We start from the raw sequence: 110,032 nt of genomic DNA, 5'->3' as shown, positions 1-110,032 counted from the left end.
ATAGGTGTTTTCAAATATGTGAATGTATGTTATTGTAGTTTGGCTTTTATAATAATAAACTACAGGGGCGCCTGGGTGGCTCAGTTGGTTAAGCGTCTGACTTTGGCTCAGGTCATGATCTTGCAGTTCGTGAGTTTGAGCCCCGCGTCAGGCACTGTGCTGACAGCTCAGAGCCTGGAGCCTGTTTCGGATTCTGTGTCTCCCTCTCTCTCTCTCTATGCCCGACCCCCACTTGCACTCTGTCTCTTTCAAAAATAAAATAAACATTTAAAAAAATTATAGTAATAAACTACAAAAACCCATTCAAGCTAGCTCAAGTAAAATGGGATAGAGGACTTTTAAGGGGACTCCCAGGGAAACCCAAAAGATGGAGCCATAATAGGCCTGGGCCTCCTGGAGAAATGGGTGGGAGTGGATTTGAACTTAAGGTGGTCTAAACACGACAGTAGCAGAAGCTCAAGTGCTTTTTTTAGAAAAGTCACCTTTCACATGACTCATCTACAGGCCACCCATCTGCTTCTCCCTCCAACAACTAGCAAATTCTTTTCAAGTTTCTTCATTTAAATACCATTGAGTGAGAATCCCAGTGGCTTGGCTTTCTTTTTTCTTTTTTTTTTTTAAGAACTTCATGTTTTTAGAGCAGTTGTAGGTTCACAGCAAAATTGAGAGAAAGGTACAGAAATTTTCCATATACTCTTGCCCTCACATGTACACAGGCTCTGACATTATCAACATCTCTCACCACAGTGGTACATTTGCTACAATGATGAACTTGCACTGACACATCATAATCACCCTAACTCCACAGTTTATGTTAGGGTTCACTCTTGGTATTGTACATTCTGTGGGTTGGACGAATGTATAACGACATGTATCCTTCACTGTAGTATCATATGGGCTAATTTCACTGCCTAAAGAAATTAACCCACTATTCATCTCTTGTGCTCTGCCTATCCATCTCTTCTCCCTTGCCTCCAACCCCTGGCAACCACTGATTTTTTTTTTTACTGTCTCCATAGTTTTGCCTTTTCCAGAATATTGTATCATACGGTATGTGACCTTTTCAAATTGACTTATTTCACCTACAAATACGCTTTTAAGGTTCCTCTTCATCTTTTCATGGCTTGATAGTTCATTTCTTTTTAGCACCGAATAATATTCCATTGTCCGGATGTACCACAGTTTATTTATTCATTCACCTACTGAAGGAAATCTTGGTTGCTTCCAAGTTTTGGTAATTATGAATAAAGCTGCTATTAGTATCCATGCACAGGTTTTTGTGTGGACATCAGTTTTCAACTCCTTTGGATAAATACCAAGAAGCAAGATTACTGGGCCACATGGTAAGAATATACTTAAAGTTGTAAGAAACCACCATACTGTCTTCCAATGTAGCTGTGCCATTTTGCATTCCCACCAGAAGTGAATGAGAGTTCCTGTTGCTTCACATCCTCATCAGCATCTGGTATTGCCAATGTTTCAGATTTTGGCCATTCTAATAGGTGTATAGTGGTACTTCCTTGCTGTTTTAATTTGCATGTCCACGATGTCATATGATGTGGAGCATCTTTTCATATGCTTATTTTCTTTTTTTAAATATTTTTTAATGTTTTTATTTAATTTTGAGAGAGAGAGAGCAGGGGAGGGGCAGAGAGAGGGAGACACAGAATCCGAAGCTGGCTCCAGGCTCTGAGCTGTCAGCACAGAGCCCGACAGGGGGCTCAAACTCATGAACCGCTAGATCATGACCTGAGCCAAAGTTGGACGCTCAACTGACTGACCCACCCAGGCATCCCTCATATGCTTATTTTCTATCTGTATATATCTTCTTTGATGGGGTGTCCATTAATGTCTTTAGCCCATTTTTCAATCAAGCTGTCTTCTTGTTATTGAATTTTAGAATTCTTTGCATATTTTGGAAACAGTCCTTTATCAAATGTGTCTTTTGCAAATATTTTCTCCCGGTCTATGTCTTGTCTTCTCATTAGCTCATTATGGTATTCCCAGAGCAGAAGTTTTTAATTTTAATGAAGTCCAGCTTACCAACTACTTTTTAGCAGATCACCCAAATAATAAGTTGCAGTCTACCTATGGATGGCCTAGCATGGATCAGGGATCCACCTCTCTTTCAGTCAGCCTTAGCAAGAGGGTAGAGTTAAATAGTATATTAAAAAAAAAATTGTTCCTGCCATGGCAATCTGTTCTGGGGGCAAGGCAGCAGCAACTTCTCAAAAGAAGCACAAAAGGATGAGCAAACTAGCATGGAGGTAAAGGGCATCGATCCTGGAATTACACTATCTGGTTTGATTTTGTGCACACTGGATAAATTCATCTTCTCTGTGCCTCAATTTGTTTAACTGTGAAATGGGAAAATAAGTAAGATTGTTAAAAAAGTTAATCAAGCAATCCACATAAAGCACTTAAAATAGTGCCCAGCATAAAGTGGTGCTCAATAAATATCTGCTGTTGTTACTCTCTCCAGTACAGTGCCTCTCCAACTTTAATGTGAATATGAATACTTGAGGAGCTTTTAAATGCAGATTCTGATTGAGTAGATACAGAATGAAACTGGAGATTCTACATGTCTAGTCAGCCTGCAGGTGATGTCAAGGCATTTGGTATATGGCTCACACTTTGAATAGCCAGGCTCTAGTCCATAGGACATGGAGCAGAGGGATTAGACTATCACTAGGGAAAAGAACTACTATAAAAGTCTTTAAATTAAAAAAAAAAAGCGGGGTGCCCAGGTGGCTCAGTCGGTTGAACGTCCGAGCTCAGGTCATGATCTCACAGTTCATGGGTTTGAGCCCCGCGTCGGGCTCTGTGCTGACAGCTCAGAACCTGGAGCCTGCTTCAGATTCTGTGTGTGTGTGTGTGTGTGTGTGTGTGTGTGTGTGTGTGTGTGTGTCTGCCCCTCCTCCACTCCTCAGGCTCTGTCTCTCTCTTTCAAAAATAAATAAGTGTTAAAAAAATAAATTAAAAAAAAGCAACTTCAACTCAAAGTAAGAAGTTTCTATAAAATGAAATTATCCTTAAATAGAATATATGAGCTGCTTTGTAAGATAGTCAGTATCCCCTTCTGGAAGCAGGGCCAATGTCTCCTTTAGGTACAGGAGGCAAGCGCCTAGGGCCCATGATTCTTTTAAGGACCACAAAATGCTTTAATTTCTTTCAAAATCATAGGAAAAATGAATATATAACCATGAATCCAGCCTGGATTATAGTTGGTTGTACCAAGGGAGTCATAAAATACAATTTTAAGTATTTTTTATGGAACAAGAGGCCTACAAAAGCAAATGTACCTCAGACCTATGAAATTCATAATGTGGCCCTGGCAGGGTGTTTTCCCAGGGATTTGAGCTTGATATAAAGGATGGAGATGAAGGAACTCTAAGGTTCCTTCCAACTTGGAAAGTCAATGCTTCTTTAAGTTCTATGACTTTGCTCTAGGTCAGCTACCTCAAACCTCACATCTGCAAAAGCTCACTTCCTGCTTGTTCCACATTCTTACACATAGACTAACATTGCTTACCCATTGTAATGAATTAGCACTTTACAAGCCACCCCTGCAACTTATAATCCACCTCTGCCTTCTCCTAGTTTGCTTCCAAAATAAAAGTATGATTTTTATTCTTACAGAAGACATTTGATTCCAGAAGCATTTTGCAGATATTTCCTCATATAAACCGCTTTATCGGAGAAGGTGAAGTTTTGCTTTGTTTCCACTTTTTTAAAAAAATTTTTTGTGTTTATTTATTTTTCAGAGAGAGAGACACACAGAGCGTGAGCGGGGGAGGGTCAGAGAGAGAAGAATCCAAAGAAGGCTCCAGGCTCCAAGCTTTCAGCACAGAGCCGGACGCGGGACTCAAACTCAGGAACCGTGAGATGGTGACCTGAGCCAAAGTTGGACGCTTAACTGACTGAGCCACCCAGACACCCTGCTTCGTTTCCACTTTTGAAGTGAAAAATGAAGCCAATAAAAGATGAGAGGTATGCTTTCAAACTCAGAGAAAGAGAAAAAAAATGCCTAAGATGATGCCTATTATTATTATTATTATTATTATTATAGTTATGGGTGTGAAGCATATTAAGCACTCAGAAATCACTTAGGAAGTGACTCTCAACCATTGGTACAAATTAGAATTACCTATGTAGCTTGGACCCCATGGCAAACCTCCCTAAGACCCAGAGAGCAAAGCCCCAGCTCTGTGTTTTGAAAAATCTCCCTAAGTGAGTTACCATTATAAGGGTTTAAAAACCACTATGTCAAATCCAGAGAGAAGGACACAGCAGAAGCCTTGGAAGGATAAAGTTCCAAGGAGGGAATGGTTTGGAGTTTGAGGATGCACAAAGATGAAACAATATGGAGATGGAAAAAGGTACTTTGAATTTGGGGGAACATTAGTGACTTTGGTGAGAATAGTGACCTTGGGCCATGACGACAAAAACCAGATTACAAAAGTTTGCTTACGCTAATAAACAGTGCAGATACAAATATCTGCAGTCAGCAGATACAAATATCTGCAGTCAGCAGATATTTGGAGAATCATAAACCTGGGATATGAATGGAAGATAATGAAGTAGGTAGGGAGTACAGGGTTTTTAACCTGGGGTTCCTATATCCACCCCACCCCCACCCCCGCCTCCAAGGGATCAAGGGATCCATGAAGAGAATTCAAGGAGTTGATGAACTTGGAGTGGAAAAATACTGCATCTTGATTTTCACTCCCCTCTGAAATGTCGTCTTTCCTTCTATTATAAAATAGGCCTCACTGTTCATTAATGCCAAATCATGGCTATTTTATTTTTTATTGAAGTACAATTGACAATGTTATATTAGTTTCAGGTGTACAACATAGTGATTCAACTTCTCCATACATTACGCTGTGCTCCCCACACATATAGCTACCATCTGTCACCATACAAGCTATTACATTATCATTGACTATATTCCTTATGCTGTACCTTTGATCTCTGTGAATTATTCATTCCATAACTGGAAGCCTGTACCTCCCACTCCCCTTCATCCATTTTGCCCATCCTCCCACTCCTTTCCCTCTGGCAACCACCAGTTTGTTCTCTGTTTTTATGGGTCTATTTCTGTCGCTTTTGTTTGTTCATTTGTTTTTTTTCTTTTTTTTAATGTTTATTTATTTTGAAAGAGAGAGAGCAAGAGTGCAAGCGGGGCTGGACGAGAGAGAAAGGAAGAGAGATAAAGAATTCCAAGCAGGCTCCATGCTGCCAGCACAAAGCCCAACATGGGGCTTGAACCCACAAACTGTGAGATCATGACCTAAGGTGAAACCATGAGTTGGGCACTTAACCAACTGAGCACCCGTTTTCTTTCTCAGATTCCACATATGAATGAAATCATATGGTATTTGTCTTTCTCTGTCTGACTTATTTCACTTAGCATAGTACCCTCTAGGTCCATCCATGTTGTCACAAATAGCAAGATCTTTTTTATGGCTGAGTAGCATTCTGGTGTGTGTGTGTGTGTGTGTGTGTGTGTGTACGTACATATGTACCTCATCTTCTTTATCCATTCATCTATTGATGGACACTTGGATTGTTTACACATCTTGGCTATTATAAATAATGTTGAAATAAACACAGGGGTGCCTATGTCTTTTCAAATTAGTGGTTTTTTTTTTTCATTTTCTTTGGGTAAATACCAAGTAGTAGAATTAGTGGATCACATGGTAATTCTATTTCTAACTTTTTGAGGAACCTCCCTACTGTTTTCTACAGTGGCTGCACCAATTTACACTCCCACCAAAAGTGTGAAAGGGTTCTTTATTTTCCACATCCTCACCAGCAATGGTTATTTCCTGTCTTTTTGATACTAGCCATACTGATAGATGTAAGGTGATTATCTCATTGTGGTTTTGATTTGCATTTTCCTGATGAATAGTGATGTTGGACATATTTTCATGTATCTGTTGGCCATCAGCATGTCTTCTTTGGAAAAATGTCTATTCAGGTTCTCTACCCATATTTTTTTCAATTTTAGTTTCACTATAGTTAACATGCAGTGTTATGTTAGATTCACATGTGCAACATAGTAATTCGGCTATTCTATACATTACTCAGTGCTCATTGTGTTAAGTGTTCTCTTAATCCCCTTCACCTATTTCACCCATCCCCCCATCCACCACCCTTCTGGTAACCACCAATTTGTTCTCTATAGTTAACAGTTTGGTTTTTTGGTTTGTCTCTTTTTGTCTTGGTTCATTAGTTTTGATTCTTAAATTACACATATGAGTGGAAGCATACGGTATTTGTCTTTTTCTTATCAACTTATTTCACTTAGCATTATATTCTCTAAATCCATCCATGTTGTTGCAAATGGCAAGATTTCATTCTTTTTTATGTCTGAGTAACATTCCATTATACACACACATTTTCTTTATCCATCCATCTATCAGTGCACACTTGGGTCGTTCCACATCTTGGCTATTGTAAATAATGCTCTAGAGGGGTGTTTTGTTTTGTTTTGTTTTTCCTTTGGGTAAATACCCAGTAGTAGACTTACTGGATCATATGGCAGTTCTATTTTTTTTTTTTTTTTGAGGAACCTCTATACTGTGTTCCACAGTGTCTACACCAGTTTGCATTCCTACCAATAGTGCATAAAGGCTCCTTTTTCTCCATATCCTAACACTTGTTGTTTCTTGTGTTTTTTACTTTAGCCATTCTGAAAGGTATAAAGTGATATCTTATTTTAGTTTTGATTTGCATTTCCCTGATGACGAGTGACACTGAGCATCTTTTCAAGTCTCTGTTGGACATCTGTACGTCTTTTTTTGAGAAAAGTCATGTTCGTGTCTTCTGCCCATTTTTAATAGGATTACTTGGGTTTTTTGGTATTGAGTTGTATAAATTCTTTCTATATTTTAGAGACTAAGTCTTCATTGGATATGTCATTTGCAAAATATCTGCTCCTATTCAGTAGATTGTCTTTTAGTTTTAATATTTCCTTTGCTATGCAGAAGTTTTTTATTTTGATGTAGTTCTAATAGTTTATTTGCTTTTGTTTCCCTTGTCTCAGGAGAAATATCTAAAAAATCGTTTCTAAGGCTGATGTCAGAGAAATTACTTGTCTTCTCTTCTGCGGGTTTTATGGTTTCAGGTCTCACAATTAAGTCTTTAATCCATTTTAAGTTTATTTTTTGTATGGTGTAAGAAAGTGGTGCAGTTTTCCCAGCACCATTTATTGAAGAGACTATCTTTCTCCCCATTGTATATTGTTGCCTCCTTTGTCGTAGATTAACTGACTATATAAGAGTGCGTTTACTTCTGGGTTGTCTATTCTGATCTATTGATCTATGGGTCTATTTTTTTATTAGTTCCATAGTGTTTTGATTACTATAGCTTTTTATCTTGAAATCTTAGATTGTGATACCTCCAGTTTTAGTCTTTTTCAAGATTGTTTTGGTTATTTGGGGTCTTATGTGGTTCCACACAAATTTTAGGATTGTTTGTTCTAGTTCTGTGAAAAATACTATTGGTATTTTGATAGGGATTGCATTACACTATAGATTGCTTTGGGCAGTATGGACATTTTAACAGTATTAATTCTTCCAATCCATGAGCATAGTACATATTTCCATTTGTTTGTGTTGTCTTCAATTTCTTTCATCAAAGTTTTACAGTTTTCAGAGTAAAAGTCTTTCACCTCCTTGGTAAGCTTATTCCCAGGTATTTCACTATTTGTGGTATAATTGTAAATGAAAATGTTTTCTTAATTTCTCTTTCTGCTACTTTGTTATTAGTGTATAGGAGTTCAACAAATTTCCATATGTCATGGCGGTTTTAATGTCATATTACAGTTGATATAATGTTGTAAAATATTATTTACAATCATCCTTCCTTGGACATTACAGGAGTTACCACACCCACTTCAAGATCTGGTTATTTAATGCATTAATAAAAGACACACAAAAATAAAATAAATATACTCTGTGCCAGGATGAGTGCCTAACTTAACTCACAGAATCTTTCTCCCGGAACATTCTATCCTGAGCCCTGAGACACAAAACAGGTGGCATTCCATTCCTACACTACCCAAATGATGATTTGCATTTAGTCTTCTGTCACCTCTTCCATATCTCTTAAAAGTGAAGGCTAAAGAACAGAGGAGCAGAAGAAGAGGAACCGGGAAGGTTTTTGTTCTTGTTTTTTTTTTTTTTTTAAGGACAATAGCAGTAAATACAGGCAAAAGGCAGTGAACAAGGATCTACAGAGTTAGTAATAAGAAGAACCAAAAGTAACCCATAAATCCTAAGAGCTGATAACCTAAACAATGCTCAATATTGTAATTCTCCTCACCCTCCTCCAATCCTGTTCTATCTCATTGTGTACTATTCCCTTCTCTGCTCACATACTTTTGTCAAGTTGAATAAAGTCACCGGACAACAGAGGAAGAATACACCATAATACAGAGTTCCCCAAATGCCAGGCCCCAGAAGGGGACTGTTCTGGGAAGAGCTTTTACAAGGCCCCAGTGAACTGTGAAAATTAATGACGAGGTACTGAGTATGCTACAAACTAATATATTCAATTTCAAAGACTGTTTTTTATTCTGAGATTATAGCTTTTTAATATTTTTTATATTGAAATGCTGTTTTATCAAATAGTACTGATATTAGATTTGTTTTGTATTTTAATATTCTTACTTGGCATTATAAAGTTTTATAAGCCCTGTGTCTATTTTGCAATTTTTAAAATGATTTTTATTGCTCTGTGAAATCCACAAGGCTGGGAAGTACTATCTTATGCCTTTTGTTTTATTTACTCCTCTCTTTTTAGAGATGAATTCCAAACAAGGCAATGTGACTTCCACTCCAGAATGTAGGTTTAGAAGCACAAGCTTCAGAGCCTGGTTTTGAGACTTGGGTTTGACCCCTGGTCTGCCTTTCTCCACTTGTGTTACCTTGGGCAAGGAACTTGATCTCCTCAAGCCTGTTTCCTCATCCGTAAAGTAAGAATAATTTTTACATCATGAGATAGTTAAAGGATAAAATGAGATAATGAATGTAAAAGTACTTTGCATATTACCAAATAAAGTCATTATTATTACTATCATTACCATCATTTTACTAACTCAATATCCCATGGTTAAATGGCAGAACTTGGCTTCCACATTGGGCTGACTCCCTGACCTTCAAACTATCACTTAGTGAATCTATGTTGGATTGTGTTTTCAGTTTAGCTCAAGAAACATTAACCACTTATTTAATATTCCTGCCAAAATTGCATAATCTGACTCTAATCATGAGGGAACATCAGACAAACCCAATTTTAGGGACATTCTAAAAAATAACTGCCATAAATTCATCAAATTTATCAGTCATGAAAATCAAAGAAAGGCCACAAAATTATTCCAGATGTATGATTCTGAACTGGATCCTGGACCAGAAAAAAAAATCATTGCTATAAAAAAACCATTATGGGAACAATTAGCAAAATTTAAGACCTGTAATTACATAATAGTATGTCATTGTTAAATATCCTGAGTGAACATTCTTCTTAGAAAATATATACTGAAGTATTTAGGGACAAAGGGGCATGATTTCAGAAACTTGCTGTCAAATAGTTCAGAAAAACTTATATATATATATATATATATATATATATATATATGTATATATAATCATATGTAACATATGTGTGGTGTAATTTCTAATTAATTCCCTACTCGGGACTCTCTTCTATGAAAAATCTATGATTTCTTATTGTCCTCTATTAAATGAGGGCTAGCACAGAAACTGGTAATTTTTTTATATTCTCCTTGTCAGACACCAGTAAAAACACAATGTGCATTATATGTGTTGTAAATGAATTACACAACTTACAATTATCCTTATTAAGTTTATCCCTATTAAAGTTTATGTTTATATATGGAAAGAAGGGGAAAACCAGAGAGAAAGAAAAAAGGAGAGAAAAAGAGAGATGGACAATAATAAAACAAATTTGGCAAATGGTAAGTGCACCCATTCAATGTAAGGCACTGTGACAATAATGTTATGATTTGTTATGCTACAATGATATGTTATGATAATAACACCAGATATGATGCAGGACTTTACAGTTTACAACATACTTTCATATGACTTCCCATTTGATTTGATTCTCATTGAATTCTAAGTGAAGTACAATGAAACCACATCTTCTGGGGGTGGGAAGGGGAAGAGGGAGTCTAAAATTTCAACTAGGAAGGCAAAAACTCATAAACAGTTTTAAAATATTATCCCCCTAGAACAGTCTTCAAGTTTACTATTTATCTTGTAAACACAAATGGTTTGGTCTTGTATCTGGGACCAGACTGTCACAATGAACAATTCTTCAATCACTCTGCTCACTTATTCAGAGTATACAGACTGAGCACAGCAAGATTCTCCAACTATGAGAGGTACACCAAGGAAACAGAGAGACTGCGTCTCCTATCACACATTCATGCCAGATCTGAGGTTCCCTCCTTGAATAGAGCGTTCAACACAATTGCTCAGCATATTTAAATCTCCCTTTCTCCCTCAATGAACTGATTTGGTTATGCTGAGTGCATATTGTTGAACTGGAGACAGTTCGACATGCCTATAATAGGACTCAGGTAGGGCAGTGTGCAGGATTTGATTAATTGTGGCTCAGAATCTGTTCTCACCTATATCCAAGGGCTTTCCAATGTGACAGAGGCTGGAACTACACCTTCCAGATTCTACTTAGGGGTCTGCAGCCATCTTTCTGCTACCTTTTCTGTTTTCTGTGGACAGAGAAGATGTCAGCGTTGTCCGTCTCCATTCCCTGCCTTGTGGATACCGAAAGCTGCTTGGGCAACAGAGATCACCAGATTCCACATTCCACCGTCTAGATAATTTGCAGAAGCAGCAGCAGTAGCTGCTTCTTAATGCTATCTTTCTGATCTCTAGATGTATGCCACTGTGTTGTGAAAGTCAATGGTTATAGCCTCTGGCTGCCTTTCCTAACAGGGGCCAGAGGTTCTCATTTCTCTTGTGGGTCAGTTCTGCAATGTCCTAGGAGTCTTTGTGAAGGTTCCGCCTAGCACACACTCCTCCTATCTCTTCCAATAATTTTGGAAGTACCCAGTCTCCTACATTAATCCCCTTTCTGTTTAAAATACCTAGGGTAGTTTTACTTCCAGAACTGAACACTAACTGATGCTTCCCTGTCTCCCAGATGTGAGAGGTTACAGTGGTCGGGTGCTTGAATGAAGTTCTCATACAATCAAGTACAGTAGCTAGGATTTAGTGCATCTGGTCCATAAACACAACACTGAGTTTGGACCCCTAGACTCTTTCTCTCTTAGATGACATGCTCCTAAAACAGAGATTGCAACTCTGCACAAACTATGTAAGGGTGCCTAGCATTGACCAGGCTCAGAAAATAGTAAGTATTCTAATTATTATTCTAGAGTTTTTCTTCAGGAAGTTAAAGCAAACTTCCCTTTGTTATCTGTTCATTTTTCACTTCCTAAGGCAAGAGAAGGAGTGGAGGGGCACCTAGTTGGCTCAGTTGTTTGAGTGTCTGCTCTTGATTTCAGCTCAGGTCATGATCTCAGGGATCAAGCCCTGCTTCGGGCTCTGCACTCAGCATGGAGCCTACTTGAGATTCTCTCTCTGCCCCTCTCCCCCATTTGTGCTCTCTCTCTCTCTAAAAATAAAATAAATCTTTAAAAAAATAAAAAGAGGAGAGTGCTCCGGACAGAAATGAATACAGGTGATGTTAACTCTCCAGATTCAATGGTGATGAGTAGGGACAGAAAACACTCAGCAGGAAATTTCATCAGGAGCAGAGGCTCAAAACCAAAGTATCCATAAACAAATACAGTCTCTATCTTACCTCTGAAAAGATAAAAGCAGAAAAGATAGGTGGATAATGGAAAGAGTTAACAATTAACTAACATAAAAAGCTCTTAGTCAATTTTCACAGCAAACTTAAGAGGCAAATACATTATTATCACCATTTCCTGGGCGAGGGGACTGAGGCTCAGGTGAAATAATCACTCAAGGTCACACAGCTATTAAACATCCTAACTCAGGTGGTGGCACACGTAACCTAGCCCAGGATCCCATAATGCCAAAGTCTAGTCCTTTAACCACTGGCAAAATAATGCAGCCTCTCCACAAGGTGAATGATTGCCAATATTTTTTCCACTCCCCAAAATAGTGTTTTCTAAGCTGAAATAGACAACCATTGATTAAACCCAGCAGCCCTCATTAATCAGTTTCTTGAGTGAAAATAAAACAGTAGGTTCCAGCATTTTTATTCTTAGCTCTCTTACTGGAGGAAGGAGAGGAAAAAGGAAGGAAATTAGAATCAAGACCCAAGATGACTGAATCAAATCCATCCTTCTGCCTCCCGAGCCAGCAGCCCCTGGATTCCCTCCTATGTGTCCCTCCCCCCAGTTCTACACCAGAACGTCTGTGCCTCACCCCTGAATCCATGCAAGATTTCCATTCCCTATAACCACTTCTTCCTCCATAGTGAGTAAAAATTTTGTTTCTCTAATATTAATAGTGAGTTTCGCACAACAGCGACTGGCTAAAATTCTTAGGTTAGAATGAGAATGGATCTGCCATGAGAGCCCTCTTACCGCCTCGCTTTCCCCTTCTGTCCAGGTAGTTCCTGCGGCTCTTGATTACAGTGCCAAGGTTCAGACACTCCTCCCGCCATCGCACAAATGGCCAGTGATCCATTCATAACTGTCACCCAAGCCTTCACCGCTCACTGTTGCAAAAAGAATTTTTGAATCTCTGGGATTTGTAACCGTCCCCATTTTTCTTTTTTGCTGACAAATTCTGGAGAGCAGTAGGGATAGCAGTTAAGACATCCATCATCTTGTGGGGTTTACAAGCAGCTGGCGTGGCATACTCAGCCAATATGACTGCAAGCTGACTTTAATCATGGTCTGTTGATCTCAGCTTCCAGGAATATTGCCTTGATACATCATTCCATTCCTTCTCTAAATGCTCAGAGGAAGGCGTTCTGAGTCTCACCATCTAAGCCCCAGGGAGGAGGGTGGAGGGAATGCATAGAACTGTTTCTGCATTTGCAAAGGTAACTGGAAAAGAGCTGGATTTTAAAAGTCCATAGACCTTGAAAGAAGACCATTAAAGCTAAAATCTGAGGACATGAAAGTATTTGCAAATGTTAGCAAAGTCGGTGCCAAACAAATGTTCCATCTTGCTGAATTTCACTGATTTCTTCCAATAAGTTTCACTGAGTATTTCCACATTTTCCAAGTTGACCCTTGGATTACCAATAAGGCCAGTTGCTTTTATATAATTAATGGCAATCTGAATTTGAGTCTTCCCCAAAATTTCACTTTCTGCAAAAATAAAACTCAGCTGATTTAAACATCATTCCAGGCTCATTACAACTTTTGATTATATGAGGGGATGGCTGAGAAATGGTAAGCTGCTGTCCCCTGCATCTGACAGGATAAGACAACCCCTGACATTTGCATCTGGCAAGTGCTATGACCAGTGGCCTCCAAATATTTTGCACATGCACCTCAATAAAAAATGTGAAGCATGCTGCCTGTGTTAAGCAGAAATAACAAAGAGACCGAGATGTGTGTGATGGCTCAAATACACAAGTTTATTTCTTGGTCCTATAACAGCCTAAGGTGCACGTTCTTGGTAAATGAGTGGTTCCCCTCCCAGTAATGTTTCAGGGACGCAAGTTCCTCCCATCTCAGACCTCTATCATCCCCAGGACCGGGGCATTTTCTGCATCTAAGCCAGCAGAAGAGGTAAGAGTACAAAGCAGGCTTGCTTCTCAAAAGCTTTGGTCCAGAACTAACAGGTATCACTTCTACTCACCTCCCATTGGGGAGAACTGGTAACTGCTACTTACAGAGGGTCTGAGAAAGTTGCCTCTGACTGGGCAGCAACTACCACTACTCACAGCTACAACTGTATAATCTGCAACCAAGGACAGATTTTGGTGAACAATCAACTATCTGCCATGACTCTTAGTTTATTCTCTCTTTTATTTAATCATTCTTATTTATTCACAAGTCATATACAAATGTATATACATAAAACACATAGTGCTAATATGCACATTATAAAGCATATTTATGCACGCTCAAAGGACGAGAAGAAAAAACAAGTTTAAACAGCAATTTTAAATGTTCTTCCTGCAGCCCATTGGATCATCTTGTGCCTCCCCTGGTCAAGATTCACACCCAAAATTCATCACTCAAGGTTCTGGAAGGTCCAGGGAGTTAGCAAGTGCTCTTCTAGGGTAGAGTTTTAAGAAATGAAGGTTATCACATTAACAACTCAGGCAACAACAGATGTTGGTGAGGATGTGGAGAAAGAGGATCTCTTTTGCACTGCTGGTGGGAATGCAAACTGGTGCAGCCACTCTGGAAAACAGTATGGAGGGTCTGCAAAAAATTAAAAATAGAACTACCTTATGACCCAGCAATTGCACTACTAGGTATTTATCCAAGAGATACAGGTATGCTGTTTAAAAGGAACACATGCACCCCCATGTTTAGAGCAGCACTATCAACAATAGCCAAAGTATGGAAAGAGCCCAAATGTCTTATCAATGGATGAATGGATAAAGAAGATGTGGTGTGTGTGTGTTTGTGTGTGTGTGTGTACACACACACACACAAACACACACATACACATACAATGGAGTATTACTCAGCAATCAACAAGAATGAAATCTTGCCATTTGCAACTACATGGATGGAACAAGAGGGTATTATGCTAAGCAAAATTAGTCACTCAAAGAAAGACAAATATCATATGACTTCACTCATATGAGGACTTTAAGACACAGAACAGATTAACATAAGGGAAGGGAAGCAAAAATAATATAAAAACAGAGATGGGGACAAAACATAGGAGACTCTTAAATATGGAGAACAGAGGGTTACTGGAGGGGTTGTGGGAGGGGGCATGGGCTAAATGGGTAAGGGGCGTTAAGGAATCTACTCCAGAAATCATTGTTGTACTATATGCTAACTAATTTGGATGTAAATTTAAAAATAAAATAAAATAAAATAAAAAGAAATGAAGGCTATCACCCTCCCCTAGTCTTTCCTATTTTTAGATCACTCCCCCCCCCCTCCGACACACACACATAGCTACTCAAGCCCAAACCTAGAAATCATCTTCAATTCTTCACTGCCCTCTACCTCCATATCCAGTACCTAGCTAGGCCTGTCCACTTACCTTCCCAAACAGACCCGGAATCCCTACTTACCTCTCTCTCCACCTCCACAACTGCCAACCTATCCTAGACACTATCATCTCTTATCTGGACCTATACAACATGTCTTATCCTGCAAATCCACTCTCCATGGGACAGCTGGTGCAATCTTTAAAACATGTAAAAAAGATTGGTGACTGCCCTACAGAGACTCTCCAATGGGCGGACCTTTCAAATAAAATCTAACCTCCTTAACCTCCTCACTCAAGCTTACAAGGCACAGCAAGAACTCAAATATCTCTTAAATATTGTTAAATCTTGTCTGCATAGTAAAAAAAAAATCTGAAAAAAATATATACCATGCTAAACACTAAAGATAACTATAGTGTTAATTTGCTGAACAGCACCTTTTATAATCAAAAACAAAGTTATTTGCATTTTGTAAAGAAGAAGATAGAGGAGAATAAAAAGAAGAAATGAAGAATATCTGTTTCCAGATAAATTCTACTCTAATGACTAGATACTATTATTTTTATTACTATTTTCCCCTTCTAATTCAAGCAGATTCTAGCTCACATGCCTTGCAGGTGGTTAGCAGCAAGAACAAACAGAAAAGATACTTCACTTCCTGGCTTGCTTTTTTTTTTTCCCTCCCTAGAGCAAACCCCACAGAGGATAATCAGAGTTTGGTGAGGGGAAAAGGACATCAGAAAGAAAGTGGGGAGGGATTTCCCTCTGAGAAAAAGATCTGGCCTGGTTTAGGGAGAAGAGAGACTGATTGAAGAGATCTCAGAGGAAAAGGCCCGATGCCCCTTGGGGAAGCTGGGAGGCTGTGTTGTCATCTGGGGTTCTGTTTTAGGACCTCAAGGGCCAGAGGGATCCTGGGGCCAAAGACGGCAGCCATTTCCACGGAACCAGTAGAGATAATTGTTCTGCAAAACGTTGGCCCTGCATAAGACACTAGAATCTTGACACAAGCTCACTGGAAATAACAGGGATTAGTTCAGAATGACAGAGGCTAAATTTCCTGCCAGTCCAAAAGGCTGGGTGTCCAGAGCCAAAATTAAGGTGATTTACAGAAACAAAGGAAATGTCCTATTTCTTGGATACTTTTCTTTTCACCATGAGATTTATTCCCACTCTCTTCCTGTATGAAAATATGCACAGGATTTATCACCTTCATAAATTACTTCTGATTCAATGCCATTACTATAATAATGTCACTCTTACTCATATGCATTCTAAAATGCTTTTCTGGGGCAGGAGGGTGGGGTGAAAGGGGAAAGGAATGGAATTATGCACAATGTTGGTCCTGTCCCAGAGAATGTAGCTCATGCCATGCCTACCGGGGGCATACATTTTGGGGAGCCAAGGGCTGATACCCAGAGTTCTACGCCTGTCTCAGTCTGACTTGATTACAGTTTCTTGTTTGCATCCCTAGCCATGTCTGCTATAGAACCTTGGACATAGGGGATGACATAGCACAGTAGGTTCTGGACTCAGACTCTCTGAGATGAAAAGCTCTGCCAGCTCAATAAGCTATGTCATATAGAGCAAGTTTCCTAATCCTTCCATTTTCTCATCTGGGGATAATGATATTCTTACTTCACAGGGATATTGTTAAGACGAAATGTGATCATTTTTTTAAGTTTATTTATTTTGAGAGAGAGAGCACAAGTAGGGGAGGGGCAGAGAAAGAAGGAGAGACAGAATCCCAAGCAGGCTCTGCACTGACAGTGCACAACCTGATGTGGGGCTCGAACCCACGAACTGTGAGATCATGACCTGAGCTGAGATCAAGAGTCGGATGCTTAACAGACTGCGCCACCCAGGCACCCCTAAATGTGATAATTTTAAGGTGCTTAGCACAGTGCCTGCCACGTGGTAAGCTCTCTTAATGTTAATTGTTATTATCAGCTTTTATTAGAGTAGGCACGTAAAAATGCTGGATGAATAAATGAAGGATGTATCTCAGGGTATTGAGAGCAGAAAATTACCAAAGAAAAATGGAACTGGCGAGGTTATCTCCCACTTAAGTGTTGTTCTGGGCCAAATACGGCCACACTTTGCTTTTGTGACTGAAGTACATATATTTGGGCACACATCACAATCCTGAGGAGGTGGTCAAATACTGCATGGAGCACACTGTCTCACCTGGTGACCCGTGGCTGACACTGGCAAGAACTTGGGCCACAATGAAGAATACACTTTGTGGTTATGCCAAAGAATCTTCTTCTTCTTTTTTTTAAGTTTTCTTTTAATGTTTATTTATTTTTGAGAGAGCAAGACAGGGTGTGAATGGGATAGAGGCAGGGAGAGAGGGAGACACAGACTCCAAAGCAAGGCTCCAGGCTCTGAGCTGTCAGCACAGAGCCCGACCCGAGCCGAAGTCGGATGTCTAACCAACTGAACCACCCAGGTGCCCCTGCCAAAGAATCTTCTTCCAGAAATGCTAACTGCCTTCTGTGGGAATCCATTTGCAATTCTGGCCTCAAGTAGCATTAGAATAAATCAGTTTCAGGAATAATGGGAAATCAGGAAATGTGTATCCTTCTGAGGTTGTATTTAAAACACCCCTCAGCCAACAACTCAGCAGAGTGAACAGTTGGACAGTAGCCATTTAAAAACACTCACATTTTAAGAAATGGTGTTGATACATTCCTTTCCAAATATCCTCTAGGAAAACTTCTGCAATGAAATAAAAATGATGCATGTATGTTCAATAGCTCTATGTTGCTTTCCCACCAAATTTCAAAGCAAGAATCACAAACATGTCATATTTTCTCACATCTTTGGGCCTTTGCCCATGCTGTTTCCTCAGCCTGGAACATCCTCCAATACCCACCATCATGCTATCCTAACCACCCCGCTAATGTCAGCAAATCCCAGCAGTATAGTGCAGAGGTTAGTGGCACGGGTTCAAATCCCATCTCTACATTTCCCCAGCTAGGTATCATTGGGCAAGTTACTTAACTTATCTGTGAGTCAGCTTCCTATGGGGATGATAAAATAGAGTTTGGGAGAAATTAAACAGGTTAATATATGGAAGATGCTTAGAACAGGACAGTTCGTGGAACAGAGTAATCACTAGATAATTGGTGTCATTCTTGTCCTTCACATCCTAGCTCCAGCTCCAAACCCCTGGGAAGGTTTCTTTCATTCCCCTGGGCAGAGTTACATACTTCTTTCCCCATGCTTGTGCTCTCTCTACTTAGTATATATCACACTCAATTACAACCACTGGTGTGCATGTCTGCCTTGCCACAATGCACAAATATGAGGAATGCAAACACCAACACTTTACCTGGGGAGTCTCCAGGCCTTACCACAGAGCCATGAACATGACAGATGCACAATAAATATAAGGTGAATATATGAATGCATTAATTGTTACGTAAGCTTTTGAGTTCCCCAAGCCATGTGTTCCCCTCCTTGCATGAAACTGTTGAGTGATCACTGTTGCTGTGCATGCTTCTAAAGCCAAAAGAAGCAAGGCTCTGAGCTACCTCAGAGTTTGTGCACTAATCACTGACATCATAAAAATTCGTCATTAGCACCATTAACAGAGTGGCTCACTGTTATCACTGAGACGGCAGAATGACTCGGCCCAGCACATGTTATCGCTCGAGATGAGACTTAGCATTTCCCCCAGCAGCTCTCAAGCACTGCGTTCCTCCAGCGCTGCCCAGGACAAGGGACAGGTCACCCTTCTGAGGGGTGATGTGGGAGTGCTTAGTCACAGTCTATCTGCAAGCAGAGAAAGGCTTTGGCAGGAATGTGATCCGAGGAGACACTGAAAATAGCAAGTCCACTGAAGGCCAAGGGAACTTCCTCTTGTGAAAGTGGGAAGAAGGGCTTGATGAAATAAGCTGCTTCCTGGCGGAGGAAAGAAAACATCCTGTCTGAGCTGGACTGAGAGAGAGAGAGAGAGGGGGGGGGGGGGGAACCAAGGAAAGTTCTGGAGGCCTTGGGAAGGCAGGGAAAGCATCAGATTTGGAATCAAAACAATCAAATCTTAATCCTTCCATTTGGTAAGCTTTCTCCACTTCAAAACAGAGAATCAAATGAAGGCCACCAAAAAGCACCAGATAAACACAAGACGTGATTCAATATGGTTGGAAAAAGCCCCTTCACAAGGGAACTCACAGAAGGGGCTCCACCCAGAACAGAGGCCTCTCCTTCTTCACTCCAGGGTAGAAAGAGATGTCTCTGCCTCCTTTTCATTTAAATTAGCAAGTTTTATTTTTTAATTTTTTTAAACATTTATTTATTTTTGAGAGACAGAGCGCAAGTAGGGGAGGGGCAGAGATAGAGGAAGACACAGAATCCGAAGCAGCTCCAGGCTCTGAGCTGTCAGCACAGAGCCCTATGTGGAGCTTGAACCTACAAAGTGTGGGATCATGACCCGAGTTGAATTTGGATGCTCACACAGGTGCCTCTAAATTAGCAAGTTTTAAAGAAGTTTCAAAGGACAATAAGTTTCAAGGTTTCCTTGGAATAAAACACTTTATTAGGAATCTGCCTTTGCTTTATTTTTTGGGTTTTGGCCAGTGTAGCTTTAACATATATGAAACCATGCTGCGTGATTTATGGCCTACGTGGGGTTTTCTTACCTTTCGAGCAAACATTTACCACGCAAGCAGTGGTGTGCTCTGGGAGCTGTCAGCAGCCAGCAAGGACTGATTTTGCACATGTCCTCCCAATTCCATGTTTTGTGGCACCGCATCCATAGCTTGAAATTAACCATGGTGGGAGTATTTCACCCTGGCAACTGACAAATGCTATAAATTAGGTTTTTTTTTCCCTCTCCCAAAGTTGGCTTGCCAGCACACCACTAACTGAGCCCAAAAGGATTCAAGAGTCCCCCAGCCATCCCTCTCCACTCCAAATGCCACAAAAAGGCAACTGAAACCACATACACAAATACTGGATGGGAAACATTACAGAGATACATCAAATCTATGCAGACAGAAACACAAAAACAAACTGAAAAACCCTGGTAAATTATCTGTACATTCCTACCACACAAGGTTCTGGCAATGAGGTGTTGATATTTTTTTTTAACTAACAGTAAATGTAATATGGCCAGAGAATTTTGAATCAGCCTTATCTGGAGCCACAAATGAATATACTCAAAAGACATACATATTACTGCTGGAATCCAAATATCTCAATTGCACACTGAGGGCAATATAATGATGGAATAACTGACTTGTCAGAGTAGGTGATCTGTCATTTATCCCAGTAAGCAAATGTAGTGGTGCATTTTTAGTCTTGTAATGGCCAATGAATAATAATGGTTAAATGAATTAACAGTCTTTGTTTCCTCTTATACGTTTTATCTATTCTCTTAATGTTTAAATGGATCGGTCCTTTTTGTCTGGAACTCTAAACATTATGCTATGTTCCCAAGGCTGGCAATTGTGATAGGGGAAGTACATATAAGATGCTGGATGGTTCTCAGAGGACTTTTTTATATGCAATTCCTGATTAATGCTTACACACACCCTCTAAAGTAAGGTGCACCCATTTTGAGAGAAGGAAAAAGATGTTCGTCAGGGTAAGAGCTGTGGACTCTGCACCCTATTGTGATTATTGCTACTGAACATTGGAAGATGGCTATCATAGCCATCAACACCACGGCCATAAGAATGACTACCAAACTGCCCCTGCTTCTTTCTGTCACTCTGTCAGGAAGCTCAGGACAAGAGCTTGTCTCATGTCTATACACTAAGTCTCAGGTCAAAATTTTAAGTGAGCCAGTATCTTGTCTTTTTTTCCTTTCTGCTGTAGGATGAAGATCCTCCACCTAGCAAGACTCTCAAAATGGCAGATGCCCCACACAGAAAGGAGTTCAAATTCTGGACGTATATTATCACTATCATTATTTTTATTATTATTATTGGCATCTATCTTATTCATGGCAGCTTATCTTTTTTGAGACTCCTTTCTAAATTTAGGGAAATATTCAAATCATGAGTCATTACCACCCCAACACAGGAGTCAGAACACACTCTGCAATCTGAGGATTCGGGCACATGAATTAGTTCCTGCCAGTTAGGGACACTACCACAAGATACTGATTCAGAATTAAGCAACAAAAGGAAAGAGGTGCTCCATGGGCCTTCCATCTTTGCATCTTCGCTGGTGAGGCAGAGGCAGAGGTGTCTGGTTTTGTAGTGACTGTTCTCCAGGGACTGAAATAGTACTTTTCTCATGTAGAAGCAGCAACTGTATAGAAGCAGGAGCTTGGTTTGGGGTACTGTACCCCAAGACTTATCCTCAAGCCATTTTCCAGTCCACTCAACAGTTCTGTGATCCACCTGGTAATTTTTTTTAAGTTTATTTATTTATTTTAAGAGAGGGAGTACCAAGCAGGCTCTGCACTGTCAGCACAGAACCCAATGTGGGGCTTGATCTCACAGACCATGACATCATGACCTGAGCTGAAATCAAGAGTCAGACGCTTAACCACCTGAGCCACCCAGGTGCCACCACCCAATATTTTTAAAAATAAAATGCTTTTTCACTTATTCAGCAAGAGTCAGCTTCTATTTTTTAGAGAACTCTGACTAATACAAGAACTCTAATACAATTATTTTTCCTATTTCTCAGATATGGAAACAGAGCTTTAATTGGTTAAATTGCTTACAATCACAAAGTCAGTCAATGAGAGAGCGAGAATTTCAACTAGGACTATCATAATCCAAAACCCACCTCTAAACCAGAAAGATTATACCACAAGGCCATAAAACTAATGAATCAGAGTTGAGTCACTGCTGTTTTTTAATATATAGTCTCACCTGAAGTTCTGAAAACTAAAGTGTCATAGAAGAGGACACAACACAAGTCTTCTTACCTGATGTGCTTTCCATGGTACCTCTCATCCTCATAATCCTGCCATTTTTTTTTTTTTTTGCTTTATATGTTTTGAGATGAGTTTTTAAGTGTAAATGAGTTTAAGAATATTGTACAGGAAGGAGGGGACCAATTGTTTCTTGCATCCCACACTTTCCTTCTGTGTTGTGTCCATCTTACCAAAATACATTCCTTGGTAGTTCTTTCAGCAGGAGTCTATTTTTAAATTATTTACCAGAAAATGCCTTTATTTTTTTCCTCTTTTTTTTTTTTGGAGAGAGAGAGAGAGAGAGAGCAAGCAGGGGAGGGGCAGAGAGAAAGGGAGAGAGAGAATCTTAAGCAGGTTCCATGGCCAGCATGGAGCTTGATCTCACAACTGTGAGGTAATGACTTGAGCTGAAATCAAGAGTCAGATGCTTAACCGATTGAGTCACCCAGCTGTCCCAAGTTTTTCCTTATTCTTGAATGACAGTTCAGTTGGATATTTCTAGGTTATTTTTCACCAACACTTTGAAGATATTATTTCATTGTTTTCTAGTATTGAAGCTGATAAAAAGTTTACTATTGATCTGCATTTGTGATTAATGTTTTTCTAGTTGTTTTTAATGTCTTACTTTTCTTTAATAGTCTACAATATCAGCCCACTGTGAGGTTTGTTCTTAGTTATCTTGCTTGGGACATGCTCAGATTTTCATTCTTAGGACTGTTATCTTTCAACAATTCTGGAAAACTCCCAGTCATGACCTCTTCTAGCATTGCCTCACCTCTGCGGGATAAACTGCCAGGATCTATAGGATCTACTTCTATTTCCTTTGGGAAAAGAATTACCACTTTTTTTATTTTCTGGGAACACAGCTCTCCCTGCCTCCCTAATGGGTTTGTGATATGAGAAGTGACATGTGCATCTTCTAGATAGTGCCTTTAAAAGACATGGGCAAACATGATCCTTTTCCCTTCTCTGCGACCCCGACCCTGCCACCGCCACTGCTGCTTAGGATGCAGACTCCAGGACTAGAGCTAAAGAAGCCACAGATTAAAATAACAGAGCCACTCACCAGCCCTTAGTATCTGTTATATGGGAGAAAAATAAATCCCTATCTTCTTCAGGCTTCTATATTTTAGGTCTTTTTTAAAAAAAAACAACTTCTATTATACCTTAACAATTGTACCTCTGTTCTCTCTACTCTCTCCCTTATGCCTTCCTTACTGCGTGTGTACCTGTCTGCATATGCGTTCCCGCGCACGCACACATGCACACGTGTCTCTCCTTCTTTTATTTCTCTTATTTTCTTTTCTCTTATTCATATTCATATTTTCTACCTCGTTATTTCTCCACATTGCTTTCGAGGTGAATGTCTTTAGATCTTTCTTACACTTCACTTGTTCTCTTCAGATGTCTAATGTGCTATTTAACACATCCCTTTGAATTTCTAAAGTCAACAAATATGTTTTTAATTTCTATACTTTCTATTTGGTTCTTTTGCAAATAAACCTGTTCTTTTTACATAATAAATTATTTCATTCTACTCCTTCCTTTATGTCTCTGATATTTAAAACATACCTATTTCATAACCTCTCTCAGATATTTGAAGTTAGCTCAGTTTTGGGGTAACTAACTTTCCTCTTTATTTTATCTCCAGATTCAGGGTGACTTATTTCCTCATTCAGTTTGTAATTTTTTTTAAGTTTATTTATTTATGTTTGAGGGCAGGGAAGGGCAATGAGAGAGGGGGAAAGAGAGAACCCCAACCAGGTTCTGTGCTATCAGCACAGAGCCAGATGTGGAGCTTGATTTCATGAACCATGAGATCATGACCTGAGCCAAAATCAAGAGTCAAGATGCTTAAGTGACTGAACCACTCAGGGGTCCTGGTTTTTAATTTTTAATTAAGACTTCATCTTCAGCAGGACCATTTATCCCAATGGATATCTGTGTGATAAGTTGTAGAAATACCCCTAACACAGCAGTTTATTTGTCCCTGGTGAAATTCTGAGTTTCAAAGGTCCTAGGCCAGCTTTTATAATTTCTCAGATTAACATTTCTATACCCATAGATAATATAAACTTGAAATCTATAATTATACATGGTAAGGCCTGGGGAACACTTACATTTTCCCACTAACAGCCCCAGACCAATTAAAGCTTCCTTTCTGCTTCTCCACAACAGTTGTGAATGTTTCTCTAAGGTAGTTACACCCAGGTGGTTACACAATCCGTTCACAGATGAGGCACCCCTGCTGGCCTCCAGGATTTATTGAGAGAACTCTGCCACAGAATTGTCAGATAAGATACAGAATATCTGGTTAAATCTGAATGTCAGATAAACATTTTTTAGTATAAGTATGTCCCATTCAACTTTTGGAACATACTTATATTTTTAAAAGTATTCATTGTTTATCTGTAATTCAAGTTTAACTGGCATCCTGTACTTTTAAATGCTAAATCTAACAAGCCTAGTCACAGTTCTCTGCCTAAACTTGGCCCTTGGGGCCATATATCCTGTCCCCACAAGGGCCTCAAAATGCCAGCCTCCAGATTCTGGGACCTTTATGTAGCTCCAGCAACATTAGCTACAGTTATCACACTGGCTCTGAATTCCTTTTTTATACAGAGAACTAGACTATTTTCCTTACTTTTTTCAAGACTAGTTGTATATAAATATTTGAAATTTCTGCCACATTTTATCTAGACTTTCTACGTGGCAGTCACGGGAAGGAAGGCTTGTCCATGTCAGCGCAGGCTGCCACTGTCACAAATACTTGAGTTGCGCACTGCACTATGCCACCCAATGGAAAGCCTGGAGCACAGAGGGGTTAATTCACCCAAATTAATTGGAAGATGAGGAAATGTGCAGGCACAAGTCCTCACAACTTGTGCTCCAGGGATGTTGCCCATTTTGGCAAAAGGAAGTTGTCCTATAGGATGGATTCTTCAAAGAGAAGCAAACACGTCCCAGTGTTAGCTAAGGTTTGACTTCTCAAGAACCTGGGTATCCAAGGATTTCCCCTATATTTGGAGGGCCCAGGAAACGCAGTAAAATTCTGACTTTACTGCACTTTATTTTCACTGGGCCAACTAAAAGATGAGAAGCTAGATGGGGAGGTAAAAATAGAAAATTATTAACTAAAAGGGGTTGAAACATGTATATTTTAAGACCTTAAATTAGTCAAAATCTAGAAAATGGAAGACACCAAGTCATCAGATGAGAAAATACAGTGCTTTTGTATTGCAATGTTTCAGAGAAAAGCCCCTTTCAATATAGTTCTAAATGAAGTCCTCAGAATAGAAAAAGAGTATTTTGTTTTCATTTTAGACATGGAAAATCCCCTGGACCAAAAATTCCAAAATCTTTCCCAGATAGTTTCCGATTTTTTTCAATAATTCCACATCCCCCACATGGTTTCCAGGCAGAGCCTAATTTAGCCTAGACCCAAATATTCACCAAAGATCACAAATCCAGGCTTTTAACATGTTCCCAAAATGATGAAATTTAACTTCCTGTTTTTGTATTCTCTGTGTTAAAGGTATTGATTTGTTCAAGATAAGCATTTTTAAAACACCACAAATTTTGAAACTCTGTTTTGGTACATCTATATATCTATATATATCTATATATAGATATATAGATATATAGATATATAGATATATATATATATATTTTTTTTTTAGTATTCCGTAAGTCTAAAAAATTGATCCATGCTCTGGGCTTTCTGCCCCCTGCCAGGTTCTGCTGCTAAAAATTCATGTTATAAAAGCCTTAAAGAGTACGCATACCTCCCATTATCTCCTAGCTTGATGTGAGTCAATGAAAATAAACTACACATTCTGCTAAATAGGAATCATTTATAATTCAAAGAAAAACAGAATAATGCTTCTGAAGCTTGTCCCTTGGCCCCGAACTTCTTTGCTGCATGAAATCTGAAGCTCTAACCTACCTCCACCTCCAAGGTCTGTAGGAATCCCTTCCAGGACAGGTCTAGTCCACTCTAAGAAAACTCACTGGATGACAGTCCAAATTATGACTCTCCAAACTTTCAAAACAAATTAAATCAGAGAATCATAGGATTTTTTTAATGTTTATTCACCCAAATTAATTGGAGGATGAGGGAATGTGCAGGAACACATTTGAGAGAGAGAGAGAGAGAGAGAGAGAGAGAGAGAGAGAACAAGTGGGGGAGGGGTTAAGAGAAGGAGAAAGAAAGAGAATCCCAAGCAGGTCCCACACCATCAGCACTGAGCCCACCACAAACCGTGAGATCATGACCTGAGCCAAAATCGAGTCAGATGCTTAACTGACTGAGCCACTCAGGGGCCCCAAGAACCACAGGATTTTAATAAATGTTTTCAGAGTAAACCATGTAGCTTAGAAAACATTTGGAAATTTCACAAAAGCATAAAGTGGAAATAATATATATCTTCATCATTCAGATACGCTTCTTTGCATAAAACATATGTTTAACAAAAATAGAATCATACTCTAGGAGTTGTAGAATTTTTTTTTGCTTATCTATATATTGTGAACATGTCCCACTACGTTAAATGGTTTTGCATGGTAGCATTTTAGTGACTACACATTCCATTTTTATAAATATGTTAATTTTTTATTGGTCCTCTATTTGGGGGCATTTAGATTGTCTCCAGCCCTGTGATAATTATCCTTGTAGAAGAGTTATTCTTGCAGCCAGCCATGATTACATCATTAGGATAAATTCCCCAAGTAAAAATGATAGACTCCAGAATAGGCACATTTTCAAGGTTTGAGGTACCCACTGCCAAATTACCTTGCAAAAGGTTTATCAATCCTGCCAGCAGCATATGAGAGTTATCTATTTACCTACTTTAAGGAGTTTTATATAAACTAGTGATTATCTGTCATGCAAAAGTACTCTTCATTAATGAAAAGGATTTTCAGCATGATTTCTGTAAACACTGAACTCTCCTAGTACACTGTAGTACATTATTCAATTTAAAATATGATTTTAAGTTTCTGTGGAAATGTTCTGTAATGCAATTAATAAAGAAAATAAGGCATTTCTCTACTTGATTTTCATTTTAAACAGAGAATGCCACCTCTCAAAGAATTCTTTCCCTTTCTGCCCTCATCTAGGCTGAGAAGAGATAGCAAAGTACAGCACAGTTATTCTGCTCTTCATCCACCCTCTATTTCGTATTCAGTTTCCCATCATGCACCAGATAAACACGGCAGCCCTGACATGATGAGAAGCCTTCCCTGAAGACTACAGCCCACACTCATCCATCCCTTCACTGAACTCCTATTATACTTATTGTCTGTACCACACAATTAGCACTTTATTATATACTGTCTTGTTCTCTAATTGTCTGTACCACACAATTTAGCACTTTATTACATTCTGTCAGATTCTGTAATTGTGTCATGTATTTTTGCCTTGTCTCTCCACCTAGATTATAAGCACCAAAGTGGCAAGGGCCCTGTCTGGTGCTGCTTCGGCATTCCCCACAGTACCAAACACTGCCCTAGGAACAACAAAGTGGGCTTTCGACAAATACCAACTGCTTTATTGGTTGGTGCGTGGGTTGGGAGACTGGTAGATTGATTTTGTGATGGGCGGAGCTATGGAGAACTCAGAATGGGAGATAGGGAAGGTGCTGAGTGACAGGACACCTGGGTGCTCTGGTCATTCTAGCCACTCCTCTTCAGTAGGACCTGTTCTGTCACCTAACAAGTCATTGAGTTTCTGAGTTTTTCTATGTACAAAGAACAGGGAAACCAAAACATGTGACCAGACAACAGCATTTTTAAAATCACATGAAAATCACATGCTTTTCATCTGAAGATTTTCCATCGAACATTCTCCAACATGGGAGGCACTGCTATGCAGAGAAAGAGGTCACTCTTTAGAATTAGACAGACTTCTTACCACCTGTGTGACCTTCAACAAATTGTTTAACACCTCTCTCTCCCTAAAATTAAACCCTGGTTCGTCATCTCTGCAATTATTCCAATGACCGTGATTATATGTGATATCGCCACTGAGTATCCATAAGACTGCTGGAGTATTCTTACTTTTTCCAATTTGTGCAAATGCCATGCCTTGAAGTAAGTGTTAAACATTGTTATTATAATAAACATAATCAGTACCTCTTTTAGTCTCACACACTAGTTGAAGAGGATTGACCTTGCCTGTGATTCATGGGTTTGTTTCTCAGAAAATAAGCTCAGGTAGTTACACAATTTCTTGATCTTTCTCTGTTGGAGGGTCGTTTACACTCAGTGGTCTACCACATGACACCAGATCTCCTTCTAGTAAATTATAAGAGAAGAAACACCCGATGTCCAGCATTAGCAGATCCATGCCTCAGTCTGTCACTTTTACCTCCACTGTAAACATTTAGGTGACTGGAGCATTGAGTTAACCACATTTCTCTGAATTTGGGATGATACAAATAAAATGTTCTGTTCCTGTATGTCATCTACCTTTTCCCTTTCCAGTCAATATGTTTTGCCATACTGTACCCTGTCATGTTTTTGTCCTTGTTTCTTCAATTGGCAGGTGCACAGTAAAATGTAACCAAACAGTTGTTCAACATGTTATTCTCTCAAAACAAGACCAATGGAAGCTCCCAGAAGTGCTGCTCTCACCCTGCTTCTTCTGCTCCCCTGAAGACACAAGGAGCCCAGAGAGCCTTGAATGGCTATTTTGTAGGGTAGGGGATGTCCCTTTACAAATAGCTCCCCTCCCTCTGTGCCTGTTGCCTGGATGTCCTTTGGTAAAGAGGAGAGGCTTCCTTTTGCATATCTAGGCGAAATGACTGTGATCGATTATTCTTCAAAAAAGTATTTATCAAGGTCTGCCCCATGAAAGCAAGGACTGGGTGCTGGCCAAAGATGCATTCCACACAGTTAGGAGCTCATACTTGAGGAACTTGGGGAAGGAGACATGCCAACATATAATTACCACACAGTGAGATAAGTGTAAAGAGAACATCTGTGGCCAGGGTGCCAGCCCGAGTCCAAATGTGCCTATCACAAAAGGTCAACTTTGATACATCTAAGGGCACAGCTGACCTGGCTAGGAGTTGATTAGACTCAAGGAAGCTACTAGCTGGAAGACAGTTTTGTGGCAGCCTCGGGTGGAGAAAGGGGGACAGGAAGGGTAGGCTTGGGGTGGGGAAGTGGGGTGGGTAGGAAGAAATGCCTGGTCTCGGTCTTTAGTTCCCTGCCTTGGCTCCATGGACTCACACCTGAGGCCTGTGGAGCAGATCCTTCAGGTGGAGAGGAGGAGGCTCAGTAAGACACTCAAGTCTCACTTCAGCAAGTCATGCTGCTCTGGGACATTCTTCTGGGTGACAGAATGTGGCAAAGCAGAAGAGAAAAGCTTCTCTGCACAATTTAGGCACCAGAAGACAGCAACCCTGGCTTAAGAGTGGCTGGGACTGTAGCTGAGACCAGACACTGCTCCCTAGTAGCTGCACAGCAGAGGACACCAACAAGGAGCTCAAAGCAGAAGAGGAAAGGATGGAAGAGGGCACAATGGAAGGTCCACCCTGCCTCCCAGGCAAACCAGGGGAGACATGGAGTCCGGGGCGGTTCTGCACCAGGCAGGTGGATGCCCAAACCAATGCAACATGAGTTCTTACCATGGTTATGACAACCACTGCCATTCGTGCTGATGCTCAAACAAAACTTAGGGAAGCACAGGTTCTCCAACACAGAAAAAATAGAAAGAACACATATTTTCTGCTCACAAGATTAAGCACAGTAATGTCTATCCTAGTTGGTAATGGAACTGAGGTCTGGTAAGGTGGAGAGACAAGAGGTGCAGGATAAGTAACAGAAGGAGATTCAGACAGTAACACTGGGGGCTGGGGGGGGGGGGGGGGTTGGTGCTGGTGAAAGGGGGTCAGCGAGGTGAGCAGAGGGGTGTAAGCAAAGCTCTGGGTGGAGGAGCTGCCTGCAAGATGGAACAAAAGAGAACAGCCCTGAGTCTGTAGGCAGACTGGAGTCGGATGACTAGACAGAAATGTCCAGAACCAAATTCTAAAAATAAGACTTCTCCCCTGAGCCAAACAAAATTAAATTCAATTTCCAAGTACGTGATTGAATAGAATTCAAACAACAACAAAGCATTTCAAACAGTGCTAAAGGGCACGCTGAATACTAAGTCCGTCCTCCTCAAATCCCCGCTCCCAGGAGGACCCATGGATAGCTGCTGGGGAACACCAGGACAACCACATGTTGTTAAACTGCTTAAAGGTTCTCTACAGACTAGTAAACAGCTGCTGCTTCAAGCCACTGGAATGCTGCCCCCTCCCCCCCAGAACTTCAATCAGTCATTACAGGGTTAAAGCTTAGATATTAGAAGATCCCCAGCACGCTTCCAGATCTCAAGCCAGCAGCCATCCCTGTTCCCAGAACCGACCCAGTTGTTAAATATTTGACTATCACTGTTATCCTTCCAGATAACATACCTTCACATACAGGTACGCCCCTACACGCACCTTGTTTTCCTTTAATACAAATGGCAGAATTGAATACCGTTCTGTATTTTGCTTTGCTTATTTTTTTAACCTACTTGGCCCACCTTTAAATGTATGGCCAAATATAGATTGGAGGCATTTCTTTCAGAGCTGAGATAATTTAGCCGTAACTAAGATACCTAGCCTGCAAAATGGAGCACAGGAATAGAGTGAGATTTTAGAATAACTTATGGGAACTTTCCAGTAGGCCTGGAAGAACCTCATCAATGGGGGCCATGGAAATAACACTGGAAGCTGGGGCCAGCAATGCACGATGGCTTGAGCAGAGGAATGAGGAGGGGCAGGATCAACAAAATTTCCCGGAATACCCCTCAGGAGGCCATCTGAGCTCCCACCCCCTTCACCAGCTGACAGAAGGGGCCTAAACTTCCCCAAGTCCAGACCATTAGTGCCGAGTTCAGCTGTTACCCAGAACTGAAGCAGTCTTAGGTGGAAGCAAATGAAATTCCAAGTTGCACTTACCTCACCGAACACTTTCCAGGGAGTCTTCCTTTTGCTCAAAGAGGACATAAAACGAAACTTCTTCATAAATGAGCTAAAATACATTCCTCCTAAGAGCTCCATCTTCACCTCAAATGCTGAAAGGAAGCATAGAGTGATTTATATTCCTGAGGGAGAAAATACTTATAAACTAAACTTGAACCAGATTTTTAAATATCCTCTCCCTATAAAAAGTCAAGGGGCTCTAGGGTGGCAGTTCGTTGAGCATCTGACTCTGGATTTCGGCTCAAGTCATGATCTCATGGTTCATGAGTCTGAGCCCCACATTGGGCTTTGCACTGACTGCTTGGGATTCTTGGTCTTCCTTTCTCTATCTCTCCCCCACTCACAATGTCTCTTCCTCTCCTCTCTCTCTCTCTCTCTAAATAAATAAACTTGAAGAAAAAAAAAAAAGCCAAGGGACACTTGGGTAGCTCAGTTAGTGAAGCATCCAACTTTGGCTCAGGTCATGATCTCACAGTTTGTGGGTTCAAGCCCTGTGTCAAGCTCTGTGCTGACAGTTCAAAGCCTGGAGCCTGCTTCAGATTCTGTCTCCCTCTCTCTCTCTGCCCCTCCCCTGCTCCCAGTCTCTGTCTCTGTCTCTCTCTCTCAAAACTAAATAAACATTAAAAAAAAAAAAAGCCAAGACCACTGAGTGTACTCTTTTTATAGCCATATTTATCTTCAAAACCCAAAGAAGTAGTATGGGAGGGGAAACTTAATTTTCTGTGTCTGATTTCTGTGTCTCCATACATCATTTTTTCATTACTTTAATATTAAGGAAAGAGAGATTAAAGAAGAATGTTTGCCATTGAAGATGTCAGCTCCATAGATTTTTGGGAAAGGGAGGATAGGGAAATGGGATCGGAAAAAAATTACCTAATATTTTTATTTTTACTGATATTCCCAGAAACTTGCAGTTGGGGAAAGAGTCATTAAATGAGAAAGCAATTTCTGCTGACAGACTGTCACCTAGTGGTGAGTCCTTACCTAATTCATAATATGAGCAGCTATTGAGCTTTGGGAAGCTTTTGGAAGACGTGTTTATTACTCTTTAGATCCCCGGGGAACCTTACAGAGTACTGTTACAAGTGGACCAGACTCACTTGCATGCGTCCCAACAGCCTCATGTTCATCAGGCAATACCTAACACAGGCCGAACATCCTTCAAAGGAAGTTTAACTCTGTACTTTTCTGAGTATTGTCAAAGAAACCTGGCCAAGCAAAATTAGTATTAACTTCCTTTTCTGTTTTCAGACTATGGCCCCCTCATACTTTCCCCCTTGCTAGTCATCAAACTAGGCCCACATTTTCAAAGTGTTTTCCAACTATTAGGGGATGATAAATCAATGTGGGTAACCCATTGGCACATTGGTCCATACATACAATTCAGAAAGAGGTCTCAAAGTCAGCAACAAGGCAACATCGTCCAGATTTAATAGACATCAGGAATCCCTCCCTTCATGCTCTCAGAGAGACACTACAGTCCTCTTTATCTGGATCCAGTGTCCTCAATGCTCCCTAGTTCTTGTTCTCTGTGTTCATACCACCCTTCTCGGCCACAGGGGTCCTTACTCTTATATCAATACCAGTCAACAAGGGGGTAACCCTCCTCCCATCAGTGCAAAAGGCTATGTTCTGGCAACAGAGCTAGGATACCTCTCTCTGTTACCAACAGTCATTCTGCATTGCATAGTATTTCAACTACTTATTGAGTGCCTATGATGTAGCAGGCTCTAGATGTGTCCCAAGGAACAGAACAGACAGACCACTGCCTCACAAAGCTTACCAACTAATGGGGAGAACTAAACACACTAATAAGTTGTGACAGGAATGGAAAGAACACAGTGCTAGGAGGAGGGTCTGCACAAGTCAGCTTCTCAGGAGGGTTACAGCTGAGCCATGATCTGAAGGATGAGTAGCAGTCAGACTAAAGAAGGGCCGCCCAGGCAGGTGTAAAAGCCCTGATCTTGGTAAGGACTTGGGGCTTCTGAAAAACCAAACAGAAGCCAGAATGCTATAAACTAACTCCACTGGAAAAAAGATGCTGACAATATTCCAGGAGGTCTAAAATCCACAATCACAATAATAGCATTATTCATAATAGCCAAAAACTGGAAAGAACTCAAATGTCCACCAACCAATGGATGAATAAAATGTTGTATATCCATACAACGGAATATTGTGTGGGTATAAAAAGGGATGAAGCAGATTCCTGCTACAATATGGATGAACCTTGAAAATACTACACTAAGGAAAAGAAGCCAGACACAAAGGACTACATGATGCATAATTCCATTTATATGAAATGTCCAGAACAGGCAAATCTATAAAAATTGAAAGACTAATGGTTGTTTAGAGCTGGGGGCCAGGAGGAGGAAGGGAACGGGGCGTGACTGCTAACACATATGGGTTATTGGGGGGGGGGGTCATGAAAATGTTCTAAAATTGTAGCAATGATTGCACAACTCTGTGACATAATAAAGAATATTGAACTACCATATGCTTAAAATAGGTGAATTCCATAGTATTGAATAGCATCTCAATAAAGATTAGTATTATTAAAAGATTATTGCTATTAAAAATCCGGAGTCACAGAGTCCAAGTTAAGAATGCCAATATGGAGTTACATCTCTGTTCATTTTTTTCCTTTGAGCTGGAAACCAATATGCATTCACCAAAGGGCTGAGCCAGGAGACAACTGAGCACAACTACTCTCAAAACTGTCCCTTCCTGTGACCCAAGGGGTTCTCTGAAATGCAGCTTATGCATAGGACTTTTCTCCCCTCAAGAGACATCCTTCTACTAGTAGGCACTTAATCTCAGAAATTAACCTATAAAAGGGAAGAGTCTTTGTCATGGGGACTAGCAATCTGTCCAACTTCTAGTCATGGCCTGCTTCCTTCTCTGAAGATCTATGGACTTTGATGCAAAAATAAACTTGTGCTTTTCTACCAGCCCCACCGACATACCCACACAACCAGAATTTCCAGGAGTGATTCTCATACCTATAACTTGGTTGTATTCCTTTACATGGAATGCAAAGGACTGTTCTTCCTCACCATGGAGAGAACTTTCTCAGGCCCACGATGGAGAGCAACGCTTCAAGACCCAAATTCCATTCTCCTTCCTTCATGAACGTTCCCCAATGTAGCAGTATTCTGGCTGTCTACAATCCATTTCCTCTTTCCTGGTAAGGACAACTGTAACATTGTCATTTATAATAAAAACTATAAATTTGGTCTTCCATTTCTGGCACAGAGCTCCTAAAACTCTTGACATTTCCGAAGAGATGAGAGCAATGAATGTCTTTTGTTATGTTAATGAGGTGACTAGCTTTTCGAAAGCATCTTAGGATAGGGGCTGGTTGCCAAGAGAATCAATCATGTGATTAGAAGGTTGAAACTTTTGGTTCCATCCCCAACCTTCTCCAAAATTGAATCAATTACCAATGGCCAGTGATTTGATCAATACTGCCTATGTAGGGGCACCTGGGTGGCTCAGTCGGTTAAGTGTCCAATCTGCTCAGGTCATGATCTCACAATTCGTGGGTTCTAGCCCCATGTCAAGCTCTGTGCTGACAGCTCAGAGCCTGGAGCCTGCTTTGGATTCTGTGTCTCCCTCTCTCTCTGCCCCTCCCCCACTCACACTCTGTCTCTCTCTCAAAAATAAACATTAAAAAAAAAATACTGCCTATGTAATGAAGCCTCCATAAAACCCCAAAAAGGAGGGCGGGCAGAGGGTTTCCAGCTGGTAAATATGGAGATTTGGGGAGAGCATACACTTGTGCTCAGAAAGGACATGGAAATTATGAACCCTTTCCCCATCCCATGCCCTATGCATCTTTTCCACCTGGTTGTTCCCAAGTTATAGCTTTTTATAATAAGCCAGTGATCTAGTAAGTAAAATGTTTCTTTGAGTTCTATAAGCTGTTGTAGCAAATTAACCAAATCCAAGGAGGGGGTCAAAGGAACCTCTGGTTTATAGCCAATGGGTCAGAAGCACAGGTAATAGCCTGGATCTGATGTAACATCTGAAGTGGGGGTGGGGCAGGGAGGGCAGACTTCTATGACTGAACCCTTAACCTGTGAAATTTGATGCTATCTCTGGGGAGATAGTGTCTGTCGGAATTGAGTTAAACTGTAGGACACCCAGCTGGCATCAGAGAACTATTCCTTCTTAGTGAGGGGAACACCTCCCACACAGTGGAATTGGTACTAGAACATTTCAACACCATGATAAGAAGGTAAGGGGAACCTTTCTGGGAAGGTTTCTCCAAGTCCACTCAGGAACCTGTGATAAGGCTCCACTGTCAGCACCAAGGATGGAACGTGTGGCCAGTCTGATCAATTACAGTGTACTGTATCCCCCCCAAGCTCTTTTCTCCACATCGCTGAGTTTCAAACTTGAATTGTAGTGAACACAATACGATGAGGAACCCCAACATATATATTTTTTTAAACAAAGCAGAGTTGAAGGGAGTAAACATCTCCAAATCCAACCCTCTTCGCCTGCAGGTAGATAAGCACTGAGCTCTGCGCTGTGGGAAAAACAAAGAAATAGGACAAGGTACCTGCCTTGAGCACCTCGCAGTGGAATGAGGGGGCAAGAAAGAAAAGCATAAAAAGTAATGATGATTAAATAACACTGTACAACAATAAAAGAAAGGCCACAGAGCCCTTGCCACTTATCAGACAAGTGTTAGAGGACTTCGGGCCAGCAGTGAACCTTGGCTGTCTCTCCCTTCTTCTAAGGCCTCCTCCTTGTCTAAGACTGCTCAAGTGTCAACCTCCCCCAGGAAGACTTTTCAGAAATGCTCTCCTGCCTCATCATGCCCACACACTCACCCCTCTGCCCAGATCAGAGTCTTTCCCTCCCTCAGTGTTTCATACCTTTGTACCAGCATACGTATTTTTAAAGGTAAATGTCTTCCCCACAATTCATTGGAGAGGCTGTGAGTTTCTTAAGGGCATGTAGTGGAGGCTATGATGCTCCCCCTCCACCATTCCAGTGAGACTCTTCCCCACCCCCTTTCTTTCCATAGCTTCTACCACAGGTGTCAGCCCTGTATGACCATCAAGGCTCTCCCTGCCTTCTCCCTGGGTCCCTCCCCAAGTATATTTCCTGCACCTCAAATCCAGTTTTAGCATCTGTTTCTTAGCAAACCCTAACACACTATTATAAGCCATTGCTTTGTACTACTACATATATTTAAACAGTAGTTTATTCATTTAACATGTTGGTTTATTGGTTGACAATATTAAGCCTGATGTTCTATAACTTTTGGGTACTGAAATACTTAATTTTGCATGTATTAAAGTATGACTTTGAAAAAACTTACTAACGTCTCATTAGGATATATTCTTGTTGACATTCTTAGACAGACATAACTAGGACTTTTCCCTTCCTTTTTTGCAGGAAAACATAGAGTAGTGGTTAAAAGTATCATCTCCCGCACTACTTGAGACCAAATCACAGCTCAACTACTCATGGGCACTGTGGCCTTTGGCAAATTACTCAAACTCATTAAAATACTTTTTTTTTTTTTTCTGATCTTTAGAATGGGATGGTGCTGAGGCACCTGGATGGCTCAGTTGGTTAAGCGTGGTACTTAGGCTTAAACAGGACTTCAGCTGAGGTCATGATCTCACCATTTGTGAGTTCCAGCCCCGCATTGGGCTCTGCACTGACAGCGTGGAGCCTGCTTGGGATTCTCTCTCTCTTCCTCTCTCTCTGCCCCTCCTCCACTTACACTCCCTCCCTCTCAAAATAAATAAAATTAAAAAAATAGAATGGGATGATGGTTCCTCAACTGTAAAATATGACTTTAAAAAATAGTACTCACGACAAAGGATTGTTTTATGAATTGATTAATGAATTAATTTCTGGAGCCACATGCAATGAAAGTACTTCTACAATGGGTTTAAAAGCATTTAAAATGCAAACTAGAAAGCCCTAAGGGAAATTTATTTTCCCTAAATGAATTAAGCATAGGCCATTGTCTTTTATGCAAAATTGAGGATAATTCACATTAACAAGAGAAACCTGAGGACTTGTCTATGTTTCTGATGTATTGGCACAGCATGTGACACTAGAAAGTAAACTCTTGACATTCCTACAAGTAGAGATATTTTGTTTAAAAATAATTATCCCGTTCAAAACTCTTTCAGTTGTTCTCCAGAATACGCAGGAAAGCTACCACTTTAGAAACGAATCCAATTTTAATATCCGTTCATCACCTTTGAACATGAGGGCATGTGGGGTTGGGGCAGCAGCACCAGCCCGAAAAGCACAGACGGGATCCCCGACTGGCAGGCAGGGTTCTCAGCACGCTTCGGAACCGGCAGCCCAAATTTCAAAGCCCACAACCACGAAGTACCTGTTGCTGCCGAGCCCTGGACAGAAGTTAAAGCGAACAGGAGCCCAGGAGGCATCCGCAAGCGGTACGACCCGCGCAGCAGAAGGGGAAGGGAGAGTTTGCCCCGCGGAATCTGGGCGCGCGTAAACACGCGCCGCGGCTCGGGAGGCGCAAGCTCGGAAGCTCGCAGTCCCGGCGCCTCGCCCACACCCCCAGGTAACGCGGAGGGAGGCTAAACTGCACACGTGCTCAGCGTCCGGGGCGTGCGGGGCGCGCGGCTCTGCGCGGGCGCGTAGGCACGTGGTGCGGGGCCGCGCGGCAGCGGAGGAGAGAAAGGCCGCGGCGGGGGCGCGGGGCGGCGCGCAGCACTGAGGCGAGCGGCAGCAGCAGCGGCGGCGGCCCACCCGCGACCGAGGCGGACCCGGGCTTATCCGGTGAGCGCGGCCCGCGCGGGGCGGATGGGCGGACGGAAACCTGCAGCCCACCCGGGGATGGGGACAGGGGGCCAGGGGGGCAGGGGGGCAGAGGGGCGGGGGGACGGGGATGGCCCGGAGGAGAGGGGAAGGCAGAAAAGCTGGGACGTGGGGCTAGAGGAAGTGCGAAAGCGACAGGCTGCAGTCCTGGGGCAGGGGTCTGCACAGAGGGACCACTCCCCTGGATTCTTTCCGGACCGCATAGCCTTCTCCAAGGACCCTTCAGTGAGCTGAGTCAGCTGTGGAGTGGAACAGACTTTATCATTGCATTTGACCCAATGCCTTCATTTTATGGGAACTTGGTTATGTTTCTGCGTTTTGGTTTTGTTTCTTTCGTTTCTCCATTTCTTTTCTTCTTTTGCGCGTATTTCTTGAGTCATTCACCATGCCCAGAGTTGCATCCTCCGTCTCGCCCAGAGATTTTTTTTTTTTAACTTTGCCCTTTTCCGAGGATTTGACTTGAATTCTTTGTACTAAGTGTTGGTGGATAGAGATACAAGATTTCAAGAGTAATAGCCTCTCCCCAGCATCTCTATTAACATTCTAAATTCGCATTGAGCCCTAGGGTGGAGAACATTCTAACCACTTGCTTTTGATACAAGCTACAAAGAATGCCAAAGCTTGACGTTAACAAGTTTATTTAAAATTTGAATGTACAAAATATCAATCATTACCTATTACAGTTTTTGTGATCTTTTGCCCCTATCTCTTCCTGGAAATTCAGCATTCACAAAGTCAGCAAATTTTGGTCTTTTCGTGTACTGCTCTGTGCAGAGACAGATTTTTTTGAAGCTGTTCCTGCTCCCTGGTGGCTGACGCTGTAGAAGAGGAGCCAAAACCACCCTGCTAATAACATGTAACATTTTTAAGGAAAAGCAAGTGTTTGAGGGAATTTTGAGGAGTAAGAAGTTGTCTTCTTCTTGGGAGATCAAGGAATGTTCTTTAACTTGTACAGTGAGTTTTAAAAGTTGTCTAGACTCAAGGGGCTGAAGTGGGAGATAGTCATTCCAGATGGGAGAACCTAAGGAAGCAGGCCAGATGGGAGAAGGCGGTTAGGAGCAACAGGGAACACTTGAGCTAGTGCCCTTCAGGCATGAAGAGATTTATACAGAGCCCTGGACCAGGAAGTTTGGCATTTCTCCTACTGAAGCCAGGGGAAGTCATTAGCATTTTCTGAGCTGGGCCAAGGCAGGCTTAGAAATGTCTGTGCTTCCAGGAGATTAACCTGGAAGCCTATGTGGATTGGAGGAGGAGAGTGGGGATTAAGGTAGGAATTCCTGACTCTGACCCCACATCCCTACAGGTTCTATGTTTTTGAGATTTTGTAACCAAATTGCATTTACATGCACTTAATTTTGTTTCTTTCAATCAAAGCCATATATAAAACTACCCATCCAAGCTTCTGATGATCCTAAGAGTATCTGTAACTGCCCTAAGTGTGAAATAAATGTAACTAAAAGCTCAGAATACAGAAGTCTAGTGTGAACAGCCTAGCACTGTTTGAATTAGACTTTTGGTGCTGACCCTAGCTCTTGAGACTGTTATCATTTGAGCCTTCTTGAGTCCCTTTGGGCCTCTTAGACCTGGGGTTGTGCCCGTTGGTCTAGATAAGAGGTAATAAAGGGTAAGTTATGAGAGAGGCAGTAAGGGGGCAGGGAAGGAAGATGAGAGGCAAGAATACTTGCTAATGTCCTGTAGCCATCTGGTGCGACTTCATACTGTACTTGCTGTGTGCCGGGCACCGTTGTTAATCACTCTACAAGAATTCATTTAATTCTCAACAACCTATGAAATATGACTACTGTTATTGACAGGAGTGAACACCGAAGCACAGAGAAGGTAAATAACACTTCCAGGCTCACCCCACTGGGAACTGGTGGAGCCAGGATGCAGACCCATGGTGTCTGACTCCAGAGCTGATGCTCCACCTCCTCCACTGTAAGGACTAAAGGAAGCAATCATAGGGGGACAGGTGGCAGGTTCAGTCTGAAGTGTCCTGAGTTCAATGCTTGCAGGAGTGCCCGGTGGAGATACGCAGCAGGCATAGCGTCCATCTCCTTTAATGCACAGACATTCCTCTGGGATAGATGGGCCTATGTTATTGGCCTTGTGTTTTCCCCATGGGCCAGGTGATTACATTTGTCTCAAACCGCCCAACAGGATTTTGGTCTCATCTTCAAACTAGGACAGGGCAGAAAAATCCTAGTATCCCGTATATCACGTAAGGTTCCCCTTTATTGCCCTTGCCCTTCAATACAGAGCAAAACTACCTGAAGGATTTGGGCTTAATTTCAGGAGCAAGTCTTGCTAGGGACGTATCTGTAAGGGGGGGGGGGGGGATCACGTTGGCTTCCTATAAAAGCAGTAAATTTTGCCACAGTGTGCCCTTTCATGTCTTTGTCTTTGTTTTGTCCTGTTTCTGGCTTGAAGGGCTCACCTGAGCCAGAACTCTTGGAGGAGACAGAAAAAGTAAAAGATATGATCTTTGTAATCTGTAAAGTTTATGCTCCTATTTGGGGAAATGAGGTTAACAGTTATAAAGAGCAAGCAAAATGAAACAGTTGATAATTGTTACGTTGTGTGGGTCAACTTTAAGTATAGTGGACACGGGGCTTTTTAATGTGCCAGTGACCTCAGACCTGTAATATACCCCAACTTGTCCATTACCTATAGACATCACCGTGTTTGCTCTAAGCCAACCATGTTTTGTCTAATTGTCACCAAATACTATTTGGTTATATTTTATTTTCTTCTTCAATTTTTAAGACTTTGCATTCATGGCTTCGCATTTTTGTGTCTTACAGTTCAAAAAATGATAACAGTTCTGTAACTAGGTAAGTGGAAAAGCTGAGAGTTGAGCCAGGCAGTCAGCCTATGGAATCCAAGCTATTAACCACGATACTCTCTTGCCTCTCATTGGCTGTTTTCGACAGCCTCTTGGCTTTTTTACACTGGTGCAGACAGGTGTATTCTCTGCCAGATGGGGAGGGATCCTTTTGCCCCACATAAGTGGGGTCAGGTTGATTTTCTCAGCCATGATCACCCTGTCTGTGGAAGTCATTATCCAGCTACAATTTGAACACCTCATTCAATTACCTACATATTCATCCCTTTTTAATTGAACACAAGATGTCTTACCAGGTAACTCAGTGCAGGAAAAGCAAAGGCAAATGAAATGTATTCCCTGTCCTAGGGAGCTTGGTCTAGTGGGGGAGAGATGAATAAACAATTATGATACAGTGTACATGGTCTACTAGAGCTAGGAAAACAGGGCAAAACTAGTCAAAATTAGAATTTTCAAACATAGGTAAATCTGAAGATCATTAAGTAGATCACACAGAAGCCTTAAGACTGTAAGTGCTGGTTTTAGGTGAGCTTCTCCTTAAAAGAATGAAGATATGGAAAAACAAAAGAATGTCTCTTTTCTCCTGGCCATATTTCAATTTAAGTAATAGTATTTATGTATATATAATATATTATTTATATTATATATATTATATATCATTGTATATATTATGTATTATAATTATATATGATATATTATCATATATTATATATTACATATATTATAACTATGTATTATATATTATATGGTATATAGTTGTAATTATTATTTATATAATTGTATATTATATAATTACATATATAAGTTATAGATTATATTATATAAATATATAATATATAATATATATTATAATTATATATTACATATGTTATATATTTTATATATATAATGTATTATATATAAAATGTATATATGTTATGTATAATACGTAATATATATAAATATATATAATATATATAAAAATATATATTGTATATTATATATAATACGTTATGTATATAATATATAGGATAATATATATAATTTTATACATATGTTTTATGTTATATATGTATAAAATTACTATTAATTAAATTGAAATATGGTCAGGAGAAATATATATATATATATATATATATATATATATATATGTATATATATGATCTCCTTGAGTTAAATTGATGTTCTTTCTTGGGCCTGCTGTCATGTACCCCCTCTCTGTGAGGTTTCAGGCTGCCTGAATCACCTGTATAGACAAAGTGGGAGGCCTTTCTGATAGTATTTTCCTGGAACACTTGTCACCCCCCCCCCCGCTCCTGTCTTTAAAAATAATCTCCTTGTCTGCAAAATTAAGCTCTACATTTTACATTCTCTTCATTTGCTCTGTGTGTTTGTGTACTTGTAAGCATTTTTCACAATTTTAAACTGGGAATGGACTTTGCCTGGGAGTTTGATCATTAATTGGCATTCCTTGAAGAAGGAGAGGAATTATATTGTATGTTTTGCAGACATTTTTCAGCAGCTCAATGGCCTCCCAAAAGAAGAAACTTCAAGGTCTTGTTGCTGCAACCATCACGCCAATGACGGAGCATGGGTAACTATCACTTGGGACCTAAGGGGATCTGTTCTCATTCCAGCAACATGGACAGAAATCCTCTACACTAGCAGTCACTTAGACTGTGCACCTCTGTGGTACTGTTGCCAAATGGCAGCTTCTGTCAGTTATCCCCCCCCCTGCATGGTCTCTGACCCCAAGTCAGAGAAGAGGTCTCTGTGTCACAGACTGAACAGGAAGAGAGAAGGTACAATGTGGCATCTTGCCTTTCTCCCAGCATCTGTAGCTCCAGAAAGTAAATTCTCTTTGAATTTCATCAGAGCCCTGGCTTTCCCAAATAAGGCCGGTGGAACTGGATGAGGAGAATCTCATTTTAGCAGGATTTGCTGTTAGCACTGACCTGGCCCCTCTAGATCCTGTCCCTGGAAAGCTGCATGATTCCACCCCAGGCTATTCGTAGATGTGATTAAAATGCCCTTCCTTGAGGAAAGTGGGGAAGTTAGCTGCAAGGTGGACCCCTTAGTATGTTTGTAATCACATTTCAGCATTGGTTAAATGTTGGCAGCCTGCAGGAATTCGAGGTAACAACAGATGATTGCTGAGAACTCCTTACCCAAACAAGTATTTTAGCTCCTAGATGAATGTTATGGCAGGCCCTTTGCTCGGTCCTAGCAGATAACGGTCACGTGCCGTAGGTGTCCACATGCAACGTGTAACTCCTCCCCAGACATTGGCATTAACCAAAAAGGGATTTATCCACCTGGATCTAAATGCTTTTGACCTGTTAGAGGGGTCAGTCTGCCAAAAACAGTCAAAATTCTGGATTCTTAAAGCTTCTCCTTTCTTTCTCTATAAAATGCAATGGTAATTCACCTGCATGGTGGACTTAACAGGTGTTCAAGTGAGGTCATCCATATGATGGTGCTCAGCACAGGGTCACTATGCACTTAGGTCAATAAGTTTGTTTGAACCACTGTTGTGGCATCAGATGGGGATGAAAAGATGATGGGGCATTTAAGATATCTTTATGCATGGCATTTTATTTTTTTGGTCTTATGTTGCTGAATTTGTAAACCTTGACCCTTCCCCTTTAAAAAAGGTGAAATTTCTTAGGATTTTGTATTCTCATTCAGAGCTGGCCATATCACAGTTTTCCCTCAGATCATTGGAGTTCAAAACCTCCATCTTCTCAGTTTCCTGAAAAATCATGTCTTTAACTAGGTCTAAATCGAATTCTTGCTGAGATGGCATTTAGATTACTCAGTGATTCCTAGCAGTTTTTTTCTGTTGCTTCTCCATTTCCACAAGTTCGAAGAAAGACTGAAGTCAGCTCTTTGTGTGTTAGCCACTGTTGGCCCCATAAAACAGATAAATCATGTGACTGCATGAGCAGGCAGGATTCACTTCCTGTTATTGACTAGGATCCTGTTTGCAAGCTCAGAACACGACTACTGGTTGATGCTGCTTTAACCTTTTTAATCAGACCCCTCAGCCTAGAAGGGACCTCTTGAACAGTCTCATTTGTTCCTTTGGGACTCACTGAGAGTGTCAGTGTGTTCTTCCTCCCCATTCCACTGTTTTCCCAGGACACCAAGCCCCAAGTATTAGAGATAAAGGACTCTGCTTTTTTGGATCCTTCTCCACTCCCCAGTATCTCTGGCCCTGCTGTCTCCATTTCTCTATTTCTTCCTCTTCTTCAATTCTTTTCCTTTTCTAGAACCTTCACTTTCCTGATGTGTGAAATTGGGGGTGCCTGGGTGGCTCATTCAGTTAGGTGTCCAGCTCTTGGTTTCAGCCCAGGTTGTAAACTCACAGTTTGTGAAATTGAGCCCTACATCAGGCTTTGTTCTGACAGTGTAGAGCCTACTTGGGATTCTTTCTCTCCCTCTGCCCTTCCCTGCTCGCTTACATGTGCATGCTCTCCCTCTCAAAAAAATAAACTAAAAACAAAAAAAATTTTTAAGAATTAAGTTAAATTAAGGAGAGCATGGGTGGCTTAGTTGGTTAAGTTCCGACTCTTGATTTTGGCTCAGGTAATGACCTCAGGGTTCGTGAGTTCGAGCCTCGTGTGGGGCTCTGGGCTGATAGCTCTGAACCTGCTTGGGATTCTGTCTCTCCCTGTCTTTCTGCCCCATCCCCCTGCTTGTGCTCACTCTCACTCTCTCCCTCAAAATAAATACGTAAACTTAAAAAAAAATTAAAATGTATGTCAGGGCATAGCACATAGTAAGCATATAAGTTATATTAGTTCCACTGTCTTCTTCTGCCTGCCCCATCCAAGCTTTCCTGTAGGTACAAGGCAAGATTGGAGCACCCACCGAGGACAGGTGGGCATTTGCCTACTTGCCTACAGGGGAATGTGAACTTCTGACATGTTTCCAGGAGATAAAAAAAGGGTCATGTGGAATCAAATACCTGGAAATTCTGCCTGGTGACCTGACATCATGGGTGTTTCCCTAACCTGGCTCATAAAGTAAGCCACAGTCTCCATGAGTGAGAGTGGTTGAAAAAGAACTCTTCCCTGCATCCTTTTTTCTTCATAAGTCTAAGAAATACTCTGATTCAATGCTGAATGTAAGTTAAAGTTATGGAATGGGGAAGTTCTCAGAAAGAACATGGTTAGGTGAGTTTCAGTTAGAATGTCTGGGTTCTTGACCCCTACCCCCCCCAGCTTTACCACCAACTAGCTGTCTGACCCCAAGGAGGTCTTGTCACGTGTTAAAAGTTCTCTTTCATATTCTGTAAAGAGAGGGAGTTCAGCCATATCCTCTCCAAAGCCCATTAAAATTCAAAGAGTCTTCTCTGGTGCTATGTCATGAGGGATACTGCAGTGGTCCCGTAAGAATGTGTAAAAGCGCCTGTAACCCCAGTCCAGCCTGCACACTGTAGCACAGTGAGCTTCCTCATAAATAAATCTGATTACGTCCTCTTTAAGAATCTCTGGGGGCGCCTGGGTGGCGCAGTCGGTTAAGCGTCCGACTTCAGCCAGGTCACGATCTCGCGATCTGTGAGTTCGAGCCCCGCATCAGGCTCTGGGCTGATGGCTCGGAGCCTGGAGCCTGTTTCCGATTCTGTGTCTCTCTCTCTCTCTGCCCCTCCCCCGTTCATGCTCTGTCTCTCTCTGTCCCAAAAATAAAATAAAAAAAAAAAAAACGTTGAGGAAAAAAAAAAAAAAAAAGAATCTCTGCTGACTCCCTTTTGTCTAAGCCTTACTGCTTATCCACAGACTATTTGCTCTACATCACATGGGAACTTGCTAGGAATGCAGAATCTCAGGCCCTACTACATACCAACTGAATCAGGACAGGCATTTTAACTATCCCTGGATGATTCTTTAGCACATTAAAGTCCGAGATGAACTGATCTAAGTTCAAGCTCAGACTCTCTTGGATACCTCTCCTGCTACATTTCTGGTCCCCCAAACACCTCATAGTTTTTTCCCTCAGTGCCTTTACTCATTCTGTTTCCTCTGCCTTTTTCTACCACCATCCTCCCCTCCCTCTACTCCACGTGAGCACTTCTACTCATCCATCAAAACCATCCTCTGGTGCTTCTTCCCCATTTTCCGTAAAAAGAATGATAGAGTCCTTCCCCTGGGATTCCACGTCAGCCTGTGTACATCTTTACACATTACATCAGCCTGTGCATGCCTTTTACGGTACTCATTACCTGTCTCTCCCTCCAGGCTTGCAGCTGCTTCACCTTATTCCACGGATATTTATTGAGTACCAGGCAATCCGCAAAGACTGAGCGTGTTTTTTATTCATCATTCTGTCTTCAGCCTGTAGCACAGTGAATAGTACATTTTGTTATTTCACTAGGAAAAGAAGCTAACACTGATGAGCTAAATACTAGGTGTCAGTCATCATGTCGGGCATTTTAATGTACATGTTCCAATTTTGTTTAATGTTTATTCTGGGGAAGAGAGAGCATGATCAGGGGAGGGGCAGAGAGAGAGAGAGAGAGAGAGAGGGAGAGAGAGAGAAAGAATCCCAAGCAGGCTTCACGCTTAGGAAAGAGCCCAATGCAGGGCTCAATCATGACCTGAGCTGAAATCGAGTCAGACGCTCAGCCAACCAACTGAGCTACCCAGTGCCCTGTACATGTTCCAATTTAATCTGAGAGAGAACTACAATGTTGTTTGTAGAGTTGATGAGACCAAGATCCTAAAGGTTAACACACTGCCCCTAGCCATGTCACTGGAGAGAAAGATCTTTCTCTACCCACCTCAGTTCTCATCTTTTTCTACACAAGAGTAGAAGACGTTTGTTTTCCTTAGTTGTTTTGAGAAGTCACTCCTTCCCTTGGGCCAGTACAGTGTTTAGAACAGAAAGTCCATTTCAGATTGGCCAAAATGTCAAGAAAAAGACTGTTTCCTCCCCAGAATGCCTTTGGCTTCATCACAGGAATCCTCATATCACCCTCTGGTAAAAACAGACCTGTTACCCCAGTCCGAAAGGGCCTGGACCGCTGGAGTTGGAATTGTGTAGAGTATTGTTTTCTTAACTGTGTTGAGAGACTACATGACCCAAATTCTCAGAACAGAATGTTTTCTGGCAAGGCAGGGCAATTATGGTCCCTGAATACTTCCCTGCTGAAGGAGTTTTGAAGTAGCCAAGTAATTATTTTGCCAAAAGTACACATAACTTTCATCTGGTTTTGAATACTGAGAGTTATATGTAAAAGGCCAAAAAAAAAAAAAAAAAAGGGAATATCAGATATTCTGACAGGCATGCTCGTGACCTGCCCCTTTGATTATGTATTCTCAAATAAAGGGAACCTTTCACTTAGTGTCATACACCAGGAGAGGAAGTGAACAGCAATAGAGATTTTTCTCTGAAAAGCCACTTCAAATGAATTCTGTTATCCTTCTCCCCTAAGAGAAGAGATACAGTCTACATACGGTCTCAAACTGCACCCACTCAGGGCCGTGACTGGTGGCAAAAATAATTGGATAAACATTCTGTCCTCTTACATAGTCTACAGGTGCACTAAATGTCCAAGGGTAGAGGATTAGCTAAATTAATTCTGTTCATTCATACAATGAAATGCTGCATAGCCAGTCTAGTAACAGAATATCTAAAGATGAGGGGAAATATTCGATTTGGCATGCTGAGTGAAAATATAGTACCATATTTGGTACATATTTATAGTACCAAATATGACCATATTTATTTAAGAAAATGCTTTATTATGTATTTGCAAATAGAAAAGTATCAAACTAATAAGAGTGATAACATCCAAAGAGATCCTGCATAGGTTCTTCTCTCCTTTTTTATGGTGTGTACTTTCAAATATAAATGACAGAGCTTCTACAGTATGAAGAAAGTTAAGCACTTTTATGAAAAGAAACTCATGAGCCCAAGGCAAAGAATCTGAACCCCTGGGAATTGAAATTAAGGTATTAAATTGGAGTTAAATCGGGGAGTGACTTCAACAAGCCTGGCATTTGGTTCTGGATCATACAACCCTGAGGTGGCCAGCAGTGAGATGTGTTCTTGGGGCTCATGAAGGAAGACACACACAATGGAAAGCCAGCCTTTGGAAGTGAACTGGCTTGTGCCACTTCTCACTTCCTTGAGCAACAGGCCCCAAATGGCCATCCAGTGGGGATAAGAATCATCCAGTCTTAGTGTTTCCATTACTGCTGGTGACCTCCTCCTAGCTGAGACGGTGCCTGCAGCAATTTACATAAACCCACACTTCACACAGTGAGAGAGTAGGGTGGGAAACCAGAGAAGGGAATAAAGTTCCCAGAGAGGATTATCATCCTGTTCCCACCTTAGCCCTGCTGTTGGGATGCTTTTGTGACAAATATGGTAACAGCTCTGGGTAATTTCACTGGGTTCACTTGCGACTGGAGCCACTGAGCCAAGGGCTGCAGAGATCTGAAATCCCTGAGTTGGGGGGGGGGGGGGGGGGGGGGGGGGGTTCTGTGCCTCCAAAGGGGACAGCCTCTGCTCTTCCCAGCCATTAATGCTGTTCAGAAATGCAGGCCTGGAGGCGCCTGGGTGTCTCAGTCGGTTAAGCGTCCAACTTCAGCTTAGGTCATGATCTCACAGTTCATGAGTTCAAGCCCCACGTTGGGCTCTGTGCCGACAGCTCAGAGCCTGGATCCCACTTCAGGTTCTGGGTCTCCCTATCTCTTTGTCTCTCCCCCACTTGCACTCTGTCTCACTGTCTCTCTTTCAAAAATAAAGAATTTAAAAAAATGCAGGCCTGGCCTTATTAGATCTTCTGCCTTCTCAAAGTCATTTTTTTTTTAGTGTTTACTTTTTGAGAGAGAATTGGAAGCAGGCTCTAGGCTCTGAGTTGTCAGCACAGAGCCCCATGTGGGGCTCAAACTCATGAGCCCCATGAGATTATGACCTGAGCCAAAGTTGGTCACTTAACTGACTGAGCCACCCAGGCCCCCCTCAAAGTTATTTTTTTAAACAAGAAAATAAATGTTTAATGTTGTGAAGGTCAAAACACTTAAGAGCCATCTCTTTTCCACCTCTCTCTCTAAGAGGATTTTAGGAGCATTTTATGAAAAGCAACAAACTGCTTTCTTTCTTTCATTTTTTTAAGTTTATTTTGAGAGAGAGACAGAGAGAAAGAGCACATATGTGCAAATGGGAGGGGCATAGAGAGGCAGAGAATCCCAAGCAGCTCTGTGCAGTCATCTTGGAGCCCAATGTGGGGTTTGAACTCAGGAACCATGAGATCATGGCCTGAGCTGAAACCAAGAGCCGGATCCTTAACCAACTGAGCCACCCAGGCGCCCCAACAAACCGCTTTCTTGAGGGGCTAGAAAATGTATCACCCATAGCATCCCTAACCCTAGTATAATTGTGGCTCCCATCCAGCAAGGCCTAAAGGAGTAGTGAGAAGGGGGTCAGTGCAGATGGAAGCACTACCCACTGAAGCCCTAAAATAGTATGGAGTTCACTGAAAGAGGAGAGCAATCATGGGCTTCATGTACTGGCCTACATTTGTCAAAGGGTGCAGCCAACTCCCTGGAAAGAGAAGGGCCAAGGGAGGGAGGAGCGCAAGATTTCATCCTGTTTATTCCAGATCCGCCTCCTCCTCAAAGTCTCTGTTCCCAGCCTCCCTGATTAGAATAATTAGCCCCTCTTCTAAACCCCTGTATACTTAAAAAAACTTTTTTAATATTTTATTTATTTTTGAGAGAGACAGCGTGAGAGCAGGGAAGGAGCAGAGAGAGAAGGAGACACAGAATCTGAAGCAGGCTCCAGGCTCTGAGCTGGAGAGCTCCAGGCTCTGTCAGCACAGAGCCCAATGCGGGGCTCGAACCCACAAGCTGTGAGATCATGACCTGAGCCACCCGGGCACCCCATCCCATATACTTTTTGATTCAGTCATAGCCTTTATCATGTTTTCTCAATGGTCTAGTTATTTATATACTAGTTTCTCCTTTATTCAGTTAACGTTATAGGTTTAAATGTATCCTGCGGGTGTGGGGATAAGCTGCTTTTAAGACAGCGATCACGGGTGTTTCACCATCATTGAGTCTCTGCACTATGCCAGGCACAGACTAGGGATTGTGAGGTATAAAAGGCACAGGCCTGCCTTCTGGAAGTCCTTGCTCTAGCCTGCAGGGTGAGCATAAACAATTTACAAAATGATTCTTGGGGTGTTTGGGTGGCTCAGTCAGTTTGGCATCAGACTTCACCTCAGGTCATGATCTCTCTGTTGGTGAGTTTGAGGGCCTGCATTGGGCTCTGTGCTGATAGCTCAGAGCCTGCAGCCTGCTTCAGACTCTGTGTCTCCCGGTTTCTCTGCCCCTCCCCAGTTTGCATTCTTGTCTGTCTCTCTGTCTCTCTTAAAAGTAAACATTTAAGTAGGGATGTGAACTTCGCTGAGGGTGTGAGGTGTTTCTGGGTTTTGTCATGAGGAGTAGTAACAGAAATAATGATTGAGCATTTCATTGGAGCCAGGTAGGGTGCTGAGCACGTGTACTAGACTGGCCATTAGAGGCCCACTTGGCAGTGTGGGTCCCTGCTGAGTTTAGAGTCCATTCTGGGGACACACACACACACACACACCCTAACAGACTAAATCAGCTTCTCTCCTTAAGTATTTCTGAAAATGGAAACAAGCTCTTCAGCCTCCCTTTCCAAATGAAGAAGCATTAGACTAAACCAAAAGAATGCACATCAAAGGACAGCACCTACCAGCCCCTGACAATCTGGAGCTCTATGGGCTCCTCCTTGGTGACAAAGCCAGGCCTGCTCTAGGTGGTCTTCAGTACGTGGCCGGGATGGGATTGGGGAGCTGTCAAGACCTCAGTGAAAGTGTACAGGAGCCACTGTGTTTGAGTCTGTGATTCCAACATGGACGGTTGCCCCCACCAGATTTCTTTCCAGCTTCCAGTCTGATTTGGAAGTTCCCTAGGTCTGCCAGAGCTATTTGCTGGTTGCTTGCATTGGTAGATGAGCACTACTGGTCAAAATCAGGGTTAGCCGTGCACAGACAAAGCCGCTACTGATTTTCTTGCATCTCAGAGCTTATCCCAAGTGGCGGAGGGCTAATGGAAGCAGCCAGAAGCAGGTTCCAAGTGGCAGGAACATAGATATTCCCAGTTGAACAGGTCAAGCTGACCTAAATGAGGGTATTGAGATGGATTGTCTAGGCAGATAACTCACCCATTCTCCCTTTAGGTGAGAACAACCTAAATTTGTTCTTGTCCTGTATTGAGGGAGCTCCTCTGCTCAGCAAGACCGAGAGGCCAGGATTTGGTATTTGAGCAAGGGGGGCAGGGGCGGCAATGTTCTGAGGCTGTGCTCGTGAGCCATTATGCCATTATGCCATTATGCCATTATGCCATTATGCCATTATGGAGGGAGTCTGCTCCCCTCAGGGGGCCTTAGAACTGCTTTAAAGCACACTTTCCCAGTTGACTGGCTCTGATTAGTTGTCATTTGCATGTTGCGGATAGTGACTGCCTGTGCATTCTTTGCTGTTATCTCTAGTGTTTCTATTATCTTTGATAAATATCCTTTGATATCTTTGTTTTCTTTATGCATCAGATTTTTTTTTGTTTTGTTTTCGTGTGGTAAGGAATACAATAAGCAAAGATGAAAAGGATGTTAACAAGGTTAAAATTAAACTGAGATTTTCTGGTCCCCATTGACAAAAATGTAAATGGAAGCCAACTAGCACTTTTTGTTCTTGGCTGTATAACCATGGGTTCTGTGGCATTTAACACCTGCTAGCCACAGCACAGTTTTCCTTTGAGTTTTCACTCTCTAGCCCCCATCATCCTCACCTGCACTTTGATTGAGAACAAGTCACTTTATATGATGTGTGTAAATCTGTTTCTAGATTTTAAAATCAGTATGATTTTTAAGGAAAAGAGCCCTTATTGCCTTAAGCATCAGATCCTTACAGGGTCATTGCTCTTCAGACTGCCCAGTGCATGCATGCAGATCACAAGGGAATCTTATTCCCATGAGGATTTTGACTGGGGAGGACTGTGTGAGGACTGGGACTCTGCATTTCTTACAGACCCCAGATGCCTGTGCTACTCTTCCACAGACGGTGCTTTGAGAGGCAGTGACAGCCAAGTTCCTCTCCGATGTTAATCCTGTTCGATGTAAAACTAGCAAATACAATTGAAGCTTAATTTGCTGTCACAAATATTAAGTGCTAAAATTCTTAAATATTAAGATCGAATTTTCCTACCTTGTAAGCCTAAAAGATGATTGCCTCTCACCAAATGGAATATGTTAAATTCTCATTTCACCACGGCTTCGACCATTGTTCTTCCCCAAAAGGGCAAAAGCTTACTAAGTAATTACTTTTTAAATCTTACTTGTGGGGATATTTAAATGTAAAGCCTTTGCTGATAAATAAGTGATGTGTTGCTCACGTAAGTGAAGCATATGTGAACAACTAGAGAAATCACTCAAAAAACAAGGAAAAACTCAGGCATTATTTAGAGCAGGCTAACAGTTTTACACACCGGCCCGGTGGACTTTTAATAACTAGTAACAAAAGGGAGCAGTTTATAGATTTAAGGGTTGGTTGAATAATATTCTAAAAAAGTCTTAATATGCATTTCTTCTTTTTTTTTTTTCCTGTGTCCTTTAGAGAAATCAACTTTTCAGTCATTGGTCAGTACGTGGACTATCTTGTGGAAGAACAGGGAGTGAAGAATATTTTTGGTGAGTCATCTTTAGAGATTTCTCTATACATCTCTAGCCAAATCCTTAGAGAGTAGCTCTTACCTGGTTACTAGTAGGTCACAGTGTCTTGTGCCATAGTTTACTGGCTAAGCTAAGTAAAATTTGTGAATCTGTGGACTCATCAGTTTTAGATGTGGAAGGCATCTCAAGAGATTATCTAATTTGGTGGTGTACCTTCAAAACAGATAAGGTATTATTTTTATCCCCACTTAAGGAGGAAAATCTATGACTCAGATATATTATTCAGGGTGCCTAACGCACTGAACCAAGAAATGGTAGAGTAACAGCAAAATCCAGACTTCTCTGTCTTAAGAATGGGCTTTATTCTGACCTCAACCAGACCTTTCGTATGGTAAATGTAGAAAGACTCGACATGCAGCACACAAGGGAATCACAGGTCCAGCAGTTACCCTCATTTATTTCAGAGACGGTGGAAATTAAAAAGTCAGACCCTGAATATTTCAGGCCTGAGAACTATGCTTACCTCTGGTTGAGTTACCCCTTGTGTTGTGTTCTGGGTGCTTGACTCCATAGACTGGACACTACGTCTTTTTCCTGAGCTACTGCTCTACCAACAGGGGCCCCTTAAAAACTGGAAGCATAAGGTCAGAATCAAAGGAGGTTAAAACTTCTGTGAAAAGGTGTGCAGGCCACACATTAAAACCAGAGCCTGATTACAGAACCACTTGGTGTCCGCCCTACAGCTCCAAGCTGTAGTGAGGAAGACAGATTCTTACTCATCGAAAGGCCACAGATGTCCCCTGGGTATAGGGAAAAACTAGGAACATCCCTACTAGTAGAGCATGTTTGAAATTTCTTAAGACCCCAAAGGAGTAGGAAAAACACTCTTTCCTACTCTCACTCCCCTTCTCTACCCCACCTGAGTGCTCAGTGTTTGGTGATCCGAAGTGCTGCCATATGCCTTAGGCTCCTGTAATGTATCCTAGTGCTGTTTGCATACTTTCTGTGGTCCATTAAGAGATTATTGTATTAGCAGGGCAAGTTTTGGAAACACACAGATCTGGATTCAAACTTAGATTACTTAGTGATTCAGAGCCTCATTTTTTCATCTGTAAATGAGAAAAATCATTTGTACTTTGCAGGGTTACTGTGAGAATAAGTGAATATGTAAGAGTGCTTATTCAAGAAATATTAATATCCTTGGTGTTTAATTATGAATTACCATTTAAAAATTGTCCTAGAGTGCTGCCATCATGTTAAACTGTAGACTGAGGTCGTTTTAGATACGCAGTATGCACCACTACCCTCATAAGTAACTCCCATGTGTGATGCCCTTGACATCCCAGCTCTGGATGGTGTTGATCTTCCTGCCATTCAAGCCCAAATAATAGAACTGGGTGGTTTTGCCCAAAATTTGCCTAAAATGAGGACAGTCTCCATTCAAATACTTGCTATCTGTTCCTGATAGCAAGAACAGATTTGTAATTACATGTCATAAATTAGCCTTCCCGCTGCTTTGGCCAAGGTGAAGATAGAAAAAAGACAGAGTCTTAGATAAAAATGGAAACATAGCATTCCCCCTGCCAGATTCCATCCTCTGATCTTTCCCCATGTCCCTCCCTCGTAAGCAGGGAGTTCTGACCCTGCATTTCCAGTGTTGCTGTTGGAGGAGCAAAAGGAATTGGTTGGCCCCACTGACTGACTCTCTGTTTGGAACAGTGAATGGCACAACGGGAGAAGGCCTGTCCCTGAGCGTCTCAGAGCGACGCCAGGTCGCAGAGGAATGGATGACAAAAGGGCGGAACAAGTGAGTGGTGTCACCAGGATAAAGGGTCTCTTGCAGAGAGCTGTGTGGAGTACTGCTCTTTTCTGATGACACAGTCTCCCACCTTCTGGTCAGAGGTCAGGCTTGAGGCATGGGGATCCGGGCACTTCAGCGAGGCACTGAGGCAGAGGAGTGCCCCTCCTTTCTAGGTGGAAGCAGGCAGACTGCAAGGCCCACCTGTCTCCCAGAGGATACATCTGGAAGCTGCCCCTTACTGTCTATAAGGGTTACCTGTCCTTGGACTGAGGGGATAAGAGGGAGTGGGGCTGGTGACAGACTCTGCTGTCCCCTGGCTCTTCTGAACAACTCCTCTCAGGATGGGTGCCTGATGCTTATATCAGCCCTGGCTTCCCTACATCTTCTCTGTGCACACGACTCAGCATGCTCTCTGTGGTGCTTCCTTTTGTAGTCTTAGGGAACTTTCTACATTTTCTAAACTTCAGTGTAATGATATATTTTTGTTCTAATGCTCCATTCATGCCATGGTAAGCAAATAGGACAGGATCCATTCAGTAAGCACACTCAGTTAACCAAGCTTTATTTGTCATGTGTGATGCACTGTGCTGGCACTGGGGAGATGAAACAGAGTCCCTGCCTTCAGGTTGCTTGTCATCCAATGGAGATGTCCAATCACGAAATTTAACACTGATCCTTGTGATAACCAGCATAAGCAGGGGTCAAAGAAGGCAATGGTTGATGTTGCCTTAGGTGGTGGCAAAGATTGGAGGTAAGTCCCAAGTGACCCTGGAGCAGAGGTTTTCAGAGTGAAGCCCATGACCTCCTTGGGGATCCTTAAGTGACTTCAGAACACCTTGAGTACTCTGATGCTACATGCCAAGTCTGAATGCGTGTCCGCATACACGTTTCCTGTTGATCCATCAGCTTTCAGCTCATTTCCAGTCAGATTTGGGCCCAAATTCCAGCAGGCCCAAACAGATTAAAGACCATGGACACAAAAAAGAGGAAAGTTAAAGATCAATATTAAGAAAAGCACCAGAAATGGGGAGAAAGTGAAGGGGACAAAGACAGAAAGCCCTCAGAAGGGCAGGAGAGAGGTCAGGGGTGAATCCCGCCACTTAAGGAAGAATAGTTTCAGAGCACGCCAGTGTAGCACAATAATTAGGAGTGGGGACTGTGCAGCCAGACTGCCTGAGTTTGGGTCCTGGTTCTGTCTCTTACTAGCCTTCTGAACTCAAGTCCTTTAAACGCCCTGTGTTTCACCTATAAAATAGGAATAAAAGTACATGTCTTCTAAGGTGGTGGCGAGGATTGAGATGGTGGCTGGCACACAGTACCGAGTGTTACATAGGAATTCATTGTAATTCTTGGCAGTAGATTCTGTGTTATCACATTTGTTATAAATATTGGATGTTGTGAAAGTCAGTAGATGGAGGGCTGAGAAGACCGCTTGGTTTGCAGTGACTGTGACCAATGACCTCAGAGCAGAGCCAGTGGGGTTGTTGAAACAGAAGCAGACCGCAGTGAGCTGTAGAAGGCAGCAGGTGTGCAGAGGTGGGGGCCATGAGTGCAGCCCATTCTCCAAACGTTTTCTGGTGAAGGGAAGAAGAGATGGAGTAGTATCTTAGGGAGGAAGAAGCAAGATTAAAAGAAGGGTAATTAGTTATAAAGCAGGGTAGTTCTGAGCATGTTTCTCTGCCGAAAAGACACCGTTATGGGAGAAAAGATTAACAAAGAGAAGACAGCTGCTACCTTTGATAGGAAGGTCTGGGGGCACGCGGGGCTTGAAATAAAACCAAAAGTAGATAATGTTAGAGGACAGCCACGAAGCTAGGAGGAAAGCATAGATGGGGAGGTAACTAAGTGTAGAGGCACAGAGAAGGAGAAGGGGGGGCAGTCTGTGTATGAAACGTCTTTATTTCTGGTGTATTGGAAGTGAAGACATCTGCCAGGAACAAGGAGTTGGGCTGGAATATAGAGCTTGAGAGTAGTCCAGATTTGAAGTAGCCATTGCAGGGAATTGGAAGGGAAGTCCGTCGTGATGACCAGAAGGCTTTCTGGAGCCTCGTTCTCCTGAATTGGGAAATAACGAGTTGGTATCAAAGCCACAGGGTGGTTTTTTCTAGCAGCAACTAACAGCAGGATAGAAGGGAGGAAGGAATGTGTGACTTGTTTTAACCTAGGCCAGGAGAAGGGGTGTGAAAGGTTTGAGGAGGTCATGCGGACAAGCTACTGGTAAGAGTAGAGCACATCAGTCAGCCTTCCCTTCTTTTCCAGGGCTTTTCCTATAAAAATGCAAACCTGATCACATCACCTCTTTAGTGAGGCCCATTTCACCTGAGACCTAACAAGTCAAGAATCGCTGAGGACTCACTGATCGGGCCTAAACAAGAATGTGGTGTCTCCATCCCCTGAGGATGGCACATGAGTCATTCAGGGGTCCCTCAGAAGAGTCACTGGGATGACTGGCCTCACAGCTGAATTTTATTAACCCTCCCTGAGAACACCCGTCTCACTGTGGCCTCCGCCCACGGGGTCACATGGAGCACCTCCGAAGATGAATATTGGGGTCTCAGAGGAAACCTCTCTTATAAGAGGCCAAATTCTGAGGACTTACAAGACAGGGAAAAGCTTTATGCAGTGAATTCATTTCTCATATGGCTGGTTCCTGGCTGTACTCTTTGAAGAACCTCTTTATTTTTATCTCCAACCAAAAAATGTCTCAATTTTACACCTATCTCCAGGCACCTATCACCATCAAATACACCATCTAAAACAGCGCTTCATCAAAGATAGTATTCAAGTATCAATCGCGCTGGTCAGAGTGGCTAAAATGAACAAATCAGGAGACTATAGACGCTGGCGATGATGTGGAGAAATGGGAACCCTCTTGCACTGCTGGTGGGAGTGCAACTGGTGTAGCCTCTCTGGAAAACAGTGTGGAGGTTCCTCAAAAAATTAAAAATAGAACTACCCTATGACCCAGCAATAGCCCTGCTGCTAGGAATCTACCCAAAGGATGCAGGAGTGCTGATGCATAGGGGCACACGTACCCCAATGTTTATAGCAACACTTTCAACAATAGCCAAATTATGGAAAGAGCCTAAATGTCCATCAACTGACAAATGGATAAAGAAGACATGGTTTATATATACAATGGAATACTACTTGGCAATGAGAAAGAATGAAATCTGGCCATTTGCAGCAATGTGAATGGAACTGGAAGGCATTATGCTAAGTGAAATAAGCCAGGGAGAGAAAGATAACCATATATTTTCACTCATACGTGGATCTTGAGAAACTTAACAGAAGACCATGGGAGAGGCGAAGGGGGAAAAAAAGTTACAGAGAGTGAGGGAGGCAAACCATAATAGACTCTTAAGGACTGAGAACAAACTAAGGGTAGATAGGGGTGGGGGAGAGGGGAAAGAGGATGATGGGCAGGGAGGAGGGCACTTGTTGGGATGAGCACTGGGTGTTGTATGGTAACCAATTTGACAATAAATTATGTTTTAAAAAAATATCGATTAATCGGTTATTGGTTTCAAAATTCTGCTTGGTTGGACCTTAAATTTTATTTCCTGGACATTCTTTTTTTTTAATCCTTTATTAGATTAGTTTTAAATAGACCACTATAGAATTTAATGGTTTTGAGATTGAGATTAGTGAGGCATTAGCCGACTTCCAGGATTAGTGAGACAGCACAAAGCAGGATAGTGCAGCCCTTCTGTGTTACTCTAAACTCCCAAGTGATGCAGCATGTTTTCTCCTTTGCAGGCTTGATCAGGTAGTAATTCACGTAGGAGCACTGAGCTTGAAGGAGTCACAAGAACTGGTATGTATGGAGGTCTATCTGGGAGAGACCACTCTAGGGTCCTCCTTTTTCTCTTATTACTGGAGTACAGTTGACATGTACAATGTTATATTAATTTCAGTGAAATTCATATAGTGAGCTGATAATTGTATGCATTAGTCCGTGTTCACCAGGGTAAGTGTGGTCACCAGCTGTCATCATACATGGTTATTACAATATTATTGTCTATATTCCCTATGCTGTGCTTTTCATCTCTGTGACTTGTTTTACAATTGGAAGTTTGTATCCCTTAATCCTCTTCATCTATTTTGCCCGTCCCCCCACTACCCTCTCCTCTGGCAACTACCAGTTGGTTCTCTTCATTTACGTATTATTGTATATCTCTCTTTCTATTTTTTTGTTTATTCATTTCTTTTGTTTTTTAGATTCCACATAAGGGAAGGGGCTCCTTTTTTATGCTGAGGTTAAACTCAATATAGTTTTTGCTGTATATTGGATGCTGTCATGGGGAGTATGAGATGAGGGACCTAAGAGAGCTCACCATCCAGAAGCAGGCAGAGAGCCATGATGAGAGTAGCCCGAGGTGATAACTCCTGTAGCAGAAGTCAGGGTGGGTATAGATGGAGCTAAGTTTACGAGTCAGGAGAACTTGAGCGAACCTCAGCTTTCCCTCGGAAGCAAAGAGCAAAGCCATCTGCTGGGCATGAAGGAGATGGTAGATGGGGTTCAGGTGTAAAGAGCAGTTACCGCCTCAGAGAATGGGAGAGAGAACTGAAACACAGGAAGACTGTCCCACCCATGTTCGAATCAGCATTATCTATAATGTAAAGAGGCAGAAGCAGCCCAAATGCCCATCAGTGGATAAATAGATAAAATGTGGTATAGACATACTATTAAAGGACAAAAAGGCAGCTGAGTAATTTAAAAGATCCAGTTGGCTTTGAGTGATTCATGAATCCAGCAGCATCCAATCTAGCAAATAGAAGGGAGCTCTGGGGGGCCTGGGTGGCTCAGTTGGTTAAGCATCTGACTCTTGATTTTGGCTCAGATCATGTCGTGGTTCATGAGATCGAGCCCCACGTCAGGCTCTGTGCTGACACTGTGGAGCCTGTTTGGGATTCTTTCTCTCTCCTTCTCTCTCTCTCTGCCCCTCCCCCACTCTCCCACGTGCATGCATGCTCTCACTCTCTCAAAATAAGTACAGTTTAAAAAAAAAAAGAAGGAAGTTTTTTGAAGCCTGGAAAAGGAAAGGTTTTTAAAGACAGAGAGGGAGTGAAGAAAAGAAAGTTATTAGCAAAGAACACATTGTTTTAAGCAAGGTCATCCTCCTAAGGGGAATGGAAGGGGTCTGGCAATAAATTTCCTCATGCTGACCAGGAAGTTCCATGTTGACAGTTTAAAGGTTACATTCCTGGGAAGATTGAAACTGCAGTCAGGTTATGTATTAAGTCTTGGTTTGCTGATGTGGGGCCTTAACATAAGTGACTCCATCTGGGTCCTGTGATTTTCTTTTTAACAATACAGTGGAATATTATTCAACCTTAAAAAGGAAGGAAATCTATCCTGTCACATGCTGTAATGTAGGTGAACCTCCTTGAGGACATTATGTTAAATAAGCCAGTCACTAGAAAACAAATACTATATGATTCTTCTTAAATGAGGTATCTAAAGTAGTCAAATTCATAAAAACAAAGTAGAATGGTGGATATCAGGGGCTAGAGGGAGAGAAAAAGAAGAATTGTTTAATGGGTATAGAGTTTCAGATCTGGAAGATGAAAAGTTGTAGAGGGGCGCCTGGGTGGCTTAGTCCTTTGAGCGTCCCACTTCAGCTTAGGTCATGATCTCAAGGTTCACGGGTTTGAGCCCAGCGTCAGGTTCTGTGCTGACAGCTCAGAGCCTGGAGCCTGCTTGGGACTCCGTGTCTCCCTCTCTCTCTGCCCCTCCCCTGCTCACACTCTGTATCTCTGTCTCAAAAATTAATAAAATATTTTTAAAAATTTTTTAAATTAATAAAATTAAAAGAAAAGTTGTAGAGATATGTTTCATAACTGCTGAACTGTACACTTAAAAATGATTAAAGTGGTAAATTTTATGTGATTTTGTCACAAAAAAAAATTTTTTTTAAGTAACTTATATGCCCCACATTTGGCAGACTTGAACTCAAAACCCTGAGATTAGGAGTCAGTCACATGCTCTTCTGACTGAGCCAGCCAGGTACCCCTAATTAGTCAAATTTTTAAAAAGGATTGCCCAGTGGTGCTGAAAACCCAACTGAAGCTGAGTCATAAATTTCTCATACCACCATTCAACTAGGTTATGGAAATTTCTTCCTAGGTACAGTCTTCAACCAGAACATAGGTTCAAGAACACAAACAATTGCATTGCTCTGGGTTTGAAGATTAGCAGATTAGATGGAGCAGAGGGTAGGAGTAGGAGTCAAAGTTGCTGGCAGAAAAGTACATGACCTGGTGGTTCCAGGACTTTGTGAATTGGGTAAAAAAAGAAAGCTCAACAATGTTGCAGTGTTTACCAGAAGGCCTAGTACCTGGACCACTGCTAAATTAACCATGTTTTCAGAATTTATATATTCTAATTCCAAAGATTCCAATGACTTGACCTGGCCTCAACATCTTCTTGATGCGTTTTGTTTTTCCTATTACTGAATTTAGAAATGGAATGTATTATACATATTTGCAAAATTGCAGTTCAACACTCTTAGGCAAGCCACACAGGAAGACATATTGCTAGTTGGTTGCTTAATAAGCCTAAAATCAGAAGTTGGAGACTTGATTTATCCTTCTTATTCTTGATAGGTCTTTCAGTTTAGGTAGTATCATGTAGGAAACCTTTTTTTTCCCCATCTCTTTTCAATTGCTTTCTTTCCCTATGTGTGATACAAATTTTAAAGTATTGTCATGTCATGACATGAAAACTGTCCTCTATTGGGCTAACCACTAGAAGAGTATAATCTTAGTATAGAAATAATCCCCTGCTATAGGGATAATCCCCTGCTATAGGGATAATCCCCTACTATGGGGATAATCTTACCAATGAGATGATAATTTTGTATCTGCTTAGCCATAACTCCATTGGATGGGGTTTGAATGGGCACTGCCATCAACTGTCTTTAGCTGTTTCCTTTTTCCTTATTTGCAGCTAAGGTTACCCTTGTACTTCTTGCCCTAAACAGAGTGCTAAAACAAATTATTCAAATACATTACATTCCAACCCATGTTAATGAAATTACACCCAATGTCACAATTGGTCTTTGGACTATATCCCGTTCTTCTTTTTGGCTCTCCTACTTCTGCAGAAAGCTAATCACATCTATTAGGTATAGATATTAAAGTCTCAAAGGGAAGCGTGTTTCCGTTTTAGGTAGTGGGACATGTTCTGAAGCAATCCGCAAGTCCCTGCTATGTGCTCAGCACCATGATTAACTAACTGTACACAAGAGTAAAATCTGACCCCTGCCCTCAGGAAACTCATTCTATTTGAAAACAGTCACTGTACACAACTCTCTTGCCATGTAGTAGACTTTAGGTACTCTACTTGAAATAGATAAGGATGTTTGAGGGCCCAGCAGAAGGAAATGTTATTTTTCCTGGAGAAATCTGAGAAAACCTCAGAATAGTGGTACAGTGTATCTTCCTTTATGTGCATAATCTTTTTCTTCTCAACCATCCTCAACTTCATTCCCAATCCATAAATTAAAATTTTTAAATAAATTTAGAATAAATTTTAAAATGTGACTATTAAAGCACTGGACAGGAAAGATAGCGTCATCCAACGGATCCAATGGGCTGAACACTAGAAGAGAAATTACACCTGCAAGTTTCTCTTTAATGAACCACTCATGTCTTCTTTAGCAAGGTTTTTTTGTACTGACAGAGTCTGAAGAAGAATCAGATTAAATGCACAGGCCACCTCCAACAGCGGTCTCTACTTTGCAATTTGGGATTTTCCTGGTAATGACATTTATCATTAAATTTGGCTTATTTTCTGTTCTCTAGTGGTGCATCAGTTGCATCACTTCAAGTGCTACTGTCCGTAGTTTGTTGCTACTCTCATTATCTAACTGAAGGTGCATATAATAAGTCACTTATTCCAAGTGATATTGTAATTTATAATAAATATGTATTTGGTCTTTGCTCAGCTTCTGGCACAGAGTTCCTAACACTCTTGGAATTCTCTGTGATGAGAGCAATAAAGGTGTCTCTGGTTACGTGAATGAGGTGGCTTTTAGAATGCAACTTAATCGAGGGGCGCCTGGGTGGCTCTGTGGGTTAAGCGTCCAACTTTGGCTCAGGTCATGATCTCATGCTCTGTGAGTTCGACCCCACATCAGGCTCTGTGCTGACAGCTCAGAGCCTGGAGCCTGCTTCAGATTCTGTGTCTCCCTCTCTCTCTGCCCCTCTCTCTCTGCCTCTCTCTCTCTCTCTCTCTCTCTCTCTCAAAAATAAGTAAACATTTAAAAAATTAAAAAGAATGCAACTAAGGATGAGGGCTGGTTGCGAGGAGAACCAACCACATGATTAGAGGGTTGGAACTTTCAGTCCTACTCGACCTCCACCCCTGGAGAGGGAGGAAGAACTGGAGGTTGAATCAGTCACCAGAGGTCAGTGATTTAATGAATGGTGCCTCTACGGGGAAGCCTCTATTAAAACCCAAAAAGGCAGGTTTCAGAGAGCTTCCATGTTGGTGAATGTGTGGCAATCTGGGGAGAGTGGTGCCCCGGTGCTGGGAGAAGATGTGGAAACCATAAGCCCTGTCTCTGTCCCTGATGCTATGCATCTCTTCCACCTGGCTGTTCCTGAGTAATATACTCTTACAATAAACTGGTGATCTAGTGAATAAATAGTTTCTCTGAGTTCTGTGAGCTGCTCTAGCAGATTAATCAACCCAAGGAGGGAATCATTGGAACCCCCAGCCTGTAGCCAGTGAGCCAGAAACACAGGTGACAACCTGGGCTTCTGACTGGCATCTAAAGTTGGAGGAGGTGGAGTAGTCTTATAGGACTGAGCCCTTAACCTGTGGAATCTGATTCTGTCTCCAGGTAGATAGCATCAGAGTTGAGTAGAATTGTGGGACACACAGCTGGTATCAGAGAATTGCTTGCTGATGTGGGGAAACCCCCACACCCACATATCAGAATTGTGCCTAGACCCACAATGGTCTTATTTCTTCTTTTAAAGGCCCGACATGCAGCAGAAATAGGAGCCGATGGCATCGCTGTCATTGCGCCTTTCTTTCTCAAGCCATGGAACAAAGGTAAGTAGACGGTCCAAACACATGGTGCCTCACACGGGCCGCTTCTTTTTGCCTTCATTCAAAATGGTTACACTGAACTCGTGAAAGTAAAGTTTTATGGACTGACAGTGTGCAGTTGCAGTAGTATACAGCAGTGGTCCAGGATATTTGGCCTCCCTGGATCCATGTGAGAAAATACTCCTTTGAGAAGGGCTTCAACTCCTTTGCCAAACAATCTGATTGGGTCATCATCCACCAAGCCCTGGGTCAGCCTATAGGTGCCTGTTTGAGTCAGGTGTTCACTCCTAGTCCAGCCGGTTTTGCAGTGTCAGAGTAACATGGCAAAACATGGGACCGGTTTTCTCAAAACAGGAATATAAGTGATGGGCATCTTGAGAATACACGTTCTATTCAAGATTGAATGAGTAATGAATTTGAGGGAGATTTCACAGAAACATCCATTGTCTCCCAAAATAACAAGTTAATTGCTTTCTCCTCTGCTTTCTCTATGGAAACTACTTGTGGTTTCCAAGTATACTGAGTCTTTTTAATCCTCCTGATTAACAAACAAAGAAATGCAAATTTTGAAAAGATTGAAAACAGACAATCCATGATTGAATGCATGATTAATAAATACACAGCTAGGGAAGCCTGGGTGGCTCAGTTGGTTAAGCATCCGACTTAGGCTCAGGTCATGATCTCGCAGTTGGTGAGTTGGAGCCCCCACTTGGGCTCTGTGCTGACAGCTCAGAGCCTGGAGCCTGCTTCAGATTCTGTCTCCCTCTCTCTGCCCCTCCCCTGCTTGTGCTCTATCTCTCTCTCTCTCTCAAAAATAAATAAATGTTAAAAAAATTTTTTCTTTAAATCTCTCTCCCACTAGCCAAAGTGCAAGCAAGTCTGCTAGATTTATTTATCATCTGTAGTAATGTTGCAGTTGAAGCTCACAGTGGATGATGTAGGAAATCACAACTTCTCAGTAAAGTAGAGTGAGTTCTCTTCTGCCATATCTGGATTTCTCCCCAAACAGGGAAAGAACCAGCCTCTGGTTGAATTATTGTCAGATATGCCTCTATTCTTATAACTTCCCTCTTTAAGCAAATGTTGTTTACCTCTTTGTTGTAGAATTTTCTCAGTTAAAACTTGATGATTCTGATCCTAATGCAGATTCCTTGTTCCCTGACCACGTTTAACCCTTATGGGAAAAGAGCATAAAAGTCTTCTTGATGGGCTTCTGGCTTTTATGAGAGTATTTCATGATCTTCTCTTAATATCTGGGAGGGTTTGCACCAGTTTTTTAATAGTATTTTAGTATGGTACGAAAGTGATCATCTTATTTTGGCCTTTCTCCAGAAAGGAAAATAAAACTTTGAATGGAACAAGCTGCAATGACATTGCCGTAACAATCTCAGGGATGGTAAGAGTGATCAAGAATTTTCAGCTGCTGAGAGGGATGGTTGCATTTCATTAGATGGTTCTTTTTTTTTTTGTTTTTTTTTTTTTAGCAGGGAAAGCCAGTGTTTTATATGCTTGTTCACACCACGGCTTTTCCTGCTCTTCTTTCAGATGTCTTGATTAATTTCCTAAAGGAGGTGGCTGCTGCGGCCCCAGCATTGCCATTTTATTACTATCACATCCCTGCCTTGACAGGGGTAAAGAGTAAGTGTGGCTTCTTTCAATGCTTCTGTCCCTCCATCCCATATCTTACCGTTTCACTAAGAAAACTCCACCCCACATCATCAAAGCATAATATTGTTGACCAGACAGTTCCAGTTGATCCACAATAAGTCAGTGTTATCCATCGTTGACCCTTCCTTATAATGGAAGTTTTTAAGTGTGAAAGACGAGCTGACACGTAGGCACTTCTAGCAGATATGTTGTGTCTATCACACACACCCCTGCTTCTTATATGAGAAGACACAAGCCTGTAAGACCCTCAAGGAGAAAGACTGTGTCTACCATGTCCTCTACCGTATTCTCAGTGTGGTAGGTACTGAGGTACCCTGAGCCCTCCTCACTTCTCTTCTGGCTTTTCTTTTGTCGTTACTATGCTTCTCCAACAAGGAGATCGTTACAATTAGATGACATTTCTTAGGGGCTTATTTTTTAGATTTCATTCCTTTCTACTTCCTTAAAAGAAAAAAGTACAAGTTGCGCCTTGGAAACATGCACGTGTTGTCTTCAAAGAACAGAAGGTTTGGGGCTGTAATTTGACAAGTGTACAGGAACTACTAGGTGAGGGTGTGTGACGTCCAGCTGAGAACAGGTTCTGGCACTCTGTGCCGATGCAGGGGGACCTACAAGACGCGGTTTGGCATCTTCTGGAGTGTGCAGATTAGTGAGGCATTGACTGTTTTGAGCAGTTCGTGCTGAGGAATTGCTGGATGGGATTCAGGAGAAGATCCCCACCTTCCAAGGGCTGAAGTTCAGTGACACAGATCTCTTAGACTTCGGGCAATGTGTTGATCAGAATCGCGAGCGGCAGTTTGCTTTCCTTTTTGGGGTGGATGAGGTAAGTCGCTCACTTGTCAGGTTAGTTGCCCTCTGGAACCATTTATAAAGCTATAGAGCAGCAGCCTCTTGCTTTCTCTTGTTCATAAAAGCGAATACTCTGTGTCTGTTTTTGACTAGCAACTACTGAGTGCTCTGGTGATGGGAGCGACGGGAGCGGTGGGCAGGTAAGCATGACGCATTATAAATGTCAAGTCCCCCAGGGAGAGGTAGTCACCACCTAATTCGTTATACTTCTTGCACAAACACTGTTTTTAATACAAATTGCCTTTCTTTCCCCCAGTCTTTCAGTACAAAGGAATTAAGTAGGGCATAGCAGTTTGTTAGCAACCCAATCATTGTCCCTACAAGCCTCTGCTGCAATCAGAGGTGAGGCACCAGAACCAAGAGCATGCACAGAACCCATCAGAAATTATTTACTTACTAGTAACAGAAACCCATTCAAAGGAGCTAATGTAGACAAAGATAAGGTATAAACTACTGGAAAATTACATAAAACTCAAGAGAAGGAAGTGCAGCCAGGCCTCAGAGAAGATGAGAACCCAGAACTGCAAATCTCTCAGCAGCCACAGCAGAGCACTCTCCTGTCTGTGGCCCTCTGGAGACTCTCGCCCCTGTGTCTCTCTGCGCACCCCTCTATTTCCCCTCTGGCTCTCCACGTGGGCTTGCTGTGCGTCAGCGTGTGCACATGGCCAATCGTGGCTGCCCAAGCATGGCACTTCAGGGTGTCACCAGATCGCACCTCCTGTTCAGTTTGCCTGAAGTCCAGTCACCTGCAGCCAAGAAAGTAGAATTATGTGGCCTGATGCCTACTTAGACAGGCTAGGGAAGGCAGGAAATTCAATTAGCATGTCCACTGCACATGGTAACCTAATTTATTAGAAAAGTGCCTACAAGGGATTGATTGAAATAATTTGTATTCACTGAAAGGACATTTCCTCCCTATAGGAAAAGTGTAGGGAGAAGCAAAGTAATATTGATAACATGTCTTGGTGAGTGCGGCTTTGATGAAGAATAATTAAGTTGGGAGCTCCTGGGTGGCTCAGTCGTTTAAGCATCCGACTCTTGATTTCAGCTCAGGTCATGATCTCATGGTTTTATGAGTTTGAGCCCCATGACAGGCTCTGTGCTGACAGTGCAGATCCTGCTTAGGATTCTCTGTCTCCCTCTCTCTCTGCCCCTACCCCACTTGTGATGTCTGTCTGTCTGTCTCTCTCTCAAATAAATAAATAAATAAATAAATAACTTACTTAAAAATGTATTTAAAAGAAAAGAATAATTAAGTTGGATAATTTAATGGCTTATTCACCAAGTCAGGATGGCCGGAAATATCCATTGTCACTACAGGGACATTTCTGCCAAGGAGACCTGAATGCCTGGATATGCTGGCTGTGAAATTCTTACTTTTTTTCCCCTGTAAATTCTTACTTTTTTGACTTTTGTTTTTTTGGCCCCCATTTGGCATTTTTAATTCTGTCAACATAATCTGGAGGCAAAGTACATTTGGTTAGACTTTATTTCTTCTTCACTGTAATCACATTCTCTCTAACCAAATATGCCTAAGACCCCTGGGATTTGAATTTTAGTATTCTGAAACTCCTCTGACGTTCACATACATATCGTGACCTAGAAGTGTTCCACATCTATAAGTGACTTATCTCAGCTATTATGTTTTATTTTTCCTTACTTTATGACCAGAAGGTAATGTGGAACTTCACATTCTTGGAATCCCTTGCTGCTCATTCCAGGGTCTACATATATGAAGTACCAACAACATTCTGTTCTTCATATACCAAGATAAATATATTTTTCTGATACTGACTTAACTCTATGAGAAGTCGCTCGACACTGGGAAAGCATCCTTGTTAAGAATTTCTGTAAACATCTACCTTGCCAATTTCTCTAAGAATTCAGTGATTAGTCTAAGATATTTGTCTTTATTGGTAGCTAGAGACTTTTTTTTTTTCCAGCCTACACTCTATCAGATCAAAGGACTTATTCTCACTTTTATGTTTGCTGAATTGTAATAGATGGTGGTGTGAGGTGGTGAAAGCCTTTGCCACAACTCTGTAGCCTTCTTTAAGCTGGAGTTTTTTCACAGTGAAACAGAAGCCAGGCTTACCCTGCAGGGCTTTGAGAGGATTAGACATGATTTATGTCATGCACCTGGAACACAATAGACAGTAAATGATGTGTTTTATTATTATCTTTATTAAAATTATTATTAGAAACTAGCTTCTAGATAATACATGAATTAAGCGTATATATTACAGGTAGCATATAAACTGGGCAGAGAATTTAGACAATCTGCTGGGATTTGCCCCATTCACCCAGTTCTTCAGCATAAGACTTCAAGGCCTCAGCTCAGATGCTATATTTTATCCACAGCTCTTGGCTAGCATTGTGCCTGCACATGTGCCCTGAGGCAGGTGTTGGCCTCATTTACTCCCTACCAAATACACTAACTCCATCTCTTGCTTTTTTCCCTTTTCTTCTAACTTTATCATTTTCCATTTTTCTTCCCTTTCTTTATCCCCTTTGGTGTTCTGTGCCTCCTCTTGGCACTGCTTAGTGTTGCTACAAAACTCAGAACTGAAGACACCTGATCTCTAATAGATTAGGGCCAAAAAATACACTTCTGGAAGGCCTGGTATATTTTTCCCTTTTAAGCATCAAAGGGATTGGAAGAATCTCTCCCGCTGAGTTATTGATCTTGCAGTGTATACTGTTTTCTTTCTAGTACCTATAACTACCTGGGAAAAAAGACAAACCAGATGTTGGAGGCTTTTGAACGAAAGGACTTCTCTTCAGCCCTGAACCATCAGGTTAACTTGATTTTCCCTTCACATAAATCACAGCCACTTTTCTTTCCACTGGATAATTCTTATTCTTTCTCATCAGCACTCCTACCTTACCTGCCCTTGTTAAATTGCCCAGCTGCCTCTCTCTTCATTTTCCTTCTGCTTCTTACCTGTTCTTGTTTAAAACCAAACCTGTCCCCATTGTCTGTGTTCCCTGCAAGCTAATCAGGACCGGCCCTGTATGGGAATGATCTCTCTCTGTTCCTCCTACAAACGATCTTTTACTCTATGTTCAAAGTATTTTTGTGAGTATGAAATAACAGTGATAGATTTCTGGGAAAAATGTGACCAAATGCTGTCCCCTTGAGGACCTGACACCCAAGTCTCCAGAGTTTATGAAGAAGCTGTGAAGCTGGTAACCCCAAATGGGAAGACTTGAGCTGAAGTCAGAGCCAGTCAGTCACCTTCACTTGCAGTGTGCTGAGAACTGGTGGAAGCATCCACCAGGCAGAAACAAGAGGCTAGTGAGTGATCTAAAAGGAGACACTGGCTTTGAACTAGGAAGAGAAAAGCAGCAGGAGACGATGCTTTACAGGGAGGACCTGGGGGGGATAGTGGCCACTGTTAATGCTACATGGAGGACAGGCCAGCTGTCCAGAGAATGAAGAGACTCCTGAAGGGCAGAACCAATCTCGCAGCTGGGTAATATGTGTACTCGACACAAGTGGAATGGGATGGAAAGAAAGAGCGTAGGCACAAGAGAAGGACTTGGCCTCCGAAATAGTAAATAATCAAAGTGACTGAGTAGAGTATAATAATCAAAGTGACTGAGTAGAGTATAATAATAAAAGTGACGGAGTAGAGTATCCCAAGAAAATAAGCTGAATGAAAGGCATAGGCAAGATCAGAGCAGGTGCTCAGTCCCAATAAGATTCAGATAAGGAATCTTTTTTAACAAGACAGGCTGCCTTTAGGGAAATTAGAGATTATAGAGCAGAAGTGCAGAACATCCTGGAGGTTAGAGGGAGAGGGGGTGACCTGAGCTCCAAGTCAGAGAGAATGTGAGGTAGCAGTTGCCAGGAATGATTAATTCCCCACCTTTTAGACCTGAACATTGAGCGATCCTAAATCTACTTCCTATTTCAAGTTTAAATAGCTGATTTAATAGTTGCCTTTGTTCAGCCTCAGATCACGTGAAGCTGAGAACAAGAACAGGGTAGGGACTTAGGAAGCTTTGCCAACTAAACCAAACATTGACAAGACTTTGGTTTAAATTAAGATAAGTCTGTCTGAATTGTGCAGACTTTGCCTTTTTTTTTTTTTTTTTTTGCACCGATGGTTATTTTCTTTTTCCTTAGTTTCCCAGTGAAAGTTATTTCTGAAAATTCCAATCTGTTCTAAGCTGAATGACAGGGAAACCATATGATGGAGTAGACAGTAAAACAGCTGTGATAGGAGCCCTTCCATTTAGTGGTTTCTTTCATTGACTGGTCCGGTTTCCATCTCTTTCTTTTCCCCCATTAGTCCCACTCAAAATAGTATTGGTAAGGAATTTAGTTTACCACATTCTCTGTTTTATCCTTATAGAAGGCTAGTGTGAGTGGGTCTCATTTACTCATTTATTTATATGCCAAGGGCTGGGCCAAGTGCATAACTTCATTAATACTGGTCTCTGCTCTAAGGGAATATACAATCAAGTGAAGAAGCAAAAAGTTAGGGCAGAATTTATTCATTCTAATGGACTTAAATGCCATCTGTTATATTTACATAAGTGAAATGACACACGTACAGAGATGTTCCGTACAACCTTGTTTATAATACCAAAAGATGGAAACAACCCAAATATCCACCCATAAGGAAATGGTTAAATGCATTGTGTTTGAGTTACGCAATGGAATTCTATGCAGCCCTTAAAAGGGTGAAATAGTTTTCTATGTACAGGCCTGGAAATATTCCATGATATAGTAAATGTAAAAAAGCAGCAGGGTATATAGAGTCATGAATGTGATGTGCTACAGTTTGTGTGAGAGGGAGAAAAGAACATAAATACATACATGTTTGTAAGGTTCTGGGTGTTCGAATTTCATTCTGCACAGAATTTTCTGTTACTAGACTGTATACAGTTGATGAAAACAACGTGAGTAAAATGTTACTGAAAAGGCATCTCTTCATGAGACGGATGGAGTCTTTTTCTTATGAATTAGTTCACAAATTCTTGGATGAATATTACTTAATGCTAGCATGAGTTTAATTTCAGCATCGATATTATTTCTGGTTTTGGTTTTTAGAGAAATGAGTGCTGCGAAACCCTGTAGGAATGGAAGAAATTTTGTTACAGCAAAGTCACTCAATTCTTTGAACAGTTTTTGAGTCATGTTAAAAATCACAGAATGCTTTAGTGATTTTCAGCTAACAGCCTGGGTAGCAACATTGAAAATAATGTTGAAAGCAAGAAGTTGAAAGCCCTATGGTTTTTTAGAGGACTCGTTACCCATTAATTAGAGGAGTCGCTTTGTCACTTTGTCAGTGCCCATACCAGTATTTTGATCTGCTCCTTTATTTGGTTCCCAGAGGTGTCCCAAGGCAGTGATATGGGAGGTATGTCTTTATTTTTTTCAAAAGTGGGAGAAAAAGGACTATGAAAAGGAAATACAAAAGGACAACCTGTAGCTGTATTACATGCGAATTCTTCCCCTCATCAGTTTTAGAAAATAGCATTTATGGATGTTGAGGATCTAGAAATTATTTATCCCCATAAATCTTAGCCTTGGCTAAGTGTCCCTTAGGTATCTTGGAAAGAAAGTGCCCCAGAGGTTAGTGTACCCCTGTTTGAGAACAGCCACAATAGCTGATAGTTTAGCTATGCAAGCTAGATGAATAAAGGGTGCCTGCCCCCATCTTAGCTCTAGCCTACAATTCTATCTTTGGCGCTTCTTTTCTGCAAGAGCCCTTTTAATAAAGCTTATGTATGTGAAAAGATCCTACCTTCTCCTGGGTGGATCTCAACCCCAACCTCACTTGGCTGTTTTTTTCCACTCTGACAGGCCTTCAGACAACTAGGGTGTGTGGGCTTTTTAGTTTGGGGTTTCTGTCCTTTGACTTCCAAAATTTCTAAATTGTTATCACAGCTTAGTAATACTGACTATAGATTTGTGTTTTTCTTTTTCCTTTCCAGTTTTGCATTCAGAGATTTATCAACTTTGTGCTCAAACTTGGTAAGTTTTCTGCTTTGCCTGCTATGAGTGTAAAGGAAATGGAACACCATCACTGTGAGGGTTCAACAAGGACACCTTAAAAAAAATTTTTTTTGATGTTTATTTTTGAGAGAGAGAGAGCAGGGGAGGGGCAGAGAGAAAGGGAGAGAGGATCTGAAGCAGGCTCTGTGCTGTTGGTGCAAAACCCAATGTAGGGCTCGAACCCACCAAATGTTGGATCGTGACCTATGCTGAAGTCGGACATTCAGTCAGCTGAGCCACCCAGGCTCCCCCAACAAGGACACTTCTTCCTGTTCCGTTGCAAGCAGAGTTTTATTTCCAATACTAGCTTTAAGGCCAACCCTATAAAATGGTGAAGTAAACCTATTTGGAGGGTCTTTGGCACCCTTCCACAAATCTCAACCCTCCATTTTATCACTTTGTTTGCCTCCCCCGCCTCTGCACACCATTTTTTTTATCCTTTTCTCCCACCATCCTGCCCTTGCTCATTAAAATTCTACCACACAGATTTCAGCCCGAGGGCTTGGTGGGGGAAGGCAGTCTGAACACAGACCTTACTAAATTGTGAATGACTGGCAGCTCTCCCAAGAGTATTTGCAATGTAAAGAGAGTTTATTAACATAAGTAAGCTCAGATGATGGAGGTTTGGATAATAGGACAGAGTAGAATTTGAGGGAAATACAGTAAATTTGCATAGAGAAACCTCCTCACAATCTCCTAAATCTTACCCCGTGACAAATGCCACCATTTAGTCCACCTCTTGAGGAGGTTGGCCCTTTCTGAGAACTTGGGTCGAGTCCAGGAAAGGTTTTAGGTTTGTTCTTGGCAGACCTCCCACCTCCCTTTCAGAGCCTTTTGTCTTCTGGCAACTCCTCCCGAGCTCCAAGCACCTATCATATGGAGCACCTCATTCCTGCAAGGTCCTCCACTAGCTCTCTTAATCCTTTGAAGACGCTGTTTCCCATTCACTCTTCCACTTCCATGATTGTTGTCCTATTTATGTGCCACAAGTACTATATTATTCCCTTGTCCTACCTAAGCCATACTTTTCACAAAATTGTGGGTTTGGTGTGGTAGGTGTGTATGTTCCTAAGGTACATTTAAATAAATATTAAACTATTAAAACTAGAGCTAAAAGTGTGCTTGTGTACATATAAGATCGTCTAGCAGTGACACTGCAACATTTCTGCCACATAGAGCTCTAACATACTAGCTGATACTCTTGCCAGAATATTTGCATTTTTTTTAAGTTTATTTATTTCATAAGAGAGAGAGAGAGAGAGAAGGGGAAAGAGAGAATCCCAAGCAGGCTCCATGCCGTTAGCAGAGAGCCCGTTGTGGGGCTTGAACTCACAAACTGTGAGATCCTGACCTGAACTGAAATTGAGTCAAATACTTGATGGACTGAGCCACCCAGGTGCCCCCAGAATATTTGCGTTTTGAATGTGGACTCTTGAAGATAATTTTTATGATTTAAGAGAACACATCTTTAAAGAAATCGTTTCAGACTTCCTTGGCAGGTTGGAGCTTTCGTGATTTAGTCAAGGAGAGACTATCTTAATAAATTTGTAGTCTACAGGGCACCTGGGTGACTCAGTTGGTTGAGCATCCGCTTCAGCTCAGGTCATGATCTCGTGGTTTCTGAGTTCAAGCCCCACATCGGGCTTGCTGCTGCTATATGTGCAGAGCCTGCTTCAGATTCTGTCCCCCTCTCTCTGCTCCTCCCCCACTTGCACTCTCAAAAAATAAATGCTTAAAATAAATAAATAAATAAACTTGTAGTCTTACTATGAGGGTAGCTCCCTATTCCACCATTTGTAATAAGCCTGGGAGGGCCATTTTGCATTCATCAAACTATACTGTATCTTTGGTCATGTTAGTATTTTCCTTCCCAATGTTCAATTAGTTAACTTAGCAAAAGAAAGTTACGTTTCATACCCTAGATCTAAAAACGATAGCTGATTAAAACAAATATCTGGCTGTGCTGTATTGTTTCCTTAGAGCCGCCTTCAAAATCCCTAATTCTATGTTTAACTCTGTTTTCTACTATTTCATTTCACTGAATGTAAATTTTTCATTTCTAGTATTTCTTTTTGTTTTTTCCCCCAGATATTTCTGTATCATCAATTCTCAGGATGTGAGATTTGTCAGTTAAGCATTTGCTAGATCTTGTGTGACTTCTTTTTCTCATGTGTTTTGTAAATTTTAATTCTGAATTTGTCTTCAGAGACTTGTTTTCTTGTGCTCTAGTTTATAAGGTGTCCTAACAAGTGGTTTTACATTTGCCTCTGTTGGAGCTTTCACCAATTCTAACCAGTTTTTAGGTTAATTTCTTAATCCAGTTCTTACACCAAGTACCTAATGCAAATGTGGACCCAGTGTTCATATATGGCAGAAGCTTAGGGTTTCTTTCATATGATCTTCTTCCATCCACAACCCTGGTGGAAATGAAGCTTCCTTGCCTCTCTATGCCCAGGCCGGCAGGCTGGCTCCCAGTTTCACACAGGGAGTTTAATTCAACCCCCTCTATGCACAGACCCAAGGCTTCCTCTTGGATTCCTGACCAGCTTTATAACACCAGCTCTAAAACAGCAGCATCTTAAATAGTGCGTTTCTCAGGGACTTCTTAGATTTACTTGAACTAAATTCTGTCTTAGCGATGAAGGCCTATCATTTGATCCATGGCAGTATATCCCTGAATCAGATTATCCTCCTGGACCAGTTGGCTTCAGCAACTCCTCACCACACTGACTTCTCTCTTCCTGATACCTTTGGTCCCTCCTTGTTTCTGAGGTTGACTTTGAGTCTTCCTTTGTTTTGTTTTACTGTTTGTCAAGTTGTTTAAAATATTCCATCTTTTCTATGTGTTTGAGACAGGAAGAGGAATTTCCTGTGTCTGCTCAGTCTGCCATAGTGACCGGAAATGTTCCCCTCTTTTATTCCCACCTTATCCTGTCATAGAAGTCACTGTAAGAATGTGATCTCGCTTTGAGATGTTTGTGGCAAAGTGGACAGTCCCAGTCACATTTCCTCATTTGTTTTTCTTGTCTAGGTTTTGGAGTGTCGCAGACGAAAGCCATCATGACTCTGGTTTCTGGGATTCCAATGGGCCCACCCCGGCCTCCGCTGCAGAGAGCTTCCAGAGAGTTTATTGATGAAGCCAAAGCTAGGCTGGAGAGCCTGGATTTCCTTTCTTCCACTGATTTAAAGGATAGAAACTTGGAATCCTGTAGCTAAGGCCTTTCTATCAAATCAGAGTGTGTACCTTGAATACTGCATTCATTTCTCAAGGGCTTTTTAAATGAACTTGAACTAAACACTTTTCTAACAAATGAAATCTCACCTCAATCGACAAGTATTTAAGTACATTCTATGATCCTAAAATGTTTAATTTTTGTGAAGGGGCAAAAACCCTAAATGGGGTCATGAACCCTAAGTCATTCAATATTTCACAACATTTTTGTGGAGAAATTTCTGCTTATATGGATGAAACGGAATCAAGAGGAAAATTATAAGTGATTCATTCCACTTGCCTTTAGGAGCTCCCATTATCTTGATTTCTGATTCTTAATCCTATTTTAAAATTTTCTAATTTTAAACCCGTATAATGTACTTTCATTTTAATAAATATTCATTTGGAATCTAGGACAGCTCTGAGCTACTGCATTTAGGCGGGTACACTTACTTTAATACCAAATTACAACATGACTCAACTTTACACAACTATTAACACACCAGCTCACTTTGCTGCTCAGTCTAACTCTAGACTATCTGCTTTCAGATTAACTGTGATGTCACAGTTTTCCCCCCAAACATTGGGTTATGTGGAAACTTGCTTGACCACTAAAGGGCCCATGAGAGTGCTTTTCACAGAACCAAGAAAAGGCCCTCCCCAAAGATGAACTCAGGTCTCCACTTCTTGCTATGCAGAGAACTTGTCACAGCTCAAAATCTCAAAGAACCAAAGGTCTCTCCCCTGGGCACCACACACTTCCCCTTTCCCCATTGAGAAGAAAGTGTCTCCCCAACAGGTCCCTGAATTACTGGAAGTGAAGGCCAATGTCTCTTCTACAGTTAGCCCAGGGGCCCCTGTTATTTCTAGGTCATACTTTCAAGCACATTTCTTCAGTGAAGGAAGATTTGAGGAGGACCCAAAGATTTTATTTCAGTCTAGCTTTCCTTACACACCTTCTTTACTCTTTCCTTTCTACGTACTATATCCCTGGCTGTTTAATCTCTTTTCCAGCAAACCCTTGTGAGCGCTTCCTAGTAACAAAATATACTGCCAGTCAACCCTTGATGATTTTATGTATTTAAAAAAAAAAAAATTTTTTTTTAATGATTATTTACTTTTGAGACAGAGAGAGAGAGAGAGAGAGAGAGCATGAACAGGGGAGGGTCAGAGAAAAAGGGAGACAACAGAATTTGAAACAGGCTCCAGGCTCTGAGCTGTCAGCCCAGAGCCCGACACGGGGCTCGAACCCACGGACCGCGAGATCATGACCTGAGCCAAAGTCGGACGCTTAACCAACTGAGCCACCCAGGCACCCCAACCCTTAATGATTTTAAACCTGACTATCCAGTCTGTCACTTATCTAAGATTTTGTTTTTGTTTCTTCTGTAATGAGTCTGCTCATTGGCAAAGGGCAAGTACTTGAAATTCATGTCAGGTATACTTTTTATTTATTTATTTTTTAATGTTTATCTTAGCATGAGTTGGGGAGGGGCAGAGAGAGGGAGACAGAGGATCTGAAGTGGGCTCTGCGCTGACAGCAGGGAGCCTGATGCAGGCTCTAAATCATGAATGGTGAGATCATGACCTGAGCCAAAGTAGGACGCTCAACCGACTGAGGCACTCAGGTGTTATTGTTTTTGCTGTGTCTGGCATCTATCAGGCTCTGTCGTCATTGTCTCCAACTCTATTGCTTGGTTAGGTAGTGACCATGCACAGTCTCACTCAGCAGCACACCTCTCAGGGTCTACTGCATTAAGTTTGAATTTAATGTTAGATCAAATCCTCCCTGGCTTTTGAGCCATGGGTTACTGTGGCAACACATTTAAAACTAAACTTAGAAGAATAAAATACTGTGACTTACTATTTTGTAAACAAAACCAAGCCTATGGGCAAAATGTACATCCTTACTGGGATATTCTGGGCTGGTACATTTTGTCCCTAAGAGGTGACACATCACTTTTTGTGCTCTGGGACATACTGATCACTGCAGCTTACCCTGGATTCCTTATTTATATACCTCTTGCCATTCTTGCTCTAGGTGGGGTCTCGTCTTTCCAACCACACATAGGTGCCGTGAACACAAGGTAATTTTCAGATGCTTGTTTGTTTTTTTTTTTTTTTCAAAGAGAAAAACAAGTTTTAAATATGGTATATGCCAAGTCCTGAATCTCGTATGCTTATTTATCTATTCTTTATAGTTACTTTTGAGGTAGGTTAATGATGTTTCATCGAATTTCTAAGATGCTCTTCATTGTAAGATATCATTTGATATACCTCTGAGGAAGAAAAAAACGCTGATAAAGTAGGACATGCCATCCCATTCTAGAGGTATCAAAATGCTTTTCAAAGTGTATTTTAGAACTGATACAACATAGCATCATCCCTTTTTTAAAATGAGGTAGCTATGGCAAAGAGAAGTTTAATATCTTGAGGTCACACATGGTCTGTGGCAGAGCCAGAACAGGAATCTTAACTGGGTGGAAACCAGACTATATTCCACACCAAGAGTCTTAAACACATATGTCTACTTTTAACAATACCTCTTAGCTAGTGTTATCCCTAAGATTCAAGCCCAAGGGCCTACTGATATAGTGGAGAGTTGGGTTCAACATAGTATGAAATGACAGACGGTATGGCATGGTTGTATGAAAGGCAGGGTCACCTCATGGTGAGGAGTATGTGCTCAGGTCCAGGCTGTGTGGGTTCAAGTCCCGGCTCCACCACTCTCTGTGTATGACCTACAACATTTCATTTAGTTTCTCAGTCTTTCAGTTATCGATAACATGAGAATTATAATATGTATTACCTGTCTCCTGGTTATTATGAGGATTACGCCAAATAATACATATAAAGTTCTTAATGAATATTGAATAGTGTCTGGCACGGCATTCACACAGTGAAGTACTAATTTTTGTAGCTATCCAAGGCATTCATATATACTCTTTATACAACAGAGAAATATTACATTACTGCTAAACCTTTTAATGAATAGCTGGCAAAATAAAGTTGAAAATGAGACTAAACCCAAGGCAAGAACTGCAACAGAAATCTGCATTTATTATTAATGAAGCCCAGATTATAGTGCCACTCTCAGGTTTTTTCCTGGGTTGGGAAGTTTTTACTGTGTTTCTATCCAACCATAGAGGGTAGGAAATGAAAGGTATCTGTGGGCTTTTCCACAATGAGATACCACCTCACACCTGTCAGAATGGCTAACATTAACAGCTCAGGCAACAACAGGTGTTGGCAAGGATGCAGAGAAGGGGATCTCTTTTGCACTGCTGGTGAGAATGAAAACTGATGCAGCCACTCTGGAAAACAGTATGGAGGTTCCTCAAAAAACTAAAAATAGAACTACCCTACAACCCAGCAATTGCACTACTAGGTATTTATCCAAGGGATACAAGTGTGCTGTTTTGAAGGGTCACATGCACCCCAATGTTTATAGCAGCACTATCCACAATAGCCAAAGTATGGAAAGAACCCAAATGTCCATCGATGGGTGAATGGATAAAGAAGATGTGGTATATATATACAATGGAGTATTACTCAGCAATCAAAAAGAATGAAATCTTGCCATTTGCAACTGCATGGATGGAACTAGAGGGTATTATGCTAAGTGAAATTAGAGAAAGACAAATATCATATGACTTCACTCACATGAGGACTTTAAGACACAGAACAGATGAACATAGGGAAGGGAAGCAAAAATAATATAAAAACAGGGAGGGGGACAAAATAGAAGAGACTCATAAATATGGAGAACAAATTGAGGGTTGCTGGAGTGGTTGTGGGAGGGAGGATGGGCTAAATGGGTAAGGGGCATTAAGGAATCTCCTCCTGAAATCACTATATGCTAAGTTGGATGTAAATTTAAAAAATTAATTTAAAAAATATATCTGGGGGTGCCTGGGTGGCCCCGTCAGTTAAGCGTCTGACTTCAGCTCAGGTCATGATCTTGCGGTTCGTGAGTTCGAGCTCCGCATCGGGTTCTGTGCTGACAGCTCAGAGCCTGGAGCTGCTTTGGACTCTGTGTGTCTCTCTCTCTCTCTCTGCCCCTCCCTGTTCATGCTCTGCCTCTCTTCCTCAAAAGTAAATACTAAAACATTTAAAATTTTTTTTAAAAATCGTGCAAAAAATATGCCTGTGGGTTTTTGAATGAGCTGTGTGTGACTATTTGGAACAGGGACTAACAATTAGAGAATGCCTTGTGCTAAGTGATTTGAGAACAAGCAGGTCAAAGAAGCATGGGTAAGAAAAGGGAAAACAATGAGTCATCATTATTGAAAAATGTGTGTATAGGATAGGGAGGTATGTGACATGACTTTGTATTAAAAATGTCACTCTTGAGACAATATGATGAGTAGATTGGAAGACAGAGACCAGGAACAGGTAAACCATTTGTTGGCCTATTGCAACTGGCACCCAATGGTGAAGCCCTAAACTAAGGAAGTGGCAGAAAGGAATGAAAGAATAGAATCTGAATATAGAAGATATTTGTATTTGTTATATATTCTTTGTAACAAATCACCCCAAAACTTAGCAGCTCAAAACTGCAAACATTAATTAACTCACATAGTTTTTGAGGGTTGAGAATCCAGGAGCAGTTTAACTGGGTGGTTCTGCCTCAAGTTTCTTTTACAACCTTGTAAATAGCAGTCAAGCTATTGACCAGAGCTTCACTCATGTCAAGGTTCAACTGGAGCTGGAGAATCTGATTCTAGGTTCACTTAAAAAGTAGTGGGCAGGCCTCAGTTCCTTCCTGGCTGTTGACCAGAGGCTTCAGCTTACTTCCTCTGGAAAGAGAGAGAAAGAATGGGCCAAGAGCCCAAAAGAGAAATAATGGTCTTTTAAAGAAATCTCAGAAGTGACCTACCATCCCTTTCTGTATGCTATTAGTCATACAGAAGACCAATTCTGGTACAATGTAGGATGGAACTAACAGGGTATGAATTCCAGGAGGCAAGGACCATTGTTGGCCATCTTGGAAGGTTGTCTACCACAATAGTGAAGGAATCAGAATTGACACCCAAGAATCAGAGCCTGTGGGACATGATATAGAGAGGTCCATCAAGCATGTATATATGTTAATCTGAAGCTCAAAAGAAGGTTTGGTTAGGAGATAGAGGTTGAGGAAATATCAACATAGAGATGGTAGTTGAAGCGATGAGAAGAACAAGATTATCCAAACAGAGTATACATAGAGGGCTAAGAAGAGAACCTAGGCATGACTGGCATTTGGAGTGCCTATAGAGGAGGTGGCATAGGAGTCTGAGATGGAATGATCAGAGATATGGGAGCACAGCTGTGCTCAAAGGAACTCCAAATCCTCAAATATGATGGGTGGTAATGTTCAGAACATTTGCTTGGAGAAGAACATAGAGTTCAAAGGAAAATAGTTAGCAAGGTAACAGCCTCAAAGGACCAGAGCCTCCCAACCACCACCGAAGGCCTCTTTGAAGTGTAGGTAGTCCTGGAAGCTCAGCAGTTGGGTACTGCACGAGGTACCACTCTCAACCACCCCATCACAGGCTGAGCCCCAGGCTTAAGGTAGCTCAGAAGCAGCACAACTCACCATCAGGCTTCACAGGCTGCAGGGAAGAAGACGAGCTGGAAGACCAGCAGCCACCCAACTCCTGACTCAAGGGAAGGAAAGACTCAACCCAAAACAGCTGAAGGACCTGCCCAGACCAGGGCCACTGGTAAGTGGACAAGTGGTCAGCAACTGGCTCTGGCAGAGCATGGGGTTGGGGGGAAAAGGCCCAGATTTGTCACATTTGCCAATTTCTGTGGTCTAAATATTCCCACCATGGTGATATCAAATTACAACATGACATCAACTGGCTTGCAAACTTCTTGGAGATGGAACAATTGGCTCTTGGGAGCATGACTCTAATACTTTATATATTACTGTTTTAAGTTTTTTACTACTATATTTACATATGCATTATTAATTTTATAAATTATATGTGACCAGTTAAATATAATTCAAAAAATTATATAAGTAAGTTATTTTTTATATAAAACATTAGCCAACCAATCATACCCTAGAACCCAAATGACTCTCCCTAGAGAACATGACTCTCCCATAGGATTCATCTGGACCAATATGTATGACCACACTGTTCTGTTCAATAGCAGATACCCATGGTCTCATACCGCAAGCCTGGGGTTCGATTCCCGATGAAGCACAACTCCTGGGCACTCAAACAGTGCTACTTGCCACATTCCAGGAAGTAGGCCCATCGACAAACCACTCTCAGGAATCAGAGCCTATCTCCTAATTCCTTCCTGCAAGTTTCTTCCATGCATTCCCGCCTGTCGTAGACTCTGGGTCTGGAGTTCCTTCTTGTCCAGCAAGAAAGCGGGACGTAGGATTAAAAATGTGAGGGGCGCCAGGGTGGCGCAGTCGGTTAAGCGTCCGACTTCAGCCAGGTCACGATCTCGCGGTCCGTGAGTTTGAGCCCCGCGTCAGGCTCTGGGCTGATGGCTCGGAGCCTGGAGCCTGTTTCCGATTCTGTGTCTCCCTCTCTCTCTGCCCCTCCCCCGTTCATGCTCTGTCTCTCTCTGTCCCAACAATAAATAAAAAACGTTGAAAAAAAATTTTATAATAAAAATGTGAGAGAGGCTGATGTCTGGGGAAGACAAGAGCCCTGATTAAGGGTCCTTGCTACGTTTTTATTAGGATCAGAAGGCTTACAAACGTGGTGTTGGACGTGCACAAAGAGACAATGAAACTGTGAACATTAACTCATGGGCATGAGGGAATGGGGGTTTTGAAAATAAGTGGTGTTAGGGGTTTGGTTTAATACAAAACAAAATCCTAGCGCCCTGCGGGGAAGATTGTTTACAGTTGTTTGCAGCAGACATGAGGCTGTTTACCCAGACTGTTCTAGGGGACAAGAAAGAGCATGCTACCTCAAGGTCAACAAGGCATCTTTCTTTTGCTAATTAGCTCAGCTTTGGGCAACTTCGCCCTGCAGAGGTCTATAGCTCTATTTACCTGTTTACCTAATTTGGTCCTTCCTTCCTGCGAAAGCAGCTTTCTGCTATAGAACCAAGTTTGGGGGGGGGGGGACGCTTCCACCCTGAATACCTAATCTTGTTTACCTCATATTTGAATGTTTTCATCCTGAGATTCCCTATTTCTATGCATTTGTCCTATACAGGGACCTTTGCCCCACTTTACCTATTCTTGATTTACCTAATCTTGTTTACCCAAACTTTGGTGTGTACATCCTATGGCTTTCTAATTCTTTATGCCTTGTTAACCCATCAGTGCAGGCTCAGGAAATTCCTAAGCTTATTCCCCACACCTGCCCACGCCCTTGTTAGCCTTCCAATAGGAAAACCATCATTTGCTCTCTGATTATGGACCATTGACCAGCCACTTAAAACTCTTCAAGCTTAGCATCATAAAATTTGTTTACTCTTCCTAAGAGCAAATAGGACCACAGTCTCTTTAATGTTCTACCAAGAATGTGACCACAGAAATGTGAGATAATAACCAAATGTTGAGTTAAGCCACTAAGTTTATACTAATGTGTTACATAGCAATAGAAAACTAAACTTTAAGACAGTTTTGTGGAAATGGTACATTCGATATATATTCTTTTTTCCTTTAGCCTCTGAATTTCTTCTTTAAAAAAGTTGTCCAAGGTCTTTTATGTTCTTTTAAATCATGATCAGAAGACTCAACTATTTCTAAGCCCTCATTATTGATGATAGTTGGATTAAAGGCTACAGGGCTGGAGCCACATTTAAATATTAAATATTGCTTTGATGAGATTCTAATACTGCAAGCAGTTCAAAGGGCTGTGGTTTCCCCTGTTGCAAACTAAAATTAAAACTAAACGCAGAGAAGCCAAAGACTTAATCAGGAATGTCCATAGCAACTCTATTCACATTAGCCAAAACTAGAAATTACTCAAATGCCCATCGTCAGGAGAGTGGATAAACAAATTGTGGAATGTTAATAGAACAGAGTACAAACAGTAATAAAAAGTACTGCTAGATCTAACAACATGGATGAATCTCAAAAGTATTATGTTGAGTGAAATAAGCCAGATCCAGAACAGAACATGATGCCACTTTTATGAAGTTGAAGAACAAGTAACATTATTGTCATAAAAGTGAGAATGATAGTTACCACTGAGAAAGGACACAAGATAACTGTCTGGATGATAGAAATGGTCAGTATCTGGATTTGGGTGGTAGTTCTATTGGTGTACACATAGGTTAAAAAAAAAAAAGAAAGGCTGTCCATTTAAGGGTTTATAATCTTTACATATGTAAATACCTCAATTAAAAGATAGGGACCACAATTAACTGAATTAATTATGCATGAAAATTTGGGGGGAGTTCTTTCAGTGTAGTCTGTATATAATTGAAAGCATGGTGATCTGGGGGTGCCCGGGTGGCTCAGTCGGTTGAGCCTCCGACTTCAGCTCAGGTCACGATCTCACAGTCTGTGAGTTCAAGCCCTGCATCGGCCTCTGTGCTGACAGCTCAGAGCCTGGAGCCTGCTTCCGATTCTGTGTCTCCCTCTCTCTCTGCCCCTCCCCCGTTCATGCTCTGTCTCTCTCTGTCTCAAAAATAAATAAACTTCAAAAAAAAAATTAAAAAAAAAAAAAAAAAAAGGAAGGTGATCTGTACACCCCCTTGAGAGAGGTCAGAAAAGACCATGCTTGTGGCCCACAGGAGAATCACAGACTTTTCTTACAGGGGATTGACTAAAAATGGATCAGAAGGAATGAAATAAAATGCAAAAACTATGGCCACTAGCTCTGCTTCCAAGGGAGGAATTAGGATCATGTGGGGAAATAAAGCCATTTATTCCCCCAACATCCTCGCCTTCAAAATATCCAGTTATCTGTACCACAGACCTTACCTACTAAGAGCTTAGGCCTTTACCATAATTTGCCTTGGCCTGTGGTAGAGTTTCTCCTCTGAGATGTCTTGTCTTAATCCGATAATCTTTGGCCCTTCTCGGCTAGGAAGATATGGGTTCAAGGCACTTTGAGAACAGAGACACTGTACTGTTTTAAACGTTATCCAGCCCTACATGACTTGTTACCTCTTTTCCTCCTTACAGGGAGATATAAGAGTCTGTAATGCTGTTCTCCTCATTCTTACATGACTGTCTTCTTGTCTGCCATTCAGATGTTAGCTTAAATACTACCTTCTTGGAAATGATATTTTTAACCATCCAAGTTTAAAATAGCCACCCAGTCAAATTCTATCTCAGCATTATATTTAATTCTCTGCATAGCATTTGTTACCAGTGAATATTTTATTTGCATTCATGTTAATTGTCTCTCTGCTAAAATGCAAGCTTCCTTGAAGCTGTGGCTTTATGTCTTCATTGGTGTTAGGGATGTTTCACTTCAGACATTGCATTTTCTCCATGCTATCTCTCTTCTACTTTTGAAACTTTAATTATGTGTACAATAGAACTTTTCACCATGTTCCACTCATCTTTTAGGTTCTTTCATGTATTTATCGTTTGTTTTTCTCTGCAAGGTCAATGTGGATATCTTCTATTGATCTATTTCCAATTGATGAATTCTCTTTCCTGCTATGTACAATCTATTACCTCATTGAGTTCTGAATTTCGGTGATTTCTATTTTCACTTCTAAAATTTCTATTTGATACTTCTCACTTACTCCAGCTCTCTGTAAATCATCTTCAATGTTTTCATCTATTTTTCCTTTTTTAAAAAGTTTATTTATTTATTTATTTATTTATTTATTTATTTATTTATTTACAGACAGAGACAGCATGAGCAGGGGAGGGGCAGAGAGAGAGGGAGAAGAGAGAGAATCCCTGGCAGGCTCTGCATTGTCTGCACAGAGCCCAACACGGGGCTAAAACTCACAAAACTGTGAGATCATGACTTGAGCCAACACCTAGAGTCCACGCTTAACCGACTGAGCCACTCAGGCTCATCTATTTTCTTGAGCATATTAATCACAATTTTTATAAAGTCTCTGATGATTTCAGTGTCTGGATCATTTATGGGAGTGTTTCTCATTTTTTCTCTTTTTTAAAAGTTTAAAAAAAATTTTTAAGTCTATTCACTCATCCATTCTGAGAGAAACAGAGAGTGAGTAGGAGAGGAGCAGAGAGAGAGGGCAGAGAGAATCCCAAGCCCCATGTGGGGCTCAAACTCATGAACCGTGAGATCATGACCTGAGCTGAAACCAAGAGTTGGATGCTTAACCGACTGAACCACCCAGGCACCCCATCTTATTTTTTTCCTCTTGATTTTCAGTCATTTGGCCTGTCTCCTGGCTTGCCTGGAGACTTTTTTTTCTTTATTGAATTTGGGAGATTCTATAAAAAATTTTACAAGTTACAGGTCATTCTGTCAGAAGAGGAGGACAGAGCACTTTGGTCCAATGAGAAAGTATGATGATTCAAGGCTGGTTCTCATTCCCCTGAGTTTGTCCTTCCTTCTAGAATGTACTTCTGCAGGGGGTATCAGATGAAAGCCTGGCCTCTCTTCCTTGGTCCAGGTTTTGTCTCTCTAGTTATCATTAGGCTCCAGAAAAGCTCTACCTAGTTTTTCAGCCTCATAGCCTCTGTTTTCTATTTGGCTTCTTGATCTCTTGCCCTAGGCAGGTTAGTTAGGAATCAGCAAATGCATCAAAGTGCAAAGTGATTCAAAAGCTCTGCTCTTCCCTCTTCCCCAGGATTTTAACTCCTCAGACATTAGCTGCCTTACTTCTAATGCTTCAAACAGCAGTCTTGTTTGGATTTTTTTTTTTTCCCTTCAGATTTTGGAGTTGTTATTGGCAGGAGAGTCGGTCTGATAAAACTACTCTATCATACTACACAGAAGTCATCTCTAAATGCAAGCTCTATGAGAAAAGGATGTCATCTGTCTTATTTATGGCCATTTCCTCCAGAACAGTGCCTAGTAAAAAAAAAAATTTTTAAGCCCTCCATAAACATTTATTTTAATTAATATAAGTAAGAATTAGACCCTATATCTGTCCTTGACATCTGTATCATTTACAGTCTTGCATATCTATCCAAGGGAGTCTAGAAGGGTAGATGTTTTCCTTTTAAAATAATTCCTCACCCACATTCCCCCCCAATACAATAGACATCCATTCTACTGTGTTTTATGCGTAACTTTTAAAAACATTTTTTTGCAAAACATCTAGTATCATTTTTTTTGAAGTTTTTAAATTTATTTTGAGGGTGGAGGAGGGCAGAAAGAGGGAGAGACAGAATCCCAAGCAGGCTCTGTGCTGTCAGCCCAACACAGGGTTTGAATCCACCAGCTGTGAGACCATGACTTGAGCTGAGATCAAGAGACAGATGCTCAACTGACTGAGCCACCCAGGTGCCCCTAGTGTCATTTTAAATTGACATAGATAACTTATTTTGTTCCTTTTTTTTTTTTTTTCCACTAACCCTACCCCCTTAAGTTCTGTGTATATCCAATTCATTTCTTCTGACCATTGCATTAGATTCCATGGTTAACATCCACTGGATTTTACCTGTCTAGGGAAGAACATCAAATTGCCTCTAACTCCCTGCCAACGTGAATAATGCTGTAATAAACATATCTTAAATGTTCTCTTTTGGACTTATGTAAAACTTTCATATATATCTATATATCTATAAATCTATACATATATAGATATATATAATCTATGTAAAACTTATGTAAAAACTTATATAGATATATATATCTTATCATATGTGTATGTATATACATGTATACATACATATACACATATATATGTGTACACACACACACACACACACACACGAGCAGACTTGTTTGATTTTACCCATACAGATTGTTTGAGTAAGTAGTACCTGATTTCTCCCCAGGATGGCTGTATCAGTCTGCTTTTTTACAAGCTGGGCATGGTGAACCTTATATCCCAACATCATCACCAACATTTGACAGTATTCACTTTTCTAATGTTTGCTGATCTAATGGGCATGTGGTAATATCTGATTATTGTTTTAATTGCATTTCTCCTGGTACTAACACTTTTGAGCATCTTGAATATGCTTAGTGACCTTTTGGTTTTCCTTTTCCGACATTGCTTCTTGTCCCCTGCCCATTTTTCTGTCAGGATTGCTACATTTTTCTTGTTGGTTTGAAGGAGTTTCCTGAATAGTTCAGAATAGTTAATCATCTCTTGACAGCCTTAAACATCTCTTGACAACCTTGAACATCATGAATATCTTCCCCAACTCTGTCAACTATGCAATAACTTCATTCATGGTGTCCTTTTTGAGCAAATATCCTTAATTTTAATATAACCAATGCCTTTTGTTTTTTTCCTGTGGTTCGTACTTTTGAACTTTTCCTTAAAGGGACTTTTTTTTTTTTTTTTAAGTTCACTTGTTGGGGTGCCTGAATGGCTCAGTTAGTTAAGTGTCCAACTTCTGCTCAGGTCATGATCTCCTGGTCCATGAGTTCGAGCCCTGCATTGCAATCTGTGCTGACAGCTCAGAGCCTGGAGCCTGCTTTAGCTTCTGTGTCTCCCTCTCGCTCTGTCCCTCCCCTACTCATGCTTTGCCTCTCTCTCAAAAATAAACAAACATAAAAAAAAATTGTTTTAACTTCATTTATTTTGAGAGAGAGAGAGGGCATGCACAAGTAGGGGGAGAGGCAAAGAGACAAGGAGAGAGTGAATGAATCCTAAGTAGTCTCTGTGCAGTGCAGAGCCTAACATGGAGCTTGACCCCACAAACCATGAGATCATGACCTGAGCCGAGATCAAAAGTCAGACACTCAACCCACTGAGCCACCCAGGTGCCTGTAAAGGAATTATTTTTTATATATCTTTCCCTGAAACTAACATCCAGATTCTGTGGATGCACTTGTGAGGGTGGCAGACGAATTTGGCCCACAGGATAACTTGGATTGTATACCCTCCCGGAATGCAGAGAGCACCCAACTTGTCTTCCTCCTTGGGTTTTGCCTTTCTATCCGTCACTTTCACTTCTTTTACCCTTTTATATGTTCTTAATGTAAACCTACCAACTTTAACATAATTTATTCTGGTTTTAGAAGTGAAAAGGGTGTAAACAATTCTCGGAAGACCCTGAATACAAGGACCCTAGCCTATTCAGCATTATAGGCCACTTCCTAAGACTCTCAAGTCAAGTTACCCCATCTATCAGGAAGTCTCTAACAGAACAAAACAAACAAAAAAACTTCCTGTCTGAATGCAACATTGTATATGGTAGTAGTACAGGAGTGTTGAAGGTCACAAGTGTGATTGGTGTTCACAAGTTATGAGTGTGTTCACACTTTACCAACACTGACTTCCTCAAGACATCATAACTCTGCTTAAATTCTAGTTCTGGTCCCTGGCGTTCTTCTTCCATTCCCCCATCCCCAACCTTCTGCTTATTTGAGGAACAGAGGAAGAGTGATGAACCAAAACATTCTCCCTCATTTCTCATCATCCATTTCAACTATAGGTGTTGGTAATAACTGTCTCATTCTCCCTGGAGGAAACTTTGCCTCAGTCCATTGGGTTGGCAGAAATAACAAATGACATGAGAAACTTTGCTGGGTTTTTTTCCCCCATACACTCTTCAGATTGACTTTAATACATATCTTTATAATCTTTATCTTCTACCAAACTCAGGAACCAAGTCAACTCTTTCAGAAGTTATTTCTAGGGGCGCCTGGGTGGCTCGGTCGGTTAGGCATCTGACTTCGGCCTAGGTCACGATCTTGTGATTCGTGAGTTCTAGCCCCATGTCAGGCTCAGTGCTGACAGCTCAGAGCCTGGTTCCAGATTCTGTGTCTCTCTCTCTGCCCCTCCCCTGCTCATGATCTGTCTTTCTCTCTGTCTCTCAAAAATAAATAAATGTTAAAAAAAATTAAAAAAAAGTTATTTCTAGGGGCGCCTGGGTGGCACAGTCGGTTAAGCGTCCGACTTCAGCCAGGTCACGATCTCGCGGTCCGTGAGTTCGAGCCCCGCGTCAGGCTCTGGGCTGATGGCTCGGAGCCTGGAGCCTGCTTCCGATTCTGTGTCTCCCTCTCTCTCTGCCCCTCCCCCGTTCATGCTCTGTCTCTCTCTGTCCCAAAAATAAATTAAAAACGTTGAAAAAAAAATTAAAAAAAAAAAAAAAGAAAAAAAGTTATTTCTAGGTAATAACTTAAAAACTTGAAAATAACTTTTTTCTTCTTAAATTTTTTTTTTCAACATTTTTTATTTATTTTTGGGACAGAGAGAGACAGAGCATGAACGGGGGAGGGCCAGAGAGAGAGGGAGACACAGAATCGGAAACAGGCTCCAGGCTCCGAGCCATCAGCCCAGAGCCTGACGCGGGGCTCGAACTCACGGACCGCGAGATCGTGACCTGGCTGAAGTCGGACGCTTAACCGACTGCGCCACCCAGGCGCCCCGAAAATAACTTTTTTAAGTTATTAAAAACTTAAAAAAAATAAGAATAACTTTAAAAAGGTAAATGTGAAATGTTAAGTGGTCCAGTCACACTGCTCTATCCTGCTTTGCCAACCTCTGTAGTCTTCTAGATAGTCCTATACTGGAAACATCTAGTTGTTATACTGAAATCTGACCACACTCTACTACAGGTTTCAAAGCTTCATTTACAAATGTTAAGATGTTGGAGGGTGATAGTTGCCAACAGCAACCTACAAAGGTAATGCTAGTTATGGTCACCAATCCACTGGGGACTCTAGGTCTCAGGAGGAGAGCAAGGCCCAAATTAAGAACCAACTTAATAACAAAATTCTTCATAATTCTTGGAAGCTAAAGATACACCTGTGAAAATTTTATTTATACTTGACATGTTGTCATTTTGCTGTATTTGTTATCTAGTACAAAACATTTGCAATCCACGTGTGCTCCTTGAGTTTCCTTTATCATAAATAACTGTCAGGCACCCGCTGCTTTAAGCACCCTGAAAGGTACAAAGAAATAAAAGATGAAGATCTTTCTCTGAAAGATTTTACTCTTAATTGAAGAGAGCAAACACATGAAGAAAAGAAAAGAAAAAATAAATGCTAAACTTATTCTAACTGTAGGAGCAACAGGGTTTTAGAGGAATTGATCACTATTAGCTAGAAGAATTAAGAAAAAAAGCAAGAGGGGTGCCTGGGTGGCTCAGTCAGTTAGGCCTCAGACTTCGGCTCAAGTCATGACATTGCAGTTCATGAGTTCAAGCTCTGCATTGGACTCTGTGCTGACTGACAGCTTGGAGCCTGGGGCCTGCTTTGGATTCTGTGCCTGTCTCTCTCTGTCCTTCCCCCGCTGGCACGCTCTCTCTCTCTTTCTCAAAAATACATAAACATTAAAAAAAAAAAAAAGCAATAAAAGGTGAAAAGTGAGGATGGATAAGATATGATGGGCCCATACGATTGTTTAGTCTGGAGTCTCTGGAACAACCCAACTTGAAATATTTTTTTTTTATTGTTGCCTTCACGGGAAACACTAGAGTGCAAAAAGGTAACAATGACTACTACAATATTTAAGAATACAAATTAGTCCAAAGACTCTGAGGACAAGTATTTTTTTGTATTGCCTTCATGGGAAGCACTAGAGTTCAAAAATGTAACAACGACTGCTACAATATTTAAGAATACAAATTAGTCCAAAGACTCTGAAGACAAAAGATTATCCAATTTAAGCAAAAACAACCTTTCAGGTTTTATCCACTCATTAAGCTGGGTTTTACTGAACGCTTAGGATTTGCCCCACACAGCAGTGAGTGGCCTCAACTAGCCAGGCTAGTTTCCTCCCTTCACAGCTACTGAACACATACTATGTCCCAGGTACTGAGCTAAACCCCTTTCATGTATATGCCATCTAATTTAATTATAAAGGTAGCACCTAAGATTCGAGGGAGACATCCACCTATCTTCTACCATTTATCTGTCATCTACTGAAGGTCCTATGATACAGGCTATGAAACATTTTGCTACATCAAAATGCTACAGATCCCCAACTCTCAAAAACGTTAAAAGTGGGTAGCACAGTACGGGAACAATTGTGGCTGGGGCGCAGGAGGCCCAGCGCTGCAGGCCCAAAGCAGCAGATCAGATCTCCCTGGCGACGGGACGCTACCCGGGGCGAGGGAGCTGCAGCCCCGCCCCTCCCCCCGGGCGCCCTCGGTCCCAAGCTCGCTTCCTGCGCACGCGTACGCGCGCTGGCCCCGCCCCACTGGCGACGCTGTCGGAGCCATTTCGCCGCCGCCTCCGAGCGAGCTGCGGTGTTTGCCCCGGGTCTCTCTGAGGAAGGCCGCGGTCGCGGACGGTCTTAAGAGGGCTGTGTTTTCTGGCACCAGGAAGAGAACGCGGTAGGGAAGAGATGTCCTTGCCACCCGTTGGGGGCGTGGGGCCCCGCGTTCCTGCAGCCGGGCTTTGTTGCGAAGCGCGGGCGGCTGTGGGGGATGGGGGAAGGGGCGAGGCGCCCGCCGGGTTCCCGGATTGCGGGTTGCACGCGGCTCGCCGCACCACGCCTGCGCTGTCCGGGTCCGCTTTGTGGACCCGTCTTTCCCCCAGCGGTTGCCAGTCTGGTGTCCGTAGCGTTCAAGCCCTTCTTCCTCCTCCGGTCTGCGCGTGGCGGTGGCGCTGTTGCAGCCTATTGAAAGGGGGGAGGGAGTCACGGGGTGGTGAGCCCGCCATGATGCCGCCACACACACTTAGGGCCCTCCATTCATTGTGGCAGCAAATACCGGGCGCTGTCCTGCGGGCTGGGTGGTAGAGCCATAAACACGTGGGGCACAGTCCCTACCCCTCCCCCCGCAAGAAGGTTTCTGTCGTAGTGGGAGGCAACGGGGAAAAAAAGCGTCTGCGGGTTTCAGTAAAAAAGATCGAGGAAATGGGAGGTGGTGTCAAGGGAGCTACTTTCATTAGGGTGGTAAGAGAAAGCGTTTCGGAGGAGGTAGACTTTTGAGCTGATATCTCGGCCCTTAGGTTGAGAATGCGTCAGCTATAAAGATGGGGAGGAAAAGAATCGCAGAGGTAGAAGGAATTAGCGCTTGAGAGCAGAGATTGGGAAGAAACAAAGACGGCCATGTTACTGGGGTATGGTGGGAAGGAATTAAGAATAGATTTTAGGGTGGCCAGAGTGGAAGCAGGAATCTAGAGCTATGAGATCTAAGACGTTGTTGCAGCACTCCAGGTGTGCGGTAGTGATGGCCGGCGACGGAGAGAAGCGAATGGATTGCAAACATGTTTTGGAGGCAGAAATTGCGTAGTAGATCAGGAGGCAGACTACCTGGCTTGGAATTCTGGGTCTCCCGGTTAGGGGCTTTGTCTTCTCTGGGGCAAGGTATTCTTTGTCTCTGTTTATTCTTCCCTAAAGGAAGATAATAATAATAGTCTTATCTGTACAATTATCCTAAGGGTTAAGGAAGATAGTTCTTGTAGATGACCCTCTAAGGTTACTGCCTGGCGCATGCTGAGGTCTCTCAACGGATACCTATGGAGGATCTTAAGGGAGTGTATGACTCCCAAGTTGTGATAGGAGTAACTTGGTAGATAGCGGTGCCATTTTGGGATATGAAAACACTTGGACCTAGGGAAGGAGGAACAGATTTGGGGAGGAAACTTAAATTCTGATTTGACTGGGACGTCAAGTTAACATGCACATTAGTGCGCCTGTTGGATGAACTTGATTTTGGAGCTTAAAAGAAAAGACTAAATTTTCAGTGTATATTTGGGCATCATTACAATACAGTTAATATTGACTATAATGGCGTCAGATGAGACTGCTGGGGAGGAAGGAATTTGATAGTGTAGTCCTTCATATTTCATGTTACTCATTCACCGTGAGGGCTTGTTTTTTTAAATTAATTATTCAGGGGTGGAATTTACAGATAGACCTCATGAGCTTTCCACAGCTTTTCAGTCAATAGGATTTCCCCAGGGTTCGTTTGTGGCTACAGAATAAACAAGTTTATACTAGGGTCCAGTTTTATGACATTAGATTTAGGTGCTAATAAAATGCACTTAACGTTAACAGAAGACAGATGTGTAATGCTAGTAATAGGGTTTCTTCTCGCAGCAAACTAACTTTATTTGCATATTTTCTCTAGATCTAAATTTGGTCCCAGGTACTGTATCTTATTTTTAATTTAGAATCAGATTTTAGACTCACAGGCGCCGTATCTTTTGCTGTCTTTATAAACTGGACTTAGGGAGAGTGCCAACATGTATGGTATGTTGCACTTCAAGAAAACTTAATGTCCTCAAATTTTAATGAATAACAAGGCCTAAAGGAGAAATTTGGTGTTTAAGTTAATAGATTACTGTTTTCAGATCAAGTACTGAATTCTTGGTGTAATATATAGTGTACAACTTGGAGGATAGTCTGCTAGGAGACATACTTCAGAATGACAGTAAACTGATGTATACACAAACTGATTGATGACTATTTCTTAATATAGTAGTTCGAGTTTGAATTTATGCCTCCACAGTGGGTGACTTGGAGAAGTTACCTAAACTTTCTATGCCCTCCCTGGTTTTCTTCCTCTGTAGAAAGTGTTTAGGATATAATTTTATCTGTCACTGAGGATTAAGTGAGTTAAAATGTAAAACATAGGCCTTTCATCAAATGTTTTTTAGGAAAAGGTCAAAATCACTTGTGGTCACCCAAAGATAACCATTTTGAGGGATATTTCTTTTTCAGACTTGATTTATGCATATATACTTTTATATAGTTCAAATCATGTAGTTTTGTATCCTGCTTTTTCACATAGCATGTCATAGACCTTCCACTTTTGTCGTTAAAAGTTTTGTCATGCAGTTTTAATAGTAGCATGCTAGAATATCATGTATTTAACCTAGATTTTGAGTTAATTCCAGTTATTGGATATTTCTAATGTTTGCTCTTACAAATAATGCAATTTAATTTCTGTTTTCTTAGGTCTGAAGAAGACTCTTGAATCATGGGTGATGTTAAGAATTTTCTGTATGCCTGGTGTGGCAAAAGGAAGATGACCCCATCCTATGAAATTAGAGCAGTGGGGAACAAAAACAGGCAAAAATTCATGTGTGAGGTACTACAGAATACAGTTTACATTTACGTGAAGTTTTGTTTCGTTTTTATTTTAGAGAGCACACGCGTGAGCCAGGGAGAGGGACAGAGGGGGAAGTAGGGAGAGAGAGAATCTTTTTTTTTTTTTTTTTTTTTTTTTTTTAATGTTTATTTCAGAGACAGAGATGGGTGGGGAAGGGGAGAGAGAAAGGGAGACACAATCCAAAGCAGGCTCCGGGCTCTGAGCTGTCAGCACAGAGCCTGACATGGGGCTCAAACCCAGGAATCATGGGAACATGATCTGAGCTGAAGTCAGACGCTTAACTGACTGAGCCACCCAGGCATCCTGAGAGAGTTTTTTTTTTTTTTTTTTAATGTTTATTTATTTTTGAGACAATGTGAGAGATAGTGCAAGCAGCAGACAGAATCTGAAGTGGGCTCCAGGCTCTGAGCTGTTGGCCCAGAGCCCAGTGTGGGGCTCGAACTCACGAACTGTGAGATCATGACCTGAGCCAAAGTCGGGTGCTTAACCAACTGAGCCACTCAGGTGCCCGCCCCCCGGGAATCTTAAGCAGCTTCCACACTCAGCACAAAGCTGGATGCAGAGCTTGATCCCATGACCCTTGGTTTATGACCTGAACCAAAATCAAAAGTCAGATGCTCAATCAACTGAACCACCCAGGTGCCCCCATTATGTGTTTTTTTTCCGGCTTGTTTTGTTGTTAAGAGAACATTGTTTTCTGTTTGGGAATGATAATGTGTTGCACATTCTTTATTGTCACTTGCCTGCTATTCTGTTTTATTATAAGTCATTTTCAAGGGAGCATTACTTTTAAAACAATCTGATAGGTAAATTCTAGTGAGAAGATGTGTCTTCCTTAACTTCCACAGTACCAGTAGTGCAGGTTAGAAAAGTCATATCAGCTGTTTGTGGTTTTACTAATTTCTGTAGAAAGTAGAGCAATTCTTGATTGCTTCAGGTCAAATCAGTTAAAATAAATGCAAATGGAGAACTTGTTCTTGGGTTTTAAAAATCAGATTTTAACGTGGAACATTCTGTTACATGAGAAGAGAATATCTGCGCCACATAAATTATAGTTTTTAGATTAGTTTATCACTGGAAAACACAAAGCTTTTTTATAAGTCAGCCTATGAATTCCCTGGATGTTATTTTCAGTGTTTTTATAGAGTATATCTTCAACATTTAACTGTTATCCCTTAATTCATAATTGAATTACGAGTTTTTTAAATCCCAGAATTACCCAGGTCAATCTCTTTTAATACATTTTTTTTTCTGACCATTAAAGGTTCGGGTGGAAGGTTATAATTACACTGGCATGGGCAATTCCACCAATAAAAAAGATGCACAAAGCAATGCTGCCAGAGATTTTGTTAACTATTTGGTTCGGATAAATGAAGTAAAGAGTGAAGAAGTCCCAGCTGTTGGGGTAAGTACTCATGGCCCAGCACTTGAAATGTATGTTACAAGGTCATGCCTTGTATATATTGCACGACTAGATAATTGCCAAATTTTTTATTACTTGCCATATGGAGACATGGGATGATGATTTTTCAATGTTGTTTTCAAATGTATTAACGTGTTCCTTAGCGAACCTCAGAATCTTGTTCTCTTAGAGCGCTTTCCTAAGATTGGGATTTCATTCTCATTATGTACCTGACTTGTGAGTTTGAAAAATTCCTTTAATCTTTGTATTTGTGGTTTTATATATTTCATTCATTCATAAACTAATTTTCAGAGCCTGTTGTGCTTTGTATACTTCTAAAGATAACATTTCAAACAGAATGTAAAAATCAGTAACACTTTAAGACACAGTGTTTACTCCCAGTGGCAGTTCCTTATTACAGCAGAGAGAAAATTTTGTTTCATGCAATGGCATAATCATTCATAATCATTTTGATACCATGATAATTTAAATTATATTATGTAAATATGCAACATAGACTTCTGTCTAGTACTGATTTTAAGAAATAAACTTTATCTAATTAAAAAATGAAAATTTGAATTTTTATATGATCTTAAATTTTAAATCTATATGATCTTAAATCTTACATGATTTAAGATAAATACCTAAGGTAATTTAAATGAAATACTCAGTTTTTATAAAACTTACAGGAATAATATCTATATCAATTTCAACAACTTATTGTCACTGTGTTTATATTTTGTGTTGTTGTAAAGGTTAATATATATGTTTTATTCCCTTTCATTGTTTTGACCCAGAAGTTAGGAGACTTACTTTCTAGTATATTGTACCACTAGATAATTGCAGAATTTTTTATTACATTGGTTGGTCAATCTGCAAAATGAAGGGATTAGAGGAGATTATCTTGAAGATTCTTTCCACCTATGAAAAGAATGTTACAAATATCTTATAATTTGAAACACTGGCATCTGCTCTATCTGTTATGACCTATTCTGTATCTTTTAACCTCTTCCTCTCTCTCAAAGTGTAAGTCTGCTTGTGGCGGATTCTTAATCTTTCTTTCTTTCTTTCTTTCTTTCTTTCTTTCTTTCTTCTTTCTTTTTTTTTTTTTTTTTTAAATGTTTGTTTATTTTTGAGAGAGAGGGAGACAGAGGATCTGAAGCAGCCTCCATGCTATCAACAGAGCCCAGTGCGGGGCTCAAACCCATGAACTGCGAGATCACTTAACCCACTGAGCCATCTAGGAACCCCTTAGTTTTCTTTTGTATGAAAATGTTTTTATTTTATAGTCTCTCACATATTTTCACTGAACGTATAATTCTGCAGTACCACTTTCAGCACTTTCAAGTTGCATTGTTTCCTTCCACTGTTTGATAAGTCAGTAATAATCAAATCATTTCTCCTTATATGTAATGTGTTATTTTCTTTGTATTTACTTATTTATTTATTTATTTATTTATTTATTTGGTTCCCAGCAGTTTGACTATGATGTCATATATGACTACATATGGTTTTCTTTGTACTTAATCCTGCTTGGAATTTGCTGAGATTCTTAAATCTATAAATTTATCTTTTACCAAACTTGGGGAATCTGGCTATTATTTCTTCAAATTTTTTTTATGCCTCATTTTTTCTCTGCTCCTTTTGGGACTCCTGTGTTAAACTTTTTTTATATTATCCCATAGGTCCCTGAGGCTTTTTCTTTTCTTCCATTTTTTCTGTTCTTCAGATTCAATGACTTTTAACTGATTATCTTCAAGTTCATGGATTGTTTTCTCTGTCAACTCCATTTTGCTGTTATCAGTCCATTCAGTGAGTTTTTATTTCATACATTGTCTTATTTCTAGAATTATCAGGTGGTTAATTTTTTTTTTAACAGATTTTATTTCTGTGGTGGCATTTCTTCCTGTTTCTTTGGTGATAGCATGTGTTCATAATATGAATGTAAATTTCCTTTATGTCATTGAGCATAGTTACAATAGCTGCTTTAAAATCTTGACTACAAATTTTAACATCTGGGCCTGGTTGGGCTCTGTTGATTTTATTTTCTCTTGAGATTGGTTCACCTTTTTCATTCTGTATGTCAAGTAATTTTGGATTTATCGTGGGCATTGTGATAATTATGTTGCAGATACTGTAAGTTATATTTTTTAAAATATTATTGATTTTGTTGTTGTGCTGTCAGTTTGGTTGGAACTCAAACTACAAACCCTGTCTTTTGGGTAACTGCTCACATCTATCTCCCTTGAGTTTTCTGATCTTTGGTAGGCAGCTTAGAGTCTGTCCTGCACATGTGTTGTTCAGGGGTTAGCCAGTGTTTTGGGCGAGTTTGTACAAAGAATTCCTTCTTTCCCTTTTAGGATTGTCTCCTCACTTTCTAGCAGTGTTTGTTTCCCCAGGCTCATATTCTCTGATTCTTCAGGCTAGAAAGACTGGGGAGTTTTAGCTGCTTCACATGGTCTTCCTCAGGCTAAAAGCCATAATAAACAGGAATTACAGCCTTTGCTTATCCTTGATTTCTCATTTCAAGTCACCTCCAGAATCTACCAGCTTTTGTTCACTTTTTAACACCTGCATATAATTGTTAGGGTCTTTGGGGTTTGAGGGCGGGGTTTCCTTTCGCCCTTGGATTTCTCGTTATCTGCAGGAAGGTCAGTCTAGTCTATGCATTTGCCACTTTCTCCCTGACTTCCTCTTTTCCAGCTACGCTGGCTTTCTTGCCATTCCTCAATCTTCCAGCACCTTTCTACCTCAAGACTTTTGTGTTTCTTATTCTCTTTCATTGTTTCATTTTTCTCAATAGCACTTAACTAATTTCAACCCATTGTTTGTCAGCTGAAGGCGATGTTGTCCCCTAGGGATATTTGGCAATGTGTGGAGTCATTTTAGTTGTTACAACTGGAAGGGGGTGTCAGCAATACTGACATATAGTAAATAGAGGCCAGGGATGCTACCAAACATCCTACAATACACAAGATAGCCTCCTACAACAAAGAATTTCCAGCATAAAATGTCAGTTGTACATAGTATAAGAAATTCTCTTCTAACCTAATATTCCCCAGACCTTCATATGAGAACAAAAGGTCATACGAGCAGGATTTTTATCTGCTTTTTAGTTCATTACTGTGTCTGTAGCATTAGAATGGTTCTGGTCTGTACAGCAGGCACTTGAAGTTTTTTGATTGAATGAATGAATGATCAATGGGTGAATTTGAAAAAAGGTCATACAACAAGCCCAATTTCTACTTCTAGCTACCATCTTTATCTCACCTCTTCATCCTTGCCAAATCCTGTTCATGTCACTTCATCTAGCATTTGCCCTTTCATTGCACAAATTGCTCTTGCCAAAAGTGGCCTGTTTCTAAATGCAAAGGATATTTTTAAATTTTGAAGGAGGGGGAGAAATTTCAAATGTGTAGAGAAGTAAGAATAATATTACAAATCCACGTTGTCAAAATCCAATTGCAGTATTTCTCAAAAGGGCTTCTCTACTTTCAGATTATTTTAAAGCAAATTCCAGACATCCTATATTTTATGTTACTATTTCACTTTGTATCTCTAAAAGATAATCCTCTTAAAAACATAATAATACCATCATTGTACCTTAAAATATTTGTTTATTTTTTTATTTATTTTCTATTTTCGGGAGAGAAAAACCTGTTTAGGGTAGAAGGGCGAAGTGGGGAGAGAGAATCCTGAGCAGGCTCCACACTCTGTGAGGAGCCTGATGCAAGGCTCCATCCCAGGACCCTGGGATCATGATCTGATCAAAATCAAGAGTCAGACACTTAACTGACTGAGACACCCAGGCACCCCCAAACCTAAAAAATTTTAAGAATTGTTTCTTAATGTCCTCAGACATCCAGTTATATTCAGATTTTCTTGATTGTTTCATAAATCCATTTTTTACAGTTTGTTTAAATCATGCTCCTAATGATGTCCTTATACAGCAAGTGATTGATACTTCTTTTAATCAGTAAATTCTCTCACCCTCTTTCTTACTTTTCTTTGCAATTTGTTGAAGAAAGCACATCATTTATTCTTTAGTCTCATAAAACATTTCTCTGCCCCTCTGTTTCCCATAATTGGTAGTTAGATCTAGAGACTTGATTAGACTGAGACTTGATTAGAGTGAAAGAGCAAGAACAAGAAAACTCCAAAATATTCTACACTTCTATCAGGAGGAGGTACATAATTGTGATATTAGCAGGGGTGAATTATAGCTGTGTAGATTTATTATTTCATTATCAATTTTCTTTGATTTTTAGCTGGAATACTTACATAAAAGGAAATTTCTCATCAATAATCACACCAAGTTAGAATTTAGACAGGGAAATGAGATAAATGTTTGATTCTTTTCCTTTATTTAAAAATATTTTGTAAATTTCTGTTAAGTCCTTCTGTTCTAACAAGTCATTTATTTAAATCCAATGTTTCCTTGCTGATTTCTGTCTGGATGATTATCCACTGATGTAACTGGGGTATTAAAGTTCCTTACTATAATTGTACTATTAACTCTTTTTGTCTTACACCTGTTAATATTTGCTTTATATATTTTGGGCTACGTTGGGTGCCGAAATATTTGTAAATACTATATCCTCTTGCTGGATTGACCCTTTTATCATTTTGTAACACCCTTCTTTGTCTCTTATTACACTCTGTTTCAAAGTCTATTTTGTCAGTTTGATACCCCAGACAAATGAAAATGTTTGTTTCCAGTGCATGGGATATCTTTTTCTGCCCTTCACTTTCATTCTGTGTGTGTACTTAATCTAAAGTGTATCTCTTGGATCACTTCTGACCTTCCTCTAGCTGCCATCTTGCTTCTCCCCCATGTGTGCCCCTAATCTCAGCTTGTTCCCTGGAGACCCTCTGAGCACCAACCCTAGTCCCCCCACCGTGGTCCCATTTCTGCTCCAGCAAGATGAAAGAAGCTGTTATGAACCAGGAGAAACTCACCAGACTGCAAGCACAAGTGCACATTAGTGGGAAAGGAACTGCTTATCGAAAGAAAGTGGTTCATAGAACGTCTCCAGTAGATGATAAAAATACTTCAGTACTCCTTAAAGAAGTTAGGGGTAAACAACATCTCTGTTATTGAAGAAGTGAATATGTTCACAAACCAATGAACAGTCATTCATTTTAACAACGCTGAAGTTTAGGCATCCTTGGCAGTGAACACTTTGACGATTACAGGCCACGCTGAGACAAACTAGCTGACAAAAAATAAAGTTCCTTGCCTGCCAAAAATTAAATAAAAATAACATAACACAAAATATTGTATCTCTTGTAGACAACTATAAACGGTTCGTGCTCTTACATCCATGCAGCCACTCTTTTTTGATTGGAGAATTTAGTCCATTTACATTGAAAGTAATTATGGATAGGTGTGTGTTTATTGCCATTCTGTTAATTGTTTTCTAGCTGTTTCTCTAGTTTCTATCTGTTCCTTCTCTTACTCTTTGTGGTTTGAAGATTTTCTTTAATGGTATGCTCCTATTCCTTTCTCTTTATCCTCTATTTCACATTTTTGCTTTGATTACCTTTATGCTTACATGTAACAACACATATCTACAATCTGTCTTAAGTCAGTAATTTAAGTTCTAAAGCTCAACATTTTTACTCCCTTCACCACATTTTAGATTTTTAAAAAAAAAATTTTTGTGTTTATTCATTTTTGAGAGACAGGACAGAGTGTGAGTGGGGGAGGGGCAGAGAGAGAGGGAGACAGAATCTGAAGCAGGCTCCAGGCTCTGAGCTGTCAGCACAGCCCAACGTGGGCCTCGAACCCACGAACTGTGAGATTATGACCTGAGCTGAAGTTGAAACTCAACTGACTGAGCCACTCAGGCGCCCTGCACATTTCATATTTTTGATGATAACATTTTATCTCTCTTTATTTTGTGTATCATTTAACCAATTGTAATTATAGTTATTTTTACTACTTTTGTCGATAACCGTCATACTGGCTTTATGTATAAAAGATATTTATTCTTTCATAATTTGTTCTTACCAATAAGTGCCCTTTCTTTACAGCTTAAAGAAGTCCCTTTAACATTTCTTGTAAGGCCGGTTTAGTGGTCATGAACACTTCAAGCTTTTGTTTTCCTGGGAAACAATTTCTCTCTCCTTTAATTCTGAATGATGACTTTGGCAGGTAGTGTATTTTTGGTTGGAATTTTTTTTCCCCCCCAGCACTTTGAATATATCTTTGTCTTTCTCCAGGTTAGGAACATTTTCAACCATTATTTTTTCAAATAAGATTTCTGCCCCTTTCTCTCTCTCTCCTTGAAGCCCAATGATACAGCTCTTAGTCCATTTCATGTTTTCCTGAAGTCCCTTAGGCTATCTTTACATTTTTTCACTTTTTTTTCCTTTTTGCTGCTCTCATTGGGTGAATTCCACTGCCTTGGTTTTGAGTTCACTGATTCTTTCTTCTTTTTCATCTGGTCTGCTGTTAAACACCTCTCCTGTATTTTTCAGTTCAGTTATTGTATTTCTTAGTTCCGTGACTTACCTAATTCGTACTTTCATTTTCCATCTCTTAGTTGAAGTTTTGTGTTCATTCCTCTCCCTAGTTTGAAGAGTGTTTTTATAACCATTATTTTAAAGACTTTATCAGGTAAATTACATAGTTCCATTTCATTAAGGTTTCATCTTGTTCTTTTGGCAGGTATTACTGTTTCTTCATTTTGCCTATGTTGGTTCCTATACAATAGATGAAACAACTTCTCCCAAGTCTTGAAGGAGTGGCCTTGTGTAGGAGATGAACTTTTTCATTCAGCCCTGCCCCAGCTATTGGTTGTTTCTCAAACCTCTGTGCTTGACCAAGCAGCCTGTTATATTTTTAATAGCTCCTAGTAGTTAGGATATGCTGAGACCTCTCAGTGTCCAGAGGGTAGGATCTCAGCACCTGGATTCGCAGACTAGAAGCCAGACCCTTGGGCAGCAGCTTCTAAAAGTAATGCAGATATGTATAGTTCTGAGGTGCCCAAAAGCATAAGCCCTGCTGACCACCAGGGCCAGATAATCTGGAGGTGTTCCCTGGGCTGCATTTGCAAATTTGGGGGCTTCAGTCAAGTGTATAGTCTCCTTTCTGGGAGATACCAGCAAGCTGAAGCAAGAAGAGGGAGAGCACGAAGATGGCTTCCATAGCATACATTCCTTCAGAGCAGCTCCATAGCCAGTGAGTGCCCAACCTGAAGCCTGCCCCTCTGTCTGGAGCTTCAGGACAAGCAAAGTGACCTTCACAGAAAGACGGGGGGTGTGCCTCAGTCCACTGTCTGTACAGTGCCTTGAGGATTGTAACCTGCCCAGAACCGCTGCTCTGATTGACACCCTCCTAGGGGACCCCAAGAATGCAAAGCTCCTCTGGTCACCAGAGCAGGGCAATCAGAAGGCATCCCTGGGTGTTAGCTGCAAAAAGCGCTCAATGTAAAGCTTCCCTTCAGTAGACACTGGCATTCTAGAACACAACAGAACATAAAGATAGCACCTTCTCTCAGAAGTCTCTGGAAAGGATTACAGTCAGCCCCTTTCATTTCTAATGAAAGAGATGCTTCTTTTATTAGAAGCCTCTTCCTTGGGCCACAGTCATGATTAGCTAGTAGGCCTCCTTTACAGACAGACTCAGCTCCTGGGTCTGTTGCCTCTTTTTGTGCTATGGGTGCAGTAGCTGTTCAAGAATTGTCTCCAGCAAGCTTATCTAGTCATTATGTTGTATACCTGAAACTAATACAACATTGTGTGTCAACTCTACTCAAAAAAAATTAGAACTTTTTCTATGGGTTACAGACTTGTGAGACGCAGGAGCATAAGCTGCACGGGGCACCTGAGTGAGTCAGGCAAAGTCGAGGTGTCCTCTGGCAGCAGTCATGAAATTTGGGGCCACAGACAGGTTTTTGAGCTCCTTTCTGGGTAATGCTCATTATTACAGTCGTATGTGACCAGGAACACAAGCTTCCCTGGCCTCCAGAGCCAGGTGATCAAGAGGCATCCCCTGTGCAGCAGCAACAAAAATTAAGGCACCAGGCACGTGTAAAGGTTCTTTTCTGGGAGATACTGGTGTTCTGAAGCATGCAAAGACAGCACCCACTGGTCTCCATTCCTGGGTACAGCTTTCTAGATGTGTGTGTTAAATTAGATACCTGCCCCTCGGGCCAAGGTTTTAATATAAGCAAGTGTCTTGCCTCCTTTCACTTTAACTCGGTGCAATTGGCTACTTCTGAGTTGAGCCTTGGGGCAGGTGAGTCCAAGCACACAAGCCCTTTAAGAGGCATTTTACAGATTGCTACCATCTTGTGGGTCTTGGAATGTGAGATCTGTCAGGGTTTGTTTTTTTGTTTGTTTAGAGAAAGCACGAGCAGGGGAGAGGGGTGTGGGTGGGGGAGAGAGAATCCTAATGCACATTTGGGCTGCTACCATAATTTGGCTATTGTAAATAATCCTGTGGTAAACAGAAGGCTGCATATATTCTCTCAAATTAGTGTTTTCGAATTCTTTGGGTAAATACCTTGTACAATTACTGGATCACTAGTTGATATTTTTAATTTTTTGAGGAACCTCCATACAGGTCTTCCACAATGGCTATACCAGTTTGCATTCCTACAAACAGTGCAGGAGGGTTCCTTTTTCTCCACATCCTCAACAACACTTGTTGTTTGTTGTGTTTTTGATTTTAGCCATTCTGATAGGTCCAAGGTGATATCTTATGGTTTTGATTTGTATTTCCTTGATGATGAGTGACGTTGAGCATCTTTTCATATGTCTGTTGGCCCTCTGGATGTCTTTAGAGAAATGTGTGTTCATGTCTTCTACCCATTTTTTAATTGGATTATTTATTTTTTGGGTGTTGAGTTGTAGCAGTTCTTTATATATTTTGGATACTAACCTTTATTGGGTATGTCATTTGCAAATATCTTCTCGCATTCCCTTGGTTGTCTTGTAGTTTGTTTCCTTTGCTGTGCAGAAGCTTTTTGTTTTTATTTATTTACTTAATTTTTAATTTGTTAAAAGTTGTTTTCGTTTTTGTTTTTTTTAGTTTATTTATTTATATTGAGAGAGTGTATGCCCGCAAGGTGGGGAGGGGCCAAGAGAGAGGGAGAGATCCCAGGCAGGCTCTGCACTGTCAGTGCCAAGCCCAATGCAGGGGTCAAAACTCACAAGCCGTGAGATCATGACCTGAGGTGAAGTCAGATTTCTTGACTGACTGAGCCACGGAGGCACCCCCAGAAGTTTTTTGTTCAGTTAGTTTATTTTTTTGAGAGGGGGAGACAGGGAGAGAGAGAATCCCAAGCAGCAACCCATCAACTTAATACAGACTGATATATGTGGAAGGTATCATATACAATCTAATGGCAACCACAAATTAAAACTACTAACAGATGTGCAAAGAATAAAGAGAAAACAATCCAAGTATATCACAGAAGTAACCCAGCAAACCATGAAAGAGAGAAAAACTACAAAAACAAGTTAAAAACCCATTCTTTACGCCTCTCCAACCCCCACATTTTATGTATATAGTGTCCTATTTTACATCCTTTTATTTTGTGAATCCCTTGACTGACTTTTTATAGAAATACTTATTTTTACTGGTTCTCTGTTTCCTACTTTTCATACTTAACGGTCTTTTCCTTTCCACTCTTTACAGTTCTCTTTGGTATTTCTTGTAGGGTTGGCTTAGTCATCTTGAACTCCTTTAGTTTTTATTTGTCTGAGGAGCTCTTTCTCTGTCCTTCTGTTCCAAATGATAGACTTCCTTGGTAGAATATTCTTGGCTGTAAATTTTTTCCCTTTCAGCACTTTGAATATATCATGCCAGTCCCTTCAAACTGCCAAAAATTCTGCTGGAAAATCCACTAATAGCCTCATGGGTTTTCTTTTGTATATGTACCTGTTTTCTTTTCTCTTGTTGCTTTTAATTTTTTTTTCCCTTTATCTCTACTTTTTGCCATTTTGATGGTTATGTCTTGGTGTGGACTTCCTTTGGTTGATTTTTGTTGGGGATCTCTGTGTCTCCCGGGTCTAGATATGTTTCCTTCCCCAGATTAGGGAAGTTTTTAGCTATTATTTCTTCAAATATATTTCCTACCCTCCTTTCTCACTCTTCTTCTGGGATCCCTGTACTATGTATGTTATTGTGCGTGATGGAATCACTTGAGTTCCCTGAGTCTGTTCTCATTTTGCATAATTCTTTTTTTCTCTCATTTGTTCAGCTTGATTACTTTCCATTCCTCCATTTTCTACTTAATTTTTTCCTCTACTTCCAGCCTGCCATTTATTCCATCTTCATCTCTGGTTCTATTTTATGTTTTCAGGCTCTTTCTTAAGGGTCTCACTGATGTCCTCAACTCTTTTCTCAAGTCCAGAGAATATCTTTATGATCATTATCAGGCATGTTACTTATACCTGTTTTGCTTAGGTCTCTTGCTGTGGTTTGTTCTTTCATTTGTGACATGTTCTTCTGTCTCATTTTGCCTAATTCTCTATGTCTGTTTCTCTGTGTTAGGCAAGTCACATATGTCTCTTGATCTTGAAAGTAGTGAACAGGATGTGTACTTTTAACAAGGAGACACTGGTCATCCTCCATAGGGGACTCAAAACTGTCACAGACTGAGCTGGCCAGGGCCACTCCACAAAGTGTGGAGACAGGTGGTTAATACCCTCTTTCCCTCTGCCTTCATCTTCATTGATCAAGAAATTTAAAGATTAAAAAAAAATCCTTCCTATTCGGTTCAGGCTGCTGTAACAAAGTACCATAGACTGGGTGGCTTATAAACAACAGGAACATATTTCTCACACTTCTGAAAGTTGGGAAGTGTAAGTCTTAGGTTCTGGCTGATTCAGTGTCTGGTGAGGCTCTCCTCTCACTATATCCTCACGTGGCAGAAAAAGCAAGAGAGCTCTCTCGTTTTCAATAAGGCACCAATCTCTTTCATGTGGGCCCCTCCCCTAAGACCTAATCACCTTCCAAAGGGCCTGCTTCCTAATATCACATTGGAGGTTAAATTTCAAAATACTAATTTTGGGGAGATAGAAGCATTCCATTTGTAACACTCTTCGTCACTGCAAAACAGGAAGTTATCCCACCCATACACCTCAAGTCTTGAGGAAGAGATTTTTCTTTTAAGTTTACATAGATACAGAATGAGGTAGAACAGCATTTTGGACATGGAGTGGGCAAGGTGGTGGAAAGAAAGACAAATCAGCACCAGTGTTGCCCACTGTTTTTCTTTTCCTGGAACTTGGCTGTTAGAGCTGTCCCTAGAATAAACTGTACTGTGCCTTCACAGCCCTAACCTTGGAAGAACACTGTGCCTCAAACTATGTGCTATCTTTATAAAATAAAGAAGTCTTCCAATTAGATTGAAAGTAAAGACCAGAGTAAAACTATACTAGGCAAATGGAGTACAAAATAAAATGGGAGTAACAATATTAATATCAAAATAAACTTTAAGAAAGCAGAAAATACAAACAGTTCACAACATACAAATCCCCACTTACTATTAAAAATGCTTATGTGTATATTGGCAAAACTAAAATGGTAATGTGAGAAAGTAGCAAAGGGACCAAAACAATCCTAAACATTAGGAAATTTAAACACTTGGTTTTAAATGAAAATTGAAAATTACAGGCTGTTTAACAGTGTCAGAACTCTGGAAGGCCAGAGGAATTGTCATTTACTCAAAGAAACATCAAATACTTGTATTATTGCATAAGAAATAGTTTTTTTTTTAATGAGTAAACTAGTGATTTTTCAGCTCAGGAAAATAGAACAGACTTAGAGTAAGAAGAAATTAATAAAGATAAAATCAGAAATTTTGTAGAATTAGAAGTAAAAGTGATGAGTAAAAATTTTAAATAACCCTTTCAAAAGATAAATAATCCATCCCAAGGTTAATTAAGACAATAGTAAATAGATTCATATTCCTTTATCAAAAAACCATGTGCTTAGGTGGGTTTGAGAATTCAAACTTTTCATATTTTAGAAAAGTAGTATGGTGTACATACCATATCTTACATGACACCTCCAGTACATCTGAAGCAAAACCCTGTAGTCGAACTTTCTAGCTACATCACATTGAGTTTTTTGAGAGAAAAATGCTAACTACTCAGTGGTTGAGTTAGTGGAGGTTTAAAAAAAAGCATTTGAGGGGCGCCTGGGTGGCTCAGTGGGTTAAGCATCCGACTTCGGCTCAGGTCATCATCTCGCGGTTCGTGAGTTCAAGCCCCGCGTTGGGCTCTGTGCTGATAGCTCAGAGCCAGGAGCCTGTTTCGGATTCTGTGTCTCCCTCTCTCTCTGACCCTCCCCCGTTCATGCTCTGTCTCTCTCTGTCTCAAAAATAAATAAACGTTAAAAAAAAATTTTTTTTTTGAAATAAAAAAAGCATTTGATAAAATGCTTATTACAAATAAAGTACTAAGGAAATGAAGTAGAAAAATACTTCTTGGCATGTTGAAAAGTGTCCTCTAAAAATAATAGTAGGGGTAGCTGGCTGGCTCAGACAGTGAAGCATGCAACTCTTAATCTCAGGATTGTGAGTTGGAGCCCCACGATGGTGTAGAGATTACTTAAAAATAAAATCTTTAGGGGCATCTGGGTGGCTCAGGTCGGTTAAGCATCTGACTCTGGCTCAGGTCATGATCTTACGGTTCGTGAGTGCTGACAGCTCAGAGCCTGGAGCCTGCTTTCAGAGTCTCTTTACCCTACTCTATGCCCCTCCCCCACTCACAGTCCTCTGTCTCTCAAAAATGAATAAATGTTAAAACAATTAAAAATAAGTAAAATCTTTAAACAATAGTAAAAATAATAGTAAATACTAAAAACAGGTATAAAAACATGGAGCAGCACTGCTGAAAATGTTATGGTGGTAAGTATAAAAAGGAGTGCACAATTAGAAATGCTAATAGAGTGACAGCAGTTTTACATTTGTTGACTATAATAATTAGAGAACTTGGACTTTGTATTTTGTATGTCTGATTTATATTTCTAGCAGTTCATTTTCATTGTATTTACAAAAATTTTACTCCCAGTGGATTAGGGGGAAAAACTCAAAACCAGGTCTTCTTTGCAGATAGTTGTAAAGTTAAGACAAGACCCAACGTGTCCACTACCACTGCCATTACTCTCAATGTGACAGATTTTTACTGAAGGATAGTGTTAAGTCTTAAAGAGATTTTACCATACTTGCAGTCTAATGATTCAGCCTAATGGCAGAAGACACAAGACTTCTGAGTTAGAGACAAAGGATGTTTACTACTCATGGGATAGCAGGCAGCATGAGCTTCATGTTTGTATTGCCCCCCCCCCCCCCCATGTCCTTAAATCTTTTGGGGACAATGTGGAGCAGGTCCAGGTAGATCCTGAGGGCACAGTTAATTGGTATTACACTTGAGGTACTTGGAGTTTAGGAAACTGTCGGTCTTAAAAAAAAAAAAAAAGGAGCTGCTGGCAAAACTGCAACCCTATCTTTTTTACTATCCTCATTAGGAAATAAATCTGCTCCCTACCCTGGAGTAAGATCTTACCTCTGCCTTCCAAGGTTATTATTTGCTATTCAAACCTCCTTGAAAAGATGTTTAAACAAGACTTGGAGAGCCACAGATATTCATGGAGAATTGTCTTAACAGATAGAAGACTTGATGAAATATAGAGCCATACCGTGTTTCTGGGTGGGAGGTTGCATTATCATGTCAATCAGTTCCTTGTTAGGAAGGCCATTCTCCTTGAGTAAATTGTATAAATTTAACATTATTTGATGAATTAGATTTAAAAAGTTAATTAGGGGTGCGCCTGGGTGGCTCAGTTGGTTGAGCGTCCGACTTTGGCTCAGGTCATGATCTCGCGGTTCGTGGGTTTGAGCCCCATGTTGGGCTCTGTGCTGACAGCTCAGAGCCTGGAGACTGCTTCAGATTCTCTCTCTGCCCTTCCCCTGTTCACATTCTGTCTCCTCTCTCTCAAGAATAAATAAACATTTAAAAAACATAAAAAAAATAAATAAACATTAAGTTAATTAGGAAAAATAATTGCTGAAAAATAGCCAAGAAGAATTTGAAAGTATACCAGCTGATCCTACCACATATTAATGAAGACTTTTAACTATTGTAAGATTACAGTAATTATATTTACATAATACTATTTCTAAATTAAAATATATATAAAATAATGCAGAACAGGTTTTGGACAGGAGAGGCCATCTTATGGAGGCTAGCACAAGGAGAAACTAGATTTGATCAAGAAACAAAAACAAAATAACCTTTTTGGACAGTAAGCAGTAGTAACAAAATTAAAAAAGGAAAAGGACAGTAAAACTTACTTGCAACTTGTATGACAAGGAATTAATAGCACTGAAATGTTAAATTCTTAGAAATTAATGAGAACAATGGATATCCAGATAGAATAATAGGCAAAGGAAATGTAAATTAAAATAGGCTGTTATAGGGGCGCCTGGGTGGCGCAGTCGGTTAAGCGTCCGACTTCAGCCAGGTCACGATCTCGCGGTCCGTGAGTTCGAGCCCCGCGTCAGGCTCTGGGCTGATGGCTCGGAGCCTGGAGCCTGTTTCCGATTCTGT

General features: G+C 41.0%; 1 protein-coding gene and 1 long non-coding RNA gene across 4 annotated transcripts; both read left to right on the top strand.

The window, feature by feature from the left end:
• The first annotated feature begins 37,548 nt into the window (after window positions 1-37,548).
• Window positions 37,549-76,085, top strand: LOC125916958 (N-acetylneuraminate lyase). 3 transcript variants are annotated; one of them, XM_049623204.1, is made up of 12 exons: window positions 37,549-37,627; window positions 42,217-42,302; window positions 52,359-52,432; window positions 54,134-54,221; window positions 57,975-58,032; window positions 63,207-63,282; window positions 64,825-64,917; window positions 65,622-65,770; window positions 65,890-65,936; window positions 68,510-68,594; window positions 71,746-71,785; window positions 74,838-76,085. In XM_049623204.1, exons 2-12 carry the CDS (start codon window positions 42,235-42,237, stop codon window positions 75,020-75,022), a joined length of 963 nt encoding a protein of 320 aa, XP_049479161.1. In that variant the 5' UTR covers window positions 37,549-37,627; window positions 42,217-42,234; the 3' UTR covers window positions 75,023-76,085. The 3 variants fall into 3 exon arrangements, with proteins under 3 accessions (XP_049479161.1, XP_049479160.1, XP_049479162.1); XM_049623203.1 differs by lacking the exon at window positions 37,549-37,627 and adding an exon at window positions 37,801-37,845; XM_049623205.1 differs by lacking the exons at window positions 37,549-37,627; window positions 68,510-68,594 and adding an exon at window positions 37,801-37,845 and having other exon boundaries at window positions 74,838-74,961.
• Window positions 76,086-91,185: 15,100 nt separating this feature from the next.
• Window positions 91,186-96,499, top strand: LOC125916957 (uncharacterized). The gene is made up of 3 exons (XR_007456071.1): window positions 91,186-91,332; window positions 93,906-94,038; window positions 95,324-96,499. It is a non-coding gene; the product is annotated as an uncharacterized LOC125916957 (long non-coding RNA).
• Window positions 96,500-110,032: the final 13,533 nt, after the last annotated feature.

Source organism: Panthera uncia, unplaced genomic scaffold, assembly GCF_023721935.1.
Source record: "Panthera uncia isolate 11264 unplaced genomic scaffold, Puncia_PCG_1.0 HiC_scaffold_1358, whole genome shotgun sequence".
NCBI classification, from domain to species: domain Eukaryota; kingdom Metazoa; phylum Chordata; class Mammalia; order Carnivora; family Felidae; genus Panthera; species Panthera uncia.
The sequence above is the reverse complement of the archived record's forward strand: the minus strand, read 5'-3'. Positions and strand labels throughout refer to the sequence as shown.

What these genes read in the sequence shown, in the direction of transcription:
- LOC125916958 (XM_049623204.1), top strand. Translation starts at nt 42,235, where the DNA reads ATGGCCTCCCAAAAGAAGAAACTTCAAGGTCTTGTTGCTGCAACCATC. An exon ending in TCTCAAGCCATGGAACAAAG is followed by an intron (nt 63,283 to 64,824) that starts GTAAGTAGACGG and finishes CTCTTCTTTCAG; the next exon opens with ATGTCTTGATTAATTTCCTA. An exon ending in TGCCTTGACAGGGGTAAAGA is followed by an intron (nt 64,918 to 65,621) that starts GTAAGTGTGGCT and finishes TGTTTTGAGCAG; the next exon opens with TTCGTGCTGAGGAATTGCTG.